At 42.5% G+C, this 144,179-nt stretch overlaps 3 protein-coding genes and 2 long non-coding RNA genes across 6 annotated transcripts; 1 reads left to right on the forward strand and 4 right to left on the reverse strand.

The window, feature by feature from the left end:
- Window positions 1–24,773: 24,773 nt before the first annotated feature.
- LOC140105392 (scavenger receptor cysteine-rich domain-containing protein DMBT1-like) lies at window positions 24,774–85,400 on the reverse strand. Its single transcript, XM_072129326.1, has 28 exons — window positions 85,264–85,400; window positions 83,981–83,998; window positions 82,414–82,543; window positions 81,837–82,048; window positions 73,663–73,680; window positions 73,506–73,520; window positions 62,252–62,269; window positions 60,029–60,046; window positions 59,900–59,920; window positions 58,458–58,587; window positions 56,635–56,840; window positions 55,416–55,427; window positions 53,915–53,932; window positions 53,778–53,798; window positions 52,513–52,642; window positions 51,553–51,761; window positions 48,108–48,122; window positions 45,272–45,289; window positions 44,977–44,994; window positions 43,268–43,291; window positions 43,098–43,112; window positions 41,174–41,491; window positions 31,879–31,896; window positions 31,593–31,731; window positions 29,854–30,068; window positions 28,505–28,680; window positions 27,411–27,799; window positions 24,774–25,249 (listed from the first exon to the last, which is right to left on the reverse strand). Exons 1-28 carry the CDS (start codon window positions 85,352–85,354, stop codon window positions 24,994–24,996), a joined length of 2,868 nt encoding a protein of 955 aa, XP_071985427.1. The 5' UTR covers window positions 85,355–85,400; the 3' UTR covers window positions 24,774–24,993.
- On the reverse strand, window positions 75,586–78,819 carry LOC140105393 (uncharacterized). Of its 2 annotated transcripts, none has more exons than XR_011850569.1 (2): window positions 76,686–78,819; window positions 75,586–76,411 (listed from the first exon to the last, which is right to left on the reverse strand). XR_011850569.1 is itself a non-coding variant. In XM_072129327.1 (2 exons), exon 1 carries the CDS (start codon window positions 78,808–78,810, stop codon window positions 76,957–76,959), a length of 1,854 nt encoding a protein of 617 aa, XP_071985428.1. In that variant the 5' UTR covers window positions 78,811–78,819; the 3' UTR covers window positions 75,586–76,807; window positions 76,934–76,956. The 2 variants fall into 2 exon arrangements, 1 of the variants encoding a protein (XP_071985428.1); XM_072129327.1 differs by having other exon boundaries at window positions 75,586–76,807; window positions 76,934–78,819.
- A 26,701-nt stretch (window positions 85,401–112,101) lies between the features above and the next one.
- LOC140105397 (uncharacterized) lies at window positions 112,102–113,740 on the reverse strand. The gene is made up of 2 exons (XR_011850570.1): window positions 113,607–113,740; window positions 112,102–112,399 (listed from the first exon to the last, which is right to left on the reverse strand). It is a non-coding gene; the product is annotated as an uncharacterized lncRNA (long non-coding RNA).
- A 1,767-nt stretch (window positions 113,741–115,507) lies between these two features.
- On the forward strand, window positions 115,508–117,564 carry LOC140105395 (uncharacterized). Its single transcript, XM_072129328.1, has 3 exons — window positions 115,508–115,611; window positions 116,350–116,496; window positions 116,569–117,564. The coding sequence occupies exons 2-3, from the start codon at window positions 116,450–116,452 to the stop codon at window positions 117,449–117,451; spliced, it is 930 nt and encodes a 309-aa protein (XP_071985429.1). The 5' UTR covers window positions 115,508–115,611; window positions 116,350–116,449; the 3' UTR covers window positions 117,452–117,564.
- Window positions 117,565–118,567: 1,003 nt separating this feature from the next.
- LOC140105398 (uncharacterized) lies at window positions 118,568–120,222 on the reverse strand. The gene is made up of 3 exons (XR_011850571.1): window positions 119,953–120,222; window positions 119,717–119,870; window positions 118,568–119,075 (listed from the first exon to the last, which is right to left on the reverse strand). It is a non-coding gene; the product is annotated as an uncharacterized lncRNA (long non-coding RNA).
- Between the last annotated feature and the right edge of the window lie 23,957 nt (window positions 120,223–144,179).

The raw sequence follows: 144,179 nt of genomic DNA on the forward strand, positions 1-144,179 counted from the left end.
CAGCGGCGGTAGTAGTCGCTCAGTGCAGAGTGTTAGCGGTAAAATTACCACCTCAGCGGTGTGGCAGTTTTTTGTAAAGTCAAGATTAACCCATATCCGGACAAATGAAAAAATAAAGTAAAACATCACTTTTATTAGGGATTCTTAAAAAAGATTGCACTATATTACAAGCTGTTGTGGCACAAACCACTAGATGCACAGGACAAACAGTGGATTAAAAGCACAGTGTGAACTGGGTCATAGGCAGTTTGCAGGTGGTCAGTGGTATGAAATGTGAGATAGTGGGCACAGTACGGGGTCCATAAATACTGTATGGAGATCCTAGTCCTATTGTTAGAGGATCTAGGACTAGGATCTCCCTACAGTATTTATAACAATACAGCCTGCTACCACAGCGGCCCCTGCTGGGGCAGTACAGGCAACACTGTTATTCATGGTCTAGGTGGTCATTTCAGGGCTCTAATCCATACAATAAGATACATTACTGTAGCAGACAATACTGCTTAGGACAGTCCTCTTTATCTGGCCAATAGTGGACTTATAGCAATTATTATAGGTGGATATGGACCCCGTACTGTGCCCACTATCTCACATTTCATACCACTGACCACCTGCAAACTGCCTATGACCCAGTTCACACTGTGCTTTTAATCCACTGTTTGTCCTGTGCATCTAGTGGTTTGTGCCACAACAGCTTGTAATATAGTGCAATCTTTTTTAAGAATCCCTAATAAAAGTGATGTTTTACTTTATTTTTTCATTTGTCCGGATATGGGTTAATCTTGACTGCCCAAAGGCAGTTTTGTAAAATATTTCCTCTGAGTCTAATCCCTGCCGTGACAATAAGGTCCATTGTTTGTTATATGCAGTTTTTTGTAAAATCAGAGGAGCCGAGCGTGGGTATATGTCGTATCTGCGGGCAGAATGTGAAGCGTGGCCAGGGAGCTAACCTTGGAACCACGGCCCTGCGCCAACACATGCAGTGGCACCATCCAATGGCCTGGGAGAAATGGGTGTCAGATGTGGTCCTTCCTGCAGGCGCAGCAACACTTAGTGGCACACATGCTGTTTCAGCAAGTCAAAGCTCCAGCACCTCTGCCGAAGGGAGCTGTTTGTCTTTGACGTCATCTCCCGGTCCAGATGCTCCTGCTCGTCGCTATGCATGATGCCAGCAGTCGTTGAGCGAGGCGACTACAAAGAGACAACTCTATGCATCCAGCCATCCTAAGGTGCTGAAGCTCAATGTTCTGTTGTCGAAGTTGGTGGTACTGCAGTCTCTCCCTTTCCAAGTTGTTGACTCTGCACCCTTCAGAGAACTAATGGCTTGTGTCAAACCGAGGTGGAGTTCCAAGCCTCAATTTTTTTTCCAACAAGCCGCAATTTTTTTTTCCAGCCCTACGCCAACATGTACAACAGAAGTTGTACCAGTCCTTGAGCTTATCAGTTTCTTCCAAGGTGCACGGCAGTGCGGATGTGTGGAGCGTATGGTCAGGGCTAGTACATGTCCTTTACAGCCCACTGGGTGAATATGCTTCCCGCCCAGCCACACCAACAATTTCCACAAGAGATGGCGCTTTCTCCTCCACATTGTCAAACTGCTGCTCCTGCGCCAGTGTCCACCTCCTCCTCCTTCTCCACCACACCTCAGCCTACACAAGTACAGCTCCATCATACCACATGTGCGGGGCACAGCGATGTCACACAGTCCTACACCTGGTTTTCCTGGGTGAATGAAGTCACACAGGGGTGTAACTGCTCTGCGTCATGCAACAAGAAATCAATGTGTGGCTTTCTCCGCGACAAATAAAAATTAGAACCATGGTGACAGACAATGGGAGGAACATGGTGTCCGCATTGCACTGAGGAGGGATGGTCCATGCGCCCTGCATGGCGTACGTGTTCAATTTGGTTGTCAACAAGTTCCTGAAGTCTTACACCCATCTGCAGGACATTCTAAAAATGGGCAGGACACTGTGCACACAATTCAGCCATTCTTACAAAGCCAAGTACACGCTCCTCGAGTTTCAGCATCAGAACGGCCTACCCCAACATAGTCTGATATGCGATGTTTCCACCCGTTGCAATTCCATCCTCCATATGTTAGACCACCTGTATGAACAGAGAAAAGCCATTAATGATTTTTTGATGATGCAAGCAGACCAGAGTACTCTCCTGTGTAACTTAGATGTCAGCCACTGGCAGCTCATGCGTGACACCTGCCGTTTGCTCAGGCCCTTTGAAGAGGCCACATTATTTGTCAGTCGCCAGGACTGCGGGATGAATAACGTCATTCCACTGCTTCATGTCCTCGAACTCATGCTGCAAAATCTGTCTCGTCAGGGCACTGGAAGAGTAGAGACTACATCTCATGGCCACATGAGTCCGGTGGGGGCTGAACTGGAGGAGGAGGAGGAGAAGGACATTGGAGCACAAGCAGAGTCTGGTGCAATTTGTGGTTTTTCTACTCAGGTGACAGGAGAGGAGGAGCAGGAGCATCTGGAGGAGGTAGAAGACGAGGCAGATGACCCAGAAGCACCGTGTCACAGATGTCACTTGCGCAGATGGCCCGCAGCATGCTGCTTAGCCTTACTAGTGACCGCTGAATAGTCAACATCCGCCATATAGATGATTTTGGCTCTCCACCCTCTTGGATCCTTGCTACCGGTCAAAAATGGGTAACTTTTTTCCACCTGTTGAGAGGTAGAAACAACTGGCATACTATAGAGAAATACTGCGCACACAGTTGGCCGCTGCCTATGTGCGCCATTGTCCATCCTCTGTCAGGTTTGACCAGGGGATTCCTGGCAGTCATCGCTCACGTACTACTGCCATGGCTGCTGTGGGGAGCTAGGGGGGTTGGAGTAGGAGCAGTAGCAGCTCCATCAGCAGCAGCTTAAGTCTGGATTCCTTATTGAGCAACTTCCTTCACACACCTAGTGAGGAGGGTCAGTTGGTGGCCTACTTGGACAGCACTTTACCACCTCAGGTAGAGGATCCCATGGACTACTGGGCAGCCAAACTTGATGCGTGGCAGCAACTTGCGGAGTTTGCAGTAGAGAAGCTGTCCTGCCCGGCCAGTAGTGTGGAATCAGAGCGGGTGTTCAGTGCGGTGGGGGCCATCATAACCCCAAGGAGAACCTGCTTGTCCACCCGTATTGTGGAGAGACTGACCTTTGTCAAGATGAATCAGGCTTGGATCGGCCAGGATTTCAACTCACCAATGCCTAATGCATCAGATTAGATCAGCCATGACGCCTCCTCCAAACGTTGAGAAATGAGTCTGGGTTCTAACTACCTGCCTCAGCCACTATTCTGATGCTGTCACCCACCTGATGCCACACATCTGCTGCCAGTTGCTCCATCTGCCTCCTGCCATCTTTACCTGGGACTGGAATTGTCCGCCACCTCCACACTATATTATTTTGCCACCCAGTAGGCTCCTGCTGCTGCTGCTACTAATGCCATTTCCACACTATATCATTGTGCCTATCTCTGGGCTGCTGCTTGCTGCTACTGATGCCACCGCCACACTATATTATTATGCCACTGTGCAGCCTCCTGCTGCTACTGATGCCACCTCCACACTATACCATTGTGCCACTCTGCGGGCACCTGCCGCTACTGATGCCACCTTTACACTATATAATTGTGCCACTCAGCGGGCTCCTGCTGCTGCTGCTAGTAACGGCACCTCCGCACTATATCATTGCGCCACCCTGCAGGCTCCTGCTGCTGCCATCATCACACTATATAATTGTGACACCCTGCGGTCTCCTACTGCTGCTGATGCCCCTTTCACACTATATCATTGTGCCATCTTCGGGCTCCTGCTGCTGATGCCACCTTCACACTATATAATTGTGCCACTCTGCGGGCTCCTGCTGCTACTGATGCTACCTTCACACTATATCATTGTGCCACTCTGCGAACTCCTGCTGCTACTGACGCCACCTCCACACTATAGCATGGTGCCACTCTGCGAGCTCCTGCTGCTGCTTCTACTGATGCCACCTCCACACTATATCATTTTGCCACAGATTGGGCTCCTGCTGCTGCTGCTGACACCACCTCCACACTATATCATTGTGCCACCCTGTGGGGTCCTGCTGCTGCTGATTCCCCATTCACACAATATCATTGTGCCACTCTGCGGGCTCCTGCTGCTACTGATGCCACCTTCACACTATATAATTGTGCCACCCTGCGGGCTCCTGCTGCTGATGCCACCTTCACTCTATATCATTGTGCCACTCTGCGGTCTCCTGCTGCTACTGATGCCACCTTCACACTATATCATGGTGCCACTCTGCGAGCTCCTGCTGCTACTGATGCCACCTCCACACTATATCATTGTGCCACTCTGTGGGCTCCTCCTGCTTCCGCTACTGATGCCACCTTCACACTATATAATTGTGCCACTCTGTGGGCTCCTGCTGCTGCTACTGACTCCACCTCCACTTTATGTCATTGTGCCACCCTGTGGGCTCCTGCTGCTGATGCCACCTTCACACTATATAATTGTGCCACCCTGAGGGCTCCTGCTGCTACTGACACCACCTCCACACTATATCATTGTGCCACTCTGCGGGCTCCTGCTGCTGCTGATGCCACCTCCACACTATATCAATGTGCCACTCTGTGGGCTCCTGATGCTGCTGACGCCAACTTCACATTATATCATTGTGCCACTCTGTGGGCTCCTGCTGCTGCTGACGCCACTTCCACTCTATATCATTGTGCCTTCCTGCGTGCTGCTGCTGATGCCACCTTTACACTATATAATTGTGCCACCCTGCGGGCTCCTGCTGCTACTGATGCCACCTTCACACTTTATCATTGTGCCACTCTGCAAGCTCCTGCTGTTACTGACGCCACCTCCACACTATATCATTGTGCCACTCTGTGGGCTCCTGCTGCTGCTGCTGATGGCACCTCCACACTATATCATTGGACCACTCTGTGGCTTTCCATGTTGCTGCCTCCATGTTGCTGCCACCTGTGGGCTCCTGTTGATGCCACCTTCACACTATATCATTGTGCCACTCTGTGGCTTACCATGTTGCTGCCAGCTGTGGGCACCTGCTGCTGCTGCTGCTGCTGCCACCTCCACACTATTATCATTGTGCCACTTTTTGGCCTACCATGTATCTGCCACTTCCATAATTTGTCATTGTGTCACTCTGCAGCCTACTAAAGCTGCTACTATCCACTGTCTCCCTGGAACACCCTATGATTTCAATAATGCTGTTTTTACCTTCTATGAAGTTGCCACCTTGAAGGTTTTCCCTTCATTTCATCTGTCAGAAGAATGAAAAGCTTCAGGATTGATAGCCAAAAGCAGGAGTGGATACAGAACACAGAGAACATGTACTGTAAGTATCCCATTTACTGATCATCTCTATTCTGGATCAACTCCTGTTTGTTTTTGGCTTTAGCAATACTGATGAATTATTGATCCATTGAAAGAGGACATTGTCTGGTGAAAAGAATGGCAAAATGATCAGTCAAGTCAATACAAAATTACTGCCGACACCCTCTCCACTCTTTTGGGGGGTTTCTACATGTATCTGCGTTTAACAGAATCAGAATCATCTGATGTCAGTGTAAAAAGAGTGCACTCTTTGATGTTATAGTGGGATCTTGGTCCTCAGCTCAGTCATTTTGAGCTGGCACAGACATTGCCTTGTCAGGCTGCGTTCCCGCTTCGCTTATTTGTTGAAGTTGGCCTCTGTAAGTGCACATGGAAGTGAAGAGTGGGCGGCGGCTGTCATGTGCGTGTCATACTAAAAGACAGCATTTTATGAAGAACAAACCACGCTCCCTATGCATATTTAAGCATGGCACAACGTTCTACAACACCCTACAGGCTCCCTGCAGCCAGGAAATACCTGTTTTTTAACCCGATTCGTCATGATTTGGTTAGGGTTGAATCAAATTTTTCTGAAAAATTTGGTGAATCGGGACGAATCGAATTTTAACAAATTCACCCCTATCTCTAATGTTAACTCCTTACTAAATGTACAGCAACATGGAATTAATGGAGCTCTATAAATAAGTTGAAAGCACACGTTAAAGAACAGAATCAAACATGATTTACCGATTTTGCTAAAAATAATGAAGAATTTCTGACCTTATATTTCTGCTCTTTCTATGCTAAATAGTCAGGGCAGAGGTCTTGTTTGTGATTTACAGTTATCTCTGTATATACACTGATATATGTAGGGATGTAAGTCACTGGTATGATTGCCTACATGATTTTACAGCATAGTAAGAAATATACAGTATATATAGTATATGCTACTCATACTGGATTTCCCATAAAAAACTATATATCAATCTGCTCTGTTCTTCTTCTTTAAACCACTCAATGCATTTCCATGGTGACACCTTCACTTCTAAGTAGAACAAAGGGCAGTAGTTATAATACCAAACTTTGGTGAAAACTATAAAGGATAACAAAAAACGTAAAAAAAAATTCTTCGGTCGAATAAAAATAATAAAGAATATGTACCCTCACCATCCTTGCCAGTCCTGTTTAGGAGAGGGTCAGCCTCTGTATGCATACAAAGGCTGGAGGTGATGCGGTCTCAACAGCTGTACAACTGCTACAGCAGCAGTTGCAGGCTGTACCGGATGGGCTGCTGTCATCAAAGTTGAATGGCAGTGCCGGAGAGGGTGACTAAGTGCTCTTTATTATTGTCATACTCCTTGCAGCCAGATATATAAAAATACTTTAATCATGATCCAGCACCAGCCACAGTGACAAATCTATAACTGTTTAGACTGAATAAAAATGTATATTTAATACATATATAATATAACTATATATTTTTTCCTTCTACAACTTGGAAGGGGGCTAATCTCTTTCCTCCATATTTTGATTCCCCAACCCAGACATCTGTGCTATCTTCGTACAGTCAATCATATACTAAGGAGGTGTGCTGAACCCTCTCCATTTTTTCTTTTTTGAGCAACCAGTCATATCGCTATAGCCTTTTTTTTTTAAATACTGCAGAACATGTTGGCACTTGACCAATAGTTATTATTTTTATTATAATTGTCACCTACCCAGATAAAAGCCCATACATGTCAGCTGAACATGACAACCTTCCTAACACATCTACAAAAAGCTTCTTTGACTTCAGAATTTCTTAAGCTATACAACAAAGGATTTAACATTTGGATCATCACTGTGTTTAAAATGGATACTGGTTTTGTGTTGTGAGGATTATTTTTACTGGGCTGCTTCAAGTAGACCAAAACCAAGGTCAAATACAGCAGTGTAATGACAATGAGATGGGAGGAACATGTTGAAAAGGCCTTCTGCTTTCCCACGGAAGATGATATTTTTGAGATGACCCTGATTATGAAAATATAAGATATGGCTGTGAAAACAAAAGAAAAAATGACTACACTTCCACCCTCCATGACAATTAATGACTCCACCATGGAAGTATCACCGCAGGCCAACTCCAACAAGGGTACAAGGTCACAGAACAGGTGGTCAATCTCTCGAGACTTTCGAAATCGAAAATGTGATATTGTATTAACAATCGGTGCTGGATCAAGAAAACTTATTAGCCAAGTCCAAGCAACTAAAAGAATACAGATCTTCCGATTTAGGACATAATTGTAGTGAAAGGGGTTACAGATTGCCACATAGCGATCATAGGACATGACTGTTAATATGAGGAGTTCTGCAGATTGCAAACCAATAAAAATATACACCTGCATCATACATTGCAAGAGGGAAATTTTCTGTTTGTCCACAAAGGTGAAAAGAAATTTCGGGACAATTAGTGAAGTGAAAGAGACGTCTATAAATGACAGGTTACAAAGGAAGAAATACATTGGCTTATGTAATTTGACATCTAGGTAGATGATGACGATCAAGGTTACATTCTCCAAAACACTGAGGATATATGAAAGTAGAAAGATGAGAAAAAGGGGAATTCTTAGGTGAGGATATTCATAGAAACCCAACAGGATAAACCCATCACCTTCTGTTATGTTTACCAGCATCTTTCTAAGTATATAGAAAAAAGTGCAAATAAAAACAAAATACACATGAAACATATAAAAACCTTTACCATCTGTAATTTAAATCCAGACAGAAGTCTCAAAATGGAGGCATGGACAATAACTTTTAGAATGAAATCACTAGGAAGAAGACTTACCTATGTATCAGAAATTATCTCAGAGTAAATGCAGGAAATATCAAATGTGGCATTGTTTAGTAGAAAAATAATTAAAGTGCAATGATCCCAATATTATTAAAAGGAACTTGGTAAAAGTTAACAAATTAAAGCAGATCCAACTCTTATAAGTTTTTCAGATACTAATTATTTTATCAACAGTAGGTGGAAATGTAGAAAATGCCAAATATTCACACAAATGGTAACAGAGCTGCAGCTACGGAAGTCATTTATAATGTGTTTAAGGCCTGAGGGAATTTCCTTGAGCTTTGTCAAAGTTAACAAATTATTATTTTTCCTGAACTTTAAAAATCAAGAGAAAACTTGCACAAACTTTGTTGTCGTGGAAAACAATAAATAGTTTAACAATAAATATTATAACTTGATTAAAAGGAGCATTGCAAAGAATATAAAAAATGTAAACAGCCACAGATTGTTACTAGCACTTACACTGTCTACATATTAGAAAGAACTTCTCAGAACAATGGTATTATAATCTGGATAAATGATAGGGTCAGCTGTCTGTTGGCTGATCATTGGGAATATACAGAGGGACATATACATATGAACACTCATTCCACCAATTTTGGGCATGTGTTACAGGACTGTGAGTAATTGAAAGTTAAAAGCCTAAGAGGGGGTGATTTGACCTGCCATCTATAAGTCACCCTATATTCTTCCTGATCTTTTCGTTTTCCATAGACCAAGCATCGTGCTACATGCACATGCACCATGTGACACAACCCAGTATCAGCCGATTGATCCCACATGGCCTGTGTTATAGAAAGATCACTAAGGTTTTTGACATGAACAAACCCTTTGAAGCACAGAGTACCTGCCATGTCCTATAATTGGTTGTATACCTTTGTAGCCACAGATTACTATGGTAATGCAAGTGCTATTTTTTTCTCATAGCCTCTCCTGCTCTACCATCATCTGTAACATTAGTTGCAGTAGTTAATCCTGGTATAGTGGGCTGACTCTACTGCCATGGGCTAATCACTGATACTGGAATATTTCCACAATATAATGGATAAGATCCCCCACATAGGCACATATTCATTCCTTACACAGGACTGCGTCTGCCCCCCATGTAAAGCAGAGTAGAGCTATAATGGAGAAAGGGTGTCACGGATGCTCCCACGATCCCTGTCTCGGATCGCGGGCGCACCCGTGCCCCTCAGTGTCGCTCCGGAGCTCCGCTCTTCTGGCTCCAGCGATGTCCTCTCCTGCTCCCGTGGCTCGGCGCACGCGTCCCCGTCTCCTATAGCGCCCGCGCTCAGATTTAAAGGGCCAGCGTGCCGGTAATTGGCGCTGGCCTGCTATAAGTTTCTGCCTCTTCCTGTGACCCTTGCCGGATCTTCAAGTCTTCCCCAGAGAAAGCTCTCCTGTGATCCCTGCGCTCCTGTGATTCCTGCGTTCCTGTGATTCCTGTGGGCCAGTCCGTTCCTGTCTGCCAGTCAGTTCCTGTGTGTCAGTCCATTCCTTTGATCCTGGGTTCCTGTGTCCCCGTCCGTTCCTGTGTGCCAGCTCCTGCGATTCCTGACGTGAGTCCTACTGTGCATTCCAGTGCTATTCTCCTGCCATTACTCCGGGTACAGACTGTCTCCTGTGTTACTACCTTGACAGCCACCACGGGCTAGTCGCACCTGTGGAACGACCTGGTGGTATTCTCTGGTGAAAACCGGGTGCAACTTAGACTCCGGACCCAGGTCAGCTAGTACCATCTCCCGCGGTGGTCCTGGGGGTCCACAGACTCCCAGCCTTGACAGTAAGATCCAGCCATGGACCCCGCCAAGGAGCCACGTCAGATACTGGCTGAACTTTCCAGTGTTGTCGCCCGGCAGTCGCAGCAGATTGCTGCCCATGGAGAACTTTTAGGCCAAGTCGCTTCCACTCTCCAACAGCTGATTGACTCTCGACCTCAGCATCATGTCCCCGTGGCCACTCCTGTGGCAGTTCCAGCAACTACCTCTGTGGTTTCTTTTGTCATCCCGGCTAGTTCATCGGCACCAGAGCCTAGGCTGAAACTCTCTATGCCTAATAAATACGATGGTGACCCCAAACAGTGCAGAGGATTCATCACCCTGTGTTCGCTGCATATGGAGTTAATGTCTTCTCAGTTGGTCAGTGTGTGCTCCAAGGTGGCGTTCATCATCAGCCTCCTCACCGGGAAGGCCCTGTCCTGTGCTACTCCTCTGTGGGAGAGGAATGATCCAGTTACAGCTACCTATACCAACTTCCTGGCAGAGTTCCGGTCGGTGTTTTAGAAGCCAGCACGAGCCTTCTTAGCGGAAACAGCGCTACTGAATCTACGCCAAGGAGACTCAACTGTGGGTGAATACGCTGTTCAGCTCTGCACCTTGGCGTCTGAACTCTGTTGGAACAAGGCTGCCTTATGTGCGATTGGTCCCGGTCTTCCAGAATCCGTTCCAGCCTGTGGCTGCACAGTCTGCAGGGGAGAGTATGCAGGTTGACAGAGCTCGACTTTCGCCTGCAGAACGATCCAGACGTTTCCAAGAAAACCTTTGTCTGTACTGTACCAGCCCCATACATCACATCGGGGCTTGTCCAGTCTGTCCCCAACGTCCGGGAAACGCCAGCACCTAGGGCTTCTGGGAGAGGTGTCCCTAGGTGTGAATTCGGCTTCTCCACGCCTGAGTGTTCCCGTGCTCCTCCGTGTCGGTACCGATCCTCCCTTGCAAGTCTCAGCATTCCTGGACTCTGGTTCCGCGGGGAACTTTGTGGATGCTGCTCTGGTCTCCCGGCACCACATTCGGGTGGTTCCTCTCAGGTCTCCGTCATTTCCTCTGTAAGCGGACAGCTTCTTTCCGATCCAGTCTGTTACCACACGGAACCCACCCATCTTCAAGTTGGAGTCCTTCACCAAGAAAGTCTGGTCTTCTATGTCCTGCCTTGTCCTATTCTTCTGGGTCTTCCTTAGCTTCAACTCCATCCTCCGGTCCTCAATTGGAAAACTGGTGAGATCCTGCTTTGGTACCCCGGAATGCCAATCTCGATGCATGGTGGCACCACTTCATGTCCTGATCTCTTCTGGGTCTTCCACAACCCTGAAGGGTCTTCCAGCTTGTTACCGGGACTTTGCTGATGTGTTCTCTAAGAAACAAGCGGGGACCTTGCCACCACATTGTCCCTATGATTGCCCAGTGGATCTCCTTCCGGGTGCCACTCCTCCCAAAGGTCGGGTCTATGCGCTTTCCGTTCCAGAGACGGCTGCCATGTCGGAATACATTAAGGAGAACCTGCAGAGAGGTTTCATACGCAAGTCTTCCTCGCCTGGTGCAGGTTTCTTCTTTGTCACCAAGAAGGACTGCTCCTTACGTCCCTGTATCGACTATCTAGGGTTGAACAAGATCACGGTTAAAAAACGCTACCCTCTACCGTTGATTACGGAACTCTTTGATCGCCTACGGGGTTCCAGGGTATTCTCCAAGCTGGATCTTCTGGGGTGCTTATAATCTCATCTGGATCCACAAAGGTGACGAGTGGAAGACGGCATTTAATACTCATGACGGGCATTTTGAATATCTAGTAATGCCTTTTTAGACTGTGTAATGCCCCTGCTGTCTTTCAGGAATTTGTTAATGACATTTTCTGGGACCTTCTCTATACGTGTGTCGTGGTCTACCTGGACGACATCTTGGTTTACTCTCCAGACCTTGAATCCCACCAAACACACGTACGTCAAGTTCTTGGTAGACTTCGTGCCAATCATCTCTACGCCAAACTGGAGAAATGCCAGTTTCACCAGCACAGTCTTCCATTCCCCGGGTACATAATTTCCGACAGAGGCCTTGAGATGGATCCCGCGAAACTGTCTGCTGTTCTTCAGTGGCCATGACCAAAAGGTCTCCGAGCCATACCGAGGTTCCTGGGTTTTGCGAATTACTATAGACAGTTTATTACCCATGGTCGTGGCCCCTATCGTGGCACTCACTAAGAAGGGTGCCAATCCACGGGCTTGGTCTCCCACAGCTGAATAGGCCTTCTCCAAGTTGAAGTCCGCTTTTGCCTCGGCACCAGTCCTCTCTAGGCCTGATACCAACTAACCTTTTCATCTTGAGGTGGATGCATCCTCTGTTGGGGCTGGAGCGGTGTTCTCCCAGAGAGGGCCCAAGGGTCGAACTTCCACATTCAGATTCTTTTCCAAGACCTTTTCCCCAGCTGAGAGAAATTACTCTATTGGAGACAGAGAGCTGTTGACCATCAAGCTTGTGCTAGAAGAATGGCGGTATCTTCTGGAAGGTGCTCTCCATCCCGTGAGTGTGTATACTGACCACGGTGGTCATTGTTCTTCTCCCGATTCAATCTGCTTATCCATTTTCGAATGTCAAGGCTGATGCCCTGTCCTGGGCTTCAGATGTGGTTGGAGAAGAACCAGTTCCTCGGCACATAATTTCTCCGGACCAGCTTGTTGTTGCAGCTCCAGTTGATCTTCGGCAGCTACCTCCTGGCAAGACATATGTTAGACCTGCTCTCCGGAAGAGGATATTATCTTGGGGACATTCTTTTCGTGTGGCTGGGTATCCTGGGGTGCAGAGCACTATGGCCCTCATCTCCCGCTACTACTGGTGGCCCGACCTGGTCAAAGATGTTGGGGAGTTTGTGGGATCCTGCTCTTCCTGTGCCCGCAACAAAGCCTCTCGCCTCAAACCAGCTGGACTGTTACTGCCGTTGCTGATACCCCATGTGGTCCCACGTGGCGATGGACTTTGTCACCGATCTGCCTGTCTCGTCGGGCTGCACTGCCATCTGGGTGGTGACAGACCGGTTTTCAAAGATGTCCCATTTTGTTTCCCTTCCAGGTCTTCCGTCTTCCCCACAGCTTGCCAGTCTATTCTTCAGACACATCTTCTGGCAGCATGGTCTTCCACTTCACATCGTGTCCAATCGAGGAGTCCAGTTCGTGTCAAGATTCTGGCGTTCTTTGTGTAACCAGCTGCGGGTCAACCTTGAATTTTTGTCTGCATACCACCCGCAGTCTAATGGTCAAGTGGAGAGGGTGAACCAGACTTTGGGCTGCTACCTTCATCACTTTGTCTCAGCCCGTCAGGACAACTGGGGTGACCTACTACCTTGGGCTGAGTTCTCCTACAATTCCCTGGACTCGGGGTCTACTGGCTCGGCTCCGTTCTTTGTGGTCTATGGACGTATTCCTTGCCCGCCTCTCCCACTGTCTTCTCTCCTGGTGACAAAGTACGGTTGTCCTTTAAATACATCCGACTTAAGATACCCAGTTAAAAACTTGGTCCCCGGTTTGTCGGTCCCTTTGAGGTAATCAAGCGCATCAATCAAGTGGCCTACAAGCTCCACCTTCCACCATCTATGCGCATCCCGAACTCTTTCCATGTCTCCCTCCTGAAGCCAGTCATCTTGAACCGCTTTTCCAAGCAATCCCCTCCTCCTGCTCCTGTGGCGTATTCCCCAGATGTCTACGAAGTTCTGGACATGAAGATTGTGAGGGGTAAGCGGTTCTTTCTTGTAGACTGGAAGGGGTTCAGGCATGGGGAGAGATCCTGGGAGCCTGAAGAAAACATTTTGGATCGGACTCTCCTCCAGAGGTTTCTTGGGACCAAGAAAAAGAGGGGGAGGCCGAGGGGGGGGGGGCAACTGTCAAGGGTGCTCCCACAATCCCTGTCTCGGAACGTGGGCACACCCGTGCCCCTCAGCGTCCCTCCGGAGCTCTACTCTTCTCACCTCCCCTGGCTCCAGCGATGTCCTCTCCTGCTCCCGCGCCAGCTCACTCAGATTTAAAGGGCCAGTGCATGGTAATTGGCACTGGCCTGCTATAAGTTTCTGCCTCTTCTTGTGACCCTTGCCGGATCTTCAAGTCTTCCCAATGAAGAGAAACCTCTCCTGTGATTCCTGCGTTTCTGTGATTCCTGCGTTCCTGTGATTATAGTGTTCCTGTGATTCCTGCGTTCCTGTGATTCCTGTGTGCCAGTCCGTTCCTGTCTGCCAGTCCGTTCCTGTGTGTCAGTCCGTTCCTGTGATCCTGAGTTCCTGTGTCCCCGTCCATTTCTGTGTGCCAGCTCCTGTGATTCCTTACGTGAGTCCTACTGTGCATTCCAGTGCTATTCTCCTGCCATTACTCCGCGTACAGACTGTCACCTTTGCAGCCACCGCGGGCTAGTTACACCTGTGGAACGACCTGGTAGTATCCCGCCGCAGCAAGTCCATCCCGCTTTGCGGCGGGCTCTGGTGAAAACCGGGTGCCACTTAGACACCGGTCCCAGGTCGGCTAGTACCATCTCCCGTGGTGGTCCAGAGGGTTCACAGACTCCCAGCCTTTAGTACCTTTGCAAAACAGTAATTGTAATAGTAGTGAAACTACTAACCTTGTGAAGTTGTGCAGCTGGGCACAACTCCAATAACCGCTTAGGTATATATGTGTCTATGCACATGTCCGCGTCTTCCTGCTGTCATGCTCACGGGAGAGTCCCTTCTCCAATATGGAAAGCTGCTCCCAGAGATTGTAGATCTGAAAAGAGGTAGGTGATGAGCATTAATGCCACTGGATGACTCTCCAGAAGGTTTGAGATTTCTTTTAGTTATAAAAACTAGACTTATTAAATAAAAAATAAAAAATATATAAAACAAGTATAGAAATAATCGGAACAACGCGTTTCACGCTCAAACTAAGCACTTCGTCTGGTTCACATCTGTCCTTCTAGAGAGTCATCCAGCACAGTTAATGCTCCTTAACCTACCTCTTTTCGAATCCCATGTAAAGCAGACAGTCCTGCAGTTCTTCCAAGCAATATATATGCAGTGCCCCCAATGAAATAGATGTGGTACCTCAAAAGATAAACGTTCCGAGTCTCCAAAGGAACCATATGCAGTGTCTCCCAAAGGGACCATATGCAGTGTTTCCAAAGGGACCATGTGGAGTGCCTCCAAAGGGACCATATGCAGTGTCTCCAAAGGAAACATAAAAAGGGTCTCCAATGGGACCATATGAAGTTTCTCCAAAAGAAACATATAAAGTGTCTCCAAAAGAAAAAATACACAGTGTATCTAAAGGAACCATATGCAGTTCCATCAAATTAAATGCTCCAGGCCTCGGAGGCTGAGACTCTCTGGCCACCTATTTAGATCACATTCACACCTATTATTCTGCTGGTTATATTTCCTTTCTAGCTAATTATTATCTTTCTTGCTGTTCTGCTATATTTCCGGTTATCCAACTATGTCTTACGTATTTTGACTATCCCTTTGTGTATTGTGCAGTATTCACTATCTCTTCTATGACCCGGACCTTTGACCTTTCTTTTCTGTTATTTATGTTATTGTTTCATGTATTTCATGTTTCATGTATTGTCCTCTATTACCTAGTATACATTTGAGACAAGCAGGAAGCTGCCACTTTGGTGTGCTAAGTTCTGGGCTCACTGTCTTGTTTATCCTCCCCAAATCCAGTCCCTTCATTACAGCAGAACTCTCAGAATCAATTGCATTTGAGTCATTTAAAAATACTAATGCTATTACATCTTGCAGTGAATTCCTAGTCGACCCAACCATGAACCTGGCTGTGTATTTCAGAACCCCTAATGATATGGACTTCATAGAAATTGCGAAGGCTACTACAGAACCAGTTGCTCCAATGCATGGTGCTTTGACTAGTGTGGATTGCGGCTCAACCCAAGGACATTATCAGAATGTGTCTGTTGATTTTCACCTTTGAACTCTTGGATCTTGACAGAATCACATGGCCACTAACTCTTGGCACAGACCTGGTTCTGGACATAGCTGGTCATGGTGGGTAAGAAGACAGAGAAGCAGGCAGAGAATATTCAAGAAGAGTAAAAGCTAAAGATCAGCACAACAGGCATCTGTTAGTGGGTGAATATCGCAAGGTTGATCACCAAGAGTAAGAATCGAGCAACATGGTCACATTAAGAAAACTTTTAAAACTGTACAGGAAACCAGCACAATATTGACCACAAGGCTTTTTGCAGTGGTTGGTGACTTTTATAATTAGGGACAGACCGAGATTGTACAGGGACACTTACACATGGAGCACAGTGACCCTTTTAAGTTTGCATTAATATTTTCTGCAAAAACATTTTACTGAAATCAATTCAGTCAATCCAAACTTGGATAAATATTCCTTTTCATACAATTGTTTTTATCCATAGGTTCTTTAGTATTTTATTTAATCATTTAACAGTATATTATGCTATTTTCTTTAGCACATGTTACAATTGTTGCCGATCAGTGCAAGTGCCCTGTGCTTACCTTATTTTTACACACTTTATGCATTTAACCTGCATTTTGTTCAATAAGAATACTTATATACAAATATATATTTACCTCATTAATTTAAAAAGCATAATAATTAATAATAGTTCCTTTATTTATATAGTGCACACAGATTACGCAGCACTGCACAGAGCTTGCCAAATTGGACTTATAGCATAAGAGCATGCCTGTTGCAATACAGTATAAATCAATATATACATGACGTTTTTATCTATATGTGCACGTATGTCCCCTTATTCATATAAAAGACAGTGAGTTGGCACTGTAATGATGATACTAGTTTGCTTAACCCCAAGATCCCCTGATACTTCACGTATATGCAGCAGCATATGATAACCAGCCGTATTTAGCCCCATGGGGACAGGGACCGATTTGGCAAGCTCTGTGCAGCGCTACGTAATCTGTGTGCGCTATATAAATAAAGGAATTATAATTGTTATTATTATAGGCATACAAAACATAAAAACATGAAAAAATAGGACATGCTCTATATTTTTTTACTCCTCAAAAATGGTACGGTATGGTGCACAATAAAGCCATTGAAATGAATCGAGCCGCATGCTACAAATATATACATTTGTGTGAATGCGGTCTTATTTTTACAAATCAAATTTTATCTACTCTTTTGATTTCAAAACTTTTTTATTTCTTCTCTTTATTTCTCCAAACTTTTTAATTGACAATGCCTAGTTGGTATCTTAATAGATACGAGGAGATTCTCATGCATCTACGGTGCACTCTCCACTCACCTCTCCCCTGTGTAGTAGAGGGTTGGGGAGTGCATGTGCATTGATTCTTCATACATATTGTTCTTCGCATACTATTGTGAAGAACACCATTCTGCACTAATATCTTCTGATAACTTAGCATTAGGGAAACATCTGCAATGTGTTCTTCACTGTGTTCTTCATTGTGTTCTTCACTTAAATGATCCTCAATCATTCTCGATCTCGAGCAGGCAAAATACTCGTTCGAGCAACGAGCCGTTTTGAGTACGCTAATACTCGAACGAGCATCAAGCTCAGACAAGTATGCTCGCTCATCTCTATTTACTATGTTTTCTATCAGTATTTGGAAGCTTAGCTTAAAAAAGTAAACTTGGACAAGTAACCTGAAAAGTATTATATATATATATATATATATATATATATATATATATATATATATATATGAGATATAATTTTTGAAATTTTGTATTATATTTGGGCATAATTTTTGAAAGTTTTTGGGAGAAACTATTGTCAAACTTTCTAAATGAGAAAATGGGGAGTAAAAACTCGGATACGATCGGAGTTTTTTACTGGAACTTTGGGAAAGTGTTTTAAAAATGAGTTTGTCTGTTCATTAAATAAGAAATGCTGTTAACTGTGAACTTGTACCATATAACGCCCATTGCTATGTCAGCACCATGCCTGAAGAGGCAAAACCTGGGTCGGGCAAGGTGTCTGGCGTATTATTATATGCGCATTTTTAACTCCGTTTGTGAGTATACTAATAAAATGTTTTATTATCCTGTACTGGTGTGATCTGCACTATGCATTTGCCCTGATATGCATAGGCTCCAGGACAAGTTATACGACATCAAGCTGGTCGATAACAGTGGAGAGACGATACGGGGACTACTTATGCGTTATGTACTTGAAAGACCACGAGGAGATTGTCCATCCCTAACTATACTGGTGTGGTGAGAGAAACGTTCTAACTAACTTACTGCCTAATAAAGAGGAGTAGACCATTGTTCATTTTATATGTCTTAAAAAAGCACTCAGTTTGCGAGTATGCTTTTCTGTGCACAATTGCTCATGCAAAAGACTACCATTCTTTCTCTTGAAAAACTTGGACAAAAACCCAATAAAGCAAAAAATAAATTTTATGGCAGCATTTTAATTGAGTTGTTTTTTTGTCCACAGTGTAGGCCTAGTTAATATACTTTCACTGTCCATAGTGATTGCTTATAATTAATGGGTGATGATTATGGTATTATTACATGTAATCAGGCAGGAATTATGTAAATTGAGCACATGGGAGAGTTTCTCCAGGAGACAATAGATTGTAACGTTTCCTTAAATTCCACAGGGGCCAAGTAAAGGACTTATAAAAGAAAGGCATCCTGCTCATTGTATCTCAGGGACACAATACGTGTGTCTGGAGTTGCTAAAATTTTTTCTTTATTTTACATATTCTAAAAGCCCTAGTAAGTTGTCTAAGTTGTAAGTTGTCATTGCAAATAATGTATTTGTAACATGCATGCCAGCATCGTCTCCCGTCTGGTTTTCCTTTTTGTTTTTGTGTCTAGTGTAAAATGTTGCTGGCTGTATTGGGACGGATTGTCCCACACCCAATTCCTCTGCTTCTCATCTTTAGTCCCGCCACAGCAACTAGCTGCTTATATCCAGTCATCTGGGGTGGAGGCTCTTTTACCACCTACATATATTTCCATTCATAGCTAGTATGAAACTAGTTACTGTATATTCCTAAGTTGGCTTACTGCTCGCTGTTTGCTAGTTATTCTTCTTGTATTTCTGGTTTTCCAAACTTGGATTTTGTGTCTTTGACTATTCTTTTTGACTTTTGATTTTGTGTTGTATTTGCTATCTTTGTTGGTACCCAGACCCCTGACCTGGCTGCTGTGCTGTTTGTTTGTGAGTCCTCCTTTGTATTCTAAGTTGAGCGTAGGAGGGGAACATTGAACAGTTACTGGCCACTGCTTAGGATATGCAGGTAACAGTTTGGGGGCTCAGTTTAGGATACACTGTCCAGTTTGTCGTCTCTCAGTCCCAACTTTCCATTACAGTATTATCATAGATATTGACTCTGATTCTGTTCTTATAACTATTGGTACTTAATTGTCAGAAAATCTTTCCATGTCCTGATATTAATTTTAGAAGTTCCTTTATTCACTCAGAGCATAGTGTTGAGCAGTAACTCATTTCTATGAGCTAAGAGCAAAGGAACGTGAGGACACACACTGTTTTTACTTGGAAAAACTACAATCCCAGAATATAAATTCATTCATTTCAAGCAATTTCTAATAAAATACAGAAAGGTATGACTTGAATGTGTCGGGTCCCAGTGCAAAATGTCTGCCATGTCTCCAATTTTAATGTATTGCTTATAGTACTAGTCTTCTCATATAGGTAAGGTACACCAAGTGGGCCCCCTTGTGCTCTTGGACACTGTTGTGACTGCAACCGCTGCACCCCCTCAAGTTGCCCCCTGCTAAACAGCTGTCCATAGCTGCTTCCTAGCACTGTGTTCAATTTGGAAGTTTAAAACTGCTAATAGACTTGTTTTAAATGTTTTTAACCTGACATTTTCTTGCTGTATAGTAATATTTATCTAGCCTGGGTTGTCATGCTTCCATAGATTTAGGAATGATAGTCTACTAACTTGTCCCATCTACAAGGTTGAACATTTATGTGAGTTGAGTTTTGCTTAAAATAAGAAATCACAATGTAGAACCTTGACTATTATGTAAAGGATCCAATAGCTCCAAAACAGACCCCAGTAACTTACAGGAGGGTATCTGGGTGTTTGTAATATTTATGGCTTTTCTTGAGAGTAAGTATGATGACATTATTTGCAGTGTGAATATGAACATGGCTTTACACATATGATTTTAAAATATAGGACCACAAAATATATTGGGGCACATTTACTAAGTTCCGTGCACCAGTTTTCTGTCAGACTTTACAGGTCCTTTCTAGTGAAAACTGCTTGAACAGGTATTTAAGAAGGATCTGTGTCACATATGTGTTGCACGTGACCCTTTTGTGTCACGGCTCCGCTTTTCTTCATGCAACACAAATTTCTGCACTGAAGGGGACGTTCCGGTGCTAAGTCAGATAGTGCACCCGATTTAACATGCAAAGTCCGACAGAAATATGTCGCACACCCCATGTTAAAGGTACACCAGAAAAACGTGGTGCACTCTGTCGGAGTAGTGCAGAGAATGCCAGATTCACAAAGAATGGGCGCCAGAAATCCTGAATCTGGCTCACCCTGCATTATACACAGGCAAACTGCACATAGTACACACTGCACTGTTCTTAGTAGATATTCCCCATTGTGTTGTATTATTTACAACTATATATTGTTCTTGAGCAAGTTTTGAATTCATGTATTTGTTTTCTTAATTGAGGGATTATGGTGTATGGAAACACAACGAAAGAAGGATTCATCCTTCTCGGCTTTTCTGAATACATAGATTCTCAGGTTCTACTCTTTTTTGGCTTTCTAGCCGCTTATTCCATTTGTATCTTGGAGAATATCCTTCTCATTGTCCTTGTTTGTCTAAATTCTCAACTACATACTCCTATGTATTTCTTCCTTTGTAACTTGTCCTTCTTAGATATTTGCCTCACCACCCTCATCCATCCCAAATTTCTGCTGACATTTCTGAATATGAGAGCAATATCTTTCTATGAATGCATGGGACAGCTATATCTTTACATCGGTTTACAAAGCTTGGAGTATCTTCTGTTGACGGTGATGTCTTATGATCGCTATGTGGCAATCTGTGATCCCCTCCACTATAATATTATTTTGAATAGGAAGGTGTGTGTAACTCTATCTGCTGTCACCTGGCTGATCAGTTTAGCAGATCCAGCTCCCATCATGCATTTTTTGACCAAGTTGCCTTTCTGTAAATCACGTAAGATTAACCACCTTTTTTGTGATTCCGTTCCATTACTACAACTCTCCTGCGGGAGCATCACCAAAGTAGGAATTGTTATACTTATCGAAGTTGCTGGTTTGGCTTTACCGGCCTTCACATTCACATTATATTCTTATATCTCCATAATTTCTGTCATTCTCAAGATCCAATCAGCCAAAGGAAGACTGAAAGCTTTCTCCACCTGCTCATCTCACCTCACCGTTGTATCAATGCTCTATCTGACACTGACCTGCATTTATTTTGTTCCTCAATCCAGTAATACATCTTTGAATAATTCAAAAACCGTCTCTCTCTTAAATATAGTCCTCATCCCGATGCTAAATCCTGTCTTATATAGTCTTCGGAATAAAGATGTGAAAAATGCATTTCTTAAACTGATAAAACGAAAGAGGATTTCCTCCAAGAAATAAAAAGTTGTGCCCTAGAGAACATTGTTACGGTAATCACCCATATAAACCTGCAAACATGTAAGGCAAAACTATATATGTATCTGTAGTGTCTAATACATAATATACTATAGAAATTAGCTTTTACTTCTAAAATCGCAAAACATATTAAATAATTATAAATCATTTTTATACATTTATGATCATTAGGATTCTTATACAATTTAAGTGTGAATTGCTTCGCTGATTCATAGATTTTACACAAATCTGCACATTTTCCGGCATTAAATCAAAATTTTTTTCTATTGCAATTTAGACTGATCTTTCAAAATTAAGGCTAACTCTAATGAAATAATGAATAAAAAAATGAACAAAGCTTGAGAGGACCTTTTAGTTAAAAGAAAACAGTTTCAGAGCAAATTGTTTTATACCCAAACTGTTTTATACCCAAATTTTCATCAGTTGAGACAGATTCAATTCAGACCCAAATCCTATCTTAAAAAATTTGATGAAGCTTCCGTAAATCGAATAACTTTTTCTATTCTCTAGACACAATCTCAACCAAAGAATTATATATAATGTAATATTTTTGTTTTATTTTGTAGCTGCTTTGGGGAATTGATATGTGCTATAAACAACAATGGGCATTTTCAGACAATGGCAAATACAAGAAATTTATCGTCCCGCCATAATGACACAAAAATAAATTGCAGCTTACAAAAAAAAAATCCAACCATCTCTACTGTCAGAAATGTGTCCATTTATGGAAACAAAAAAACATATCAATTTCAATTTGAATCTTATCAATTATCTGCTCCAGTTAATACTGCATTAACCCTTTAAATAGGAAGCCATTTGTACGCTATGAATATTTTTTATTGCCTTTTTCATTGCCAAATTCTGAAAGTCATCTTTTTTTTTATTTTTACATTGCTATATTGGACTTGTTTTTCATGGATTGAGTTGTATTTATCAATTATATGACCAATTTAAGACCAATGCTGCCCAGCACAACATGTACTTCATATCATCTTTAGTCTCTAATATATAAGATTCACTCAATTATTTAAAGGGGTTAATATCAAACGCTTAGTATTGTGATTGTTTACTGGCCACTTTTACAAAGATTTTTATCTTCCTAAAAAGGTTTCAGCCATATTCAATTAATTGGAGAAACCGCCAAAGTCTATTTTTCACCCATGCAGCTGGGAACTGCTCTGGAATTAAGTAGAACATTCATTGTATTATAGTAAAAAGGTTAGAAAAAGACATCAGTCCTTTAAGTCCATCCTATACATTATATTGTGTTGATCCAGAAGATTGCAAAAACCCTGCAAAGCTGATGGCAATTAGCCCACAGCAAGAAAAAAAATCCTTTGTGACCACTAATATAGTGGTCATAATAAATCCTAATACTAACAAAAAGTTTTATTCCCATATGATGTGACATTATTGCTCTCCAAAAAGGAATCCAGTTCCCTTTTGATCTTCAAATTATCAGCCATTACAACCTTTGTCTATAGCTAAGTTGACCTGGGATCAAGGTGGTGGGGAAAGAATCCCCAGTGCCCAAGAAAGAAAACGAGAAGAAAGAAGGCGCAACAATCGTGTGATAAAGTTAGGTTCAATGGTAGGAGTAAAAGGAGCGACTCTCACCTTAGTTTAGATGAAATGAGCAAGTAGAAGGACATAGCTGCCGACCTCGAAACTCCACGTTCACTGATGGACCAGGATCCAGGAACGGTGAATGAATATCCTTTGTTGCCCGAAAGCGAGGTTATGATGGCGCTACATACAGATTCCACGCGGGGGTCCAGTGGTTTAAAAAGGATACCGCTTTATTGATACAATTTGAGATGCGACGCGTTTCAGCCCTGGACTAGGGCTTTCATCAGGCACCTTTGTCTATGGCAATGCTAGAACCGCTTCTCCTCTAGGCGCAGAGGATGCCCCCTTATCACAGGCCTAGGTATAAATAGATCTTTGGAGAGATCTTTGTACTGCCCATTCAGGTATTTGTACATTGTAATGAGATCTCCCCTCCATTGTCTTTTTTCTACATGGAGTAATCAGTCATTGTATTCTAGTCCCCCCACCCCCCTAATAATCTTGGTTTCTCTTCTCTGCACCCGTTCTAGTTCTACCATGTCCTTTTTATACACTGGTGTCCAAAACTGTGCACAATATTTCATGTGTGGTCTGACCAATGATTTGTATAAGGGCAAAACTATGTCCTTATCATGAGAATCTATTCCTCTCTTCATACATCCCATACATTTTATTTATTTTTTAGCGGCAGCCGTCTGGCTCTGGTCATTTAAATTGAGTTTACTATCCAAGAATATCCCCAAGTATTACAAAGAAGTTATTGTTTAACACACAATTATAAATTTCATTTCCTCAACCCAAGTATATAACTTTACATTTATCTACATTAAACCTTATCTGCCATTTGTCAGCCCACTCCTCAAGCTTCCACAAATCCCACTATGCTCCTCTGTATTAATTACTTTTCAGAGCTTAGTACTTTCTGCAAATATTGAAACTCTACTTTGTCAACTCTCTAAGAGGTCATTAATAAAAATATTAAAAAGTCATTATTTAATTTTAGTTTATGTGAACTCACATGTACTCTCCCCTAGAAATAATAAATATTTGTTTTAAGTGAATAGTGTCAAGAACTTCCTCGATAGTATTAAAGGTTTATGTCCTAAATAGATTAAATTAGGAAAAAACTGCCTGTATGGAAGGACATTTAAAATTCAAAAATATTCAAAAATATTCATAGGTCCCCATAGTCCCCTTTATTTTATTTGCTGGTAGCTGTAGATGATGTGACCACCATCCCTAATAAAACTGATGCTATGTCCCCTGTATACCTAGTTTGGCAAGTATTCTTCATGTATATCCACCTAATTACATTAACTCCAGACATGTTTCCCTACAACGGTTAATCAGAGGTATCGTATTTAGACAAAGTGAATGGCTACCTCCCTATTAGCATGCATAATAGCTGGTTAGCTAAAGTGGAGTAAATCTAGTACGCTACCGCTCATGTGCAAACATCAGCACTGGTATGGCCGAATAATAAGTGAAGACAAAAAGAGGTAATCTGGCAATAAACATTGTCTGTGGTGAATGTTTCTAAGGAAAAAGATTAAAGAATAAAATACTCCACAGAGATTTTGAAACTGATTGAAAATGCATTATTTAAATATTAAAAATCTCATAAACATTTGCAAAATTATGATTTTATTTAAATACATTATTCAGGCCATACAACCATTAAGAGTTATTGATTTCATACACATAATAGTGATTCATTTATTTGCAATATTATAGTCAATATGATTAGATCCTTTATTTAAGTAGACCCCATTTAAGTAAGAAAAATCATTCTAAATATTTAGCACCCTTTAAATTTATCAGTAATTTTTAAAGATTGTGAGTTTTATTCCTGCTGCAGCTCCAGAGGTCCTGCCACCACAAGCACCTCGTCGTGATGGTGAGGAGCAGCTGCTCTCTTGGGTCTTCGCATACATCCCTGACTGCAGCGAGAGTTAGGACTGCCCTCCTTGCACACCACTAGTCGGCACTGAATGTACACCTTGGAATGTCTCTTCAAAAAAGTGAAAGCATTAAATCCAAAGCGGACTATGTTGTTAGATGGGGTTGGGTAATTTCTATAATCTGAAACTCGGCTACACCTGAAATAACAAGAAACACTTTGCTTAAGTACTTATTTTTTTCAATGAACTAAGACATAGACATTTGCTTAATGTCCACTGTAAGACCAAAGCGACCAAAATGTGGATTTTAAGCACAAAATGCAACTTAAGGCTTATTTTGTTTTCATATATACGTGATTGGGCATTGCTGTGATTGACCCGATGTGTCCACTAGAGGTCCATCTGAATAATCACACCACTGCCAGGTTGGTAGGGGCTTAAAGCCATCTGATTGGTTGCATTTCAGTCCATCAAGCATTAGTCTGTGCTAGGCATAGCTGCTGAACTGAGGAAACCAAAGATAAAGTTCAAGTTCAATCATCTCTAGTGAAAACCTCTTCAAAGCCACAGCAGGCAGTGGAAACTGTAACATGGCTCTAGTTTTCATCATACTAGAATGGTTCTAGATACCATACAGCCCCATATATGGGAATCTTAAAGGGGTTATCGGGGTTTTAAAACTTACTGAGGGCTGGGCTAGTTAAACATGATAACCATGTACTTACCTCCTCTGGCGCCGCCGAAGTCCCGCGTAGCGATCCCTTCGATCCGTACCCCTGTTTGTTTACAGGGGCACAGAAGCCGCGCACAGGGAGCTTCCGGTCCGCAATGTGGCCCGGCTCCTCCCATCCGTCCCTATCTCTCAGCATTGTAAGCACTGGGAGATAGTGTCAGATGGGAGCTTCTGGTGCACAGAGAAGACTGGCCGCGGCGCGGGACAACGGCGCTGCCAGACGAGGTAAGTACATGTTTATTATTTTTAAATAGCCCAGCCCTGTGTAATTTTTAGGACCCGGATAACCCCCTTAAGTAGAGATGGAAAAATCATTCAGGATTCAATTTTTCAAAAAATTTGGTCCAAATCAAATTGTTCTGAACCAATGTTGCTTTAATAGTCATGGAAATCACCATATAAGACAGAAAGGAAGAAAGAGTGAATTCAGGGATCAAGAGCCCATTTTGGAGTCTACAGTCTACTGTCTACTGCAATATGCAGTACCTGACCCAGCTAGTAGTAATATAGATGTATAGGCATTTGATGCATTATAAAAAAGACTACGATCAGTAGTCCTTTTTGGACTAAAAAATGGGAGACAGGCCATTAGAAGCTATTGAAGACAGATCCCACAGCAAGGCATCTATCCCTAGCCTCCGCAGAATGTACTATTGGGGTATGTCTCATTGATGTAACTGTCCATATCAGGAGACATCCTGGCCATTTAGAGCAATAAATCCCTGCTACTTCTCCTTAGAATTACTAGGGGAGAGGAGCCAAATTGGAGAACGTATCCCACTAATTGACCATACAGCGGGATACGCTACTGCCCTAAATTTTAAGGGCAGGTTGGGAATCCTCCCAATGTATCCTTACAATTCGGTGGTTATAATGCAAATGAAATATATTTTGCATTGCAGGATTCTTTCCATGATATCTTAAAGGAAACCTAACATCAGGGATCTGCCTATTAAGGTACATCAAGTGGCAAGTTCATGTGATCTATAGTCGGAGAGCCCTTTTTAGTATCTTGCTTAATTTTTAATTGCCCTAATATGCAAATTTACCAAAGAGGCTACTGGGGTGTGGAGTAGCCGGAGCTGATGCTACATGGCATGGCTACTCCACACTCCAGTAGCCTCTTGGGATCTGCCTACCAAGCCATCTTTAGTGCTTATCTACGAGGAGCTGCTCAGAGTGCAAGCCAGCGGCTGCGCGGTCTTGGCTCCAAAGCTGGAGCTACTGCGCATGCCCAGAACTCTGACTTTGTGCACGAGTGCATATAGCTATGAGGAACTGTGCACTGAAGATGGCTTGAAAGGTGTATAAGCAGGCGGCTACTGGGGCGTGGAGCAGCTGCACCATGTTGCGTCAGCTGCAGCTACTTCACACCCCAGTAGCCCCTTTGGTAAAATTGCATATTAGGGCAATTAAAAATTATAAAACATACCAGGTACTAAAGGATTATCCCTAAAAGGGCTACCTTACTATAGATTAGATGAACCTTAATAGGTAGATCAGTGATAGTATGTTTCCTTTAAACAAGAGACATTCTTTGATTATACTATGTTATAATAGAAGCCTGAGCCTTCATAGAAAAACATAATATGCCTTAATTACAAACATAAAGTAACACTACATTACCCATTGCGAATGATGTAAAAAACGTTTCTTGTGAAGTCAAACTCATCTGGCGAGGCCACACAAGTATCTACAAATAGGATCAGGCCAGGGTCAGATGTTTGCAAAGTGGCTTGAAGGTAGAGATGCTGATTGAGCTCCACATAGTAAGGGTGTTGATAAACTTGATATATATAATTTGAGGACTGGAAGAATGTCAGGTTGGCAGAGTAGAGGCCATATTGGGTTATTGATTTTTTTATGAAGTCATCAGCGGAGTACATGCCTTCAACTACAGTGTCTTGGTAGAGCCGACATTTAAGATTGAAACCAATTTTTTTTCTGTAAATGATAATCGTGTTGGCAGAAGCAGTGAACAGGGTGTTAGAATAAGTTATTGTGTCATTTTCAACCTGTAAGAGAAAAGGAAAAATTCTAAGAACTTAAATAAATTTCTGGTCTTATTTTATGTTGTATTATAGATACATAGATGATGAAAGACAGAGAGATAAGAGAGATATGAGAAAGATAGATAGATAGATAGATAGATAGATAGATAGATAGATAGATAGATAGATAGATAAATAGATAGTATCGTAGTGTATACGGTTGAAAAAAGACACTTGTCCATCAAGTTCAACCAAGGAAGGGAAGGGATTGGATGAGGAAGGGATTAAGGGGATACAATTCTATATAACATAACCATCAATGTTATTTAGATGTAAAAAGGCATCTAGACCCTTCTTGAAGCTCTCTGCTGTCCCTGCTGTGACCAGCGCCTGAGGCAGGCTATTCCACAGATTGACAGTTCTCATTGTAAAAAGCCCTGTCGCCTCTGGTGATTAAACCTTGATTTCTCCAAACGGAGACAGTGCCCCCTCGTCTTTTGATTTGATTTAATCTGGAACAATTTACCACCATATTTTTTGTATGGACCATTCATATATTTATATAAATTAATAATTTCCCCTCATAGTCGTCTTTTTTTCCAGACTAAATAAATCTAGTTGTTTTAATCTTTCCTCATAACCCTCTCCAGCTCCAGGGCCTCCTTTTTATGGACCGGTGGACAGCATATTCCAGGTGAGATAGATAGAGGAAAAGGAACATTTTTCTACCTGTTTTACTGTTAGACATCTGCCATAAGGGATATGAAACTCCAACCAATTTCCTACAACTTGAGGACGACACCGAGGATCATTCAAAACGACATCATCTGAAGAAAAATCCAGTGACTGAAGATAGCTAAGCGAGACTTGAGCTTTCATGTAGTCAGAGTAGCATGACAGGCTCACTATAAATGAAAAATATATAAACTGTATGTAAACAATATTGTTACTACTGGGCAAAAATGCAATACATAGAATTACAGTAAAATACTGCAGTTACTCTAAGCTGTTACTGTAGTATTTAAAAGTGGGGGTTAAAAAATACACATAAATAAGAAATTACTGAATTTCTTTAACTTTAATTAATCTATAAAGACATAATTAAATATTGGGTCATTAGTAATTAAGCAATATCCACCAAATGTCTACAGCAGATGTGAGGTCTTCAAACACGGTGGACGAGATAGGTGGCTGGCTTCTTCCTAATTTATTTGACAGACTTCAATTGACAATTCATACTATGGCATTTCAGAGCTCATTTTGCTAAAATTCCTAGAAACTCCACACCCCATACAGATTACATGAACTTTTCAGTTGCATCGGCATCCAGTAGTCTGTAAAGGTACTATAAAGCCATAAAATTGATTGGCCCTTGCACAATACTTATCCTTGATTCACAGGATGTGATTGGGGGATGGGGACTAAAATCCCCTTAACTCATCTATTTGCATAAAATACTGGTCATCTGACATAAACTATCTATCCTGTAAATAAGGTATAAGTGTTTTTAATTGGACAACCCCATTAACAGTAACAAAGCAAATGCTCTTAAAGGAAATCTACCATGATGATTCTACTATCAAAAGTAGACCTGATGGTAGATTCCTCCTGTCCATGTCCTAATCTGTAATTTAATAATCCTGGAACCTAACTTGTTAAAAACTTTATTTTCATAATATGTAAATTAACTGCAGAGGCTACTGGGAGCTAAGGCTACTCCACGCCCCAGTAGCCTCTGCAGTTAATTTACATATTAGTAAAATAAAATTTATAACAAGTTAGGTTAGGTTCCAGGATGATCAAATTACAGATTATGGCAGAGGAAGGGAGGAGGAACCTACCATCAGATCTACTTCTGATAGTAGATTCCCCATGGTAGGTTTCCTTAAAACTGTAAAGTAGACTAAAGTACTGCAGTCTACGGCAGTAGCAAAACAATAATTGCATGATCCAGTTTTTATGGGTAGTTAAAAAGAACAAGAAAAAAACCCTCGGTGAACTACAGAAAAGTACAGTTTCCAGATTTTTTTTTTATTTCTGCCTAAAAAAGGGTCATGTAGGGGTTTGGAGTATGTTACCATTTTGGTTGTTAGTTGCGGTAGAATAGTAAGTTGCAGAGAATTGCAGGCCTGCATCTCTATCGGCTCGGGAGTACTCAATGCTGATGCTGTTTGATGAGGAGACGAAATCTCTTCTACTTGATCGGCATAGATTTCCAAGTGATCTTGATCCAAGAGGAGTTCCATCGTAAATTGACAAAGATGATAAATAGCAGGACTGAGAATTCCTCGTTCTGGTCATGCAAATGAAGCAATGAAATAACAAAGGTAATTCAATCAGTATTCAATCTACTATTGGGATTTTTCTGGGACTTTTATACTAATGACTTGTTTTCAGAATTCTATTCACTTGACTAAGCTGCATAAGTCATATGTGAAATTCTGAAGAAAAGAAAGTCGATGTAGGCTCATGCCACAACCCCTTTAATTTGCTGATTGGCTGGTTGCTGATAATTAATTTGCTCCATATATTAGGGCCAGGGGCATTGCTTGAGGGGGTGCAGAGGTTGCGGTCGTACCTGGACCCAAGCTCTGTGCGAATAGATGGCACCAGTTGCACGTATGATTAACATCTACTCAATTTCTGCCTCTTTGCGATGTTTTGCAGAGGAAATTCTCAGATACCTCAAACATAAAATTGAGCAAAAACTTCCCCTGTAGTAGCAATGGACCCACATACACCACCTCCTATCTGGTGTAGTTTTGCGAATACATTTACATTTTTTTGAAAATTCTCAGTTGATAAATGTGGTGTTGCACACTCTGTGGTGCATTTTTTCTGCCATTGCGTGACTTTAGATTTGCTATTTTTTCTAGCTAAAAAACACAGCAAAAACTTTGTTTGCACAAAAATTTGCAACAATTATACGCCAAGAAGCTACATAGGACTAAAGATAAATCTCCCCCTATGGGTCTATAGAAGTCTATGGGTCCACAAAAAACTGATGACAGGTCAGTTTTATTTAGGCTGGAAAGCCAGTTGTTATGTTTTCATAGAAATTTTAAAGGAAATCTACCAGTAGGATAAAGGATTGTAAACCAAGCACACTTACATGGGGTGTGCCTCCTGTGGCAAAATCTTCTCTTATTTTAGCTTCTTATGCCCTTGTTTTCACAAAAAAAGGCTTTAAAAATTTTGCAAACAGCTATGGAGCCCAGAGCCCCTCAGGCTCATTTGCATGATTTTGAAAGCTCTTTTTTTTTGGAAAACCGAGGATTTGAAGAGCTAAAATTTGAACAGATCTGCCAGTTGGGGGCCCGCACCAATATGTCAGTGTGCTCGGTTTGCAGTCCTTGATCCTGGTAGAAGATTTCCTTTATACATTCCATTTTTTCTGCGGATGCGGAGACAAATTGCAATGGATGCGCAATATACACACGAAGGTGAAACCAACTGTATTGATTCATCAGGAAATCTCTTTTTATTAAAATTGAGTTATTCAGACTTGCAATTCCTGTGGACTGAATGAAGGCAAAAACAATCATAGCCTGCAACATTTCCAATTCTAGATCAGGCCCCAAAAATTTAAGAAATCTTATAAGTGGCGATTAAAAAAAAAATTTAAATATCCTAAAAAGGTGGACTGTTGGATTTCCCAGCAGTATGCTAAGACTGAGGTTACCTGGTTAAATTAACCAGAGCCGTACAGTGGTTGTGCTTTGTATTGCAATTCAGCCCCATACACAGGCCATGTGACATTTTTTAGAATATTTCTAGTTATAATTATACTATCAATAAGTTAATGTCTCATACTCACACAAACGTTTCAAAGTTGAGATGAATTTGATAATTATTTGTAACACTAATGTACCAAACACAGGAATCAGACTCCAAGGAAATCTCAGAATCCAAAGAAATGTTTCCATGCAGATTAGTTAAAATTCCCCCACATCTGACTGCGAAGAGAAGTTGACAGTTTTTGACAGACTATATATAAAAAAAATTTACATTTTTTTACATTCTTGTAACATTTTGGTTAACATTTATTAGAAGACCTTCTATTAAGACCCACTAGTTAGAAGATATTAAAAATATTTACTTACCATTAGTGTTCTGTTCACCTGTGATAGGACAAATGGAACAGTTTGTTATTAGTTTAAGTCATAATTAATTTAATAGATAATTGCTCTAAAACTATTAGAGTTGTTTTCCTAGTACAGGATATTAATGACCAATCTTTCATATAAATACACAGAATCAAAACAATGGAGTGTGATTGCTGTTATCTAGAGATGAGCGAACATACTCGTCCGAGCCTGATGCTCGTTCCAGCATTAGCGTACTCGAAACTGCTCGTTGCTCAGACGAATACTTCGCCTGCTCGAGAAAATGGCATCTCCCGCCGTTTTGTTTTTTGGCGGCCAGAAACAGAGCCAATCACAAGCCAGGACGCTCTGCACTCCACCCAGCATGACATGGTACCCTTACACGTCGATAGCAGTGGTTGGCTGGCCAGATCAGGTGACCCTGGAATAGACTAGCCCCTGCCCGCGCTGCTCGGATCATTCTCTGTCTGGATGCCGCTAGGGAGAGAGCTGCTGCAGGGATAGCGTTAGGGTGTTATATTAGCTTACTGTTAGGTAGGAGTGAGTCTACAAGAACCCAACAGCCCTTCTTAGGGCTACAATAACGTTATACATTTTTTTTTTTTATTTGCTTGTGGCTGGGCTTGCTGGCACTAGTAGTGCAGCTAGTACCATATTGTGAGGAATTTGCAGGGGGACTTGCTACCGTTGTGTTTAGCTCTTAGTGACACACATATCCACCTCAAACACCGAAGTGGGACAATTTATTAGGGGTTTGATTAGAATTAGGCAGAGTCTGCTGATTTATTTTATTTTTTTACCTTTATTTCATTTTATAGCTCAAACTCATCTTGCAAAGCAGTGTGCTTTCAGTGTAGGCTACAAAATAGCCATAGGAGAACCCCAACGGCTTACTTAGGCCTACAATAGAGTTATATTTTCTTTTTTTTTTGTTTGATTGTGGCTGGGCTTGCTGGCATTAGTAGTGCAGCTAGTACCATATTGTGAGGAATTTGCTGGGAGACCTGCGACCGTTGTGTTTAGCTCTTAGTGACACGCATATCCACCTCAAACACCGAAGTGGGATAATTTATTAGGGGTTTGATTAGAATTAGGCAGAGTCTGCTGATTTTTTTTTTTTTTACCTTTATTTCATTTTATAGCTCAAAGTCATCAGGCACAGCACAAAATCCAGTTGTGTGCTGTCAGTGTAGGTTAGAAACTAGCCATAGCAATAGGATAGCATCGTTTTGTTAAAAAAAATAAAAAAATTAAAAAAAATAAACACAAAAAAAATAAATAAATAAAAGTTTACACTTTAATTTGGAAAATGTTTAACCCGAGGGCTAGGGGTAGAGGACGAGGGCGTGGACGTGGGCGTCCAACTACTGCAGGGGTCAGAGGCCGTGGTTCTGGGCGGGGTGAGACACCACCTGCTGATGAGGGAGCAGGGGAACGCCGCAGAGCTACACTCCCTAGGTTCATCATGTCTCAAGTTACTGGGACTCGTGGTAGAGCACTGTTGAGGCCAGAACGGTGCGAAGAGGAGATGTCGTGGATTGCGGACAATGCTTCTAGCCATTTGTCCACCAGTCAGTCTTCCACGCAGTCCACCCATGTCACCAAAATCAGCACTCCTCCAGCTCCTCCACCTCAGCCTCCTTCCCCCCAGTCTGCCCCCTCCCAGCAAAATTTGGCATTTGAACTGGCATACTCTGAGGAACTGTTTTCTGGACCCTTCCCACAGTCACAAACCACTTGTCCGGTTGCTGCTGAGCAATTTTCCGATGCCCAGGTTTTCCACCAGTCGCAGTCTGTGGGTGATGATGACATTATTGACATAGTGGAAGAAGTGTGTAAAGAGGTGTCGGACGATGAGGAGACACGGTTGTCAGACAGTGGTGAAGTTGTTGTCAGGGCAGGAAGTCCGAGGGGGGAGCAGACTGAGGGATCGGAGGATGATGAGGTGACAGACCCAAGCTGGGTTGATAGGCCGGGTGAACACAGTGCTTCTGAGACGGAGGCGAGTCCTATAGCAGAACAGGTTGGAAGAGGCAGTAGTGGGGCCAGACGGAGAGGCAGGGCCAGAGCTGGTGCATCAGCGCCAAATGTTGCCCGTAGTCAAGCTCCCGTGGCGAGGGCTAGATTTTCAGAAGTCTGGAGGTTCTTTAAAGAAACACCGGATGACCGACGGACTGTGGTGTGCAACCTCTGCCAAACCAGGATCAGCAGGGGTTCCACCACTACTAGCTTAACTACCACCAGTATGCGCAGGCATAAGAATGCTAAACACCCCACTCAATGGCACCAAGCCCGTTCACCTCCAGCCGGGCACACCACTGCTCCTTCCCCTGTGTCATCTGCTAGTCAGCCCCCTGCCCAGGACCACGGCCCAAACACCTCCCGTGCGAAAACCCCATCTTCGCCTCCACGATCCTCCACAGCATCCACCAGCGTTCAGCTCTCCATACCCCAGACGCTGGAGCGCAAAAGGAAGCATAGCGCAACCCACCCACACGCCCAAGCCCTCAACGTCCACATCTCCAAGTTGCTTAGCCTGGAGATGCTGCCCTATAGGCTGGTAGAGACCGAGGCCTTTCGAAACCTCATGGCGGCGGCCGCCCCTCGGTATTCGGTCCCCAGCCGCCACTACTTTTCCCAATGTGCCGTCCCAGCCCTGCACAAGCACGTGTCAGAGAACATCATCCGTGCCCTGACCAACGCCGTTTCTGACAAGGTCCACCTGACCATGGACACGTGGACGAATGCTGCCGGGCAGGGCCAAGTTAACCCAGGGCTGACGGCACATTGGGTTAACTTGGTGGAGGCTGGGACCGAGTCTGACCCTGGGGCTGCTCATATACTGCCGACGCCGAGGATTGCGGGACCTACCTCGGTCCAGGTCTCAAAGGCCTACTATGCCTCCTCCTCCTCCCACCCCTCCTCCACCTCCTCCGAATTACCATCCGTGGGCATGGCGCCATCAGTCGGTAGCTCTAGGCACAGCAGCAGTGCCATCGCTAAGCGACAGCAGGCGGTGCTCAAACTGCTGAGCCTAGGCGATAAAAGGCACACCGCCCAAGAGCTATTACAGGGCATCACGGCGCTGACTGATCTGTGGCTGGCACCGCTGAACCTGAAGCCAAGCATGGTTGTGTGTGACAACGGCCGTAACTTGCTGGCGGCTCTGCAACTCGGCAGACTGACACATGTGCCATGCCTGGCCCATGTGTTAAATCTCATAGTTCAGCGTTTCCTCAAGACATACCCCAATCTGTCTGATTTGCTCACGAAGGTGCGCCGCATCTGTGCGCATTTCAGGAAGTCCAGCACAGATGCTGCCACTCTCAGGGCAGCGCAGCGCCGCCTCCAACTGCCCGCTCACCGACTGTTGTGCGACGTGCCCACGAGGTGGAATTCAACATTAACCATGTTATCCAGAGTTTACCAGCACCACAGAGCGATTGTAGACTGCCAGATGTCAACTTCCACCAGAACTGGTAGTCAGGTCAGTCAGCTTCCTCAAGTCTACAATGAGGAGTGGACGTGGATGTCTGATATCTGTCAGGTGCTGAGTAACTTTGAGGAGTCAACACATATGATCAGTGGCGATGCCGCCATCATCAGCCTCACCATCCCGCTTCTTGGCCTGTTGAAAAACTCTCTGGTCAGCATGAAGTCGGAAGCTTTGCGCTCATCACAAGAGACGGGGGAAGAAGATTCCCTTGTTGATAGCCAAAGCACCCTTAGGTCTATTTCTCAGCGCATATCGGAGGAGGTGTAGGAAGAGGAGGAGAATGTTGGCGAGACAGAAGAGGGGACCATTGTTCAGTCCTTCACTGTTCAGCGTGTATGGGCAGAAGAAGAGGAGTTGGAGGAGGAGGAAATGGGCAGTCAGGCCAGTGAGGGGAGTGAATTCTTGCACGTTGGGACTCTGGCGCATATGGCAGATTTCATGCTAGGCTGCCTATCCCGTGACCCTCGCGTTCAAAGAATTTATTCCAGCACCGATTACTGGGTATTCACTCTCCTGGACCCACGGTACAAGCAAAATCTTTCCACTCTCATCCCTGGAGAGGAAAGGAGTTTGAGAATGCATGAATACCAGCAGGCCCTGGTGCACAAGCTGAAACAGTATTTCCCTTCTGACAGTGCTAGCGGCAGAGGGCGTACTTCTGCGGGACAAGTAGCGAGGGAGAGTAGGCGAGCAGGCAGCTTTTCCAGCACTGGCAGGGGTACGCTTTACAAGGCCTTTGCCAGTTTTATGTCACCCCAGCAAGACACTGTCACCTGTCCCCAGTCTCGGCAGAGTAGGGCTGATCTTTACAGAAAGATGGTGAGGGAGTACGTAGCTGACCATACCATCGTCCTAAATGATCACACAGCTCCCTACAACTACTGGGTTTCAAAGCTGGACATGTGGCACGAACTGGCGCTGTACGCCTTGGAGGTTCTTGCCTGCCCTGCCGCTAGCGTGTTGTCCGAGCGGGTTTTCAGTGCAGCTGGTGGCATCATCACCGATAAGCGTACACGCCTGTCGACTGACAGCGCTGACAGGATGACGCTTATCAAGATGAATAAAGCCTGGATTTCTCCGGATTTTCATTCTCCACCAGGTGAAAGAAGCTCAACCTGAATAATGTATGCACTCCTCCTCCTCATTGTCCTCCTTCTCCTCCTCTTTGTACACTAAAGCATAGGAAACTGGCTATTTTTTGCCAGGGCCAACTGGCTCTAGCTATAGTACTCTATGTATTTAATTTTTCTGGAGGGCCACCTACCCGGTCCTCTGTTTTAAGCAATTTTTGGGAGTGCCACATACAGGCACTCAATCTATTTAATTTTTCTGGAGGACCACCTACCTGCTCCTCTGGTTTGAAAAAATTTTTGGACTGCCACTTACAGGCACACAATTTATTTAATTTTTCTGGAGGACCACCTACCTGCTCCTCTGGTTTGAAAACTTTTTTGGACTGCCACATACAGGCACTATCCAAATTAAATTGTCTCCATAGCAGCCTCCACATGTCATCTTTTTAGCTGGCTCCACACGTTGTCTCCATTGCTACCTCCACACGTCATCGCCATAGCTGCCTCCAAAAGTCGTCCATATAGCTGCCTCCATACATGGTCTCCTTATCAAACGAACTGTGTCAGGCAGAATTTTCAGGTGTTTCACCAGATACATAGTGGAACTCGGCCCATCTGTCGCCGCCATGCTGGAGACCTGAAGTTGCAATCATAGCAGCGCAATATGGATGCCCCATACTGTCGCTCTTAATCATGGAACCATTTCCGTAAAAACAATTAAAAATAGAAGCACTATGCTATTCCATTATTCCTAGGTGAAATATTCAAACGACCCGGCCTGCTTTGAAAATTATAATTTTTTCAAAGTAAACGCTTCTGGCCCCCAGGCCCATTTTGGGTGGGGAGGAGCCGAGAGACAGGGGCTTGGACAGGCAAAAGCTCGCCTGGCAGTGGACCGCCAGCTCCATCCCAAGATTAGGCAGCCTCAGAGGCATCCATGCATGCTGCCCCTGCTGTTTCCTGTCCATTTTGCCTCCACGATCCTCCACAGCGTCCACCAATGTCTCATTTCAACTCTCTATACCCCAGACGCTGGAGCACGAGAGGATATGCAGCACATCATCCCCTTATCAAACGAGCTGTGTCAGGCAGAATTTTCAGGTGTTTCACCAGATACATAGTGGAACTCGGCCCATCTGTCGCTGCCATGCTGGAGACCTGAAGTTGCAATCATAGCAGCACAATATGAATGCCCCATACTGTCGCTCTTAATCATGGAAGTCGTCTCCATGGCTGCCTCCACATGTCGTCCCCTTATCAAAAGAGCTGTGTCAGGCTCATTTTTCGGGTGTTTCACCAGATACGTTATGGAACTTGGTCACTATGTCGCCACCATGCTGTGTTATCGACTAAATATACCGTCAACCTTTTGTTCACATAGGAAATCATTTCACCTCCTTTGGTGAAACCTGAGTCCATTTAGGGTATGTCGCCATGAGACTCTCTAGCCTGCCACTGCTGCCGCTGCCTCTGCATGCCGTCCCCTATAGTGTCAGGGTCAATTATTGCATGTTTTAGATGCTATCTAGCCTCATTCGGTCACTCTGTCATGGCCATGCTGTTGCCCATAATTTTGGCATAATGGTGCGATTAAGCAGCCTCAGAGGCATCTGCTGTTTCCTGTCCATTTTCGTGGTGTTTCCATCCTTTTCTGAGGTTCCCAGGTGTTTGGCCAAGCTTCCCTGTGCAGAGCCTTGGTCCCCTTGAAAAATGCTTGAGTCTCCCATTGACTTCAATGGGGCTCGTTATTCGAGACGAGCACTCGAGCATCGGGAAAAGTTCGTCTCGAATAACGAGTACCCGAGCATTTTAGTGCTCGCTCATCTCTACTGTTATCCCATTTAGCAAGGGATGCAGGTAGCCACAGCTTCATTACTACACAATAGACAGAGGCAGAAACGGGGAGGGTGGATGGCTCTATGGAAGGTTTATTAAGAATGGAGCATTTTGTACTATCCTTAACTTGACCGCCTACTGACTTTAGCAGGCTGTAATTGTGGGAGCAGGATTGGATCTCTGGCTGTCAGAGACAAAGGGAGACCATCGGTAGAGGGGAGATATGGTTTATTAGGATTTCCTTCTCCAATGATTATAACAATTATTATTATTAATATTATTATTATCAGTGGTTTATTAGGATTTCCTTCTCCAATCCTCAAAGTATTGTGCTGCAGAGGAGGAGACCGGCACTGTCTGGCACTGCCACCAGCTCTACAGACCCAGTGCTCACGTGGCTGCTGGCTCTGTATGGTGTAATCAGAGCTGCTGGGTCTGGGTCTTATGTCCACATAAATCACCTTTTAACTTAGATTACCTGGCATCAGAGGGGACGTGTCCTGCTCGGCCGGCCCCTCCCATCTAATCCCATGCCTCATGCCTCCTTACTGGTCACAGTGTGACCAGAGTGACATAATCTCAGGTACTTTAGCTTTTTAATAATAGGAATATGTACCCCATGCATATGGGGCCACATGAAGTCACAGCAGCCTCCATGGACCTCTACACCTCTCCATCCTCCATGGAGGCTGCTGTGATTTCATCACATACTTGGTGTAAGGTTTGCAATTCTTAGAGGGCTAAAGGACCTGCAATGATGTCACTGGTCACATGTCATGAATGTAACACAAGGCACCGGTTAAAAAAATGTACACAATATTTCCCATCTGTACATAGATTTTTATATGTCTGTAGTTGAATATTAGCAGGTTGTCCCCAAGAACAAGGAGGCAGGGAAGGGATTTGAAGAGACACAGAGCTGTCAGTCACATTAATGTGGTGTGGTTCACTGCCAGCCTGTGAGAAGAGTCACAGATACCAGACATGAGTCACCAAAGCATATTTGAACATCAAAAAATCGTCGGTAACTAAGGCATTGTTACTAAGGGTGGCCAAAATCTGGTGACAGGTCCTCTTTAAAACACACACAAACACATTACATATAAATAAATATTGAAAAATATACATTAATATTCCCCAATAAAATAAAATCTCCCCACTACACTATAAAAACATGGCTATAGTCGGCCCTTTTGCCCTGGACAGAACATATTGGGGGTCATTTACTAAGGGCCCGATTTGCGTTTTCCAGACGTGTTACCCGAATATTTTCGATTTGTGCCGATTTTCCCTGTATTTCCCCAGGGTTTTGGCGCACGCGATCGGATTGTGGCGCATCGGCGCTGGCATGCACGCGACGAAAATCGGGGGGCGTGACCGAACGATAACCCGACGGATATTATATATCAAAACGACCTTTACACGGTAGGGAATTAATTTATAATGGTTAAATTGATGGTTAATTTGAAAACTGAAAAAATATACACTATGCATTACAAAAAAAAATATTTATTTCCAGTTGTACGTCCCTTAACTTAACTATCCCTGTGTGTCAGGAACAAAATGCTGAATTTTATTTACATTATTGCACAAAAAAAGGAAGTTATGGCCCTTAAACCAATAGATATGTAAATTTGTAAGAAATGCTTCTGTCAGTAAATCCTTTTAAAGCCTGGTCAGAAAGGGGTTAATAATGCCCTCACCCGAGCATGACATCCTGGACTACTAAGAGCTTCAGAATTCTAAGTCATTCTGGTGAAGATATCAGAATTAAATCTACTCTAGGTCTGGCTTGGCATCTATTTGAGCTATAACCTGTGCCCCGCCCCACCATGTCTACTTTTCAAAAAAGTGGTGTACGGGGTAGAAAATCAACAAAAATTGTGCATGAATCAGAAAACAGTTATGATAAATTCCCCCCACTGTCTACTAAATTGATGCTATTCCTGATTACTTCTCCTCTCATCAGCCCTCTCCTAACTGCAAAACAACTTTGTTTCTCCTATGTCTCTCTCACTTGGTTTTCACTAAAGACAGACCTGAGCAGTAAACTGAGCAGTTTAGCAGTCGCAACGAGGAGTAAAAGAATACAACAAACACAACCTGTTAATTTGTAAACTATATGAACTATTTGAAATGACAGTTACCATTTTGTCACATTACAATTTGCAAATAAAAATACCTAAAAATGCAATTTTTATAAAATACCTTATCTGTGTTTTGTCTTTGCATAACGTTGAATTCAGATTTTTTTTTTCTGAATCATGTTTTAGACTTTCTGGGTTTTTTTATATTTAGCATACTTATATACCGACTTGCTTTTGCTCTGTGCTCCTGCCCCCCCCCCCCTTTTCTGTGGTTAGATCTACCCAAGTTAAAATTTTGTTTAGTTAGTTTTTGACTTGAACAAAAGTTGCAAAAAGTCTGATTTGTGCAAAAGGTCACAACTTTAACATCTGGCTCCAGGTGATAACTCAGAAAACTAGACAATGGCGTATGTTAAAGAAAGGTTATCTTCTACGCCAAAAAGTTGCAAAAGTACAAATATACGACACATAGTCAAGCCAAAAAAAAAGGAAACCCAAAAAGTTCTAATTTGCTGAGTTACCTACAAATATTACAAAGGCTATGTCAGAAACCTGTCCAGCAAGCAATGAAACCACAACCAGACTTGGTGCAAGCTGTCAGACTAGGTAAGCGGTGGTGAACTAACCCGAGAAGTCCCTGCAGACTACCAACTGCCTAAAGCAGATAAGTTGCCCTAATAAGAGCCAGACCAGGAACCTTGAGAGATCCAGGGAGAAGTTACTTTGTTAGGCAGCTGCTGGATGGAACAGCAGAGAGGTAACAAGAAGGTAACAATGATATTGCATTCATCAGACTGTACCTGAGCAGATGACTCCAGCATCTTCATTGTGTCCACAGTTATGTGTCATAAGACCATTGTGTGGGCAGTCCCACAAGAAAGGTTCATTACCGTTGCATCGCACATCATCCAAAATAATCGATCCTTGTCCTGGCCCAAAAGCAGCACTGCGATTATATGCAAGAGCATTGCCACAACCAATCTGACGACATACAACTTGTGCATCCTGTATATCCCATCCGTCATCACAAACAGTGCCCCATTGCCCATTATGAAGGATTTCTACACGACCTTCACACCGACCTCTACCGTTTACAAGCCTCAAAGCCTTATTTGGTACTGGAATAAAAAAAGAATAGGAAAAATGTCCAAGAATAAAACTTTACACTCAATACTAAACAATAGAAAACAGTCTTTGTCTTAAAGCGGGTGGTTACTTTACTTATTAGGATATTAGGTAATTTACCAATATACATCTACTAAATGTTCTGCAACACAATTTGATATATAAAATAAAGTCCCTTGACCCCTTCACCCCTATACACGTCTTATTTGCACACGCCCCACGCAGAAAGGACGTTTATAAACGTTTTGACTGTGACCAACTTCAAATGGCCATATCTATTGAACCCTGACACAATTGTGAATGACACAATTTTTATGTCATTTTAAAGGGAAGAATCTCACTAATTATATATGGATTGTGTATGGATGCTTAACAGGTTTCCCTTAAGCATTCATACACAATCCATCTATTATATACATACACTCACCGGCCACTTTATTAGGTACACCTGTCCAACTGCTCGTTAACACTTAATTTCTAATCAGCCAATCACATGGCGGCAACTCAGTGCATTTAGGCATGTAGACATGGTCAAGACAATCTCCTGCAGTTCAAACCGAGCATCAGTATGGGGAAGAAAGGTGATTTGAGTGCCTTTGAACGTGGCATGGTTGTTGGTGCCAGAAGGGCTGGTCTGAGTATTTCAGAAACTGCTGATCTACTGGGATTTTCACGCACAACCATCTCTAGGGTTTACAGGAGAATGGTCCGAAAAAGAAAAAACATCCAGTGAGCGGCAGTTCTGTGGGCGGAAATGCCTGTGGGGGAACCCCCCTCCAGCAGGGCAGCTGAAGGCAGAATATAAAATAAGCTGCTAGAGACCTTCACTTTCACTTTGCAGAAGTACATGCACCCTCTGCATCTGTAGCTGAACTTGGGAAAGGGTGATGGAATAATGCTGTACACATCTCTAACATAGTATGGTAAAAGTTACTACTTATTTAAAAACCTTAATTATTGGCATATTTTATAAATTAATTATTTATGTAATTAATTAAACAATCCTATCAATTATAAAGTCTCACGTGCCATGAGAAAACAAAGTAAAACTTGTTATGTAAAGCCTTTCTAGAAATATTGCCATTTAAAGAAGAGCATATGGCAGAACATCAAAAATTGATCTGGAAATTCGGCAATCAATCACCATCGGTCACAAAGGGGTTAAAGTACTTTCTAGGACCTTATGATAGCATTCAGGAATACAAAATTAAGATTCTGGAAGGCAGATTGGTCATGGACAGGTAAGGTCACATGACCCCTCCCCCCCCCCCCATCTCCTGCCATTTTATAGACAGGAATGTCAGCTGATTTTGAACCAGGGGCTTTACATTATATATCGAGAAAATGGTGAGGAACATTTAATAGATGTATATTGGTAAATCACCTAATATCCTGCCTCCACCCCCCACACATATTCCAAAAAAACTTGAAGTGGCCATTCGTCTCATTCGTCAACATTGAATGTAATAATCTTACCATTGTCTATTATATACACAAAAAGATAACAAGGAAAACATTTTTACTTTAAGTGATAAAAACATACAACTTCCTGTAGCATAACATAGCTACATACAATATTACAAATATATTTATACTTACCAATGTTACGAGCTGCTATATACAGTACATACAATTAGGGGTAAAAAAAAGAAATATTTAAATTACTTGAGTATTAAAAAACATAAAGCCTACCATGGTATAATATAGCATACTACACATTATTACTATGAGAGGGTATTGGATCCCAACAATAAGTATGTGGTCCTTACCAGTGCTTCGAGGTGCATTATCCACTACATAAAAACAGAGAGGAGAGAAAATGAAAATTGTTGCAATTTTAAATATTAAAAATATAAATTGACCAATTTTAAACCAAGTGTACTTACATGCTGGTGTGTTCCCTTTCTGGCAGGATCTGCTTTTCTTTTAGCTTCTTATGTCCTTGTTTTTAAGAAAAAAAGGCTTTCAATATTATGCAAATGAGCCCAAGGTTCTCCAGGGTCCATTAACACCTTTGGAGCCCAGAGCCCCTCAGGCTCATTTTCATAATTTTAAAAGCCTGTTTTGGAAAAACCAGTATATATGAAGCTAAAGTTGGAAGAGTGGATCCTGCCAGACCGGACACAAACCTGCATATGAGTGTGCTCAGTTTACAATGCTTCATCCTGTTGGTAGATGTCCTTTAATAGGGCTCTGTGGGAACATTTCACCAGCTGTATATGTAAAAAATGTGGTAACAGGTTCTCTTTTACAACTCTCTATTATAGTGTTGCTATGGAAAGACTTTAGAGTCTGTATTTTTTTAAATAAACTTTGTTAACATTTGCAAGGCATACAGTCACTTACAATGTATGACAGCATGACAATTGTAAGAATATACACCGGAATGCATACTTTTACATCTTTGCCAAACTTTCTCCCTACCCTCATTCACATGTCAAGAAGGAAAGTACATATTACACTAGTAATTATCACCCCAATAATAGAAAGAAGATACAAAATTTGTGAACAACGCAAAGCCTCAGGTGTCCTTTGCCTCCAGTACCCTATTCATGTCCCTCACCATTTCCAGCAGAATCTCTTCCCAAGTCTACTTATATTTCCATTGAATGACATAGAAGAGACGGCACTCACCAGTACAGTTGACTGTGTCTTTATTAGAAGATATGCCAAACATGCAGATGCGACGTGCATCTCCCCTGCATGTTTGGCATATATTCTAATAAAGACGCAGTCAACTGTACTGGTGAGTGCCGTCTCTTTTATGTCGTTGGATTGGTACGCTCTGCCATTTCAATTGCACCCCGGTACTAGACTGGACACACCTGTTTTCATAAACTGTCGTTATGTCCTGTATGACCCCTCATTGCTATATTGCAAAGGGTGGTGCCGGCAGCTTATTCTTTACTTTATTGGATTATGTTTCCTTTGAGGTCTTCCATAAGATATGTTCTCATAAATGAAAACTTTCCCAAGAGAACATCAATTTCAGTATCTGTGAAATGATAAACAATAAATCTACACCTCCTTCGTAAAAAGCTGTTGGCTCTGCTATGGGCTCTCCTCTCTGTTTCAGAGATAATACAACTAGACATGGTTTTCAGTATCTTAATCACTGGCATCTCTCGGTCAAGCCACTACTTTAGCGAGCATCTTTTAGCTGCCATTAAAATTATGTTGATCAGAGCAGGGAAAAAACTCTGGACCCAGAGGTGCTAATGGGTGAAATAGCAAGTCACCAGTTCCCTTTTTAGGGACTTATACAAGTCTTATACAACTTATATGAGTCTGTATTTAGGAAGAGCTGAAAGAAAAACATATTGCAACAAATACCCCAACCCTCTTCCTACTGGTCATAAAAGTATAAAAAAACATACAACTGAACACAGTTAGATCCAGCATACTGCATACATGGCTCTCTACTGCATTATGTATATATGCTCTTGTATAACTAAAGAGGAAAATGCATTATACTTACCAGTGGTAGTAGCAGCTTCTTTATACAAAAAGATAGAGATGAAAGAAAGAGAAAACCTTGTTAATTTATATATTAAAAACCTAACCTGCAGCATACTTTCCTTATTTCAGAGGAAAAAGGAAAAGTTGTCCTGAAATCTAAGGATTTATGCTACCAGTGGTAGTAGTAGATTCTATGTACACAAAGTTATAAAGAAAACATGAACACAATAAAATATCACACATCATATATGCCTCAGTATAAAATATAGAATATGAGTATCATTCAGCTTAAGATTGATTTGTTTTATACTTACCAGTGGTAGTGTCTGCTACTGTATATACATAAAGATTAAGAGAAAAAAAAAAATTAAAACTTTATCACATTAACCTTTGAACAACCAATTAATTACTTCTGGTTTCTGTTGAATCTACTCCTGGGCTGTACATCGACATCCAGTATTGGAAAAGCTTTCACCCCTCAGTTGATGCGGTTATTAATTGACTGTGGCTTTTAAATATTTTCAAAAGGAGGGCTCTCCCTCTGTCACCTTTCAGGACCTTTAGGCAATGCAGGGTGCTACACAGGGAGCTGATGGGCTTATATGGCATCTGGGAGTCTTATTAAGGACTCTGGCTTTGCCTGTAGTAAAGCTATACTAAGAAGTTTTATATATATGTACACTCACCGGCCACTTTATTAGGTACACCTGTCCAACTGCTCGTTAACACTTAATTTCTAATCAGCCAATCACATGGCGGCAACTTAGCATTTAGGCATGTAGACATGGTCAAGACAATCTCCTGCAGTTCAAACCGAGCATCAGTATGGGGAAGAAAGGTGATTTGAGTGCCTTTGAACATGGCATGGTTGTTGGTGCCAGAAGGGCTGGTCTGAGTATTTCAGAAACTGCTGATCTACTGGTATTTTCACGCACAACCATCTCTAGGGTTTACAGAGAATGGTCCGAAAAAGAAAAACATCCAGTGAGCGGCAGTTCTGTGGGCGGAAATGCCTTGTTGATGCCAGAGGAGAATGGGCAGACTGGTTCGAGCTGATAGAAAGGCAACAGTGACTCAAATCGCCACCCGTTACAACCAAGGTAGACAGAAGAGCATCTCTGAAGGCACAGTACGTCAAACTTTGAGGCAGATGGGCTACAGCAGCAGAAGACCACACCGGGTGCCACTCCTTTCAGCTAAGAACAGGAAACTGAGGCTACAATTTGCAAAAGCTCATCGAAATTGGACAGTAGAAGATTGGAAAAACGTTGCCTGGTCTGATGAGTCTCGATTTCTGCTGCGACATTCGGATGGTAGGGTCAGAATTTGGCGTCAACAACATGAAAGCATGGATCCATCCTGCCTTGTATCAACGGTTCAGGCTGGTGGTGGTGGTGTCATGGTGTGGGGAATATTTTCTTGGCACTCTTTGGGCCCCTTGGTACCAATTGAGCATCGTTGCAACGCCACAGCCTACCTGAGTATTGTTGCTGACCATGTCCATCCCTTTATGACCACAATGTACCCAACATCTGATGGCTACTTTCAGCAGGATAATGCGCCATGTCATAAAGCTGGAATCATCTCAGACTGGTTTCTTGAACATGACAATGAGTTCACTGTACTCAAATGGCCTCCACAGTCACCAGATCTCAATCCAATAGAGCATCTTTGGGATGTGGTGGAACGGGAGATTTGCATCATGGATGTGCAGCCGACAAATCTGCGGCAACTGTGTGATGCCATCATGTCAATATGGACCAAAATCTCTGAGGAATGCTTCCATCACCTTGTTGAATCACCTGTTACTAGCATGGTGTACCTAATAAAGTGGCCGGTGAGTGTATATCGGAATAGAAGGAAAATCTAAGAATTAGGTGTGAGCTCCGGTCAGATTGAATTTTTTTTTGTTTTGAACATTGTATATTGAATGATTGTTGGATCCATCCAGGACCGTATTTGTAGCATCTTTATTTTTAAAACTATGCAATCATGACAGAAACATGGCCAAAAAGAATACCTGTCAATTTCTGCAAGCATAAAATTTAGTGCAGTATATTTTGTAAGTTCTCAAGTGATTAAATGTTTGTGTCTCCTAATTGTACTAAAAAATGAAAAAATAATCCACCTTCCCACTAATACTTTATAATAAGATAACGGGGGAGATTCAATATGTCTAAAAAAACTAGCGAAGAAACCATATGAATTTCTGCTCCGGTTTTGGAGTTTTGAAAGAAAAAAAACATTGTTACTTACAATAATACAAACTTAAAGACACCAGGGTAAATAACATATAAAGGCAGTATATACAGGATCTGTAGTTGAATTTGTATGTAAGTCAGAACTGGTATATTTCATAAGTGCAACTCCAGAAAAAAAATTTGTCCCTGTTTCAATAGGGTTTGTCATAGAAACAAGGATTATCAATAAATCTTCATTGCAGAAACCTTCGAAAACTCTTAGGCCTCTTCCACACTTGTGAGTGTGATGCGTTGAACTCGCATCACACTCACAATGCGTGCTGCCCAGATCTCCCGGCCTAAACATGGCAAACTGGAACTGAACTCAGAATGTCGGTTCAGTTCCGGTTTGGAGCGTTCGGGCCGGGAGATTCAGGCAGCACAAGTTGCGAGTGTAATGCGAGTTCAGCGCATCACACTCACAAGTTTGGAAGGGGCCTCATAGTTGATCATTGCGGCCTAGGACTGAATCCATAGACCTACACCAGAGGTCACACTGGGCAGAGAGGCTTGTGTGTCGTCTTTTAGTCGGTTGTTCTTAAGTCGGGATTGCCTGCACAGGCTTCATTATTTAAAGGTAAAAGGAAATTTTAGCCAACAATGTAATGAGTTATATTATCCAGTGGAAGTAATTATTTTTGCATACAAAATTTTGTGTAGTATATTTTGTATTTCCTCAAGTGATTAAAATGTTTGTGTCTTCTTGTACTAAAAAAATATTCAAAGTGAACAAATAATAAACCTTCCCCCTGATACTTTATAAAAAGATAATGGGGGAGATGGGCACATTATTCCCAAAAAACTAGCAAAGAAATCATATAATTCTCCTTCTCTGCACCGGTTTAATGTGTAAGATACATGTACCTCAAAGTTGACCCATTGACAACTACAATTTGTATTTTATACTTACCAGTCGAATTAACTTCTATATTCAGAAATATAGAGATGAAAGAGAAAAAACATTGTTACTTCCAATAATACAAACTTAAACACACCAGGGAAAAAAAACATATAAAGGGTTATATACGATATCTGTACTTGAATTTGTATCTAAGTCAGAAGAAATTCTCCCTGTTTCAATAGGATATTTAAAAATGTCGGGTTTGTCATAAAAACCATGATTAGCAATAAATCTTCATTTCAGGCAACTTTGCAAACTCTTATACAGGCAGTCCCCGGGTTACATACAAGATAGGGTCTGGAGGTTTGTTCTTAAGTTGAATTTTTTTATGTAAGTCGAAACTGTATATTTTATAATGGAAGTTCTAGAGAATTTTTTTTCTTTTGCCCCAGTGACAATTGGAGTTTCAAAATATTTGGTGTAATTGGACCAAGAATTATCAACAAAGCTTCATTACAGACATCTTACAGCTGATCATTGCAGTCTGGGACTATAGTAAAGCATCCAGAGAGCTTCACCAGAGGTCACAGTGGGCAGAGGGGTCCGTCTGTAACTATGGGTTGTCTGTAAGTCGGGTGTCCTTAAGTAGGGGACCGCCTGTAGTTGATCTTTGCTGCCTGGCACTGAATCCTTAGACCTTCACCAGAGGTCACAGTGGGCAGAGAGGTTTGTGTGTCTAGTGTTAGTCGGTTGTTCTTAAGTCGGGGATAAACCTGATCATTATACAATAAAGCATTTATGCCTCAGTGTAAAAAATTGAATAGAATGTCTCACTATAAGGCTAAGTGCACACGACAAGTGTGCTTAGAAAATTAAAATCATTGGAGATGGAACAAGTAAGCTCTACTCACTCTTTCATTGCTGAGCGGTTGCGTCATAAATCTGGGCAGGATTAGCACCCGCAACTCGGTCAAGTGCAGTAAAACATGAAATGTGACCATGCATGATGGAAGTTGATAGCAGCCATGTTTGTGTAGCTGACTCACACCAAATAAAAATGGTCGTGTGCACTTATCCCAACTACTGTTAGAGAGAAAACTAGTGGAACATTGAATTGTATTATATGTTCTGAATGTAGTACTTATAAGTTTAAATACATAGAGAGTAAGAGAAAAAGACACAAAATTGTCCCATATATATTAAAACTGGTGCACTGTACACTCTTTTTGCAAGTTGCGCTACATTATTTAATTGTGTTGCACGCTCTTACTTAATTATGTCACTTTTCAGGATCTGTGGCTATTGTGACAGAATTGTGTTGCACATCAGATATAAATGTGTTACAAACTACAAACACACACTACCTCTGAGGTCGCAGTATTAAAATGTGTTGGACAAGGTGGACAACACAATAAATACATGTGAAAACACCAAAAACACTTTTTTTATATGCAAATCAGAACACATCACTGGTGCAGACAAAATAATATATCTGCCCCACTGTCTCTTTAAATCCATCAAAGGAAATCTACCAGTTAAAAATAGTAAAAAACAAATACAGGGAGTCCCTGGGTTGCATACAAGATAGGTTCCATAGAGTTGAATTTGTATGTAAGTAGAAACTGTATATTTTAGAGTTGTAGTTCCAGACAATTTTTTTTTTATGCCCCAGTGACAATTGGAGTTTCAAATTTTTTTGCTGCAATTGGACCAAGGATTACCTATAAAGCTTCATTACAGACACCTTACAGTTGATCATTGCAGTCTGGGACTATAGTAAAGGATCCATAGAGGTTCCCCAAAGGTCACAGTGGGCAGAGGGGTCAGTCTTTAACTAGGGTTCATCTGTAAGTCGGGTGTCCTTAAGTAGGGGACCCGCCTGTACTAACCTACACTCGCCTTCATCCCGATCCTGGCAGTGGTCTTCTTTAATCTTGATACACCAGGATCACCTCAAAAGAAACTTATAATAAGCAGCCCAGAGCACAGGGACACAATGTCCGGAGCTATAGCCTGCTGATTATTCACGCCTCTCATGTGATGTCACCTGCCTGAATTTTTAGCAACCAGCAGCGCCGGACATCTTGTCCCTGCGCTCCAGGCTGTTAATTATAAGTTTCTGTTACCGCTGCTGCCACTGAGGAAGATTTTACAAAAGCAATTCTCTACAGCAGCACTTCAGAAGAAGTTAGCTGGACATTTGGTTTCTGTTGAAGCTACTACTAGTCAATAAAATAACAGCCAGGTACCAGCTCTAACATCTAGGATTGGAAAAGCTTTTACCCCTTAGATGGTGCGGTTATTTATTGACTGTAGCTTTTAAGGGTTCTCCCTCTGTCACCTTTCAAGACCTTAAGGCAGCACAGGAGCTGATGGGCTTATATGGCATCTGGGAATCTTATGAAGGCTGCTGGCTCTGCCTGTAGTATAGCTATACAATCATGGCAGAAACATGGCCAAAAAGAATACATGTCAAATTCTGCCAGAATAAAATTTAGTCTAGTATATTTTGTAAGTCCTCAAGTGATTAAATGATTTTTGTCTTCTTATCATCCTAAAAAAAATGGGAAAAAAAGTGAAAAAGTAATTTAAACCTTCCCCATAATACTTTCTAAAAAGATAATGGGGGAGATGGGCACATTATGCCCAAAAAACTAGCAAAGATACCATATAATTCTCCCTCTCTGCACCGGTTTTGGACTTCTCTGACCCGCACACCACTATGGTCGTTCTATACCAGTTACGACTTACATTTAAATATATAACCGAACAGCGGGGTCAAGAACAAAAAAAAAATTATTCTAACCTTCACTGGTGCTCCTGTTGTCCTGTGCTGTCTCCTGAATCTGTTTGTATACAAAGACAGGGCAAGCCAACCTTATCATTGAGTCATGCTGAACACAGCATAAGATTCAATGCTGAACCCGGCAAACAAAAGTTGTTGGATCAAAGCGCCTTCCTCGGTAAACAAACAGAGGCACATAGCTGATGGAAGATATTACGAGACAACAGGAACACCAGGGAACATAAGTATACCTTCCATTTTGTGTTCTTGAACCCCCCTGATTGGTTACATATGTTTTTTTAAACTCGGAAAACCTCTTTTATAACAAAACTAAAGAACCTGGCTTGTATGCAACCCAGGGACTGTCTTAACTATGATGGACTAAAATCCACCTCCCTTCTTTGTTCAATCATCATTGATAGAGTGACTACTACAAGAGGTAGTAGCTCGGTTGTTTCCCTGCAGCAAGCAAAGTCCAGATCCCTGAATAAGAGTCAAAGTCTGGAAAAAATATCACCTATTATAGCAGAACAGAATCAGGAAAGTAAAGCCAGGACTAGATGGAAGGGTGACTATTTCAGGAAAGGTCAGGTTATATTATTATATTATCACATAAGGATTTTAAAAATTGATTAAATATAATAGATATTCTTTATCACTATGTTTCATCATGTTCTTATGCCATATCATTAATATGTCATCATTTATTCTAATTATTCCACATAATACCTGTAGGGTGTAGACTGGATGAGTAATAGGAAGCGTAAAAATATCCACTAAGGTTCGGGTTAACCAATTGCAAGGTCATGACATTGGATGAGGAGTAAAAAACTTGATTGGTGCCCTGGCAAATCTTCGCAAGTACAACTGAGTTCCCTGGATATCCATCATATATTGTCATATACGCAGAATCACAGTCTCTATTGTTATTTTGTATACTGTTTGGTAAAAGAGATTTTCCATTAAGTTCTATTACAGCATTATTATATGGTATGAGCAATACAAAAGGTGTTACATATATAAGAAAAAGGTGACAAAACATATATCTTGGAGCTTGGGCACATAATATAGTAATAAATAAGACTGCTAGAACTGTATGTATATGGCTCTACTGCTGCTACAGAATGGAATTGATGCACCATGGCTGGCGGTTGTAAGGAAAAGCTGTGCAGAAGGCCTTAAGTGAACTATTTCACTGGGGCTGTAAGTTTATCTAAGTCCATGGATGAGAGTCACAATTAGCTCATTAAGTTAATATGTACATTATTAACTACTTTAAGGGGTTTTTCCCATGAATACAAGTTCCTTTGGATACCTCCCTTGGACCCCTTGTCACTCCATGAGAGTAATGGAGCAGATGGCCGCACATCGGACCCCTCGTTTTCTTGATCTGTGGGGGTCTCATCACTGAGACCTAACTGATCAGCAAGTTAGGCTCTTGCCACTGGTATTTGTGGGAAAACCCCTGTAACTACTAACACTATTTGTTACTTTCTAAGTAAGTCTTCCAACTCCACAACATACTTTTAACAACATATAGCATGGCGCAAACATGGCTTTGTTTATAATTTATATAATAAATTTGATATTAAATGTTAGTTTAACCCCTTTAAGTTGTGCTGAAAAAAAGGCTAGGTGGTTGACATGCGGTATAAAACAGTAAAAAAAAAGTGGACAAGAATTACTTACTATATGTAACTGAAACGGAGTTCAACGTGACCAAATGGGACCTCAATTGTCCAGGTACACAAACTTGAAGTGAAAGAATAACTATATATATATCCTGACATATCAGTGCGTCTGCTCCCACATGGTAAGGCTAGAACAAAGAGAGATAAATACAATCAGTAGAAAAGATACTGTACATACATATATTTTCTACAATCACTTGCCCTTTACATGTGTGTAAGGGAGACCCTTCTCCCCATGTTCCACAGTCTTAGATCAGTGTTGGAAATTAAGGGCTTAATCCACAAGACCACAAGAGAGAAGGAATTATAAAATAAATTATGAAGACAGTAAAGAGGTCATTAATGAAATCTCTTTTCATATAAGGTAGTCAAGCAAATAAGAATATAAATAGAGCTGAGCGGTCCCGAAGATCAACCGCAACCGGGAAATATTGTCTTCCAAACAGTCAATCCGGGAAATCGATGCCCCTGGCAAACTAGCCACGGCTATGATTGGCCAAAGGTGCTCCCCTAAATGTAGGTCAGTTTATCTTTAAATAAATGGTCCTGGATTACCCTAGAGATTTATATAAATTATATTCCTTTGATGTCTGATGTAAGACTTGCATTATCCTAAGAATGGGAGCCCCCAATCCCCTTGGTGCAAAAGCCTATTTGAATGCAATTTGAAATTCATCCACTCATAAGTTGTCTGCTTGAGGAGACTACAGAAACTAAAAGCAGCACTAGATATATTCCTCCATAATTATGTTCCTGGCTCCATCCTCTTAGCTGTGCAATGAATCATTTTCTACCCTTTGGGTCAACATTGGGTTCTGGTCTTAATGATTCCACAATCTCCCAATTTGTATTAAAGAAAGGGTGTGGTAGCTTTAACGTTTTTACATTTTTGCACTGAAAAGGATTAAAAAAGTAAATGTGAAAGACACTAGATTTATCATAAGGTAAAACTGTTTTAGCTGCCCATGGAAACCAATCAGAGCTCAGCTTTAATTTTATAAACAGTTATGGGAAAATTAAAGCTGAGCTCTGATTGGTTGCCATGGGAAAGAATAACAGTTCTGCTATCAGAGACTTCTGATAAATCGTTCCAAAATACCCCAAAGCTGACCCATTAACAACTGCGAAATGCTCCATAAAAACAAGCCCCAATAAAAATTCATTAATGGAAAAAAAGTTATAGCTCTTGACAGCGACTAATATAAATTTTTCAGTATTCCAAAGGTAAGACATTCAACTAGACATTGAAGGTATTATACTTACGAGAACCTGTCCTGACACGTTCTAGATGCATGAAAATATAAAAAAAAAATTATTTTAATAAAGATATATAAAGCTGACAATTGGATATTACTTAGGTAGGATGAAAAATAGGAAGATATTAAATGTATAACACATACCAGTGGTAGTAGGTGGTTCTTTAAGTATAAAGGTAGAAAGAAAATAAAAAATGTTGTTACTTTAAATATTAAAAGTATAAACCGGGTAAAGTAAAGCATGCTTTATAACTGCATCAGTGCTAGTTCGACATGAAGTTAATTTGGGTGGCCAACAAATGTATCATATTTAGCAGTGGTAGTAGTTGACCCTATAAACATAAGAATAAAGACCTAATAAGACCTAATTGATCATCCAGAGCTGGAAGCGAAACGTTGTCTTCCACATCTTTTGGAAGAAAACTGTGTCCAATCAATTAACCCTTTCCAATCTAGATTACCTGCCTGTGCTCTTTGACGTCCACCACTTTTTTCCTTGTGTAATCCAACTGGGAGTCACATCTTTCGATTATAAGACTGAATGTTGGCCTTGGTAAAATCTTGTACATGCCTCATAAATACTGAGCTAAATGTTGTAATACATGTACTGATGTGTCCTTTAAAGTGTTAAATATTAAGCAACCCCTTTCACAGGAACACACAAAAAAACTCCAATTCAAAGGCCAAATTTATGTAACCATACACTGCTATATAATATTGAATGGTTGTTGTTGCAATAGAAAGGTTAATGGAAATATTAATGACTAAAAGTGGTTTTCCTGGTATTGTAGGGAAATTAATGGGTTAACTTTCCTCCAAAAATGTCCTTTGCCTCTACCTTTAGTAAGATGCATCTGCATCTACTTCACTACTTGATTTGACCATTAATGATACAGTAACTACTACAGGAGGTAGCAAATGGATGGTTTCAGATCCCAGAATGGGGGTCAAAATTTAAAAACTAGCGTAGCAGCTTATATACTACCCATAGCAGTAGGACAGGTCCAGAACAGCAAGTCAGGACTAGAAGAAGAGGAGACTATGACAAGGGAGTGTAGAGAAATGACCAGTAGATGAGCCAGAGAAAAGACAGGAGAGAGAGGTTTATGGTGGTAGTCGGTTCTATATACATAAGGGTAGAAAGTGATGAAAAAAACTTTTTTACTTTAAATATTAAAAATATAAACCAGACAATGGTAAAATATAGCTTATTGTATTACTACCTTAGTATTACTAAGGTATGAGGATAATTCGGAAAGTCAACCAGTTTTTTCATATTCTTCTCAGAAAAGGTTTAATGTTAATGTGTATGATACATGTACACCAAAGTTAACCCATTGACAACTATAATCTGTAGTAAACTTTCCAGGGGTAGTGACTTCAATATACATAAATATATAAATTAAAGAAAAAAACCATATACTACACTATATATAACAAAAATAAATAGGTTAAATAATACAAACTTAAATTGAAAATGGTAAAAAAAAAAACTGAATACAAGCTTCAATACTTAAAAGTAGGAGAAAAATTAAACCCTGAGATATAATGAATACTACAAACTAGTGGAAATAGGACATTCTACATATATAACAATAGGAAAGAAAGCTGACCCATTGACCACCACAATTTGCATTATACTCACCAGGGGTAGTAACTTCAATATACATAAATAGAAATGAAAGAAAAAAAACATTAATACTTTAATTAATACAAACAAACTGATCATGGTAAAAAAAAGATATACAAGCTGCATTACTTAAAGGTAGGAGGAAAGTTAAACCTTGAGATATAATGAATTCTACAAACCAGTGGTAGTAGGTAGTTTTACATACCTATCAAATTGATAAGAAAATACTCTTTATACAACTTTATTACTAAGAATATCAAAAAGATAAATTCTAGAATAAATTCAGCTCAGCATTGAACTGCATTACCGTATACATTCCTGTGGTAGTGACTGTAATTGTATTTACATAGAGTAAGAGAAAAATAACAAAATAAAACTTTGTCACTTTGAACCACTTAATGACCATAGAATTGTTACTGCTGCCACTGAGGAAAATTTTTCTAGAGTTAGTTGGATGCTGGTTTCTGTTGAAGTTAATGCTGGGCTTTACTATGACAGCTGGGTAACAGCTCAAACATTCAGTTTTTAGAAAAGCTTTAACTCCTTAGATGGTGTCATTTGTTGACTGTTGCTTTTAATGAAGGTTTAAAGGTAGGTCACTCCTTCTGAATGAGTTAATTTTTATTTTCAGCTTCTGAACACAGTTGGGAGAGCTATGCACTAAAATCCACTGCCCTACTTTTTTCAATCATCATTCATAGAGTGACTACTTCAAGAGGTAGTAGTCCAAAATAGGGTATTTTGAGCGGCACCGTGTATATGTAGATATTCGGGTGCAGGTCTTCTTAAGAGGTCCGACAATGACCCCAATATATGGTAGTAGACAATTGAGAAGCAGCACTCCGGTATTTCCAATGAATAAAAAGGTTTTATTCCACCAACATAGTGCAACGTTTCGCCAATTCGTTCAAGGCATTATCAAGCCTTGATCGAATTGGCGAAACGTTGCACTATGTTGTTGGAATAAAACCTTTTTATTTACTGGAAATACCGGAGTGCTGCTTCTCAATTGTCTACTACTTCAAGAGGTAGTAACTCGGTGGTTTCTCTGTAGCAAATTAAAGAAACCTTAATATGGGCCGAAGGAGAGGTGAATATTTTACGAAAGGCCAGATGCACAGGAAGGAACTCAAACTGCATGCCTACATATTACCACATAAGGATTTTAAAAATTGATTATGCCATCATTAATAAGCCCTTGCCATTAATTATTATAATTTATTCCACATATTACCTGCAGTATATAGACTGGATGAGTAATAGGAAGCGTAAAAATATCCACTTAGGTTCGGATTGACCAATTCCAAGGTCATGACATTGGATGAGGAGTAAAAAACTTGACTTGTGTACTGGCAAATTTTTGCAAGTACAACTGAGTTTCTGGTATATCCATCATATATTTTCACATAGGCTGAATCACAGTCTCTTTGCTTTGGCATACTGTTTGGTAAAAGAAGAGATTTTCCATTATATAGCATTATTATATGGTATGAGCAATACAAAGGTAAAAAATAGATTTTCCATCATATAACAAAGGTGTTGCCTATAGGAGAAACAGGTGACAAAACATGTATCTTGGAGCTTGGGCATGTAATGTATTAAGACCTGGGTAATAAATAAGTCTGCTAGAACTGTATGTAAATGGAACTATCTGCTGCTGCAGAAAGGCATTGATGCACTGTGCCTGGTGGGTGTAATCAAAAGATGTGCCGAAGGCCTTAAAGGGGCTGTTCACTTTAAGCAAATATTTTATATTATTTGTGTAATGAAAGGTTATACAATTTTCCAATATACTGTCTGTATTAATTCCTTATGGTTTTCCAGATCTTTGCTTGCTTACATTCTATAGAAAGCTTCTCCATTTACTTTCACATTTTTTTTCACAAATCAATGGATCTTTGGATGTAAAAAAAACTTTGCCTATTGGCTTAATTACTTATATACAGCAGTTTCCTTGCTACCCCCCTCAGTTTAACCCAGTCCTGAAGTAGCTGCTTCCCCTGCCAGTGCTGACAAGTCCTGTAAATCTGTCCCGTAAACAAATCTACAAAATCTAGAGACTCACAGGTGGGGAGGGATGCTGTGTCCTGCTTACAGAAGAGGAAGGAGCGGGAGGTCTTGTGACAGTGCTCTCTGTATGTATAGCAGAGCTGAATATGGATATATCTTCACTGTTCCCCATCAGTCTCTCCATCCCAGTTTGTGATTCTACAGAATTTCCAGTGTCCCTCTTTAGCTCATGCTGCACCCCTTCCACCACCTTGTACTTGACACTTTGTGCACAATGGAGATAAGCTATTAACCCTCACACAGCAGAATATGCACTTCATTCAACTTTTTCACTTATGATTTCTACCACTTATTAAATGTTCCCTTCACCTCCATGTGATGAAAGCTGCCAAGCTAGTCGCCATATACATCCTGTAGGTACACTATGTAATATTCAGTGGATTTACTCATAGAAATCTTACTGGATTTTCTGCTATATTACTGAATGAGAGAACACAAGGCATCATCGTATCTGTGGGCAAGCTAACTGGCCTCAACTTGAGGGCATAGACTGACAAACATTGGTCACCACCCACTTCACCTCTGGTGAGAAAGATTTTTGTCAAACACTTTCAGAACAGAAAAGTCCATAACTTTGGAAAGAAAAGGGTGAGTAAAACAATATGGGCATCGTTCTTTTTGTATGTATAGGATGAATTACATATAACAATTTGGTAAAATCATTATATCTTCAGAATTACTCTTTAACTGAATTTTTGTTTTGAACTTTCTGTAGAGATTGCTCTGCATAAGAGTGACGAGTTCATCAATGTAATATGTGCATGCTTAACTAAGAACAGGGGTTACTTTCTAAGTTACTCCACAGTATATTTTTTCACCAACATATAGCATGGGGCAAACATGGCTTATATTTACAATCAATACAATGAATGTGAGATTTAATGTTAGTTTAACATTAATCTCCCCCTGTCTTGTTGAAATAAAAAATTTGGTGCTTGGCATCGTGAGGTATATGAAGGTAAAAGTGCACATGTGAAAATTACTCACTATATGTAACTGAAACGGAGTTCAACATGACCAAATGGGACCTCAATTGTCCAGGTACACAAACTTGAAGTAGAGGAATAACTATATATATAGCCAGACATATCAGTGCGCCTACTCCCACATGGTAAGGCTAGAACAAAGAGATATAAATACAAACAATAAAAAAATTACAATACATAAATCATTTTATTACAGTCACCTGTATGTTATTACATATGTGTAAGGTAGTCCCTTCAACACACGTTACACAGTCTTTGATCAGTGATGGGAATTAAGGGCTTAATCCCTGAAGACCATAGTGAAGGAATAATAAAATGAAGGCAGTGAAGAGGTCCAAAAAACTAAATCTTCTTTCATATAAGGTAGTCAAGCACTTAATAAAAATGAAAGGTCCATGATTTCCCTAGAGATTTATATACATGATATTCCATTGATGTTTGATGGTTTAGGTCTAAACCCTTAAGACTTGCTCTATCCCCAGAATCGGAGTCCCCAAATCCCTTGTGAAAAAGTAATTTGAAAGCAATTCATCTACTCACACAACAAGAGAAGACAGGCACTACCTATGTAAAGCTATTGGAAGTAATTCCATGCATCTCAAATAACCATGAAAAGTAACACAAAGAAAAAATAGTTGGATGCATAAAACAGACTAGAAAATTTACACAACGTTTATGGAACAAATCACTTTGAACAGTAAAGGACAAGAAAAAAAAATATTAAAAACACTTAAAACATACACCCAAAGGGTGTACCTGACCCTTCACTCCCTAGCTAATTTGTATCGATATCAAAATCAAATGGTAAATGCAATATATAATTTTTATTATTTGGTCTTTATAATATGTTGTATTAACCATTTGGTTTTGATATTCATAAAAATGTAATTTAATTATCTTTTTTGTCTTATCCTTTACTGTTCAAAGTGGTTTGTTTAATAAACTTTGTGTATAGTCAGCTAGTCCGTTGTACGCAACCAACTGTTTTTTCTTTGTGTTACTTTTCAAATTCATCTACTCAATAGTTGTCTCATTGAGAAGATTATTGAAACTGATGGCAGCACTGAATATATTCCTCCATCATAAACAAGTTTCGTTCTTTGTTGAGAGTGCCGGGCAGTTAATCATTTTCTACCCCTTGGGTGGACATTGGGTTCTGTTCTTAATGATTTCCCAATTTTTAATATATTAATCGTGTGGTAGCGTTGGTATTGTTTTATATTTTTCACTGAAAAGTGTTAATCTGGAGGACTCAGACCAGACATGACCCATTAACAACGACATAAAAACAACCCACAATACAACTATATTAATGGGAAAAAAAATTATGGCCTTTTGGATGGCAACTATGAAAAAAGCAAGAAATTATCTATCATTCTATATAAATTCCTCAATATTTCAAAGGCAAGATATTCAACTAGACATTGAATGTATTATACTTACGAGCATCTGTCCTGACGCCAACTAAAGGCATGAAAATACAAAAGAAAAATAATACAAGATATAAAGCTGACAATTCAATATTACAAAGGTAGGAGAAAAAGAGAAATATACTAAATGTATAACACATACCAGTGGTGGAAGGAGGTACTAGATATACAAAGGTAGAAAGCAAGAAAAAAAATGTTGTTACTTTACATATTAAAAATATAAAGCAGATGAAATAAAGTATACTGTATTAATGCATCAGTATCAGTGAGCCATGAGGATAATGTAGTTAGCCATCAAGTATATCATATATAGTGGTAGTAGTTGGCTCTATAAACATAAGGATATAGACCTAATGAGACTTAATGAACCCTCCAGAGCTGAACGCGAAACGTGTTGTCGCCCTTACCTTTTGGAATAAAATTGGGAGTTCCGTGTGAGTAATAGCTCTAAAAAGGGCTATCCTCACGTCCCATACATCCACCTACCACCCGTTCTACCTTTATAGGTAGAATTGTGGTGGTAGGTTCCCTTTAATGGTTTTCTTTGTATTGTAGGGAAATTCATGGATTAACTTTTATATTTAGCTGCAACAATATTGGAAGTCATTTTGGGGACATTTTCCTCTAACCATGTCCCTTGCCTCTATTAAATATTAAAAATGCAAACCAGGTAAAATAAAGCACACTGTATAAATGCATCAACATTTGGTACCATTGGTACCTGTTACATGGTACTTTTGGTATCATGCATCAGCATCTACTGCTCTACTTGATTTAACCATCAGTGATACTGTGACTACTATGAGAGGTAGCAACTCAATGTCCAGATCCCAGACAGAGGGTCAAAATCTAAAACTAGGGAAGCCACTAATACACCACACATAGAAGTAGGACAGAACCAGGACAATAAATCCAGGACTCGAAGAAGAGGGGAATATGGCTGGTGAGTGTAGAAAAAACACAAACTTCAAGCAGATGAATTACCAGTAGATTATTACAACATTTTTAAATTATTAAAATTATAAACCTGACAATGGTAAAATACAGAATATTGTATAACAACTTCAGTTTTAATAAGGTATGAAGATAATTCAGAAAGCCAACAACCGTATCATATATATACCTGTGGTACTGAAATGTTCTATTTACAGAACAAAACAGTAGAAAAAAAAGGAAAAACAGGTAACTATACAGTAAATAATAAACCATAATTCAGGCCTTGGTTAAATAAATCATACATACCTCATACCGTAACACACATACATCAATTTCCACTAAGTTAATTGTTATAATACATGTACAGATGTGTCCTTTAAAGCTTTACCCATACTAACCCCATCAAGAGCACATATAAAACTCCAGTTCAAAGCTGAAAAACCCACTTTGTGTTAAGGAGCCAAAAACTTAAAATTCATGGCCTTGCACATACAATAGTTGAACAAGCTTTGATACAAACCTCCTAGTGCAGGGATCGGATACCTTTTTGGCTGAGAGATCCATGAATGCCACATAATTCAAAGTGTATTTCTGTGGGAGCCATACAATTTAAATATGCCCCCCAGTAGATAGGTAGCCACAGCACATGTCTCCCCCTCCCATGTAGATAGGTATTCAGCAAAAAAAATACTAACCTATCTATGCTCCCTGCAGCTGGCTCCTTGTCACTCCCTTGCTATTCTCTATGACCCAAGCACCGCTGGTCATAGAGAGGAATGAACGCTGGCATTGGGTGTCCACTCCTCTCTATGACCCAAACAATGATGCTGGCAGCAACGGCACCTGGATCACACATCCAGTGATCATAGATGTGTGTGTCTTAGATGAACACCGCGCCAATCACTATTTATTAGATTCGTCTGTGAGCCTGATGCAGCCATCAAAACAGCCACATCGGGCTCCCGAACCATAGGCTTACTGACTACAACAAGAGGAAGCAGCACGGGTGTTTTCCTCCAGAACAGTCCAAATCCTAAATATGGGTCCAAGTCTTGCCACTTGGACACTACTCCAGGACAGGGCAGTAAAGGAGGGAGTATAAGGAGATGAGACTATGCCAGGAAAGGCCTGGTGATTTTGCAAAAAAGTCAAATTGCATGCAGACGTATTACAAGTAGAGCCAATTACAATCACGAGCCACGATCAAGCCAGGAGAGCAGATTAAGCCAAGCAACAAGAAATTAAATTATACCTAACTTCCGTAAAAGTAAGTTCTATAAAGATAGAAAGTAAATAAAAAAGCTTTATTTCTTAAAATTATGTAAATAATAAAAAATAAACCTGCCCACAGTAAAAGATAACAGCATTCTGTCTCAGCATTACTAAGGTTTTAGGATAAATGTGTATGTCAACTAATGGTCATACTTACCAGTGGGAGTAGCGGGTTCTATAAGAAGCAAAAGAAAAGAAGAAAAACCTTGTAACTATAAATCATTTTTAAAACATAATGATGGCATTGGTAAAATATAGCATACTGTATATTGTACAGAAAGAGAAGGAATCCAGCAAGCAGGCAATGCATGCATGAAAATAATGGTTAAAACTTCATTTTATTTCATCTTGTCAAAATCATCAAAATGGTACCATAAACAGAAAACATTTGAAGCGTTTTTTTAGTTCATGGTACCATAAATGGAAAAAATATCATGTGTTTCCACCAAGGATGGTTCTTAGTTTATGGTAGCATAAACTGAAAAAAATCTGCCGCCTTTCGACCAAGCATGATTCTTACTCATAGTCTAGGCCAGTGATGGAGAACCTTTTAGATAAAGAGTGCCCAAACTACAACCAAAACCCATTTTTACATTGCAAAGTCCCAACATGACATTTTAAGTAGTAACCTATTGATCTCTGCTGTATCACAAGTTTCAGTTGTATTGGCGTCCTGAGGACACCAATACAATAGAAAGCAGGAGACATTTGGATTGTAGCTTCCTTCCAGGCTCCCCTGAGCAGGAAGAATCCAGGGACTCCAAAGATAATCCATCTGTGTCCACACCTTCTCGCTCCTCCTGTAGTCCTGGCAGCCAAGTAGGTGTCACTTTAAAATCGCACTGAGCGTACCATGGGCTGTCTTGGACTGAAGGGGGAAGCATTGAGTCCTATCTGGTAAATTCTGTGCTGGGTGCCCACAGAAAGGGCTCGGAGTGCAACCTCTGGCACCCGTGCCATAGGTTCGCCACCACTGGTCTAGACTATGACTAAGAACTACTTAGAACCACTATGACTAGGAACCACTAACCACTAAGAACCAAATTGTACTAGTGCGGAGATCATTTCCGTTGGTTTCGACCAAAAAAATTTCTTTAGAATTGAACACTGATTCGGGACTCTGATTGGTTCAGCATTTCAACCTTAAAACAGCATTCACATCTTTGTATTTTTAAAAAACCCCAATCTTGATATAATACATAATATTCTAAGAAATATTACCGGAGGGTTAATATGGTACAGGCAGTCCTGGGTTACGCACAAGATAGATTCCATAGGATGTTCTTTAGTTGAATTTGCAAGTCGAAACTGTCTATTTTATAATTGTAATTCCAGATAAATCTTCTTTTTTCCCCAGTGACAATTTGAGTTTAAAAATTTTTTGATGTAATTCGACCAAGCATTATCAAAAAAACTTCATTGCAGACACCTTACAGCTGATCATTGCAGCCTTGGAATAAAGTAAACCAATCAGAGAGCTTCACCAGAGGGGGAAGGGGGTCTGTCCAGGGCCGGCTCCAGGTTTCAGTGGGCCCTTGGGCGACAGAGCCTCAGTGGGCCCCTTTGCAGTCAACTTGCGTAACGGAATGGATTCATTATATACAGCCCAGCCCCCTCGTTGCCCCCAATACATTATATGCAGCCCCATCCTGACCCCCAATACATTATATGCAGCCCCCTCCTCGCCCCCAATACATAATATGCAGCCCCCTCCTCGCCCCCAATACATAATATGCAGCCCCCTCCTGACCCCCAATATTTTATATGCAGCCCCCTCCTGACCACCAATACATTATATGCAGCCTTCTCCTGACCCCCAATACATTATATGCAGCCCCCTATACATTATATGCAGCCTTCTCCTGATCCCCAATATATTATATGCAGCCCCCTCCTGATCCCCAATACATTATATGCAGTCCCCAATACATTATATGCAGCCCCTCCTGACCCCAATACATTATATGCAGCCCCCTCATCAGATTTCACATTATATACAGCCCCCTTCCCCACATGGATTACATACATCCCCCTCCTCATGTCCCATTCATTACTAACAACTAGAGATGAGCGAACATGCTCGTCCGAGCTTGATGCTCGGTCGAGCATTAGCGTACTCGAAACTGCTCGTTGCTCGGACGAATACTTCGCCCGCTCGAGAAAATGGCAGCTCCCGCCGTTTTGCTTTTTGGCGGCCAGAAACAGAGCCAATCACAAGCCAGGAGACTCTGCACTCCACCCAGCATGACGTGGTACCCTTACACGTCGATAGCAGTGGTTGGCTGGCCAGATCAGCCGACCCTGGGATAGACTAGCCGCTGCCCGCGCTGCTCGGATCATTCTGTGTCTGGATGCCGCTAGGGAGAGAGCTGCTGCTGGTCAGGGAAAGCGTTAGGGTGTTCTATTAGCTTACTGTTAGGCAGGAGTGATTCTCCAAGAACCCAACAGCCCTTTTTAGGGCTACAATAACGTTATACTTTTTTTTTTTTATTTGCAGCTAGTACCATATTGTGAGGAATTTGCAGGGGGACTTGCTACCGTTGTGTTTAGCTCTTAGTGACACACATATCCACCTCAAACACCAAAGTGGGAAAATTTATTAGGGGTTTGATTTCAATTAGGCACAGTCTGCCATTTACTTTTTATTTTACGTTTATTTTTTTAATAACTCAGTGTCATCTCATCTTGCATAGTAGTGTGCTTTCATACTTGGCTAGAAAATAGCCATAGGAGAATCCAAACGGCTTACTTACGCCTACAGTAGCGTTATATATATTTGATTTCTGGTTGATCTGCTGGTGGCTGTACTTGCTGCAGTGCATCTACTAGCAAATTGTGAGCAATTTGTAGTGAGACTTGCGACCGCTGTGTTTTGCGCTTAGTGACGCACATATCCATTGCAAAGACCGAAGTGGGAAAATTTATTAGGGGTTGGATTTCAATTAGGCACAGTCTGCCATTTCCTTTTTTATTTTACGTTTATTTTTTTAATAACTCAGCGTCATCTCATCTGGCATAGTAGTGTGCTTTCATACTTGGTTAGAAAATAGCCATAGGAGAATCCAAACGGCTTACTTACGCCTACAGTAGCGTTATATATATTTGATTTCTGGTTGATCTGCTGGTGGCTGTACTTGCTGCAGTGCATCTACTAGCAAATTGTGAGCAATTTGTAGTGAGACTTGCGACCGCTGTGTTTTGCGCTTAGTGACGCACATATCCATTGCAAAGACCGAAGTGGGAAAATTTATTAGGGGTTGGATTTCAATTAGGCACAGTCTGCCATTTCCTTTTTTATTTTACGTTTATTTTTTTAATAACTCAGCGTCATCTCATCTGGCATAGTAGTGTGCTTTCATACTTGGCTAGAAAATAGCCATAGCAATAGGATAGCATCGTTTGGTTTTAAAAACTAAAAAACACAAAAAAAAACAAGTTATAACTCTCATTTTAAAAATGTTTAACCCGAGGGCTAGGGGTAGAGGACGAGGGCGGGGACGTGGTCGTCCAACTACTGCAGGGGTCAGAGGCCGTGGTCCTGGGCGGGGTGAGACACCACCTGCTTATGAGGGAGCAGGGGAACGCCGCAGAGCTACACTCCCTAGGTTCATGTCTGAAGTTACTGGGACTCGTGGTAGAGCACTGTTGAGGCCAGAACAGTGCGAACAGGTGATGTCGTGGATTGCCGACAATGCTTCCAGCAATTTGTCCACCAGTCAGTCTTCCACGCAGTCCACCCATGTCACCGAAATCGGCACTCCTCCAGCTCCTGCACCTCAGCCTCCTCCCCCCCAGTCTGCCCCCTCCAAGGAAAATTTGGCATTTGAACCGGCATACTCTGAGGAACTGTTTTCTGGACCCTTCCCACAGTCACAAACCACTTGTCCGGTTGCTGCTGAGCAATTTTCCGATGCCCAGGTTTTCCACCAGTCGCAGTCTGTGGGTGATGATGACCTTCTTGACGTAGTGGAAGAAGTGTCTAAAGAGGTGTCCGACGATGAGGAGACACGGTTGTCAGACAGTGGGGAAGTTGTTGTCAGGGCAGGAAGTCCGAGGGGGGAGCAGACTGAGGGATCGGAGGATGATGAGGTGACAGACCCAAGCTGGGTTGATAGGCCGGGTGAACACAGTGCTTCTGAGACAGAGGAGAGTCCTCGACCAGAACAGGTTGGAAGAGGCAGTGGTGGGGCCAGACGGAGAGGCAGGGCCAGAGCTGGTGCATCAGCGCCAAATGTGTCAACTAGTGAAGCTCCCGTGGCGAGGGCTCCTGCGGCGAGGGCTAGATTTTCAGAAGTCTGGAGGTTCTTTAAGGAAACACCGGATGACCGACGGACTGTGGTGTGCAACATTTGCCAAACCAGGATCAGCAGGGGTTCCACCCCTACTAGCTTAACTACCACCAGTATGCGCAGGCATATGAATGCTAAACACCCCACTCAGTGGCAACAAGCCCGTTCACCTCCGGCCGTGCACACCACTGCTCCTTCCCCTGTGTCAGCTGATAGTCAGCCCCCTGCCCAGGACCCTGCCACAAAAACCCCATCGTCGCCTCCACGATCCTCCACAGCATCCACCAGCGTTCAGCTCTCCATACCCCAGACGCTGGAGCGGAAACGCAAATATAGTGCAACCCACCCACACGCCCAAGCCCTTAATGTCCACATCTCCAGATTGCTTAGCCTGGAGATGCTGCCCTATAGGCTAGTAGAGACCGAGGCCTTTCGCAACCTCATGGCGGCGGCCGCCCCTCGGTATTCGGTCCCCAGCCGCCACTACTTTTCCCGATGTGCCGTCCCAGCCCTGCACCAGCACGTGTCAGACAACATCATCCGTGCCCTGACCAACGCCGTTTCTGACAAGGTCCACCTGACCACGGACACGTGGACGAGTGCTGCCGGGCAGGGCCACTATATATCGCTGACGGCACATTGGGTTAACTTGGTGGAGGCTGGGACCGAGTCTGACCCTGCGGCTGGTCATATACTGCCGACGCCGAGGATTGCGGGGCCTACCTCGGTCCAGGTGTTTCAGGCCTACTATGCCTCCTCCTCCTCCCACCCCTCCTCCACCTCCTCCTCCTCCGAATTACCATCCGTGGGCATGGCGCCATCAGTCGGTAGCTCTAGGCACAGCAGCAGTGCCGTCGCTAAGCGACAGCAGGCGGTGCTCAAACTGCTGAGCCTAGGCGATAAAAGGCACACCGCCCAAGAGCTATTACAGGGCATCACGGCGCAGACTGATCTGTGGCTGGCACCGCTGAACCTGAAGCCAGGCATGGTTGTGTGTGACAACGGCCGTAACCTGGTGGCGGCTCTGCAACTCGGCAGACTGACACATGTGCCATGCCTGGCCCATGTGTTAAATCTGATAGTTCAGCGTTTCCTCAAGACATACCCCAATCTGTCTGATTTGCTCACGAAGGTGCGCCGCATCTGTGCGCATTTCAGGAAGTCCAGCACAGATGCTGCCACTCTCAGGGCAGCGCAGCGCCGCCTCCAACTGCCCGCTCACCGACTGTTGTGCGACGTGCCCACGAGGTGGAATTCAACACTGACCATGTTATCCAGAGTTTACCAGCAGCGCCGAGCGATTGTAGACTGCCAGATGTCAACTTCCACCAGAACTGGTAGTCAGGTCAGTCAGCTTCCTCAAGTCTACAATGAGGAGTGGACGTGGATGTCTGATATCTGTCAGGTGCTGAGTAACTTTGAGGAGTCAACACAGATGGTCAGTGGCGATGCCGCCATCATCAGCCTCACCATCCCGCTGCTTGGCCTGTTGAAAAACTCTCTGATCAGCATGAAGTCGGAAGCTTTGCGCTCGTCACAAGAGACGGGGGAAGAAGATTCCCTTGTTGATAGCCAAAGCACCCTTAGGTCTGTTTCTCAGCGCATATCGGAGGAGGTGGAGGTGGAGGAGGATGAGGAGGAAGAGGAGGAGAATGTTGGCGAGACAAGAGGGGACCATTGTTGAGTCCTTCACTGTTCAGCGTGTATGGGCAGAAGAAGAGGAGTTGGAGGAGTTGGAGGAGGAGGAAATGGACAGTCAGGCCAGTGAGGGGAGTGAATTCTTACGCGTTGGTACTCTGGCGCATATGGCAGATTTCATGCTAGGCTGCCTATCCCGTGACCCTCGCGTTCAAAGAATTTATTCCAGCACCGATTACTGGGTGTTCACTCTCCTGGACCCACGGTACAAGCAAAATCTTTCCACTCTCATCCCTGGAGAGGAAAGGAGTGTGAGAATGCATGAATACCAGCAGGCCCTGGTTCACAAGCTGAAACAGTATTTCCCTTCTGACAGCGCTAGCGGCAGAGTGCGTAGTTCTGCGGGACAAGTAGCGAGGGAGAGTAGGCGAGCAGGCAGCTTGTCCAGCACTGGCAAGGGTACGCTTTACAAGGCTTTTGCCAGCTTTATGTCACCCTAGCAAGACACTGTCACCTGTCCCCAGTCTCGGCAGAGTAGGGCTGATCTTTACAGAAAGATGGTGAGGGAGTACGTAGCTGACCATACCATCGTCCTAAATGATCACACAGCTCCCTACAACTACTGGGTTTCAAAGCTGGACATGTGGCACGAACTGGCGCTGTACGCCTTGGAGGTTCGTGCCTGCCCTGCCGCTAGCGTCTTGTCCGAGCGGGTTTTCAGTGCAGCTGGTGGCATCATCACCGATAAGCGTACACGCCTATCGACTGACAGCGCTGACAGGCTGACGCTTATTAAGATGAATAAAGCCTGGATTTCTCATAATTTCCAATCTCCACCAGGTGAAGGAAGCTCAACCTGAATAATTTATCCACTCCTCCTCCTCCTCATTTTCCTCCTTCTCCTCCTCTTTGTACAGTAAAGCAGAGGAAACTGGCTATTTTTTGACAGGGCCCACTGGCTCTAGCTATAGTACTTTATGCATTTAATTTTTCTGGAGGGCCACCTACCCGGTCCTCTGTTTTAAACAATTTTTGGGAGTGCCACATACAGGCACTCAATCTATTCAATTTTTCTGGAGGGCCACCTACCTGCTCCTCTGGTTTGAAAAGTTTTTTGGACTGCCACATACAGGCACTCAATCTATTTCATTTTTCTGGAGGGCCACCTACCCGCTCCTCTGGTTTGAAAACTTTTTTGGACTGCCACATACAGGCACTCAATCTATTTCATTTTTCTTGAGGGCCACCTACCTGCTCCTCTGGTTTGAAAACTTTTTTGGACTGCCACATACAGGCACTATCCAAATTAAATTGTCTCCATAGCAGCCTCCACACGTTGTCTCCATTGCTACCTCCAAAAGTCGTCCATATAGCTGCCTTCATACATCGTCCCCTTATCAAACGAGGTGTGTCAGGCAGAAATTTGGGTTGTTTTCATGGATTCCACATCAAAGTTGTTAACTTTGTCGCCACCCTGCTGTGTTATCCACAAAATATACTGGCAAACTTTTATCATTTACCAATATTATTTCAGCGCTTCTTGCACATCTGTTTACATTCCCCTCACCCGGCATATCCTAAACTTATAAGAACGCTACTACACTTGATCTTATACAAAAGGTTCTTAGAAGTGCTGTTTGGGGAGTAGCCTAGAGACAGGGGCTTGGATTGGCGAAAGCTCGCCTGGCAACGGAGCGCCAGCTCCATGCGCATCATGCGCTTCTTGCGCATCTGTTTACATTCCCCTCACCCGCCATATCCCAAACTTATAAGAACGCTACTACACTTAACTTGGTGCAGGCTGGGACCGAGTCTGACCCTGGGGCTGGTCATATACTGCCGACGCAGAGAATTGCGGGGCCTACCTCGGTCCAGGTCTCAAAGGTCTAGTATACCTCCTCCTCCTCCCACCCCTCCTCCACCTCCTCCTCCTCCGAATTACCATCCGTGGCCATGGCGCCATCAGTCGGTAGCTCTAGGCACAGCAGCAGTGCCGTCGCTAAGCGACAGCAGGCGGTGCTCAAACTGCTGAGCCTAGGCGATAAAAGGCACACTGCCCAAGAGCTAATACAGGGCATTCCACATCAAACTTGTTAACTTTGTCGCCACCCTGCTGTGTAATCCACAAAATATACTTGCAAACTTTTATCATTTACCGATATTATTTCAGCGCTTCTTGCGCATCTGTTTACATTCCCCTCACCCGCCATATCCTAAACTTATAAGAACGCTACTACACTTGATCTTATACAAAAGGTTCTTAGAAGTGCTGTTTGGGGAGTAGCCTAGAGACAGGGGCTTGGATTGGCGAAAGCTCACCTGGCAGCGGAGCGCCAGCTCCATGCGCATCATGCGCTTCTTGCGCATCTGTTTACATTCCCCTCACCCGCCATATCCCAAACTTATAAGAACGCTACTACACTTGATCTTATACAAAAGGTTCTTAGAAGTGCTGTTTGGGGAGTAGCCTAGAGACAGGGGCTTGGATTGGCGAAAGCTCGCCTGGCAGCGGAGCGCCAGCTCCATGCCAAGATCCAACTAACATAGTTTTAACTGCAGCACCTTTAATCTACTACTAGTTCACTGCCTCCATACATGGTCCCCTTATCAAACGAGCTGTGTCAGGCAGAATTTTGGGTTGTTTTCATGGCTTCCATGTTAACTTTGTCGCCACCCTGCTGTGTAATCCACAAAATATACTGGCAAACTTTTATCATGTACCGATATTATTTGAGCGCTTCTTGCTCACCTCCTTTGGTTCCTCTCTGCCACCCATTGGTTTGAAGCCTGAGTCCATTTAGGGTATGTCGCCATGACACTCTAGCCTGCTGCCGCTGCCTCTGCATGCCGTCCCCTATAGTGTCAGGGTCAATTATTGGATGTTTTAGATGCTATCTAGCTTCATTCTGTCACTCTGTCATGGCCATGCTGTTGCCCATAATTTTGGCATAATGGTGCGATTAAGCAGCCTCAGAGGCATCCATGCATGCTGCCCCTGCTGTTTCCTGTCCATTTCCGTGGTGTTTCCATCCTTTTCTGAGGTTCCCAGGTGTTTGGCCAAGCTTCCCTGTGCAGAGCCTTGGTCCCCTTGAAAAATGCTCGAGTCTCCCATTGACTTCAATGGGGCTCGTTATTCGAGACGAGCACTCGAGCATCGGGAAAAGTTCGTCTCGAATAACGAGTACCCGAGCATTTTAGTGCTCGCTCATCTCTACTAACAACCCCTATTCTAGTAAGTGTGACCATTCAAAATAAAAGAATAAATACTTACCTCAGCCTTCTGCTCAGATCTGGAGCTTCCCCCTCTCCATCTTCTTCCAGCAGCCTCACAGCGCTTCAGCCCCCGATCACAGGTTTCGCTAGCGCCGCGTTCGTAACGCGACGCTAGCGCACAGGGGGCGACCCTCGGCCCGATCGCACATGCTTTACGGCGCCAGCACCCGGCACAACCCGGCTGCTTGGGACGAGGGTTTCACCACGAGTGGGCCCTCCCAGCAGCTGGCGCCGGCCCTGGGTCTGTCTTTAACTAGGGGTTGTCTGTAAGTTGGGTGTACTTAAGTAGGGGACCGCCTGTACTTTATTTCTAGCCACATCACAGTAATTTCCGTTATCCAAAAAAAAAATTTTGTATGGGGAGGCTGTAACAAAGAAAAAGTATTCTCTTTTTAAGATGATTAAAAAAAGATATATGCCACCGGTAAGAATTATATACCTGGATTATCAGCGATACCCAGTACTGTACCCAGTGAGTATAGTTGTATTCTTTAAATTAAAACTCATCTGAGTACAATAAAAAAAATTATTATCAAAGCCACTTTTGCTGTAGACCCATCAGGCTTGTGGCTCTATGTTGTACAGGTAAAGCTGCAGGTAAAGATCCAAAACCTGACTATGTCTCTAATTTTTTTTCTGTACCACTCGGATCCATCACCTGTTTTGAAACATGAGATTCTTATCTTTAAAATTACACCATGTGTATGATGCTAGGTGCTATATAGCCATCTGAGAGAAAGCTGCTTTTCCAGCCACTCAGGATGACTCATCGTAAGACAAAAAAATTACTCTTCTCAGCTAATTCACATATCTATTTTTTTTATAGGTTAACAGATCAGTTTTTAACAACTGCACAACTGCATTATGTAATTATGCATCATGCATCGTTAAGGGGTTAAATTAGTTCTTTTTCTTTTGACATAGATGGATTGTAAATGAGGGTGTTTTAAAATGTTTAATTATCTGGCACAGATCATGGTTTTATGAGTGATTTAAATGGCAGTGGCACGTGGCAGCCGCCATATTGGATTTTGTCTTGAGAGATAATAATCAGTTACTATAAGAGCTGTTTACATCATGAATCTGTATCACAGAAGGCACTTACCAAATGCCCTTATACCTGTATGGCCTCCACGCTTAATTACAACCCCACACCCTTAATATAGCCAGCCCCCTTCATGTGACTGCCACTGTTTAATGCTTCTTATTATATTGCCACCCTTGAACTGTATAATGGCCTATGTGGTACTTATATATTATACCTTCTAATGTTCTTGCTATCCATTTTTTAGTTTGGCCATTACACAAACTCATCCTATGAAATGCCACCTCAAAAATTCATACGCAAAAGAGGTGAAAAAAGTCAGGGTTTTTTTGCCAGAGATGAGTCAATCAAAGAGGCTGGAGGGGGATCATGCCTTCCGGTGCCTATACAAGTGGGTTTTATAGAAAATGTCTTAACTACCATTATCTATGTGTCTGTAACTTATTCTCATCCTTCATCTGAAAGTGAAAGCGTAGTTCCATGTTTTATAAATCCAAAGACATGAGAATCTGAAGTGATGATGAACCATCAACTTATAAAAATGACTTGTCTCTGAATCTGGCGCTTCCCTGCACTGGTCAGACAGAGTTCACCAACTTTCTTTTGGGTGCACCTTCAACATAGGGGCGCATGACACATTTCTGTCGGACTTTGCATTATAAATCTGGCACACGGTCCGACTGAGCACCGGAACGCCCCATTGTGGCGCAGATACTTCTTAAAAACCTGTGTAAGGAATTTACACTAGAAAGAACATGCAAACCGACAAACTGGCGCAAAGCCTCCATAAGTGTAGATATTAATTAATAATCATTGTCTTCTTAAAATAGAGCATAATGTATAGTATCTTCCTTACTGGATAAACCATTACTTATATAATGACTACTACAACAGGTAGCAATAGAATGGTGTCCCTACAGCAAAGTTCAGAGCCTGTATAGGGGGTCAGAGTATAAAACCAGGGAAGTCACTTAGACACAATCCATAGAAATATAACAGGATCAGTAAAGTCAAGAATAGAAGAAGAGGAGACTATGTCAGGAAATTCCAGCTTAGCATGAAAGAAACTTTATACAGAGAAATTACTAGCAGATGAGCCAGAGTAAAGCCAGGAGAGAGTGAAATAAGCCAAAAAACAGAAATACAAGGACTTAAATTCCACCTACCATTGGTAGTAGTTTCTATATACATAAAAATAAAAGAAAAAGAAAAAAAAATTTGTCTAAATATTAAAAGTATAAACGTGACAATGGTAAAATACAGTACAAGTGTCTCAGTATAACTAAGGACTATTAGTTTAGCCAACAAATGTATCATACGTACCAATGGATGAAGTAGGCTCTAAGCACAAGAAGAAAAAAAAGCAAAAAAATTAAAACCTTGTAACTATAACGCCTCTGAAGCCAGCAGATGTAATGTGACGACATCCGGCTTTAGGGCCGTGTTCAGCAGCCGCAGGAAAAATAAGAGGTGCTGCTTCTGGGGAGTGGGGAAAGGTTAGTGAAGGGATCTTTTGTTATGTTTTTGTTAGGTCAGCGAAAAGAAGACGGTTTGGGTGGTGGGCTGCATTTGGGGAACAGACATCGAGGGCTACAGACACGGGGCCAACAAAGTTGTGGGCCAGAGAAATAGGGTTGTTATAATGCTCTTTTTTCTATAGCCCCTCCTTCCAATGCCCCCTTCTTGACAGGCCACAGAAAAGGAGGGGACTACAGGATAGGGGGCGCTATAAGAAGAGGCTAAAGAAAATGGGACATTTTAAGGAGGGGACTGTAGAAAAGGGGATGCTATAAGGAGGGGCTAAAGAAAATGGCAACTATTAGGAGGGAGCTGCAGAAAAGGGAGTGGAAATTATAAGGGGGTGAAGGAATTTAGCATCATAAGAGGGGGCTGCATTATAGAAGTGGGGCTGTGGGAAAGGAGGAATTATATTGGTTGGAGTTAGGGATGAGATAAGGTGATGGAGACTAAAGTGCAGCCCCATCATTCGCTGGAAAAAAAATGTGTCCCTGTTTACAAAAAGGTTAAAACTTCAAATCAAAGCTCAAATAATCTAACCATATATTGTTCTATAAGGTTTAATGGAATACAATTGCTTTAATAGATAACTAAGGGAAAGATTGAGGATTAATGGTGGTTTTGGAACCCCAGCCCAAATCTAAAAAAAAATATTACCAATATTACCAATCATTCAAAACTAATCTGTACAGTATTGTGTTTCTATGTGGTAAAGGTACATCTGTAAATTTTACCTGCAAGAGCCAATACCTATAGACTATGTATTCAGTTCTGTAGCACAGAGATCCATAACCCATTTTGAAAGATCAGATTCTTATTTTTAAAATGACCTCATGGTGTTAAGCATGCTGCTAGTTGCTCTGAAACAATGCCACCCTTATAGCCTTTTTCATGTAAGACATAAAATGACTCTTTTTAGCTAATTTTTATATGACTTTAGAGGAGATTTTTTTCATAGATTAACAGATGAGTTTTAAAATAGGAGGGAATCCTCAAAAGTCCAATTGAGTTTAGTTTATTAGGGGATTTTCTAACCTTTGATTAATAACATATCTTAAAAGCTTCCCCTTCCCTGTTCTGTAAATGTCCATTGCTATGCAAAAGCCGTCTTTAACCTGTGCTATACAGAATGAAGGCGGCTCACTGACTATACAGACTATGTATAATTTGTGCACCCTACCTGTTGCTGCCTACATGTATATTCACAGCTTAATCTTTCCCTGCACTTAGTAGATATTATTTATTTGGACTGTCAGTCGCACACTAGCAATCTTCAGGGAGATAGGAGATCCCGACACTGAGTCATTAGATGTCATTGTGTGTCACACTCAAGGGGAAATTTCAGATTTACTTTATAATATCATTATAAATCAAAAATTTCCCTTTGACTGTGACACACAATTACCTCTAATGACTCATAGTCCAGCTTTACTCTCACTCGGCAGATCGCTAGTGTGTAAAGGGACAATAACAGCAGAGGGATATAATAATATCAGACAAGACAGTCTAAGTAAACAAAGAATAAATAGTTTAATAAATGATTTACCTGTAATATATTCATATACAAAGACCTGAGTCGGGTGGTGGACCTCGCCGTTATAACTCAAACGAATAGCAAGATAAATCCGAAGATACTTTTATTATGGACACAGCTACGCGTTTCGGCTCTGTACCGGAGCCTTCGTCAGGCTTAACATAAAATTTAACAAAAAAAAAGTGAATTAGTCTTACCGGTAATTCCATTTCCTTAGTCCACCATGACGGCCCACCTGGAGGATGACCCCTTGACCTCTGTAGGGACAGGAAGCAGAGAAGTTAAAAGGCCCCACCCCGGCATCCGTACTCCAGTGTCTACCAAATAACTACACCGGCTTGGATGCAACCCGATTTATTGCCTGTTAATATGCACAAACAATTAAATCAAGCAAGATTTTAAATAAATTAAATCACATACCTAGGGTGGGAAAAAATATATGGGCCGTCATGGTGGACTAAGGAAATGGAATTACCGGTAAGACTAATTCACTTTTTCCCTTACGTCCCCATGACGGCCCACCTGGAGATATACCAGATGAATTATTTTTTAGGGAGGGACTACGGCCTGTAGTATCTTTCTCCCAAAGGAAAGGTCCATGTTATTCGGAATGTCCAATCTGTAATGTTTAGCGAAGGTAAGAGAAGAAGACCAGGTAGCCGCTTTACATATCTGCTCAATTGTGGCTCCTCTTCTTTCAGCCCAGGAGGTAGCCATCGCTCTTGTGGAATGGGCTTTTATGGTATCTGGGACAGCCATTTCCAGAGCCTCATAAGCCTCTTTGATAACGGTTTTTATCCATCTGGATAAGGATGATTTTGAGGCCTTCTTCCCTTTGTTTTTCCCTTGGAATTGGAGAAGAATATTAGAGTCCTTCCGCCAGCTCTTAGAGACTTCCATGTACCTGAGTACTATTCTTCTTACATCCAGGGAATGCCAGCTGATTTCCTTAGCGGCTCTTGGATTCTGGCAAAATGAAGGTAGGACCACTTCCTGGTTTCGGTGGAAAGCTGTGCAAACCTTGGGGACAAAGTTTGGGTCAAGCGTTAAAATGATCCTGTCATCTGAAATTAAACAATAAGGTTCATTTATAGACAGAGCCTGAATCTCGCCAATCCTTCTTGCAGTAGTGATTGCAATTAAGAAGGCAGTTTTCAAGGTAAGGTTTCTAAGGCTTACAGATTCAATTGGTTCAAACTGAGGTCCAGTAAGAAAATTTAGCACTAAGGATAAGTCCCAGGGAGCTACTGAAGGTTTCACTGAGGGCCTGATTCGGACAGTTGCTTTTACAAACCTCTTTATCCATCTATGATCCGCCAGGGATGAATCAAAGAACACACTTAGTGCTGCAATCTGGACTTTAAGGGTACTAGTCTTAAGGCCCATGTCGAACCCAGCTTGCAGGAATTCTAAGATCTGTAAGATATTAGGAGAAGATTGATTGGGAACTGCTGGACCACAGAAAGAAATAAACTTCTTCCATATCTTCAGGTATATAGCTTAGGTAACTGGTTTTCTACTGGATTGTAGAGTAGAGATTACCTTGTCCGAAAGGCCTTTTGCCCTCAAAAAGCTCCTTTCAGGATCCAGGCCGAGAGCTTGAGATCCTGTGGCTTCGGATGAAAAAGCGGCCCTTGATGGAGGAGATCTTCCTGAATGGGTAGCATTAGAGGTTCTGCTAGAGCCATCTTCTTTAGGAGCGGAAACCAGCTCTTTTTGGGCCAGAAGGGAACAATGAGAATGACCTTGGATTCGTCTCTTTGAATTTTCCGGAGAACTCTTGCAATTATAGGCAGAGGAGGAAAGGCATATGCCAGAGGAGCGTCCCACTTGTGGCTGAATGCATCTAACTTCGAGGTGGTCTCTGAATAACTGAGTAAAAAAGTTCCGCTTTCGTATTTTCCCTGGTGGCAAACAGATCCACTACAGGTATTCCCCACATCTGGGTTAGAAGCTGGAATACTTGTTGGTTCAGACACCATTCGTTGTGGTCTAGTTTTTTCCTGCTCAGAAAATCTGCCACCTTGTTGTCCTTCCCTCTCAGATGAACTGCCGATAAAGACTTGATGTTCAATTCTGCCCATGAGAATATTTCGCTCGAGAGGTCTGAAAGGTCTGGAGATCTTGTACCCCCTTGATGCTGTAGGTAGGCTATTGTCGTTGAGTTGTCCGATAGGACTTTCACGTATTGTCCTACCAGAAGATGACTGGCTGTCTTCAGGGTTTCCAGGACTGCCCTCAGTTCTCGATAGTTGGATGACATTCTTTGGATATGAGGAGGCCAGCTTCCCTGGAAGAAGGATCCTGCTATGTTCGCACCCCAGCCCTTTTGACTTGCATCTGTCTGGACTATAGATAGGGGCCAAGGATGCCATGGAACTCCCCTCTGTAGGTGTGTAGGAATGGTCCACCACACTAAGGACTGTTTGACCGCAGGAGAAATGCTGATGCAATTGTCCAGATGTAGGGGATCTTTGTCCCATGATTGTAGTATCCAACCTTGCAGGACTCTCGTATGGTTCTGTGCCCACTGGACACACTGGATGCAAGATGTTAACTGCCCCAGGAGCTTCATAGCATCTCTTATCGAGCATTTCTGGCGATGGAGAAAAACGTTGATCTGACCTACCAGGCGTTCTGACTTTTCTCTGGGAAGATAAGATTTCTGGTTCACAGGAGGGTCCAGGAGGGTTCCCAGGAAAAGGATCTGAGTATCCGGATGCAAGGCAGACTTCTCCCAGTTTATAATCCATCCCAGATTCTGTAGCGTTTGGATTGTAAAGTCTCGGTGTAGAATAAGTTCTTCTCGATTTTTCGCTATTATGAGTAAGTCGTCCAGGTATGGAACGACCAGGACTTGATGTGTTCTTAAGAAGGCTACGACCTCTATGATGATTTTTGAAAACACTCTTGGCGCTGATGCTATCCCGAAAGGTAGAGACCTGTATTGGAAGCATAGTTTCTTCCCCTGTGGTGAGACTATTGCAAACCTCAAAAACTTTTGAGACGGAAGGTAGATAGGGACGTGGTAATACGCGTCCTTCAGGTCTATCGTGCACATGTAGGCTCCTGGATGGATCAATGTTACTGCAGACTTTATTGACTCCATCTTGAACTTCCTGTACAAGAGATGCTGGTTCAAACCTTTGAGGTTGCAAATCATCCTGTGGGATCCATTTGGCTTTTGGATGAGGAACAAGGGGGAGAAGTGACCGCCCTTCCACTTTTCTTCTGGAACAGGTGTAATTACATCCATCTGAATGAGTTTCTGGACTTCCTGAAAAATTAAAGCAGTCAACTTTTGAGACCCCAGCCTGGTCAGGATAAACTTTTGGGGAGGAAGAGATGTTAATTCTAGCTTGTACCCTTGCTTTATTATGTCCAGAATCCAAGGGTTGGATGTGATCTGGGACCATCATGCAAGGAACCCTAGTAACCTTCCTCCCACTCTGGCGTCATTGTCTCCCAAATGAGGTTGAATTACTGGAGCTAAGGAGGAAGCCTCTACCTCTACCTCCTTTCGGATGGCTCCAGCGCCCTTGCTTGCCTTTGCCTCTGTATGAATTTTTCCGATCTCTAAAGTCCTGAAAGGGCTGTTTTCTGGGTGGTTTTTTAACCTCAGGAAACCCCTTCTTTTTGTCCGCCGCCTTCTCCAGAATAGAGTCCAGTTCAGGACCAAACACAAATTCTCCCTCAAATGGAATGCTGCAAAGTTTGGACTTTGACCTGAAATCCCCACACCATTGCCTTAGCCATAGCGCTCTTCTAGTTGCAACGGACAATGCTCCTTCTTTTGCAGAGAACCTGACGGATTCACCAGATGCATCCGCAATAAAGGCAGTAGCCGACTTTAAAGTTGGAAGAGTCTCTAACAGGAGTTCTCTAGGAGTGCCTTCCCTAATGTGATTTTCCAGCTCAGATAGCCAGAAGTACATTGTACGGGCAACCGAGGTAGTAGCTACATTAGCTTTTAGATTAAGCATAGCCGACTCCCAAGCTTTTTTAAGTAAACAGTCAGCTTTCCTATCCATAGGATCTTTTAGCTGGATAGAGTCTTCAAAGGGCAGGTCAGTGCGCTTTGTTAATTTTGTTACCTGGACATCAACCTTGGGAGGTGAATTCCAGAATTTAGTATCATTTTCGTCAAATAATAGACGATTTCTGAACTCCTTAGACACAGAAATCCTCTTTTCAGGATCTCTCCACTCTTCCTGAATGAGTTGTTTGAGAGTATCGTTGATGGGGAACACTCTCTTTTTCTGGGATCTAAGGATGCCAAACAGCTCATCCTGAATGGATCTAGCTTCTTCCACTTCTTCAATTTTTAGAGTATCACGAATGGCTTTAAGCAATTGGTCTAAGTCGTCAGAGGAAAACAGATATCTGGATTCCATTTTTGAAGCGGATAGAGAAGTGGACGGCTCCAATTCTAGAGAATCCTTAAAGGAGGAATTATCCTCTGAGTCAGGGTCTGATTCTGAGGCACATATTAGGGCTCTTTTGGGTGGGGGCCCAGGGAGGCTAAGTGAGGCTATGGAGGAGGCTACAGAAGATTGGACTTCTCCTTTAATGAAAGCACGTATCTCTTCCCTAAAGCCTGTTTGCTCTTCTTTTAGAAGGTTATCCAAACATTCCTTGCATACTGGTTTTTTATAATTAGAATTAAGCCTTGTATTGCACATGTTGCATTTACGACAGGCTGATTTCTTCCCATCTTTAGAGGGATCTTTGCTCCTCACTTTCTCTTTCGGCTCCTGCCAAGAGATAAGTGACAGCCTTAGTATTTACAGGGGATATAACATATATATGAATAGAGCCCCTGCCCCTTTAATCTATAAGACACTCACAGGGCCTGTAGACAGGGGATCTGATACAGAAGATTCCATGGCCAGGACCTCGCTAGAAAAGATAGATACTTCCATGGGTCCTATAATCATAGGTAAGGGGGGCTTATTCACATACAGCAGTACAATATATGCAGAATCAAGTACATTAACACATCAGCCTAGTGTACAGTACCTTATCGGCGTAGTGGTAGGCGATCTAGACCTCAGAGTCAGAGTGACTACCTGCGTCCAAACTTTTAAATTTTGGCGCCGCCGAGCCCCCAAACGTCACTTCCGGTGCGACCGGAAGCCCTGTAATTCGTGCGCCGCAGCACGTGATCCGGCTACGGCCATCCAGTGACTCAAATCGTCACTTCCGGTGCGACCGGAAGTTCTCAAATGAAGCGTCGGAGCACGTGACCGGAGCCACCACGCGTGCTCCGACTTCCGGGTACCCTGGAACTACGCGGAGTCGGGGGTAGAGCCGGCACAACAGATCCCAACGGAGCCAGGGAGGACGCGCGATGCGCCGAGGCGAGGTCCGGGAACTGGCAGGGTAAGGGTCGGCCCGTGCCTGCAGCTTGTGCTCCCCCCACTGTCCCCCTGGAGGAGGCCTGTGAGGAGAGATCTATCTCTGCTCCCTGCCCTGTGTAGGGACAGGAAGACACTGGAGTACGGATGCCGGGGTGGGGCCTTTTAACTTCTCTGCTTCCTGTCCCTACAGAGGTCAAGGGGTCATCCTCCAGGTGGGCCGTCATGGGGACGTAAGGGAAATTTAAGAATTTTATGTTAAGCCCGACGAAGGCTCCGGTACGGAGCCGAAACGCGTAGCTGTGTCCATAATAAAAGTATCTTCGGATACATCCTGCTATTCGTTTGAGTTATAACGGCGCCGGTCAACCACCCGACTCAGGCCTTTGTGCATGCTTCTCCCACAACACCGAAATCCTGGTCTTCGGATGAACGTGAATATTTTCGACTGGCTGCCTGACTCATAATCATCAGATAAGTGTATACATCATCTACTCCAGGTGAGAGTCTTGCTACTACCACCTGATTATACGATCCATATATTCTCTCTAGCAATATTATACGAGGTGTGCGCTTTTTTCCTCTTTTTTTGCTGTCCTACTGTCCTGGGGGGTCTCGAGTTGACACTCTGCTTCTCATCCCAGGTTCATATATATTCATATAGGCAACAGCAGGGAGTGTTCAGACAGTTTCTGAGCCTTTTAAGATTATTACTAATGTATGTGCAATTATTATATCTTGGGTTTATCTGAAACTGAATCCAAGATTATATACCCGGGTAATTTGCCATACAGGTACTCGGTGAGTGTATCTCATCATATTCTTTGTCAATGGTGACAAACCTATAGCATGATGTAAAATGGCGTAAAAGTGGAGTTTTGGACATTTATTTTCTATTATGGGGTTCCCCTCCAGGAATAACAGTTTTTATATATTTTGATAGATAACGTGACGATATCTATAAAGTTTGTGATTTTTACTGTTTAGTTTTTTATCAGTTCTAGAGAATTTTTAGCTTCTTTTTAAAAAATTTGATTGATAAAAAATAATAATAAACCTGTGTCTTGATGTATTACTACACATTTTACCTGTAGTGTATAGATCGGATGATTTATAATTGACGAAAAAATATCCATTTAAATTCGGATTAACAACCTCCAAGGTCATGACATTGGATGAAGAGTGAAACACTTGACTTGTTTGCTGGCAAATCTTCCCAAGTACAACTGAGTTCCGAGGATATCCATCATAAATGGTCACATACGCAAAATTGCAGACTCCATTACTGTTTGATGGCATACTGTAAAAGAAGGGATTTTCCATTACATTCCAATTGTATGGTAAAAGAATAGGGTTATGTAACTATATGCGACTTCCCATTATGTTGACCTTAACATGTAAGTTTTGCTTTGCCTCTTGGTGAACTTTGGTCACTAAGTGAACATGTAAATTATTGTATGCACCGGGTGGTACTTTATAAGTTAATTTTATACAGTATCAGCTCAATATAATTTTTTTTTTAACAACATGTAACACGCAGGAAATATTATTCATTTTTTAAAATCTATAAAATAAAAAAATATTATGTTTTGAAAACAAAAAAGTTATGGTTGTCACCAGTGTTAATAAGAAAGGCAAAATAAAAGAACATGTGAAATGACTCACAATATATCACTGAAAGTGAGGTCAACACCACCAAACGGGACCTGAATTGTCCATGTACACAAACTTGAAGTAGAGCGATAACTATTTATTTGTCCTGACATGTCAGTCCGTGTATTTCCACATGGTATAGCTAGAAGAAAGAGAAATTAATGCAGTCATCAGCAAATGTCAATTTACAATACATATACAGGCGGTCCCCTACTTAATTACACCCGACTTACTGACGACCCCCAGTTACAAACGGACCTTTGGAAATTGGTAACTTACTGTACTTTAGCCCTAGGCTACAATAAACAGCTATAACAGTTATCACAGGCGTCTGTAATGAAGCTTTAGTGTTAATCCTGGTTCTGATGACAACCCAACATTTTTAAAATCCAATTGTCACAGAGACCAAAAAAAATTTGGCTGGGGATTATAAAATAGACAGTTATGACTTACATACAAATTCCACTTAAGAACAAACCTACAGAACCTATCTCGTACGTAACTAGGGGACTGCCTGTATATAGTTGTCCTCAAGGTGCCAATAAAAAATGTCCAGAGCAGGGAGCAATAAATTGTTTATTAAATTCTAGTGTCTGCACTTTGTGATAAATAAGTGGGTTTTGGGCTGTAGTTTGAGCACTCGGCCTCTAAAAGGTTCAGCATCGATGTCCCATACTACAGCCTAGTAGCTATATCCTACAATTCCATGGACAATACAATGAGCTGTACTTCCCATCCTCCCATTTTATGGAGTTGGCAAACTTGGAAAACAACTGCTAAAAAAAATGGATGTCTATGTCATGTAACTACTATTCCACCAGAATGGGAATAGTTCTAACAGTTCTTCCTTAAAATAATTGCTATTTGTATTGTTTGTTTTTCTCCCAAAATAACGTAAATTTAAAAGTGTTTTAATACAGAAACTAATATTCTGGTAAAGAGTAGGGTTTCCTTTGGACCTCAAAAATCATTAAGATGTAAAATTTTAACACAATTTTATGGCAAGTCTTTTGTTTACATCTTGCTTAAGATATTTATGACTCAAATATAAGTACAGGCAGTCCCCGGGTTACATACAAGATGGGTTCCTTGGATTTGTACGTAAGTTGAATTTGTATGTTAGCTGAAACTGTATTTTTTATAATTGTAGATACAGACAATTTTTTTTTGCCCTAGTGACAACTGGAGTTTCCAAATTTTTTGTTGTAATGGGACCAAGGATTATCAATAAAGCTTCATTACAGACACCTTACAGCTCATCATTGCAGCCTGGGACTAAAGTAAAGTATCCAGAGAGCTTCACCAGAGGTCACAGCGGGCAGAGAGGTCCGTCTGTAACTAGGAGTCGTCTGTAAGTCGGGTGTCCTTAAGTAGGGGACCGCCTGTATAACCATATATGATGCTCTACCCAATTATCCAAATCTTACATATAACTTAATGTTAGACAATTCAGTATTTTAAGTCAAAGGATTTTTGTATGTACATATTAAGAATAAGTATAGCGTTCACTATAGGAAGTGGAAAAAGTTGATTATAAATCTGTGGACATACAGTTTTAGGTGTAAACGGTTGTACTTACGTGAAGTAGACTGTGAAACTATAAGAACAAAGATCAGAATTAGTTAAGATTCCTCAATCCAACATTTGAAACGCTATGAAACGTATTTAAGGTATATGTGAAAAACCATATAGTGTTCTAGAGTTATAGAGCATAAATAATTCCAAAGTAATAACATGATCTTAAGGGGCATCTACCACCAGGATGAAGGACTGTATGAAAATCAGCCTCCAGGATCCATAGGTGTTAATGAAGCCTGAAGCCCCTCAAGCTCATTTACAGTCTTTCATCCTGGTGGTAGATGTCCTTTAACCACTTTCTCACAGTCTTAGTTCCTTGCTGCTGACACCTAAAGCAGAGGGTAGGAGCTGTGTTCAGTGCAAAGAACCAAGGCGAAAGCAATGGGAAAACATATCCCTAACTGACTTTTACAATTCTGGAATATAAATTGATGTTTCACTGTTCTGATGCTACTAACAACATACCCAAAGGTGGAAATTAATAATTCACCTAACCCTCTCTGCAATTTTGTATGTTCAGACCATTGACAGATTCCCCCTAAAGTTTCTTCAATTTGTCAACCTAAATCTGATGGCTGTCTCACCAAATACATGGGGGCATTCATCAAGCGTGGCACAGAGTATATCTGATTGCCGCACAAATTCTGCAGTAAGTTAGACTTGGATTTTCAATTTTGGCTCAAGGGCTTTATGCATTGGCGCATGAACCACAAAGGTTCTGAACAGACTCCACATTCATGAAGGTGGAATAGAACTTAGTAGACCATTTATTAGTTTGTCTATTTGTGTGCCAAAAACTGCACCTAAAAAGGGTCAGGAACCTAAAAGCCCAGGGAAAATGTAAGGATTACCAAGCTGCGCGTAAAGAGTATCGGAAAAGGAGCAACATTGTGGTGCCAACATTTCATAAATATGATGCACAAGGCGCAGCAAAAAAAAGTTAGAAAGCCAAAAAGCTGAAGGAAAACCAATAATAAATGCCCCCCCACCCAAATGTCTGATGGAAAGACTTCATGAAAGACAATCATTTACATCCAAGTTTTACAAAACAGTATTATAGATGGAAAGTGAGAGAGAATTTATAGATGAGACAAGAAAGACAGATAGAGATAGATAGATAGACGGATAGATAGATGATTCATAGACAGAGACAAAAAGATAGATAGATAGATAGATAGATAGATAGATAGATAGATAGATAGATTTATTGTTTAGATTACCCATTATTTAGTATATTTTGTATAAATATACAGAATAGTTGGATTATTTGAAACCCATGCTCACCTATACCAGTAGGAAAGTTCAAGGTGAGGCATGCCAACAGAAGTGCAATAGTCGATGTCTCCATGTTGACTGCTTGAGTAGGTGTGGACATTAGATTCCTTATATACAGAACAAGAACCTGATTGCCACAACTTATCATAATCCTTCAAACAATGAGGAAACTGACTTACTGTTGACAAAAAATTAAAAGCATCATTTTTTATTGTCTACGCTTGGACGGAAGGAGCGGTCGGAGCACCTTTACATGTTGGCACCAAAGTTTGTGTTCAGTTGTTTATTTGTAAAGGCTGAATGGAATAGAAACAGTGAGGAGTTTACATGTGGTGTGGACTTTACCCTTTATACACAGGATGGGGATTATGGGCGAAACGGTGGCTGAGTGGGTAGCACTTCAGCCTTGCAGCACTGGGGTCCTGGGTTCTAATCCACCCAGGTCAACATCTGCAAATAGTTTATATGTTCTCTCTGTGTTTACGTGGGGCTCCTCCCACACTCCAAAACATACTGGTAGCTTGTTTAGATTGTGAGCCCCATTGGGGACAGGGACCAATTTGACAAGCTCTGTGTAGAGCTGTGTAATCTGTAGGCGCTATATAAATAAAGAATTATTATTATTGGACTGTTTGAATCACAACCAATCACAAGAATGAACCCCTTAATCTGAAGATAATTGTGCTGTCAAAAAGTGCCTAGCAGTGCATTTAACTATCTCAAGCACTCTCATAGCCACTGCATGGGTGTGCTGGAGGTGGCCGAGCTTCATTCAGTTAGTGAGAACAGGACCCCAGTTCTAGTGAATTGCAGGGGTCCATTCTTGTGATTGGCAGGGGTCCCAGCAGTCAGATCCCCAGTGATCAGATTGTTTTCCCCTATCCTGTTACCGCAATAGCCGAAACTGTCAAAGTTATGATTTTTTTCCAGAAAAGTCCTTTAATCCACCCCTATAAATCTCTGTGAGTCTCCATGAATGAATATTCTGCCAGGTTTACCAAGGATTGGTAAAAAATGATGCGTATTTTTTCCGTTACTAATATTTGAGGGATTATGTGAGATTGACAGGTTTTTAGTGTCTCAAATAACTTCCAGGCCTGTAATTAAAAAAAAATAAACACATGTAGTGTAATGAGTAGTGACTTTGGCGTTGAGCTCTCGCCATAGTTCAGTACATTCAATCTGCACTGCACGTGCAGCGCAGGTCCAGAGTTCTGCTAATGCAAAAAAAACACATCCAGATATGGACTTTGGTAAAATTATCTAATCTTACAGTTGTATTTCAACAACTACAGATACAATCAGGGTTGTAGCCAGCGCTGGGTATGCCCGGGCAGGTGTCGGACCCAGGGCTGCTGGGGGACCCACATAAGGCTGTACATAAGGAATCCATGGGGGTGAGTATATAAAATAACCATGAGGGGGACGTTTGTTATGATGGACTAGAGAATATTTTAGGGAACAGGAGACTGATTTAGTTTCTGAATTTTTAATACTGCCATTTTAATAATTGTATTGTTAATTGCAGTCATAAGTTTTGTCAGATATTTTATTTAATTACTTTCATGATAATTTGCTTTCCAAGTATAAAACCAAATTTAAAGTTAAACACATCTGTAACAATAAGGCACCACCTCTAAATCTCTGCGGGGATATGTATATTTATCAAGGGTTTGTTTCATACTTTATCACACAGCTTGAACACAAACAATGTGGACAAGAATTCATTTCTGCATTTTATGCAAATTTTCAGGTGAGGGAAAGTACCAGCAGCTGTAGAAGTTGGGATGTTTATGTGGAACCGAAACAATTTTTAAAAATGCAATGGAAGCATTGTTTTTCACAAATCAATAGCTCTTTGCCTATTATCTTTGTTACCTACATGCAGCAGTTTCCTTGCTATCCCCCTCAGATTACCTTAGTGCTGCAATGGCTGCCTCCTCTCCATGTGCTGATAAGCCCTGGAGTCCAACAGAGAAAGAAAGTGTAAACAAACTACAGATTCATGGGAGGGGAGGAGCTGCTGATCCCTGCTCATAGGGGAGGAGGTCATGTAACAGCAAATGCAGCAGAGCTGGATGTGTACAGATCTGTGAATTCTGTACACATCCAGAATAGTTAGGTACAAGATTTCCCTGTTTCCTATCAGTCCCTCCATCCCAGTCTGTGATTCTACAGAGCTTTCTCTGTCTGTCTCTGCTCGTCATGCTCCTCTCCTCCCCCACCTTGCCATCGGCAGTATCCGCTCTGTCCAGATAAGCTATTAACCCTAAGTGCTCACACAACACAGGCTATAGACTGCATGTAACTGCATTACTTATGATTTACTACACTTATTACATGTTCCTTGTTCCTCCATGTGATGGAAGCTGCCAGGCTAGTCATCCTGACATCCTGTATGTGCACTGTGCAGTGTTCAGTTTATTTATTTGTGGGAAACTAAATGGATTTAATGCTAAATTACTTTGATAGAGAACACATGAGATCTGTGGGCAAGCTAACTGGCCTCAGCTTGAGGGTATAGACCGACAGATTTTAGATTTTTGTCAAACACTTTCAGAACAGAAAATGACAGAACTTTGGAAAGAAAAGGGCAAGCAGCACAAAGTAGGCATCTTTCTGTTTGTTTTGAAAGGGGGAATCACATATAATAATTTGGTAAAATCACTATAGCTTTACAGTTACGCTTTAACAATGTATGTACTATATACAGGGTCAGCTCCAGGTTTCGGCGGAGCCCTGCTCGATAGAGTCTTATTTGGCCCATTTGCATTGAACTCAAAATGCAATTAACTCAAAATTCAGAAACTTAAACAGTCTCCTGTCCTAAAATATTCCCTAGTAGCCCCCTCATGGCTATTTTATATAAAGCCCCCTCATGGTTATTTTTTATAAAGCCCCTCAAACAACCGATGGATTCATTACATACAGCCCCCCTCACCCCATGGATTCCTTACGGTATAGCCTTTTGTGGGCCACCCCAGCAGCTCTGGCTCAGGTATGCCCAGTGCAGGCACTGCCCCATACTGTATAAGTCGTTACGATATGAAGGATGTCTGCCCAAGGAAGACTGTAGTAAAGTGAGTTCAGTATATACTGCAGTTGTATTTTACTAAAATTATAGTAAAATAAATTAAAAAGTTTTAAAAAATATAAAGTAAAATAAATGAAGTAAAAATGCAAACAACCCCTATTTTCCTGGAATTTATGAAAATAACTTCACACATAAAATCCTAAACATGTTAAGAGCCCTATGTCCCAAAAAGCCCAATCTATCATAATATTAAAAAATAATGATTCCTTATGGATCTCTCACATTGGCATTGACATTCAGTTACAGGTGCGCATCCGTTGGTTTATGTCTCCTTTGTGACATCATCTCATCCTGCAAACAATGACACCATAAAAAGTCCTGTATACCAAAGCATGAAAAAGTTAGGGGCATCAGTTTTTTGTTTTGTTAGAATCTGACATGGTGTTATATGAACATATTGGGGCACATTTACTAAAGGTCATGCGGCCGCACTTTTATTCGATATTCCGACGATTTCCATTTTGCCCCGCATTAAGAAAAGGTTTTTATTGCACGGCTTTCATGCAACACAAATGGGGGGGGGGGGCAGCTGTCAGCCGATTAGACTGATTCGGCCTAAGCGTAAAATTTAACGTTGAAATTGTGTCGCAAGCCAAGCACTTGCATGCACCGGGAAGAAGATGGTGAACTCCAGCAGACCTAAACGGGGCAGCGACACATGCAGGATAACGGGCGCACGATCTACGTGAATTGTGGCAAAGTTCATCCTCGTCAGATATGCCGGATCAGGGATTGCGCAGGGACCGGGTAGTAAATTTGCCCCATTGTGATGTGATTGGGTTCGGGTAAAAAATTACTCAGGATTTTTGTCGCGCTGCTCTAGTTGAATGAAATGTTTATTTTGATAGTTGTGGACAACGCGTTTCGGAGGTGAACTACCTCCTTCATCAGGTCCAAAGGTACAAAGTCTATGGTATAAGGATAATACAATATACATACAATAAAAACCAGTTCTTTAACAGTAATAGATATTTTAAAATGAGTACATAATAAATATCTGCATGGATAGATGATCGAATAAATAAATAAATCACTGTGTCTCATTACAAAATTCATACATATAGTCTTAATTCCAGGCGAAAATTAATAATAATAATAATAATAAATAGAGGAATAGTTAAAAAACTAGCATTAAAAGACTGACATAAATAGACTGACACAAATAAAACATTTTTGTGGCAATAGTAATAGAAAGATTATAATAAACTGGAGGGTAGGGTATACACAAGTGGCTAAAACAATATATAAATATATAAATATATAGGTGACATCTAGAGCGGAAAGGTAAGGAGGGTGAGAGGAGTATGGGGAGTATATATAACCTAGTTGCAGGATGGGTGTGTATAGTGGTGAATGTGAGCCTAACCTGTGTATTCTCCTGAAACAAGTACGTCCTGAGGGTGAACTTGGATGGTATAGGGGGATACAGACGGGGATCACAACGGGTAGACCTAAGTATAAACCATGGTGTTAGTGGATACAGATGTTAGAATAGTGTAAAGGAGTATGTAGGGGGATGTAGGTTACCTCGGGATAAGAGGACCGGAGCAAACTTGCGAATGGTCTGTGGGAAAAATGGAGATCCGGTTAATTGAGGGCTAAGGAGGAAGTTTGAGGGACGATAATGTGTAGTAGTTACTTACTTTGTATCGGGACGCGAGTCTGCACGGGCGCTGTGCGTGATGTCCGTGCCGACTTCGCGGTTTAAATGACAGCTGTCACATAACTGCGCGTGCGCAGGATTTTGACAGGTAGCGTGCGACTGCGCATGCGCCAGAAATATTTTCTGGCGCATGCGAGTTGGAGGAGATGGTCCGTAGGACGGAATAGTGGTGAAGGATCGTGGAAAGGCTGGGTGTAAAATGTAAGTGAAATGTAGCAGTAACTAATAAGGAGAATAAAGAATGGAGATGAGGTGTAGGATGTATGATGGTTGGCTTGAAGATGAGAATGGTGCCATGTATGAGGAATGGGACTGATCTTGAGAGGGGGAGGGGGATGAAAGGTGGAAGAAGGTATTAAGGGGGATTAAACTCGTTCTAGAGATTCGTTTAGACCGTATGGACACATTGAGTTTAATTTAAAAATCCAAAAATTCTCTCTCCTTATGAGTTGGTTCAGGCGGTCCGGATGTTCTTTGGGTATGTGCTCAATCGGGATAAGGGATAAGTTATTGATGTCATTATCGTGATGTTGATGGCAGTGTCGGGAGACACTGTGTAGTTGGTAACCGTTTTTTATCTTCCCTCTATGAGTGTTTATCCTTTCTCGGAGGGATTGCATAGTCCTTCCTACATATTGTAGGGGACAGGAGCACTGTAAAAGGTACACCACGTAATCTGATGCGCAGTTCATGAAATGGTTGATGTTAAAAGTTTCTCCGGTGACTGTGGAGTGGAAGGAACGGGTGCGATGTGAAATAATATCGCATGTGAGGCATCTGTTGCTGTTACATTTGAAACTACCTTTGAGGTCTGGGAAAAAGGATTTAGGGTCTTGGTTCTTCTTGTTTTTCGATTGTTGTCGCAGTTTCGTGGGTGCTAGTATGGTCTTTAATGTTGGGGCTCTTCTGTATGTAACTTGCGGATGTGGAGGGATGATTTTATTCAGATGGGGGTCTTTAAGAAGGATAGGCCAGTGTTTGGATAACACATTTTTAATAATCTTGTGGTCTGAGGTATAAGTTGTAATGAAGTTCGGAGGTCTGTCTTCAGGGGGTTCTTCTTTCTTTTTGGATGCAAGGCAGTCCTTCTGTGATAGATTCTTGGTTTTAAGAAATGCATCTTTGATGATACCTTGTGGATAGCCTTTTTCTTTGAAGCGTTTTCCCAGGATTTGAGATTGTTTGTGGAAAGTTTTGTTGTCCGTGCAGTTCCTTCTGACTCTTTTAAATTGGCTGTAGGGAACGTTTGTGAGCCAACTCTTGTGGTGGGCGCTGTTGAACTCTAGGAAGCTATTGACGTCCACTTTTTTGAAATATGTGCAGGTTGTCAAGCTGTTTTGTTTTTCATTGACCGAAATCAGTAGGTCAAGGAACTCAATCTGTGTAGGGGAGGAGTTGAGGGTTAGGTTGATGCCCCATGTGTTCGAGTTGATTTCTTGTAAGAAATCACCAGCTTCCTGTTCTAAGCCATCCCAGATGATGAAAATATCGTCGATGTATCTTCTAAAAAAGGCGATATTGTTTGAATATTGTGCATTTTTCGTGATGAGGGTCGACTCGAATTCGCCCATATATAGGTTCGCATAACTAGGTGCAAAACGGGTTCCCATGGCCGTACCCCGTTTTTGTTGAAAGATGTTCTTTTGGAATGCGAACACGTTGTGTTCAAGTATGAAGCGAATGCTTTGGATGAGGAAGTCTGTTTGTGAAGGGGGTAGGTTGGGGTCACGTTCAAGGGTGACTCGTACCGCATTTATCCCGAGTACATGTGTGATGTTCGTATATAGTGCTGTGACATCTAGAGTCATCAGCTTCATGGTGGGTTTCCAAACAAAACCTTCTAGTTCAAGGATGAGTTGTGACGAATCTCGTAGATACGTGGGAAGCTGTTTAACATATGGTTGTAAGAAATGGTCTACGTATTCCGACAGGTTACAGGTTAGAGAGTTAATACCTGATATAATCGGTCGACCAGGTGGACAGATAGGGTTCTTGTGTATCTTAGGAAGATAATAGAATAGTGCCATCCTGGGGTTTGAGGGAAGAATGAAGTCTTTCTCTTGTTTGTTTAAAATGCCTTTTCTGAAGGCTTCTGAGACAAAGGTTTTTAGGGTTTCAAAATGTTGGAGGCTCGGATCTTCACTCAACACTTGATAGTATTCTTGGTCGGAAAGTATTCTGTTACTTTCTTCAAGGTAGTCGGTCCTGTTGAGTATCACGGTGCCCCCGCCTTTGTCGGCTGGTTTGATTATTATTTCTTGATTGTTTTTCAGCTGGTTTAGAGCAGTTTTCTCAGAGTGAGTAAGATTGCCCTTTGGGGGTCTTCCTGTGGGTCTTTGTAGTGATCTGAAGTCGGAGGATACCATGGAGTAGAACGTATCGAGGTGGGGTCCTCTACTGTGGGTGGGATAGAATTTGGATGGTGGCCGTAGTGTTGTATGGATGAATATGTCATCTTCCGGCTCCTGATTGTCTTTGCTCTTGGCTTGGTTTATCGCGAAGTGCCGTTTAAGGGTTAATTTCCGAATATAACTATTGAGATCTATGAATAGATCGAACTCGTTGGTTCTGGTGGTTGGGCAGAATGATAAACCCTTGCTTAAGAGGCTATGTTCTGCATCTGATAGTGTGTGGGTAGAGAGGTTGAAAATCTTAACTAATTTCGTGGTGGTTGCGGGATTTGTTGTTGGCTCTTCTTTTTTGTGGTGTTTGGTTCCTCCTCTCTTCCCTCTGGTCCTTCTTTTCTTTTTAGTCTCGGTGTTTGTTGGGAAAAAATGGAGAATGTGGCCTTCGGGCTTTTTAGTGCTGGAATGATCGTGTCCGTTTTTCGTAAGGGAGGATCCAGCTTGGGTATAGGAAGGTCTAAAAAAGATGGCAATACACTGTTGGATAAAGTTTCATTGAGTGCGATAGGATCGATGGTTTGCTCATTTTCATTTGTGATGGCAGATTCTTCATGGATGGTGTAGATGGTCAAGTTGTCAAGGGTTTGATTTGGGGATTCTGTGGTGGTGGGTAGAGGGTATTCTGGGTCTTTTTGGGTGGATGTCTGAGAAGGAGGGGGTACAGAAGTGGTCTGGTGTTTATCTTTGCCATATGCTGAGGAATGCATTTTGACAGGGTGGTTGTGGGTAGTTTTGACAGGGTTGTAGTGGGTAGTTTTGTCGGGTATTGTTTCTCTAGTATGCGATGAAGTAGGGGATCGGGCGTTACGTATCTGGAGGTTTTGGTTGTGGAAGGTTCTGTTTTTCTTTTTGTTGGTGTTATTGGGTTTAGGTGAAACTGGGTCATTTTTTGGTCGTGTGGAGGTTTCTGGTTGTGGTTGGGAAGAGGTGGGTAATGAAGCCGGGTCCAGATCAATGTCTGGTTCCCAACATCTTTGTACGTTGTTGGAATATTCAAGGCGATCCCTAGCGAGTTTCCTGGATTTCTTGTATATTAGACCCTGTTCATAGGTTCGTAAGCGGTGTGACGAGGCCATATTTAGGGAATGATAATCTGGGTGTCTGGAGTAAATTTCCAATTCGTGTCTCGTTTTGTCAATAGAAAGAGTGGTGGTTTCTACTATGGCTGATCTTTTAGTGATGAGTCTCGTCATCATGCCTTTAGAGCACTCTTCCATGAAAACTTCCCATTCATTGGAAAAAACAGTGTCGTTGGGAAAAGCTGATTGGAAGGGTAGTCGGAGACCCCTGGGTGCTATGTTTTCTGTAAGATAGACTTTCAGAAGAGCGATGTCAGTCATATGTTGGATTTCAATTCTGAGGAGATTCTCGAGTTTTAGGTAGAGATCAGTCATAGTTTTCGTTTGATTCTCAGAGAAGTGTATATTGCTGTTGGTATTGGTCTTGAGTGAATTTGTGGTTTGAGAGATTTCTCGTAGTAGGGTTTCTCTATGAGACCACCGATCGTGATAGTAGTCCATGTTGCTTGCTGCAGGTGTAGGATATAGGGATGTTTGGAGGTGGTCTACCTATATCGTTAAGCCGGTTCTCTAGAGGAGGTGTATATAGAAGGTATATATAGACACGCTTCTCAAAGTGGGGAGCCGGAGTGTGATAGTTTAAAGAGGTGGAGAGAAAAAGATTACACAGCGCAGGCAGTGTGATGATTCGTAGTCATAAAAATAATGAAGTGACAGGGTACCATTGCATGGAAAGGTTTACAATATAAATAGAGCTGCTGCAAGACACCTGGTGACCATCGTCAGGCCGAGACAATGGACATGATGCAATTGGGTTCGGGTAAAAAATTACTCAGGATTTTTGTCGCGCTGCTCTAGTTGAATGAAATGTTTATTTTGATAGTTGTGGACAACGCGTTTCGGAGGTGAACTACCTCCTTCATCAGGTCCAAAGGTACAAAGTCTATGGTATAAGGATAATACAATATACATACAATAAAAACCAGTTCTTTAACAGTAATAGATATTTTAAAATGAGTACATAATAAATATCTGCATGGATAGATGATCGAATAAATAAATAAATCACTGTGTCTCATTACAAAATTCATACATATAGTCTTAATTCCAGGCGAAAATTAATAATAATAATAATAATAAATAGAGGAATAGTTAAAAAACTAGCATTAAAAGACTGACATAAATAGACTGACACAAATAAAACATTTTTGTGGCAATAGTAATAGAAAGATTATAATAAACTGGAGGGTAGGGTATACACAAGTGGCTAAAACAATATATAAATATATAAATATATAGGTGACATCTAGAGCGGAAAGGTAAGGAGGGTGAGAAAATATTTCTGGCGCATGCGCAGTCGCACGCTACCTGTCAAAATCCTGCGCACGCGCAGTTATGTGACAGCTGTCATTTAAACCGCGAAGTCGGCACGGACATCACGCACAGCGCCCGTGCAGACTCGCGTCCCGATACAAAGTAAGTAACTACTACACATTATCGTCCCTCAAACTTCCTCCTTAGCCCTCAATTAACCGGATCTCCATTTTTCCCACAGACCATTCGCAAGTTTGCTCCGGTCCTCTTATCCCGAGGTAACCTACATCCCCCTACATACTCCTTTACACTATTCTAACATCTGTATCCACTAACACCATGGTTTATACTTAGGTCTACCCGTTGTGATCCCCGTCTGTATCCCCCTATACCATCCAAGTTCACCCTCAGGACGTACTTGTTTCAGGAGAATACACAGGTTAGGCTCACATTCACCACTATACACACCCATCCTGCAACTAGGTTATATATACTCCCCATACTCCTCTCGCCCTCCTTACCTTTCCGCTCTAGATGTCACCTATATATTTATATATTTATATATTGTTTTAGCCACTTGTGTATACCCTACCCTCCAGTTTATTATAATCTTTCTATTACTATTGCCACAAAAATGTTTTATTTGTGTCAGTCTATTTATGTCAGTCTTTTAATGCTAGTTTTTTAACTATTCCTCTATTTATTATTATTATTATTATTAATTTTCGCCTGGAATTAAGACTATATGTATGAATTTTGTAATGAGACACAGTGATTTATTTATTTATTCGATCATCTATCCATGCAGATATTTATTATGTACTCATTTTAAAATATCTATTACTGTTAAAGAACTGGTTTTTATTGTATGTATATTGTATTATCCTTATACCATAGACTTTGTACCTTTGGACCTGATGAAGGAGGTAGTTCACCTCCGAAACGCGTTGTCCACAACTATCAAAATAAACATTTCATTCAACTAGAGCAGCGCGACAAAAATCCTGAGTAATTTTTTACCCGAACCCAATTGCATCATGTCCATTGTCTCGGCCTGACGATGGTCACCAGGTGTCTTGCAGCAGCTCTATTTATATTGTAAACCTTTCCATGCAATGGTACCCTGTCACTTCATTATTTTTATGACTACGAATCATCACACTGCCTGCGCTGTGTAATCTTTTTCTCTCCACCTCTTTAAACCATTGTGATGTGAACAGGGTCTAACTGACTTGATCTCTAACTACTAGCTATTAGAAGCACTGTGACTATTTGCTACAGAGGACACTGACTATTTGCTGCTGGATTTCTGTTTTGCTAAATATGTAGAGAAAACAATGAGAGGATATGTAGTTGCTGGACAATGCTGGCATGACCGGCATGTAGAAGATGAAAATTAAAAAGCACTCCTTTGCAACATTTTGTATTTCATTTAAGTAATTAAATTTGGGCATTTACTTTGATAGGAAAAAAATATATATTTTGTCAGCACCTGTCCAGCAATCGCGCAACCACAACCAGGCTTAGCGCTAGCTGTCAGAGTACGTAAGTGGTGGCGAACTCACCCTGCGACGTCCCTGCGGGCTAAGGCCCTGCCTAAAGCAGATAAACCGCCCTGATAAGGGCGAACCCACTATCAGGAACCTAACTGACGGTCCCTGAGTGACCCTACAACAGGACAGAGGACACTTACTTCGTCTGGCAGCTGCTGGATGGTGGAGCGGACAGGTAACGGAAATACAGGTATAGACCAGTGTTCACACTGGCGCACAGAAACCAACACAGGACTGAACAGGTAACCTGAATACAGGAATAGACCAGTGTTCACACTGGTGCACAGAACACAAACACAGGACAGAGACAGGGACAAAACAATAGATATATACAGGTCTACAGGCAGATAATCACAGGTCAGATACAGTTACAGGCAGGAAATACACAGGTCAGGTCAAGATCAAACGGGTTAAATACAGGTCAGGTACAGATGCAGATACAGGCAGACAAACAGATACAGGGAAAACTGAACTAGATACTCAGGGAAGACAAGATTCAAATTAACCAGCAAGCCTGAAGGATACAGGTACAGGCGGGATATACACAGGTCAGGTCAAGTCAGATCAAGATCAAGATCAAGCAAGTATACACAGGTCAGCCAGGTAAGATGGGAATGGGCAGGTATATAAAGCCGATCCCGGACACGCCTCCAGCAGCACACTGGAGGAACTGTCCATCAGGATAGTAACACTTGCTGGGCAAGACAGAAATGCAAGGAGCAGGGTGTGGCTCAGTTAATCCAAACACAAGAATTAAGCCACAGTTCACACACAAATAAACGCCTCTATTCCGCCAACTGCGGATAGAGCGACGTTCAGGCACGGACGTTACATATTTTCAATAAAGTTAGAAAAGCTCTTTAAAGATGGGCAGCTTTGATAAATAATGAAAATTTACAAAATATCTTCTTGTCTTATGTTCAGAGATTGGCGATTGACCGGCAGGCTTATGTGATTTCACACAGCTCTATAAAAACAGGTAGCCATTTCCAATCTCAGCACTTCACACTGCATGTGCTATCTCCAGCGACTAGCTGCTTATACTGTACTGTGCTGTAGTGATTTTTGCTCCAAGGGTATCTGTATACCCCAAATAGTAGTTCTTTTTTGTTGCTGAAGTGAATAGGAAGAATTCTGTGTAAAATCCACATACCTTCTGTACTGATTTCTGCTCATATCCCAGGGTGTCCGTTTTGGGGCATCTTTATACCCCAAATAGCAGTTCTGTTTTGTTTGTGAAGTGATTAGGATGGAATCTGTGTAAAATCCACATACATTCTGTAGTGATTTCTGCTTCAATATCAGGGTGTCCGTTTTGAGGGATCTGTATACCCAAATAGCAGTTCTTTTTTTGTTGCTGAAGTGAATAGTAAGAATTCTGTGTAAAATCCACATACTTTCTGTATTGATTTCTGCTCATATCCCAGGCTGTCCATTTTGGGGGATCTTTATACCCCAAATAGCAGTTCTTTTTTTTGTTGCTGAAGTGAATAGGAAAAAATCTGTGTAAAATCTACATACTTTCTGTAGTGATTTCTGCTTGTATCCCAAGGTGTCCATTTTGAGGGATCTGTATACCCCAAATACCAGTTCTTTTTTGTTGCTAAAGTGAAAAGGAGGAAATCTGTATAAAATTCACATACTTTCTGTGGTGATTTCTGCTCGTATCCCAGGGTGTCCGTTTTGGGGGATCTGTATACCCCAAATAGCAGTTCTTCTTTTGTTGCTGAAGTGAATAGGAAGAATTCTGTGTAAAAACCACATACTTTCTGTAGTGATTTCTGCTCCAAACCCAGGGTGTCCATTTTTGCGGATCTGTTGATATGCTGATATGCAATGTTTCCACTCATTTGAATTCCAGCCTCCATATGTTAGACTGCCTGTATGAACAGATAAAAGCCATTAATGTTTTTTTGATGCAAGTGGACCAGAGTACTCCCCTGTGTAAATTTGATGTCAGCCACTGGCAGCTCATACATGACACCTGCCGTTTGCTCAGGTCCTTTGAAGAGGCCACATTATTTGTCAGTCGCCAGTACTGCGGGATGAATAACGTCATTCCACTGCTTCATGTACTGGAACTCATGCTGCAAAATCTGTCTGGTCAGGGCACTGGAGAAGTGGAGACTACATCTCATGGCCACATGAGTCCGGTGGGGGCTGAACTGGAAGAGGAGGAGGACATTGAAGCACATGCAGAGTCTGGTGAAATCAGTGGTTTTTCCACTCAGGTGACAAGAGAGGAGGAGCAGGAGCATCCGGAGGAGGTAGAAGACGAGGCAGATGACCCAGAAGCACTGTGGCAGTATACAGTGGAGATGGAGGCCGGGAGTCCCTCAGAGTCACTTGTGCAGATGGCCTGCATCATGCTCCTTTGCCAAACTAGTGAAAGCTGTATAGCCAACATCCAGCATATGCAGCAGTTTTGACTATCCACCCTTTTGGACCCTCGCTACCGTTCAAAAATGGGTGACTTTTTTTGAGCTGCCAAGAGGGAGCAACAACTGGCATACTATAGAGAAATACTGAAAAGACAGTTGGCCGCTGCCTATGTGTGCCATTGTCCATTCTCGGTCAGGTCTGACCGGGGGATTCCTGGCAGTGATAGCCCATGTACTACTGCCACGGCTGCTGTGGGGAGATAGTGGTTAGGAGCAGTAGCAGCTTCAGCAGCAGCAGCTTACGTCTGGAGTCCTCAATGAGCAACTTCCTTCACCCCCCTAGTGAGGAGGGTAGCCACCACCAGCAGTAGCTGGACATGGAGCTGACCCTGCACCAGCAGGTGGTGGCCTACTAGGACAGAACTTTGCAACCCCAGGTAGAGGATCAAATGGACTACTGATCAGCCAAACTTGATGCGTGCCCGCAACTTGCAAGGTTTGCAGTAGAGAAACTGCCCGGCCAGTAGTGTGGCATTAGAGCGGTTGTTCAGTACTGCGGGGGCCATCGTTACCCCAGGGAGAACCCGCTTGTCCACCAGTTATGTGGAAAGACTGACCTTTGTCAAGATGAATCCGATGAGAAATGAGTCTGGATTCTAGCTACCTGCCTCAGCCACTATTCTGATGCTGCCACCCGCCTAATGCCACACATCTGCTGGCAGTTGCTCCATCTGCCTCCCACCATCTTTACCAGGGACTGGAATTGTCCACCACCACCACAATCTGTCATTGCGCCACTCTGTGGCCCACCATGTTGCCGCCACCTCCACACTTTGTCATTGTGCCACTCTGTGGGCTCCTGCTGCTGTTGCTGACGCCACCTCTACTCTCTGTCATTGTGCCACTCTGTGGCTTACCATGATGCTGCCACCTCCACACTCTGTCATTGTGCCTCTCCGTGGGCTCCTGCTGCTGCTACCGCCACCTTCACACTTTATCATTGTGCCACTCTGTGGCTTACCATGTTGCTGCCACCTAAAGAATTTGTCATTGTGCCACTCTCTGTCCTCATGCTGCTGCTGCTGCCAACTCCACACTTTGTCATTGTGACACCCTGTGTGCTCCTGCTGCTGCTGACACCACCTCCACACTCTATCATTGTGCCATTCTGTGGCCTACCATGTTGCTGCCACATCCACACTCTGTCATTGTGCTACTCTGTGGGCTCCTGCTGCTGGTGCTGACGCCACCTCCACACTCTATCATTGTGCCACTCTGTGGCTTACCATGTTGCTGCCACCTACACAGTGTGGGCTCCTGCTGCTGCTGCTGCTACCGCCACCTCTACACTCTATCATTGTGCCACTATGTGGACTACTCTGTCATTGTAACACTCTGTGGGCTCCTGCTGCTGCTGACACCACCTCTACACTCTATCATTGTTCCACTCTGTGGCCTACCAGGTTGCCGCCACCTCCACACTCTGGAATTGTGCCACTCTATAGCCTACCAGGTTGCTGCCACCTCCACACTATTTCATTGTGACCCTTTGTGGGCTCCTGCTGCTGCTAATCCCACCTCCACACTCTATCATTGTGCCACTCTGTGGCCTACCAGGTTGCTGCCACCTCCATAATTTGTCATTGTGTCACTCTGCAGCCTACTCATGCTGCTGCCAACTGACTGCTGTCTCCCTGGAATACCTGTGATTTCCATAATTCTGTTTTCACCCTCCGCCACTCTATGGCGTTGCTACTTTGTTTGGTTTTTCCCTTAATTCATCTGTCAAAAGGAATGAAAAGCCTTTGGATCGATAGCCAGAAGCAAGAGTGGATACAGAACACAGAGGTCATGCAAGTATCCAATTAACTGCTCATCTCTGTTTTGGATCCCCTCCTGTTTGTTTTTGGCTTTAGCAATGCTGATTGATTATTGACTGATTGAAAGCAGATACTGACGGATGAAAAGAAGGGCAAAATAATCAGTGATGTCAATGCAAAATTACTGCCAACACCCTCTCCACTCTTTTAAGGGGTTTCTACATGTATCCGCATTTAACAGGACAGGTTCTGTCGTAATCTGTGGAATCATCTGATGTCAGTGTAAAAAGAGTGCACTCTTTGATGTTATAGTGGGATCTTGGCCCTTAGCTCAGTCCTTTTGAGCTGGTACAGACGTTACCTTGTCAGGCTGCATTCCCGCTTCACTTATTTGGTGAAGTTGGCCTGTGTAAGTGCCCATGGAATTGAATAGTGAAGCGATTCTAAGAGCCGCGGCTGTCATGTGCGTGTCATACTAAAACACAGCATTGTTTGAAGACCAAACCGCGCTCCCTATGCATATTTCAGCATGGGACAACGTTCTAAAACACCCTACAGGCTCTCTGCATCCAGAAAATACCTGTTTTGTAACGTGATTCGTCATTAGTCGATTCGGGTTGAATCAAATTTTTTTTAAATTCTGCGAATCGGGTCGATGCGAATTTCACTTATGTTGGCACGATTTTTTAAGAATCCTCCCATTTTTGTTCATCAAGAATCCGGGGCTGCCGTGGGACCAATGTAATCCCCCTCAAAACGGCGTTGAGGGAATAAGTCGGTAGCCATGTCATGATTGACCACGGTGTGTAAGTGGTTAACACCCACAATCAGAGTCATCACCACAGATGTTTGGGGTGGATAATAATATAATGTAATATACAGCTGACACCCACAAACTATAGCAGTAGCTCCGCTAGTGAGAAAATGGGGATTTAATAGTACTTTGAATTGTGGACAGCCCCTTCCCACAGGGGCAGGTGAAGTTGTTATGGGGTCACTAGCAATTACAATTTGTCCAATAGATATAAGCCCTGTAAAAGGCAAAACGAAAAGATATTGTTTTTGGAATGCAGGAAATGAAAATACAGAACCGCAACCATTCACGACCTGAGAATAAGCCTATGAATGAATGGAGTAATTGTACTTAAAAGAGACAACCTGGCGAAGGCCACTTCCTTGTTGGATTGTTTTATTTGGAGGGTGAAACTCTTCTTAATGCGCTATGTGCACTTGTGCAAATAAACTAAGCTGCTTCATCTATCCATCAATAACAGCTAATCCGTCTCTCACAGAGAAGGTATCTGGAGGTAAAAAGAAAAACTTGCCAATGAAAATATATAAAGCCAGAAAGGCATCACTTATTACGTATTGTAGGGGATCAACTCAAATGGCAACTTCATTAACAGTCCAGGTAGCTGTTTTAGTAGCTGTTTTAGTATAGCATAGACTTCCAGACTGCAAACACACATCCCCCAGCTCACCTGAGCTTCCTGGCTTTATCTGTCAGCCAAAACCTGGCCTGGATATGTGGGAGTAGTCACCCACCCTGCTCTTGACTACTCCAATGAAAGCCATCCCGGATCAACTGCATTAAGCAGCTTTGCTACATTAACAATTGTCAGAAACCTAAGGTTTCTGACCAAACATTAACCGTCTCACTTCACTGAGGCCAGGCACCTCGGTGACACATATCTGCCATCAATAATGGCCCCTTGTACCGTCTCACAGTATCAAAAGATTTCTTTTATTGTTCAGATTATGCAACATCAGATCTATAATAAATCTTGATCATTCTTCATTATTACTTTTTATTTTACTTACAATGTTTTAGATATATCAAGAGATCTTCTTTCTTGTGAAAAGTATTGATCCACTCTGAAACAATATTGGAAGAGAAGAAACCTATTGGGGCACATTTACTTAGAACAGTGAAGTCTGTACTATGTGCAGTTTCCCTGTGTAGTGTGTAGGGGGTGCCAGATTCAGGATTTGTGGCGCCCGTTATTCATAAGTCTGGCACCCCCTGAAAAAGAGGCAAAAAAGTGCAGACATGAGGACAAAGATAAGACAGAAAACAGAAGAATAGTCACCAGAGCCTGGTCAGAACCAAGGGGACAAATTCAGTGCAGAATTTCAAAATAACAAAATACAGTGTATAACAAAAAAGTCTATAAGAAGCCACACTGAGCAGAACTTGGAAATCAAGACAAGACAGAACAGCAGTAGAATGATGTAAGTAGAGGGAGAGCCTGTCAGTAACATCGGGTTGACTAGTGATGAGCTGCAGGGGACTGATACATATGGTGAAAATCAATCAAAGGACTCTGCAAGTCTAAACAAGTGTTCACACTATCAATGTCAGAGTGAAACACAATGAAAAATTCTGTTTACCCCTAGCTGTACTTATGGACAAAGGATGACACCAACACAGATGTTACAGTTGGAAATAAAAGGAGTTTGGCATAAACATATATCCAAAAATCTCAATATACAAAGGGATGTTATGAAAAGTAACGGACAAATAAAGCATACAGAAAATGATCACTTTAAGATATTGGAGGGTCATATTGTGATGTGAACAGGGTCTAACAGATCTGCTCTCTGACTATTAGTTATTAGAAGCACTGTGACTATTTGCTACTGAAGGATTTGCTGCTGGATTTCTGTTTTGCAAAAAATGCAGAGAGGAGTAGTTGTTGGATCAGCTGTCATGACGGACCTGTACAAGAAAATTAAGAGCACTCCTTCAGGGTGCGTTCACACGTTGCAGTTAAAACTGCATTGCAATCAGCTTTGAGGTGGTTTTAGGTGCAGTTTTGTCAATTGAACAGGTGAAAGACATGAACTGAACGAGTGAATGACATTTGTGGAACAGGTTTCCCCTTCAAAATCAAATTCACTCATTCAGTCCATGTCTTTCACCTGGGAAATTGACAAAACTGCACCTAAAACCACCTCAAAGCTGATTGCGATGCAGTTTTAACTGCAACGTGTGAACGCACCCTCAATCAAGTGCATCATCTGTGAGTCACCAGTAATCAATTAACCAATTTGAAGGGCTATACCAACTGGATTATTTTATGCGGTATAACCAGCATATGGCATACAGTAATTTACAGACTGTCCCATTGAATGTGTGTGCATTGTACTTCGATGTAATTGCCTAGGATTTTTTCCCATCCCCTGGATATTATCTACTGCCATGCAGTCTACATCACATATTAGGGGATCACCCACTCAATTAAAAAAAAAATTGATAAATTGAAATCTCTTTTTGTTTAGTAGTTCATATAGGAACACACCCTATGCAAGTATTTGACCTACAATTTTGTAACTCTACCAGCTGTGTTTGTTGAGTACTTACTAGCTGCCGAAGAGAGTACTGTAGGTGAAGAATGGAACCAAATATGCTTATTATTAAGAAATGTCCAAGGCATAAAAAAGTTAGAAAAGAGAAGAGTCCAAGACAGGAAAAAAGAGGCAGCCCAATAAGTATAGAGAGGTGAAGCCAGAGATGAATCAGAAACACTGAACACATGCAGTCTAAATAGTCACATCAGGTTGCAGCACAGAAAAATCACATGGAAGTTTCCAATAAAGCATTGCCAGAACTGAAACTCTTAGTTGGATTGAGTCTCTAAACCTTCAAACGTAACCTAAAAACCCGTCTGTTTAGAATTGACTACAACAAGTAATTCCCACTGCAATGCTCTTGCACCTAGTAGTTGATTATGATAGAGGTGGTTTTGGGCGGTAGCTTGGGGCCCAAGTCTTCTAAGGGGTCCATGGCCACCCAAACCTCCCACATCCTTCTCTCAATACGCATGTACACAAGATCGATTTCAGGACATTTCATAGTCCTCCAAAGATCCTGAAACTGCAGATTGAAATCAGGCAGAAGGGATGCATCCTGCATTCTCCAAGGAGCTTGATTCTAGTACAAAGTCTCCAAGTCTCTAGTCTCCAAGAAGCTTCATTCTAGATGTAGGAAGTCATTCCAGACATTTAGGGGCTATAATAATTATACAACCCAGGGCCCATGGTGGTCTTAATCCAACCCTACTCTTACCTGGTATTTCTATCTACCCTCCCTTATAGATTGTGATCTCTCATTGGCAGGGTTCTCCTTCCACCAGTTTAGAGTAGTTTTGTCAAACTTTTTTCTTTCATGTTACGTGGATCCTAAATTAAATACTGGTTCACCACCTAACCCTACTTCAGCCAGTCGGAATTCATTCTTGCACTTTTTGTATTTACCTTAACGCTCATTAAATATGCGGCCCATGTTGTCTTTGTTTCTGATCATAAGTGTTTCACTGTAAATGAATATATAATTGGGCCAACTACAAACGTATTTCAAATGTGGCAGTTTAAAGGGAACCCGTCACCACTATTTTCACAAATACAGGTAGTGACAGGTTCCTATAGAGCTCTAGTAACTATCTGGCACCCTGCTTGTAGCTAAAAAATATTCCCCTGAGATTCCCATATATTCAACTTTATAGTTTTATCTGGTAACTAAGCATGGCTACATGGAGTCCAGGTGGGCGTGGCCTCCTCAGGCTGAGTCCAACAGCTCCTCTCCATCCCTATTGCTGTATGCTGCTATAATGTCATGTGACCAGGGTGACATCATCACAGGTCCTATAGCTTTAGTAGCATTAGGAACTATACACTAAGCATATATGTCATGAAATCACAGCATATTTTATCACATGAAATCACAGCAGGCTGCATGGAGAGGAGTAGAAGTCCATGGAGGCTGCTGTGATGGTTTTATGTGGTCTGATATGTACATGGGGTACAGTTTTCATATTAAGTAGCTCAAGGATGTCACCCTGGTCCCTTTGAGGATGTCACCCTGGTCACATGACATTAGGCCACGCCCCCCGTGGACTCGCTCCAAAGCTGCATAGATACCAGGCAAGATTATAACTCTGATTTTATGGGGATCTGAGGGGAACAATTTTTAGCTACAAGCAGGGTGTCAGATAGTTACTAGAGCTCTATAGGAACCTGCCACTACCTGTATTTGTGAAAATAGTGGTGACGGGTTCCCTTTAATGTGGTCTTAAGTGGTCTTAAGCAGTGGGATTAAGATGCTAAGCAAGGCACAGGTGCTATACATATGCCATTTTTGCAGCTACACAATGAAGGTGTTGAAGAGCTTTTTAAGCATTACAGTCCCTCCAATTATCTGGTCTTGGGGATTACAGGAGTTCATACCAAGGAAAGGTCGTCAATACTTAAGTCTCGGAAATGTTTTTTGAGCAGTAAGCAAGCATTACTTTACATTGACTTGCAATTTCTGACCTGAAATGTAGTTTATTAAAACCAAGCATTTGCCAATTGACTTTATGACCCACGTTTAGTAAAGTGTTTGCTCCAGCTTTCTGTCTGACTATACACTGAAAAAAACATGGAAACTGCTTGCATGTGTATTTATAAAGTGTCTGCATCAATTTTGTGCATCAATTTTTGTGCATCAAAAATATGCATCTAAAGATTCATGATAGCCGTGCGACATATTTCATGAATCTGTCGCACTCTGCACAATCTACAAGTAAACTGCCCTATTTTTGATAAACTGGGATCTTTGTGTTGATTTTAAATGCAGTTATTCACATTTATAAATATATATATTATATATAACTGTTCATAATTGACATGTAAACAACAAAAACCTGAAAGAATGAAGCTAAGTTGAAGGCTATCGGGGCAGTTTCTTATTCCTTCCGTAACACTTTTCCACTTTTCCATTTTCTGTATTTACCTACTTTTTGACTTTGAGAGGGTTTGTTTTCTGCAAGAAATTTGTACTTCATGTAATATTCTGTAAATCTGTGAAGCTGAAAACAAAGTAGTGGCCATGTAAGGACATTGCTGTTGCATCATTTATTAGGTAGTTAAAATTGAGCTTTACCTTATTTCTTCAGGTCAGAATGATTACAATTAAACCCAATTTATATGGCTTTTTTATGTTTTGATAGCCCTAACTTTTTTATTTTTCAGTGTTGGTGCTATATAAGAGGCCATTTTGAAGAATTGTAGTATGTATTGATACCAATGAGGGAAAAATTAAAAATGCATAATGGGTTGGCTACCCTTACGTAAAATGCCCATGTGCCTTTACTGGCTTGTGGATAGTCTCTGAATGTTCATCAAGTAATTCAGCTTTTTTGCTATTTACTTTTGTGCTGTGTGCACACTGATTCTTTGATTGCTTGTCTGTGCACAGCTGAATAGGAGGAGTTGTAGCAGGAGAGCTATGACTTATCCTGCTCATCCTCTCTTTTCCCTATCTATGTCAGTAAGGACATAGATACAGTGGATAATGCTATAAGTACGGCTTAGAGCAGTGAGAAGGAGGAAGTATATATATATATATATATATATATATATATATGCAACACCCTCGCCGATGCAATGGCGAGGGAGGGTTTGCGAATACGTCCCACCTGCATGTAATCACCTTACACTACATGGTCCTGATAGGACATAGGGGTATTGCAGTGGTGAATCCTGCCTGGCAAGGCAGAGGTTAAGTATTTTGTATGATGCAAGATGCTGTTGTCCAATGATATGTGTTACATCCTGTGCTCTGTAAGCTGAGATGTGATTGGAGGAGCAGCCACCACCTGACCAAAGGGAGGTAATAAAACCTCTGGCCAGGAATGTTCTAGAGGACTTTAGGAGAATCCTAGAGATCAGTGAGTGAGTGAGTAATCTCTGTCTAGCCCATACCAGAGCAGGAAGAGCCTAGCCCCTGCCTCTGAAGAGTGGAGTCTAAGACTAGAGTTAGTGTAGTGAGGAAAAGGGGTATCATCTTACCTTTAAAGGTGATACCTGAAGCCCTACAGGACAAGCTGAAGCTTCCTACCAGGACACAGCTGCCTCCCAGCCTGCCCTCTACATCCAGGCTGGTGAACTATCTCCTGAGGCTCCCTCCAATTCACATCTCAGCACTCCATCTACCTGTTAAAGGCACGTTGCTGCGGTTCCTGCCGGTTCAAATAAAGAACTGTAAGTTGTTTTCTTCAACTTCTGTCTCCGTCTGGTCCCTGCTAATACGGCTGCCTTCATCACCGGCACCCTGTCCATCACCCAGAGACTCGCACTCGGGACATTAAGGGGTTGCCCCAGGGAGATCCGCTATAGCAGCCGCTCCCTCATCTTTTCTTGCCAACACCACCCTGCTGGAGACCTGCCAGGCTGTAGGACAGCCCTCCGGTTCCCCCGTACCAAGCACCGTGACAATAGCGTGCTTAGGCCGCAACCGCCAGCCACTCCGGTACCACGGGCCCCGGCTGTCTCCAGGCCTCACCTCAAGGGCTAGGCCCCGGTGGGGGATGTTGCAAGTGGCGTCACGAACAGGATTGATACTTCTGTGCCTTATTACGGCATTAAAGACTTTCCTTTATTAAAAAGACTGTGCTGCCTAACCCTGCTGCCATCCGGGTTTAGGCCCAAGTACTTGTGTGTTTCTGGACTGAATTGTGTTATACTGCTGCCACGTGCTGTCGAGCGCCGCTCCAGCACTCAAGAGGTCAATCCCTGCAAGAACTGTACCAGCTCTGCTACATCCGGCGCTGCCGCGCCTGAAGATTTTCACCTCAGAAACTGTGGCGCAGCAAATAATTCAAGCCCGCCAAAACCTTCACTGGCGGGAAAACCAGATGACGCATCAAGCTCCACCCACGCGCAAATGGCGCGAACCCCGCCTCCTGTGGCGCAGGAAAAATTAGAGCCCGCCACAGCTCTTGGCGGGAAGGACTTGGACTCCTCCTACGGGCTAGAGGCGGACTTCCTGCCCCGCCTCAGAGAAACGCCAGAACTCATGCGGATCTTGGACAGTGAGGACAGCATCATGTGGGGTCCTCCGCCCTTCCCTCCTGTGGAGCGTCCTGAGTTCTATGAAGTACTGGAGACCATGGTGGTGGTCTCTGCGCAGCCGGTCCGGAGGCCCTTTGCTGGGCACCGGCTGCATCGAGGACTGACCCGAGCATTCGTCACCCGGCGGTATGTCCAGACGGTGACGGAGTACCAAGTTCCACCCGGGCGGTTCCTCGTACCTATCCCGGTTACCATACCGGTACCGCAAGCCCACCCAGAGGCGCCACGTGGGGAGGCCCCGACTCCTGTCGAGCCAGCGCCTGGGCCTACTGCTGCTGTGCCACCTGCTACGAGGCCTGCTGACCCTGCTGTTCGGCCTGCTAGCCCTGCTGAGACGGTCCCTGATCCTCCGGCTGCTCCGGCTCCTGTTCCGGCCCCTACCCGACCAGCACGGAGACCCGAGCCTGCACCGGAGCCACGAGCCCCAGCACCGGCACCTCCGAAGCCTCGAGGCCGAGGTGAGGCCGCCCGCCAGCGACTCCGGGACGCTGTCTCGGAGCAGCGACGCCGCGAGAAGGAGGCCCAACGCTACATGGCCGGCCGGTCTACAGCTGGAGCCTGGCTGGAAAAGAACCGCACCACCGGCATGTTCCGGTACTTTGACAAACAGCGCGGCTATGGCTTCGCCACCCAAGACTACACCGGACGGGAAGTATTTATACCCCGCCGGTCTGTCAAGAGGCCTGATCTGCCGGAGAGCCAGCACAACCTGAAGCCAGGCGAGTGCATTGAATTCTCCCTGCAAGAGGGGCCCCGAGGACCCTGGGCGGCTGGTGTGATCCGGATCCCCGACTCCGATGAGGACCGCTACTTCCCGCACGACGACTGGTATGAGGACGACGAGTGGCCGGAATCCCCGAACACCTCTTCTTCCTCGGCTGCGAGTCCCCGGGCGGTGACCCACGTGAATGCCCCATCCACGGTAATCGTGAGTACGGGTCCCATTGCCATCCATGGGCCGGCCATGATCCAGGGCGCCACCCCCACCGTCTCCCCTGCCGGGAGTATTGCCAGGTCCCGCGGCTCTTCTGTGGGAGAAGACATCCCGGCTAGCGAACCTTGTCCGGAGGTTCCGTCTAGGCCCACATCTCCCCTTGCCGGTTACCAATGGGGTGATGACCCGGCCCCGGAAGAACCGGAGCTAGAGGGAGCCACGGCGCTGCCGCAGGCCCCTATTTATTTACTGCTGGACCCCTCTGTGGTCCCTGGCTCAGTTGAGCCCCCGGCTGGAACAGCCGACATCCCGGGCGACAGCGCTCCTCCCCCTGAAAGTCAGGAGGATGTTGCTGCACCTGCAGTACCCGCTACTGCCACCGGGTGTCCCCAGCCGGAACCCATTCCCGCTGAAGATGTACAGGATTCCCTGCTGGAGCCAGATCCTGTTTTTGCTGAACCCAGCGATGCAGAGTAACCCCTGAAGGGCTGTAGCCCACTTCAGGTACTGTACTGTGTACATATTGTATATTTCTGTCCTTTCCCCAAAGAGCCAGAGACTGTCCTGAGACTCTTACCCTTATTTATCTCAGTCAAGAGATTATACACTGCCCTGTGCTATGATAGCACCCCTTCCTCTGCCACGGCAGAGATTCCTACCAAAGGACTCTGTCCCTCTACACAAAGAGGAGACCCTTTGCTTCTCAGTGCACTTTTCCCCACATCAAGGGCTGTACCCAGAAGATGGACTTTGTCACTAGAGACCTTCTGTGAGACTTTTGCCAGATACTACCAAGGAAAAGTTGCTATTGCTATTGACTACTATTTTGCACTTAATGCCTTCCTTTTTAGGTACGGACATTCTGTTTGCACTTTTTATGCCTTTTCTTTGCAGGAAAAGAGACATTTTATCCTGCTACTCTGAGTAGCCTACCTCTGTAACGTTTGTAACGTTTAAGATGTGTACCCATTGGGCTCCTAAGCCAATGTGAATTTACCACCTGTTTGCACACTGTCATATATGCCAGTAGTCTGCATTAACCCTTTCATAGGCTTTACAGGTTGTAGTGTGGCTGTGTCGGACCGTCTTTATTGTAAAACACTGACCGCTACCTGATCCCGCAAACCGAGGTTTGCACATGGGGGTAGTCCGTAAACTGCGGGTCCTACGGGGACCGGGGGTGTTACGGAGTTAGCACCTGGATGCCACCCATACATGGGTAAGGTTGTCAGTCAGGAGGTACTCGTGTCATATATGCCAATATAATGCATATACACACACTATATAATTGCCGCCAGGGAAGAAGTGTTGATACAACAAATATACAGGCCTTGGTGCAAGGAGTGGATTACAGGACATGACACCACACCTTTCCTACTGTACAGTTCGGTTTAATGGCGTCAGCGACCAACTGTCATACAGCTACATGTTTTGTCTTAGTCCGACACCAACCCAGGTGCCTGTCTCCAGGACCATGGGCGGTTTATCCCTACACCTCACATAGCCTGCACTTCCCAGAAGTGCCCTTAGCCCCCTCTGTGCCCCAAAACATCTATAGTCGAGCCGAGGGCGGCTCTTTCAATTGCCCCCGGGGTATGCAACACCCTCGCCGATGCAATGGCGAGGGAGGGTTTGCGAATACGTCCCACCTGCATGTAATCACCTTACACTACATGGTCCTGATAGGACATAGGGGTATTGCAGTGGTGAATCCTGCCTGGCAAGGCAGAGGTTAAGTATTTTGTATGATGCAAGATGCTGTTGTCCAATGATATGTGTTACATCCTGTGCTCTGTAAGCTGAGATGTGATTGGAGGAGCAGCCACCACCTGACCAAAGGGAGGTAATAAAACCTCTGGCCAGGAATGTTCTAGAGGACTTTAGGAGAATCCTAGAGATCAGTGAGTGAGTGAGTGAGTAATCTCTGTCTAGCCCATACCAGAGCAGGAAGAGCCTAGCCCCTGCCTCTGAAGAGTGGAGTCTAAGACTAGAGTTAGTGTAGTGAGGAAAAGGGGTATCATCTTACCTTTAAAGGTGATACCTGAAGCCCTACAGGACAAGCTGAAGCTTCCTACCAGGACACAGCTGCCTCCCAGCCTGCCCTCTACATCCAGGCTGGTGAACTATCTCCTGAGGCTCCCTCCAATTCACATCTCAGCACTCCATCTACCTGTTAAAGGCACGTTGCTGCGGTTCCTGCCGGTTCAAATAAAGAACTGTAAGTTGTTTTCTTCAACTTCTGTCTCCGTCTGGTCCCTGCTAATACGGCTGCCTTCATCACCGGCACCCTGTCCATCACCCAGAGACTCGCACTCGGGACATTAAGGGGTTGCCCCAGGGAGATCCGCTATAGCAGCCGCTCCCTCATCTTTTCTTGCCAACACCACCCTGCTGGAGACCTGCCAGGCTGTAGGACAGCCCTCCGGTTCCCCCGTACCAAGCACCGTGACAATAGTGTGCTTAGGCCGCAACCGCCAGCCACTCCGGTACCACGGGCCCCGGCTGTCTCCAGGCCTCACCTCAAGGGCTAGGCCCCGGTGGGGGATGTTGCATATATATATTTATTATGTAGAGGGCATCATAGTGAGAACGGGAAAATGCTAAAGCACTCAAAGGAGGCTATGACACAGGTACATATACATGCAGAGACTTGTCTAATGGATGACATTTTTTGGAAAGTGGACAACCCCTTTAACTATTTTAAACATTTTTATAAGTCAATGGAGGCTAAATTAATTTCTAAAATAACTGCAGATCCTTAATTCCACACGTAGAGTTTTTGATGAAATTTAATGTTCATAGAGGACAAATCAGAAGCCTTAAAATTAGCAAATATATGAAAAGTAACTTGCACATTATTCATTGTCCAGTTTCCATGAAAATAATCATTTTCTGCAGAACATTTACAATAATATAAACATAATTTCCTTTGATTCTAACGAACATCAAACACTTTATCATTTTTTTTTCTATTTGTTATAAAAGATGATACAGGTGTTCTGGTTTTCTTGGGCATCTCAGCTATTGACCGGGCAGACCACAGCAATGCAAAATTGGGATAGATACAGCCTAGAAAAATAAAAATATTATAATGAAATGCTAGCGTACACAAATATTATGATATACAGGTTACAGAGGGGAGAAGTCAGCTCATAGAATCGTATTTTTCAGACTATAAGGCGCACCGGATTATAAGGCGCACCATCAATAAATGCCTGCTAAAAAGTCTAGGTTCATATATAAGGCGCACCGGATTATAGGGCGCACCTGATTATAAGGATGAATGACCAGCAGGTGGCAGACCTGTGCACAGTACAAGGCAGCTGTTGTCTGTAAGTATGGTTCATATATAAGGCGCACTGGACTATAAGGCGCACCTTTGATTTTTGAGAAAATCTAACGATTTTTTTGTGCACCTTACAGTCCAAAAAATACGGTAAGCTAAAGACATGGCATCAGTATAACAAGTCCAGCTACTGCTGGAATAGAAATTCATTTTCACAGTATCGCTGCTACTAACAACACATATATGAGTAAATAGATCCCCATACAGCTGTGTAGGTTCAAACCCGAGTGGGAACCTGTCATCAGGACACACATTATCCCCTAATGACTGGTACCGATAGCCTTTTTAATACTATTTCTTAATCTCCTTATATAAATGACAGTAAAGGGGTATTCCAGGAATCAGCATAATTCATATACAAATGGGTCAGTAAAATATAAGCCAGTATGTAATTAGTTGTTATTTAAAAATTTGCTCCCACCAGCAGAAAATGCTGGTGACATAGACTGAATGTAACTGTAAAATGCTACTGGTCCTTTAATCAGTCTGTTAATTTCTTTCACGCGGAGCAGACACAGGAGAGAAGATGGCTGCTGGTCACATGTCCACATCACATGTCCTGCACCTGCCTGGGCAGGTCATGTGATCATCACTATGTTTGGCTGTAGTTGGTTGGTTGCAGTGCAGCCAGCATTTTGGTGATGGCAGTTACACATCATTACTATGTATCAAAAAATACAAATTGGTACTATGTTCACAAGCAATTATAAATATTAAATAAATTTTATTAGTTATACAAAAAATTATTAATAACAAATTTACATAGCATGGTAGTTGTACAATGGGAATACATGATTAAAAACAGTGCATAGCCACATATAGAATAAGCAAAGTGCCATAGGGAATAAAATGAATCTGTATGGAGTAGAAAACCTAGTAACTAGAGGTAGAAAACAGCTCTAAAACAATACTAGAAAGTCATTGCCATACCAGGATACCGGGTGTGCACTGTGTAGCCCCAACACGTGTTTCGCCCACTGGCTTTCTCAAGGGGAGTGTCAGATTCAGGTGAGTCATGGGTTATATATCACTCTGAACCAATAGGAAGATAGAGAGCAATTAGGATACAGGTGTCCTGCAGACATGACGACACACAAAGGGAAGTGAAAATAAAATAGCTGGCGACTGATTAGCCCCCAGAAATGTCTATGGCCGCGGTCACACGATGCGCCTGACGCATGCGTTGCAAGGCGCACGTTTGGCGCGTGCGTTTGACGCATGCTTCAAGAGCGCATGCGTTACTGTGACGCATGCGTCTTTCTTGCGTTTGCATTGCCAACCCCCAATTGCAAGCCATGGACACCTGTGTAGCAATATATAAGTGCAAACGCAGGTCCGTTTTTTTGTGGTGTTTGTGTTTGATGGTGGTGTCTAATGATGGAGCAATATACTGGGCCAAGCAGAGATATTATCATGGGATGTGGTGCTGTTATTCTTGGACTTGCAGCGCGTCGTCGCAGGCTTCGCAAATTGGTATTTTTCTTTCACTTTTACATTTTGTTTATTTTTTCTAGAACGGCTTTGGAAGTTATTTTTTAATCTTCTTTTAACCCCTTAAGGACGGAGGGTTTTCCGGCTCATTTCTCGCTCTCCAACTTCAAAAATCCATAACTTTTTCATTTTTCCGTGTACAGACCTGTGTGAGGGCTTATTTTGTGCGTAACAAATTTTACTTTCCCGTAATGTTATTTATTTTAACATGCCGTGTACTGCGAAGCTGAAAAAAAATTCCAAATGTGGAAAAATTGAAAAAAAACCGCACGTGCGTCACGTTCTTGTGGGCTCAGTTTTTACGACTTTAACTCTTCGCTCCAAATAACACGCCTACTTTATTCTTTGGTTCGGTGCGATCGCGGTGATACCAAATTTATATAGGTTTTATTGTGTTTTAATACATTTTCAAAAATTAAACGAATGTGTACAAAAAAGAAAAAAAAATTTTTGCCATCTTCTGACGCTAATAACTTTTTCATACTTTGGCGCACGGAAATGTGTGAGGGGTCATTTTTTGCGAAATGAGGCGACGTTTTCATTGCTACCATTTTGAGGTCTGTGCGACATTTTGATCATTTTTTATTTCATTTTTTATGTTATGTAAAAAGGTGTAAAAGTCGCATTTCGGACATTTGGGCGCCATTTCCCGCCTCGGAGGTCACCGCCGGCCGTAACCGTTTTTATATTTTGATAGATCGGGCATTTTGGGACGCGGCGATACCTAATATGTCTGTGATTTTTACTGTTTGTTATGTTTTATATCCGTTCTAGGGAAAGGGGGGTGATTTGAACTTTTAATATTTTATTAATTTTTTTTATTTTTTAAACTTTTTTTTTTCTTTTTTTTTTCACTATTTTTTAGACCATCTAGGGTACAATAACCCTAGATGATCAGATCGCTCCTACCATATACTGCAATACTACAGTATTGCAATATATGGCGTTTTTGCAGGTCTTACATTACAATGAGCCACTGGCTCATTGTAACGAACCTGCATAAACCATGTAGCCTCGTGTCAAGAGAAGACCCGAGGCTACCATGGTAACCGATCGCCGCCCCCCGATGACGTTCGGGGGCGTGGCGATCGAAAAAAAGATGGCGGCGCCCGCGCGCCGCCGTCTTTTAAACGCCGCCCGCGACTTTGCGGGCGGCGTTTAGAGGGTTAATAGCCGCGATCGGTGCAAGCACCGACCGCGGTTATTAGCGGTGGGGGTTTTGTGCAAAATGCAAAAACCCCCACCTCTGTATGAAGAGGACTCAGCCCGTGAGCCCTCTTCATACTTCCCTTATACCTCTGCGCCGTAGAGCTACGGCGCAGAGCGTTAAGGAGTTAAAGGAACAAAGTCAGCGCCATTTGAGAAGACGATTATGGGTTCATCCTTTGTTGCAAGGACGGGATAGCCACGGACAGTTTTTTCAATTGTTTGTTGAATTACGCAGGTATATATATATATATTTAAAATGTTTCTTACATTATCCTGGTTTAGTAAATACCTGTATATCTGTGGACCAGCGTCTAAGCTATGTTCCGTATTTGTCAACAAAATGGACAACCATATTGACTCCAGTCTAAGGTGTGGGTGGGAAATGCATTGGTCACAGCACCACTTCAGAATATAGCCAACAAGGCAACAGAAGTATACAGGCAGGTCAATTCTTTTTTAAATGATGTTACATTATATACTCACCCCTTTGGCAGCCCCGATGCTCTGCGTGGCTCCATGAGTTTGACGTGGCTGATCTTCTTTCTTCCACACGGCTCCTCCTATTTTTTTGGACTTCTGTATTCTGTTGCATAGATGCAGGCAGGCACATACTATGATGCCGCTGATTAATAAGTCATATTATGCAACAGCTGGCAGATAACTATGCCGCCTGTTACAGAACACCAAATACAGAGGAGTGGACACGGGCAATACAGAAGAGTACCCGTGCACACATTGTTGATCCATGTTTTTAATTGCGGCTGTTGTTGTGAAAGTATCCTTATTTTTTATTTTAACCTACATGTTTTTTTTTTTGTTTTTTTTGGACCCCCGTTTTTTTTTTATTTTCAAAAAAGCAAAAAAAAAGCTGGCTTATTTTAAGAATTGTATTGGTTTTATGTATGTGTGCATTTTATTAAGTGCTTTATAGTTAAATATTTATTAAAAAAGTTATCTCTTCTTTGTCTCATAGGTATCCTAATAAATTTCAGGAATATTGCCGTTTAAGTATAGAGCAATATGACTTTTTGCTTGGCCTTATTAAGCAGCAAATAACATTCCAATCTACTGTGATGAGGCAAGCAATATCTCCTGAACAACGTCTACTTGTAACGTTAAGGTTTGTTTTTTAACCTGTAAAAAAGAAATTATTACACCAAAGTGATATCTTTGTTTCTTTCTTTCAATAAAGGTTCCTGGCCACAGGGGAGAGCTATCACTCCATGCAGCATCAGTTTCGGATAGGGAAAAGTACATTGTGCAAGATCATTCCACATACTTGCGCGGTGATATGGGCTGCTTTGCAGCCTCGCTGCATGCCTTTTCCCACCACAAACTATTTTCAAGCCATCTCGAAAGGTTTTGAGGAAAAGACGGATTTCCCAAATTGTCTTGGAGCAATTGATGGGAAGCATATCCGTGTGATACAGCCACCTCATTCAGGGACTCTTTTTTTCAATTATAAAAAATATTTTTCAATTGTCTTACTTGCCATTGCGGACAGTGACAGTAATTTTATTGCCATTGAAACTGGTTCGTATGGCAGCACAAATGATTCGAGAATACTCGAAACCAGTGCAATGGCAAGACAGCTTCTTCAAAAACATATTAATATTCCTCCGGCCAAAGCACTTACTGGGAGCTCCACAATTCTCCCCCATGTCTTTGTGGCCGACGAGGCATTTGGTCTCCGCACTCACTTATTGAGACCATACTGTAAGCGGGGTTTGACAAATATGAAACGGATTTATAATGCCCGTTTATCTCGAGCCCGCAAGACTGTGGAGTGCGCTTTTGGCATATTAAGTGGGCAATGGCGTTTACTTAAAGCAGCTATATGCCTAAGTGTAGAAAATGTAGACACAGTTGTGAAGGCATGCTGTGTTCTGCATAATTTCAGTCGAATTGGTATGTCTCCACATGCACTGCTTGACGTTCGCAATGATGTCAACCTTGCAAATACAATAGACCAATGCAATTGCCGTGCTTTATCTGGATGGCGCACAAGAGATGAATTTCTCAAATATTTTAATAGTGAGCACGGGGCAGTTGCTTGGCAGTATGATGCCATTTAATTTTTTTTTTTATATTTTTCATTTACTGTATCTGCATTTCATTATTTTGATGGTTGTAATAAAATCTAATTTTTCTTTATTTTGGGCTTATGTGGTTTAACAATGTTCAATGATTCTAAAAACAACTCTTTTTTTTTATTTTTTATTTTATAATGCACTGAAACATTAACCTCTTTTTTTTTTTTTTTTTTTTTTAAATATCCAAAAGGCTATATTTGTAAAACCAAATTTAGAAAAATACAAAAAAAAAGGTGTTTAAGATTTCAAACACAATATGATCCATTGGATCTCTTTGAAAATTTAAAGTAAATTTTTCAAAAAACAAAAATGGTTAAACCTCATTGCATAAAATTGGATTATGCTTAAACCCAGCAAGTAAGGCCGTGGTCACACGTTCCGGTATCTGTCCTTTCATAATGCAACATTAGCGCACAGGGGACGGTCCTTTCCCTTTGTAAAAATGCATTTTGAGGTATACTTCTGCAAATGACATATTGATCACATGCTTTTGCATGGAAAGGTTTGTAAGTATTGTCAAAGGTCCGCCCCCTGTGCACCAGCATTTCATTATGACTGGACCAATAAAGCCACTGACACATGTTCTGCTTGGAGCCAGTTTTAAATGTAACACAAGCCCAAGGTGTCCGCACTGTGACAAATGGCATATGTGCTTACAGGGATATGCATGTGACAAATAGACACATTGCATGTGTCTCTATATAAATGCATATGTGCATGGGCAGAGGCTAACCACATTTTCACTTGGGTTGCATTATAAACGGACTGTTTGAGCAACATCTGCCTGTATTGTAATGGCTTGACTATAGAAACTTAAAACTTGGATAACAGTTAAACGGAAACTGTAACAATAAAGACTGCTAATTGCGTCGTGTAAGGTCATGGGGTTCATTTGGACTATGTGTTGGTGAAAATGAAAATGTTGAGGCTGGCAATGCAGTTACTGTCTGCAACTCTTCATGTAGCCTTTGCTGTCTCCATGGGCTTGAATCAGAAAGCAGCATTTGAAGATAGGAACTATTTGGATCCTCGGAATATGATGTGCTTGGCAATGCATGAGTTTGTGTAGTTTCTGTTTGGGTACATGTTTGTTTTTTTGGAGGTGATGCAACAAGACTAGTAGTTGGACTAGTTTCAAATGGTTGTGTGGTTGTTGTTTTTGGACACAATAAGTCTTTTAAATTGTTGACCAAAACATCAATACTAGGCAAAATATCACAATTGTCAAACAGTTCCACCACAGTCATGACATAAGCAATAAATAAATTGCGTTTCCCAGCAGGGAAGCGTCTGCATTGGCCCGCTACAACAACACCCAACCCATCATACATGTCTTGTGACCCTGCACGACGCATCATGTTTACCGCCTCATGTTCAATAGCACTTATTGGATCTGACTGCACACGTGCTGCCCTTCTTCGAGTTTGCCTGGTGTTGATGGGTGGTGGTTCTGGTGGAGAGTCATCAATTTCCACGTTTGTTTGTGAATCTGTACCATGTGCATCTTCAACCAAAGATGTGTGGCTCTGCTCCATTGTTTGGTCATCAGTATCGAGATGTTCGTGTGCTTGTCCTCTTGTTTTTTTTTGGAATGTTTCCTTGAGTCCTTTTTTTTTTATTTTAAAAAAAAGAAAGAAAATAGAGTATAATTGTATGGTAAAAGATCATAATAAGATGCAGTAATTTCATTGTACATTCAAAAATGAAACAAAGTAAAATAATCTTATAATTAAATTTATACTTGAGAGGATCAATCCAAAAAATGCTAGAGTGCTTGTATTGAATAACAAACAACATTGAAGTCAAATGGATACATGAGCTTTTTGTAATGAATAAACACATTGAAAGAACCGTAATCTGCACACATTGCAGATGTTACCTACATCTGCTAACTTATCCAAAGTCATGCAAAGTTATGCATGTGTGTATACCATAAAATTATCAGTTGTTTGTAACATTGGCAATGTGTTGTATTCTGTGTTTTTTCACTGTGTTCTTCAATTCAATGATCCTGTGTTTAATAATTTATTTGTATTCATATCTTTGCTTCTCTGTGTTTACATAATAAACTGATAAATCTCAAGCTGGGGAAATACTCGTCCAAGCACTGAGCCATTCACAGTATGGCAATACTTGAAAGACCATCAAGCTTTGCCTTTTTTTTTTTTTTTCTTTTCTTTACAGAAATTTACTTAACCTTTTTCAATACATGAATACAAAATGATCTTATTTCTAAAATAAACTTACGGCCGAAGAGTACGAGTTGGTAAGAGAAAAAGTAATTCCTCAAAATGTTGATATGGCCTTTTGTGAGACGGGGAGGAGCCACTCTTTTCATTTATTGCAACTTCTCGTCTGAAGCGATCCCTACATGACCGCCACCTCGTGCGAACCTGCTCTTCTATTTTAAATGATAATTATTTTCTGTTATTATATTTAATTTATTAATAAAAAAAATAAAAACATAAATTTGTTGCACTTACCCATTTTCCACTGTTCACGTGGTTCCATCTCCTCCCAATCGCTGGTTAATTCCTTGCATATTTGAATCCATGCCTGACTTCTTTTGCTTTTGCTGGCATAATGTTTGTGTTGTAAGTCCCATAGCATTGGTCTTTCCTTCACCTATGTATGAGCACACATTTTTTTAAAAATTTTTTACAATGCAAATTGTTTTAATGTTGTAAATAAAAACTATACATTTTAAATTTGTAAATGTGGATTTATGTCAAACATCTTTTTTCTTTTCATTGTGATATTTTGAATGTTTCTTTAATGGCCATTTTTTAAAAATTACATTTTTAATAAACTTTGTACTATTTAAAAAACGTTGAAATTGTATTCGAGCATTTATTTTTTTTTTATATTTTTTAAGTTCAAACTGAAAAATCGAATTGGCAAAATTTTTTTATAAAAATATATGTGGATGAAAATATAAGCCGTGACCAGTAGTTTAAAACAAAAAAAAATCGTTAACCAATTGTCTCCAGTGTAAGCCCAGGGTGTAGTATACAGCCAGCCACATACAGTATACAGGCAGCCCCCATGTAGTATACAGCCTGGACACCCTATTTTTTAAACAAGACATAACTCAACAATTTATATTCACTCTCTGTTGAGCCCAATCCACGCCACGGCTCCCGGCGGATTCTTCTCTCTTCTGTAGATGGCTGCAGGCCGTAGCACAATACAATGCAGCCCTGTTGACACTGATGACTTCATCAGTGGCAACAGCGCTGCATCATAGTGTGCAACGGCCTTCAGATTGCATGGACGCAACTATGCCAGCTAGAGAAGAGAGAAGATAGAGAATGAAGCACAGGGAGCCGCAATGGGGATCATAAGCCGCAATCAACATTGTGGACAATGGATGTTTTTTACAGAATTTTTTAAATAAAGACTATTGGATAAGCAAAGATGAGCTATTTTTGATTTATTTTGCATGTTAAAAGTAGGCATATACACAAGCATATACAGTATATAGCCTGCGCGCACCATGGAGTATGTAGCTACATGCACACTGCCTTAGGACGTGTTGACACATTCAGCTAACCATCCGTTAATAATGCTATGCTAGTGCACAGGGGGCGGTCCAAGTTCAAAATAGACATGCATTTCTGTTGAAAACAATGTGACCAATAGTTCAATTTCTTGATTCACAATGGAGATTTTTGAGAAATTTGGGGCCAAAGCCGGCACCCTGTGTGCAAGCGTTTCACTATGAACGGGCGGAGAGTGGAATGTGTATCCATGCCCATATGCTACATTTAATAAAAATTAAGATGGACGTATATACGGCCATTAAATGTTCAACATACATTCAAATGGCATCAAGTCTTCCAACGGTAGCAGTACTGTGCATCACACGTTGTGCTTCGTACCCCGTCCAAAGATTTGACATGTGCAATATTTATGCTGCAAATGACACTTTGAAACATATATACCTATAGAGAGGGTCAAGGCTGAGCAGCACTCACCTCCTCCTCCTCCTCTCCCCCGCAATGTGCACAACATGTTATGGAGTGTGAGGGCGCATTCAGACAATGCATTGTGTAGTGCGTTGGGTTGCGTTTTGATCAATCACATGCTAAGGATACATTGTGGCAGATTTACTTAACCGGCCCATTTGCGATCCATCGGGGCATTCTCTGCGCTTGATTCTGGTCCGGCAGGGATTTATTAAGGTAGTTCCTCCGCCGTCCACCAGGTGGCACTGCTGCACTGAAAAGCATCGGAATGCTCTTCAATACACCAAGGCCGGCTGAGTGAAGGTAAGCGCAAGCTCCAAAAATGATTTTCTGTTTTAAAATGCATTTTTTTTTCAAAATACGTTGGGTTTTCATTCATCCACGCCCCTCGATTTCCATTGCGCGCGTGCAAGCGCAAATGCACCACAATCAGATCGCGTGTGCAAAATAACCCATGGCAATACAGGGAAAATCTGAACAGATCTTATAAATTCTGGTAAGACGTTGGGAAAACACAAATTGTGCCCTTAGTAAATGAACCACATTGTGTCAAAAAAAAACAACACAACATAACACAAGGCATCATCTGAATGCACACGTGTATATACACTGCCAGGCCGCCGTGTTATAAAGCATATTTTAAATGTTAGAAACACATTAGTTTAAAAATTTAGTAAAGAAAAAAGTAAACTCAACAGCAAAGTCACATAAAAAGATTTTAAAGGACAATGCATACAGCATTTACCCCTGCCCCACCACCAAAAAAAAAAAAAAGGTGCTATAGGGAATTAAAGCAAGAATGAGAGACACAGAAAAAGTAAAAAAAACTTACAAGAGAAATGACATGTGAGGCATCAAGATCCGAGCGAACACCAGATGCCATACTGGCAAGTGCACCCTGACACAAATACCACAAGAAATGAAATGCCAACTTTGCAAAAATGTAAACAGCGGGAAAAACATCATGAAAAAGCAGACAGAACCGGTACTGAACGTCAGGCGCATCTGTCAAACGCACACAGAGCTAAACAACGTTCACTGACAACACGCCAGACGCATGCGTCCAGCAACAATATGAAAAACGCAACTGGACGCAAAAACACATGCGCTAAGCGCATAGAAACGCAAGGACGAAACGGAAAGAAAGAAAAGCCATTGATAACCATAGAAAAAAAAAAGGATGCGTCCGTCAAAAAGACGTAGGACGCATGCGTCAGGCGCATCGTGTGACCGCGGCCTATCAGTCGCACTGGCGTCTAAAATATGCTCGCATGCGCCAAACGGTAGATGAGAGCTGCCTAAAGATCGTGGGAGCTCGAAATAGAGCTACACTGCGCATGCGTAGATCGAAGCCAGAAAAAACTGGCGCACGCGCCTGATGCCCGAAGAACAAAGTCGCGGCTATCGCATGAGTTCTGTCGCGATGCCGAAAGTAAGGGGCAAGTGTGCCTGTGCAGAATAGATAGCGTAGCTGGGGAAGGCTGGATGTACACTACTGAATCCACGTGCGGAGGAGCCAATAGCTAGACTAATATAAAATGTCCCTCATGACATAAAAATGATTGGTCCCAGATTGTGTAATAAAGTGTGCAAAGATAGTATGCAATATGATAAAAACCTCGTAAGTGTAAACATAATGTAAACAATGGTAAGTGTAAACATAATGTAAACAATGGTAAAAAAACACTGAAGTGTACAATAATATTAAAGTACAGTCATAAAAGGTGAATGCTGACATCATACATAACTAAATACCTAAAAATTCAAGAAGAGCCACTGATAGTGGCAGAGATGTTACAAGTGCTGGACAAGGTGAGAGGTGAAAAACACAAGTGAATAGTGGCACACGTGCAAACATGCAGTGAGGTGAGATGTAACAAACTACTAATATTGCTAGGAAGGACAGATATGCCGGCCAAAAGAGGCCCCTAATGATTTAGAATGGATGAGGGTGTCCGCAAAACATGAAGTCCAAGGTCTTGAATAAAGTTGTTCGTTCCTAAGAAAGTGATTACGGTGAAGATATAAAAGTGAAGAAGAAAAAAAACGGAAAAATAGAGAATAAATAAGTAAAAATTATTTACAGCAAAATGAACATTTCATCTACATCAAATCCCAAACACTCATACTGAACATATATAGTAGTAAAAGAGAACAGCAGTTAAAAAGATAAATAATTTCAAAGAAATGGGGTGAAACTCAGATTTTCGTTTAACCCTTGTGGGGATACCGTATCCAACAGGTAAATCCATCGGGTCTCCTTCTGTGCTAAAACCCGTTTCCAGTCGCCCCCCCGTTCCCCAATGATGACTTTGTCAATCCCCCTTACCTTAAATTGTGTTGCATCACTCTGGTGGTATTCTTTAACCCCTTAACGCTCTGCGCCGTAGCTCTACGGCGCAGAGGTATAAGGGAACTATGAAGAGGGCTCACGGGCTGAGTCCTCTTCATACAGAGGTGGGGGTTTTTGCATTTTGCACAAAACCCCCACCGCTAATAACCGCGGTCGGTGCTTGCACCGATCGCGGCTATTAACCCTCTAAACGCCGCCCGCAAAGTCGCGGGCGGCGTTTAAAAGACGGCGGCGCGCGGGCGCCGCCATCTTTTTTTCGATCGCCACGCCCCCGAACGTCATCGGGGGGCGGCGATCGGTTACCATGGTAGCCTCGGGTCTTCTCTTGACACGAGGCTACATGGTTTATGCAGGTTCGTTACAATGAGCCAGTGGCTCATTGTAATGTAAGACCTGCAAAAACGCCATATATTGCAATACTGTAGTATTGCAGTATATGGTAGGAGCGATCTGATCATCTAGGGTTATTGTACCCTAGATGGTCTAAAAGATAGTGAAAAAAAAAAGAAAAAAAAAAGTTTAAAAAATAAAAAAAATTAATAAAATATTAAAAGTTCAAATCACCCCCCTTTCCCTAGAACGGATATAAAACATAACAAACAGTAAAAATCACAGACATATTAGGTATCGCCGCGTCCCAAAATGCCCGATCTATCAAAATATAAAAACGGTTACGGCCGGCGGTGACCTCCGAGGCGGGAAATGGCGCCCAAATGTCCGAAATGCGACTTTTACACCTTTTTACATAACATAAAAAATGAAATAAAAAATGATCAAAATGTCGCACAGACCTCAAAATGGTAGCAATGAAAACGTCGCCTCATTTCGCAAAAAATGACCCCTCACACATTTCCGTGCGCCAAAGTATGAAAAAGTTATTAGCGTCAGAAGATGGCAAAAAAATTTTTTTCTTTTTTGTACACATTCGTTTAATTTTTGAAAATGTATTAAAACACAATAAAACCTATATAAATTTGGTATCACCGCGATCGCACCGAACCAAAGAATAAAGTAGGCGTGTTATTTGGAGCGAAGAGTGAAAGTCGTAAAAACTGAGCCCACAAGAACGTGACGCACGTGCGTTTTTTTTTCAATTTTTCCACATTTGGAATTTTTTTTCAGCTTCGCAGTACACGGCATGTTAAAATAAATAACATTACGGGAAAGTAAAATTTGTTACGCACAAAATAAGCCCTCACACAGGTCTGTACACGGAAAAATGAAAAAGTTATGGATTTTTGAAGTTGGAGAGCGAGAAATGAGCCGGAAAACCCTCCGTCCTTAAGGGGTTAAAGTGGCGGGGAATGGTTTTCAATGTTCCTAGGTCACTTTCCTCTTTTGCTGCCATTATTCCGAGTACATGTTCACGGACTCTGCGTCTCAGCTCACGTGTAGTCAATCCTACATAAATCAATTCACAGGGACAGACAGCGAAGTAGATGACCCCAGGAGTGGTACACGTGATTGATTGGGTGATTTGGTACTGTTTTTGTTTGCTGGAATCAAAGAAAACAGATGTAGTATCCATGTTTGCACAAGCTACACATTTCCCACATGGGCGACTTCCCCATTTGGGGCCTGTGGATCCAAAGATGTTCTTAGCTTGATCTTGGTGAAAACTTTTCACCAAATGATCACGCAAGTTTTTGGATCGTCTGTAGGTAACGGATGGACGTGTGGGTATGTGTTGTTGTAAAGTACTGTCGATCCTCAAAAGTTGCCAGTGTTTAGTGAGGATTTCATTTATCTTACTCCATTCGGAATTAAATGTGGTGATAAATCTTACCATATCCGTATTCTCCCGTTTTTTTGGTTTTGTGGTGAGGAGGTCTTGTCTCTTCGTTCTCTTGGCTCTCAGGTAGCCCTTGTGTATAGCATGTCTTGGATAACCACGTTCCTGGAATCGATCTTTCATGTCTTTAGCCTGTTGTTCAAAGAAGGAGTCGTTAGAGCAGATGCGTCTTATCCTTAGGAATTGTCCTATGGGTATGCTTTCTATCAATTTTTTAGGATGTGACGATCGTGCATGGAGGAGAGTGTTGCTAGAAGTCTCTTTCCTAAACACATTGGAAGAAATGGTACCATCATTCTCTACATTAAAATTGACGTCCAGGAACTCAATGTTCCGGCGTCCAATCCTGTAGGTCAGTCTGATGTTTAGATCGTTGTTGTTAAGATTTGTGATGAATTCCTGCAGTTCGCTTTCTTGCCCCTGCCAGATCATAATGATGTCATCTATGTATCTGGCATAGAGGTGCACCTTCTCCACATATTTGTTGGGATTGGAGATAAAAATCTCTCTTTCCCACAGCCCCAGGAAAAATTTATTCTCTATTTTTCCGTTTTTTTTCTTCTTCACTTTTATATCTTCACCGTAATCACTTTCTTAGGAACTAGCAACTTTATTCAAGACCTTGGACTTCATGTTTTGCGGACACCCTCATCCATTCTAAATCATTAGGGGCCTCTTTTGGCCGGCATATCTGTCCTTCCTAGCAATATTAGTAGTTTGTTACATCTCACCTCACTGCATGTTTGCACGTGTGCCACTATTCACTTGTGTTTTTCACCTCTCACCTTGTCCAGCACTTGTAACATCTCTGCCACTATCAGTGGCTCTTCTTGAATTTTTAGGTATTTAGTTATGTATGATGTCAGCATTCACCTTTTATGACTGTACTTTAATATTATTGTACACTTCAGTGTTTTTTACCATTGTTTACAGTATGTTTACACTTATTATTGTTTACATTATGTTTACACTTACCATTGTTTACATTATGTTTACACTTACGAGGTTTTTATCATATTGCATACTATCTTTGCACACTTTATTACACAATCTGGGACCAATCATTTTTATGTCATGAGGGACATTTTATATTAGTCTAGCTATTGGCTCCTCCGCATGTGGATTCAGTAGTGTACATCCAGCCTTCCCCAGCTACGCTATCTATTCTGCACAGGCACACTTGCCCCTTACTTTCGGCATCGCGACAGAACTCATGCGATAGCCGCGACTTTGTTCTTCGGGCATCAGGCGCGTGCGCCAGTTTTTTCTGGCTTCGATCTACGCATGCGCAGTGTAGCTCTATTTCGAGCTCCCACGATCTTTAGGCAGCTCTCATCTACCGTTTGGCGCATGCGAGCATATTTTAGACGCCAGTGCGACTGATAGACATTTCTGGGGGCTAATCAGTCGCCAGCTATTTTATTTTCACTTCCCTTTGTGTGTCGTCATGTCTGCAGGACACCTGTATCCTAATTGCTCTCTATCTTCCTATTGGTTCAGAGTGATATATAACCCATGACTCACCTGAATCTGACACTCCCCTTGAGAAAGCCAGTGGGCGAAACACGTGTTGGGGCTACACAGTGCACACCCGGTATCCTGGTATGGCAATGACTTTCTAGTATTGTTTTAGAGCTGTTTTCTACCTCTAGTTACTAGGTTTTCTACTCCATACAGATTCATTTTATTCCCTATGGCACTTTGCTTATTCTATATGTGGCTATGCACTGTTTTTAATCATGTATTCCCATTGTACAACTACCATGCTATGTAAATTTGTTATTAATATTTTTTTGTATAACTAATAAAATTTATTTAATATTTATAATTGCTTGTGAACATAGTACCAATTTGTATTTTTTGATACTTACATTTTGGGGCACAGGATTCTGCAGTGGCATTTGGATTTGGTGCCCATATCCTTAGCTCCCCCATCTGTTGGATTTGAACATCATTACTATGGTAATAGAGCAGGACACTCTGTTACATCATCACAGGGAGCGGAGCATAAGAGGGAGGAGGGGATACTGAGAACTAAACGATCATGGGACTTGTATTTTCCAGTGGTGGCCATCTTAGTGATAACTCCACCTACTTTAGAGAGGCCATAACATTTTGTAAATCACAAAATCAAACTATTTAAGCTCCATTTTGTGACTAATGACATTGAGTTCTGTTATATTCTTTTATTTATAGCATCATGGCTTTTTGTATCAGACATTCATATTCCCGGAATACCCCTTTAATCGTTCCACTCATTTGAAAACATAGATACAAGTTTACTAGGCTACCTGCCAGCAAACTACATTGAGTGAATGGAGCATTAGAGTCCCTGATGTCATCATCATCTTCTCTACCAGATCTTCCTCCTTCCCCCTCCTTCCTGCAGACATGAGCTGACAGAGATTTTCTTGTAGCACAGGGTTATCTAATAGCTGTATGAGGTAGGGGAAAGGAAGGGAGAAAAAAGGAAGAGAGCAGATATTTATGATGATTATTGCAGCCTTGTGAAATGAACAAATGACCTACGACTCAATCCAGTTGCATGACAGCGAGCCAGGTATATTTTTATATACTTTTAAAAGTGAGTGGAAATAGTAATCTTAATGATAAAAGATTCGAAATTAGTATTAAAAATTATATGGGAACAGTGTGTGATCCTGATGACAGGTTCCCTTTAATCTGCTGTTCTAAATGTGAAACAACCGAAAGGAAAGTGAGACATGGGAGCACATTTACTAACATTGCCGCTGGAGCTCACCAAAAGTGCAATGCCCAACGATAATGCACTGTGCCACGATTCACTAAAATCATGTGTCCGCTATCTTGCATGTGTCGCTTTCCCGCTCAGGTCCATCTTTTTTGTGGTGCATCTAAGTGCTCACCCCCCCCCCCCTCCCCCCAACAGCACTACCTGCTTGCCTCTCCATTTTCTATGTGATTCTGGTCAACCACAAAGACAGTCCCTTTCTAGGCCATGGTGCAGACATGAAAGAAGCAGAAAAACACAATAGGTGGTGATAAAGAATCCCAGTCACAACTGAGAGAGCATATTAGGAACAAAATCACAAACACCAAGGGATAATCACATAAACAAGCAAAAAATGTAATAACCAGGTATACAGGAAAAGAGAACTATAGAGAAAGTTATAAGAGCTAGAAAATTACTTTAACAAACAGGCAATAAGTGCAGGAAATGTATAACGTGGAGGGATTCTGCCCAGGGTTTTAGGAGCTTGAAGTCAAAGTCTCATGGTGTTAACTCTTGCTGGTCCAGAGCCTGGATGAAGAGAGATAGGTTTGGAGAATTCAATTCACAGCCAGCCACTAGAGCATAGTTCACACAGCCAACGAAAGTAGACCACGGGGAAAGTCAGCTAGCCAAGGAAGACATGGCTGTAAAAATGTATGTAATAAAAACTAAATCTGTCTTGAAAGAATCATTTATTAAAGGAAGTTTTCCAGCAGCTCTGGGCATGGAAAGCAGCAAACAATGTTAGTTATTGTCCCTGTAGTTCTATGTAATCAGACTGTGTGTGCTGTTATTAGCAACAGGTCTGTAACACATTGGGGCTTATTTACTAAGGGATCACAGATCACACTTTTGTCAGATTTTCGAAATTTTCGGGATTTGCACCACTGTGACAGCTGTTTAGAAGGGGATTGTGCCACACGCGATCAGATTTTGGTGCAGCGGACTGGGCTTTCATGCAACAGAAATCGGTGGCCCTCCGGACGATCCGACTGATTCGGACTGAGCGTGGGATTTAACATTCAATTTGTGTCTCAAGACAATGCACTTACATACACCAGGAAGATGTGCATTCCGGTCGGACAACGCCATCAGGGATCGTGCAGGACAGGTAAGTAAATGTGCCCCATTGTATGAAAAAATATGGACTAAATTAACAATGATTATTATGAGTAGAAATGGACCGAAGAAGGATCATACTTACAGTAAATATGTATCTCAACTAAACAAAGAAAAAAGATTTAGATTAATAGATGCAAGAACATTTTAGAACATAACTACAGCATCATTGTTTATAATGTATAAAGAAATGTGAACTGTAAACCTAGAATCCAGCTGAGAAAGCTTTTTAGTGGGATTAGTTGTAGTTTTCATTTGTTCTATTCTACCTTTCACTTTATACATTTTGCTTGGTTACAGTGAACCATAGATACTATATACAGGCAGTCCCCAAGTTCAGTACAGGATAGGTTCTCTAGATGTGTACTTACCATACATAATTGAGTATAAGCCAAGGCACCTAATTTTAACACAAAAAACTGGAAAAGCTATTGACTTGAGTATTAGCCAAGGGTGGGAAATGCTTTAGTCACATGCATTTATAAAGCCAGTAGCCCCCTGCCTGCAGCATATAGCTAGCAGCCTATGTCCCCCAGTATATAGCCAGCAACCCCATAGTATATTGCCAGTGCCCCCTTGTGTAAAGCCCACAGCCCTCTTGTATATAGTCAGTAGCCCCCTGCCCCCAGTATATAGCCAGCAGCCCCTTGTATATAGCCAGCCAGTGTCTGTCCCCCCAATATCTAGCCAGTGCCTGCCCCTCAGTATATATCCAGTGTCTGCCTCTCAGTATATAGCCAGTGCCTACCTCTCAGTATATAGCCAGTGCCTGCCCCTCAGTATATAGCCTCGGACTCACAGCTGTATGCCAAGTAAGACAACATAAAGTTGATTATGGGATTGTGATGGATGTGTGTCATTTAGTGAATAGGGCTCTCTGAGAACCTGTAACTAGCTGTATTTGGGTTCCTTTAAAGTGGCAGACTGCCTGTAATAAGATGTGTCTGGTTAACATCAAACAGATAACAGATAATGTCTGATAACATTAATAGCAGCAACAGTAGCATTTGATATCGGTTTGTTTCAACACGTCCATGGTCTGATGACAGTTCCTCTTTAAGGTATAATTTTTTACTAAACCATTCTTTTGAATGGGCTTCTTCACACTGTTCACACAGTTTATTTTCTACGGATAAGTTGTTGTCAGTGAACACAAACAAACAGGCTCTAAACTGACCACGGATCAGTGAAAAAAACTCTGACAAATCTCATTGATAAGAATGGGTCAGTACGGCATCTGATGTGAAGAAAAACCACCAAAGCTAGTCCACCCGTATATGGGGCGCCGTTTGTTCAGAATGTATCCTGTGCAACAAAATGTGTTCAGTGGCACAAAATTAATTTTGTGATCACAGAATTCATACTATGGACACAGAATTCAATGTTGTCATCACAAAATCTGTTTTGTGCTTACAAAAGTAATAAATATCGACCCAAATTGCCTTTTGTCATTACAAAGATAATTTTTGTGTGCACAAAATCAATTAGACTTTCACAGAATGCACAAAAATAATTTTGTGATGCAGTTTATTTTGTGTGAACAGAATGTATTTTGTGTCACAAAATATAATTGTTTGACTACAAAATGCCATTTTGTCGCACAAAATACGATTTTGTGTCACACACAATATTATTTTGTCATACAGAATTCATTTTGTCTCACAAAATGCATCTTGTCATACAAAATTCACAAAATGCATTCAGTCACACAGAATTAATTTTGTTACACAAAATGCATTTTGTCATACAATATTCACAAAATGTATTCTGTCACACAGAATTAATTTTGTCTCACAAAATGCATTCTGTCACACAAAATGCATTTTGTCATACAAAATTCACAAAATGTATTCTGTCACACAGAATTAATTTTGTCTCACAAAATGCATTCTGTCACACAAAATGCATTTTGTCATACAAAATTCACAAAATGCATTCTGTCACACAAAATGCATTTTGTCATACAAAATTCACAAAATGTATTCTGTAACACAGAATTAATTTGGTCACACAAAATGCATTTTGTCATACAAAATTCACAAAATGTATTCTGTAACACAGAATTAATTTGGTCACACAAAATGCATTTTGTCATACAAAATTCACAAAATGTATTCTGTCACACAGAATTAATTCTGTCTCACAAAATGCATTCTTTCACTGTGAAATTTTTTGTTGCATCAAAAAGTTAGTAAATACAAAATTACCAAATAAATGAAGTAATTAACCCCTTGCTAATACGGCGCTGGCTCCCGGGGATTAGCGCTCAGCACTGTTCTAGTGTGGCGCAAATGCACCAGGGCTATCCCGTGCCACCAAGTCATGTGATGTGGTGACATCACGACGGGATGCAGATGACTGAGGCAGTAGAACCTCCAGCCAACGTCACCCAACCAATCGGATCAGTCCCGCCCGCTGATCGCTGCGATTGCAGCGTTTTTGGGCTAAAAACCGTGTTTTTAGCTCCGTCCTCTAGCGGCACCATTTTGGCTTGGTACCGCTGGAGAGATGAGCAGAGCATTACTGTGTGCACCAAAACACATTTTTCCTATCTTATCCCTATTGATCCCTATCTGTTCCCTCCTGCGTCCTGTGTGTTCCTTGTGTGATCACCATGCGTGATCACACTTGTCTTCCGTTTTTCCCTGTCTGTCCCTTCTGAACCCAAACGCACTTTTCAGTGCGCTGTGTTAGCGTTGTTCTGCACTCGACGCACTTTTCTGTGCGCCGTGTGAATAGCGGTATCTTTAGCGGTAGTTAGGTTGTCTTAGGGCAGCTAGGTGCATCTGTAGCGCAATTTTGCACAGTGCACATAGGTTTTTTTTTTTGGTCCCTGGTATTATTTTTTTCCGGAGCGCCGCAGGTGTACCTGTAGTTTGGTGCACTTATCTATTTTTTGTGTGTGCCATCTGTGCGGATTGTCCGTGTACGTTCTCTAGTTTTTTTCTGGTGCACACTTATTTATTTGTGTGCAGTGTCTCAGAAGACGTGCACCGTGCTGGAGACATACAACATGCCGGCCTCTGACACCGAGTCAGCTAGTCGGGGTGATGTCCCCTTTTACCTATTATCATCCTCCTGCTCATCTTACAATGACCTGGAAGGACCTCCGAGAAGGCGCTGTAGGGTTCCTGTGCCTGGGACTTCTGCAGGAGAAGCGTCTGGGGCTTCCACTGACCCCACATGGGTAGCCCCAGATAATTATACCCCTCAGGTCCCCGACTTGGGACCTGGAATTAAATTTGACACGGCAGGGCTCAGAGCTGCGGACTTTTTAAAGTTTTCTTTTTGATGAGGAGCTGTTGAATTTAATTGTAGTCCAGACCAATCTCTACGCTGCACAATACATTGCCCCAAACCCCACTTCATTTTATGCACAACCCTACAGGTGGACCCCTGTCACTGCAGCAGAGATGGAGAAGTATTGGGGCATAATAGTTCTTATGGGGATAGTAAAGAAGCCATCGATCAGGGACTCCTGGAGCATAGACATTCTGGACCACATTTCGATGTTCCGCACGGCGATGAGCAGGTTTTGCTTTGAAGCCATCCATAAGTTTTTGCACTACACTGACAACACACAGTGCCCACCCAGAGATGACCCCAGTTATGATCGGTTATTTAAGGTCAGGCACATATTAGATGATTTTAGTGCCAAGTTAGCCCAGGCATATACCCCCGCCAAACATGTGAGCATAGACGAGTCCCTGGTACAATGCAAATTCAATTCTGACCAATCACAATCCTTGTAATATAAACAATGTAATCTCTAGGGGGGAAAGGGAAATGCATATTTGTTATAGCCTTCCTAGGAACGGTTTAAGGCTACATTCAATCGAAGGTATGGAGGACGTATATACAGCCGATGTATATACGGCACATATATACGTTCCCCATACATTTCAATCGCCTCACGGCAGCCGTATGCTATCTGAGATTCGTTAAAGGAAACCTACCATAATAGATCTACCTAAAAAGGTCTTTATCAAGGGGAGGGGAGGCATATAGCAGAGCTGACTGTGTGTGTGAGAGATGTAGCAGGGCTGAGAGTGTCATTGGGGAAGATTTATGGAGCTGTCTAAAAGTCAGAATATTCCTATCACAGCTCCCCTTTAAAATATTCATGAGCACTGGTGAAATTAAAGCTGAGCTATAATTGGTTGCCATGGGCAACGAGGAATATTCTGACTTTTAGACAGCTTGATAAATCTCCCCCATTGTGTGTAATAGGCATCTCATGGATCTCATCAGCTCTGATCTGTCTCATCTCTTTCTATGTGTCAGATACTAGTGAATGCTCAGAAGGTAAATGAAAGTGTAGATAAACCCTGTACCCTTATAATCTAAGCACATTGTGAGCTCACAGGAACTCACAGCACAGAGGACTCATGAAGTGTCTGCTCAGAGAGTCCCCGCTCACAGCACAGAGGGATCATGAAGTGTCTGCTCAGAGAGTCCCCGCTCACAGCACAGAGGGATCATGAAGTGTCTGCTCAGAGAGTCCCCACTCACAGCATCTCACAGCACAGAGGGATCATGAAGTGTCTGCTTAGGGAGTCCCCGCTCACAGCACAGAGGGATCATGAAGTGTCTGCTCAGAGAGTCCCCACTCACAGCACAGAGGGATCATGAAGTGTCTGCTCAGAGAGTCCCCGCTCACAGCAGAGAGGGATCATGAAGTGTCTGCTCAGAGAGTCCCCGCTCACAGCACTAGAGGGATCATGAAGTGTCTGCTCAGAGAGTCCCCGCTCACAGCACTAGAGGGATCATGAAGTGTCTGCTCAGAGAGTCCCCACTCACAGCACAGAGGGATCATGAAGTGTCTGCTCAGAGAGTCCACGCTCACAGCACAGAGGGATCATGAAGTGTCTGCTCAGAGAGTCCTCACTCACAGCACAGAGGGATCATGAAGTGTCTGCTCAGAGAGTCCTCGCTCACAGCACAGAGGAATCATGAAGTGTCTGCTCAGAGAGTCCCCGCTCACAACACAGAGGAATCATGAAGTGTCTGCTCAGAGAGTCCTCGCTCACAGCACAGAGGGATCATGAAGTGTCTGCTCAGAGAGTCCTCGCTCACAGCACAGAGGGATCATGAAGTGTCTGCTCAGAGAGTCCCCGCTCACAGCACAGAGGGATCATGAAGTGTCTGCTCAGAGAGTCCCCGCTCACAGCACAGAGGGATCATGAAGTGTCTGCTCAGAGAGTCCTCGCTCACAACACAGAGGGATCATGAAGTGTCTGCTCAGAGAGTCCTCGCTCACACTCTGGAGTCTTACAACGACCATCACTGAGTGATAGGAGCTAAAACACCAATAACACTGAGTAACATTGTACAGTAAGGGGTTAAAATGATCTTTATTGTGTAAACATTGAGATGTGAGAACTTTATTTCATGGGAAAACCCCTTTAAGGAGATCTTACTACACAAAACCTTGTGGGCTAAAGGACCGGGTTTTGCCATCCAGCATTTAGTTTGCTTTATATAAAGGATGCTAAATCCTAATGGGCTAAAGAAGCGGCTCCCTCTATCCACCAGGACCAACCTGCACCCCCACATTACATACATCTCACCCTGCAACCTACATTACATCCATGTCACCCTGCACCCCACATAACATCCATGTCACCCCGCACCCCACATTACACCCATGTCACCCTGCACCCCCACATTACATCCATGTCACCCTGCACCCCACATTACACCCATGTCACCCTGCACCCCGCATAACATCCATGTCACCCCGCACCCCCACATTACACCCATGTCACCCTGCACCCCGCATAACATCCATGTCACCCTGCACCCCCACATTACACCCATGTCACCCTGCACCCCACATTACATCCATGTCACCCTGCACCCCACATTACATCCATATCACCCTGCACCCCCACATTACATCCATGTCACCCTGCACCTCATATTACATCCATGTCACCCTGCACCCCATATTACCTCCATGTCACCCTGCACCCCATATTACAGCCATGTCACCCTGCACCCCACATTACATCCTTGTCACCCTGCACCCCCACATTACATCCATGTCACCCTGCACCCCACATTACATCCATGTCACCCTGCACCTCACATTACATACATGTCACCCTGCTCCCCACATTACATACATGTCACCCTGCACCCCCACATTACATCCATGTCACCCTGCACCCCCACATTACATCCATGTCACCCTGCACCCCACATTACATCCATGTCACCCTGCACCTCACATTACATCCATGTCACCCTGCTCCCCACATTACATACATGTCACCCTGCACCCCATATTACTGCCATGTCACCCTGCACCCCCACATTACATCCATGTCACCCTGCACCCCACATTACATCCATGTCACCCTGCACCTCACATTACATCCATGTCACCCTGCTCCCCACATTACATACATGTCACCCTGCACCCCCACATTACATCCATGTCACCCTGCACCCCCACATTACATCCATGTCACCCTGCACCCCCACATTACATCCATGTCACCCTGCACCCCCACATTACATCCATGTCATCCTGCACCCCACATTACATCCATGTCATCCTGCACCCCACATTACATCCATGTCATCCTGCACCCCCACATTACATCCATGTCACCCTGCACCCCCACATTACATCCATGTCACCCTGCACCCCCACATTACATCCATGTCACCCTGCACCCCCACATTACATCCATGTCACCCTGCACCCCCACATTACATCCATGTCACCCTGCACCCCCACATTACATACATGTCACCCTGCACCCCACATTACATCCATGTCATCCTGCACCCCCACATTACATCCATGTCACCCTGCACCCCCACATTACATCCATGTCACCCTGCACCCCCACATTACATCCATGTCACTCTGCACCCCACATTACATCCATGTCACCCTGCACCCCCACATTACATCCATGTCACCCTGCACCCCCACATTACATACATGTCACCCTGCACCCCCACATTACATCCATGTCAACCTGCACCCCCACATTACATACATGTCACCCTGCACCCCACATTACATCCATGTCACCCTGCACCTCACATTACATCCATGTCACCCTGCACCCCCACATTACATCCATGTCACTCTGCACCCCACATTACATCCATGTCACCCTGCACCCCACATTACATCCATGTCACTCTGCACCCCACATTACATCCATGTCACTCTGCACCCATTACATCCATGTCACTCTGCACCCCACATTACATCCATGTCACTCTGCACCCCACATTACATCCATGTCACCCTGCACCCCACATTACATCCATGTCACTCTGCACCCCACATTACATCCATGTCACCCTGCACCCCACATTACATCCATGTCACTCTGCACCCCACATTACATCCATGTCACTCTGCACCCCACATTACATCCATGTCACTCTGCACCCAACATTACATCCATGTCACCCTGCACCCCCACATTACATCCATGTCACTCTGCACCCCCACATTACATCCATGTCACTCTGCACCCCCACATTACATCCATGTCACTCTGCACCCCTCTCCCTGACTCCCCACCTTCTCCACTCCCTGACTCCCCATCTTCTCCTCTCCCTGACTCCACCTCCTCCTCTCCCTGCGCCCCACCTCCTCCTCTCCCTGCGCCCCACCTTCTCCTCTCCCTGTGCCCCACCTTCTCCTCTCCCTGTGCCCCACCTTCTCCTCTCCCTGTGCCCCACCTTCTCCTCTCCCTGTGCCCCACCTTCTCCTCTCCCTGTGCCCCACCTTCTCCTCTCCCTGTTCCCCACCTCCTCCTCTCCCTGTTCCCCACCTCCTCCTCTCCCTGCTCCCCACCTCCTCCTCTCCCTGCTCCCCACCTCCTCCTCTCCCTGTACCCCACCTCCTCCTCTCCCTGTACCCCACCTTGTGCTCCCCCCCCCTCCTCCTCTCCCTGACTCCCCACCTTCTCCTCTCCCTGCTTCCCACCTTCTCCTCTCCCTGCTTCCCACCTTCTCCTCTCCCTGCTTCCCACCTTCTCCTCTCCCTGTGCCCCACCTTCTCCTCTCCCTGTGCCCCACCTTCTCCTCTCCCTGCCTCCCACCTTCTCCTCTCCCTGTACCCCACCTTCTCCTCTCCCTGTTCCCCACCTCCTCCTCTCCCTGCTCCCCACCTCCTCCTCTCCCTGCTCCCCACCTCCTCCTCTCCCTGCTCCCCACCTTCTCCTCCTCTCCCTGCACCCCAACTCCTCCTCTCCCTGCTCCCCACCTTCTCCTCCTCTCCCTGCTCCCCACCTTCTCCTCCTCTCAATGCTCCCCACCTACTCCTCTCCCTGCAACCCAACTCCTTCTCTCCCTGCTCCCCACCTTCTCCTCTCCCTGCTCCCCACCTTCTCCTCCTCTCTATGCTCCCCACCTTCTCCTCTCCCTGACTCCCCACCTCCTCCTCTCCCTGACTTCCCACCTCCTCCTCTCCCTGCACCCCACCTCCTCCTCTCCCTGTACCCCACCTTCTCCTCTCCCTGCTCCCCACCGCCTCCTGTCCGTGCTCCCCCCCCCCTCCTCCTCTCCCTGACTCCCCACCTTCTCCTCTCCCTGCTTCCCACCTTCTCCTCTCCCTGCCTCCCACCTTCTCCTCTCCCTGCCTCCCACCTTCTCCTCTCCCTGTTCCCCACCTCCTCCTCTCCCTGCTCCCCACCTTCTCCTCCTCTCCCTGCACCCCAACTCCTCCTCTCCCTGCTCCCCACCCTCTCCTCTCCCTGCACTCCACCTCCTCCTCTCAATGCTCCCCACCTTCTCCTCTCCCTGCACCCCATCCTTCTCCTTTCCATGCTCCCCACCTCCTCCTCTCCCTGCTCCCCACCTTCTCCTCTCCCTGCACTCCACCTCCTCCTCTCCCTGCTCCCCACCTTCTCCTCTCCCTGCACCCCATCCTTCTCCTTTCCATGCTCTCCACCTCCTCCTCTCCCTGCACTCCACCTCCTCCTCTGCCTCCATTGCTCCTCTATTGCTCAGGGCTGCAGCTTCTACCAGGGATCTCCAAGGTTTCTGTGTAACTCTAGAGTTGCTCCTCCCACACAAGTCACATGGCGATGACGTCATCAAAGGTCCTTTACACCACGAGGAAATATCATGTACAGTAACTTCTCAGAGCAGACACTTTCCTGTGTGTACAGTACAATGTGCAGGAGATCAGCACAATCCAGTCCCTGCCCCATCTATAGACCACAACCAGGGCAGACCAGGGAGACCTCACAACCTCCAGCCTGACAGCAGAGCTGGAGCTTCACTGCTGTCTCCAGGACCTGGGAATAGAGGAAGCATTTCATTGGTTGGCTGGTCTGTTTGACTGACAGATATTTCTCACAGAATAAGAATTCTGTCTCACATAATGCCATTTTGTAGTACAGAAGTAGAATTCTGTGGCAGAGAATAGTATTTTATAGTACAGAAGTAGAATTCTGTCGCACAGAATAGTATTATGTAGTACAGAAGTAGAATTCTGTCGCACATAATGCCATTTTGTAGTACAGAAGTAGAATTCTGTCGCACAGAATGGCATTTTGTAGTACAGAAGTAGAATTCTGTCGCACAGAATGGCATTTTGTAGTACAGAAGTAGAATTCTGTCGCACAGAATGGCATTTTGTAGTACAGAAGTAGAATTCTGTCGCACAGAATGGCATTTTGTAGTACAGAAGTAGAATTCTGTCGCACAGAATGGCATTTTGTAGTACAGAAGTAGAATTCTGTCGCACAGAATGGCATTTTGTAGTACAGAAGTAGAATTCTGTCGCACAGAATGGCATTTTGTAGTACGGAAGTAGAATTTTGTCAAACAGAATGGTATTTTGTAGTACAGAAGTAGAATTCTGTCACACAGAATAAGAATTCTGTCACACAGAATGTCATTTTGTAGTACAGAAGTAAAATTCTGTCACACAGAATGTCATTTTGTAGTACAGAAGTAAAATTCTGTCACACAGAATGGCACTTTGTAGTACAGAAGTAAAATTCTGTCACACAGAATGGTATTTTGTAGTACAGAAGTAGAATTCTGTTACACAAAATTATATTTTGTATCACAGAAATAGTTTTTGTTGTACACAATAAGAGTTTTGTCTCACAGAATGGCATTTTGTAGTACAGAAATGTAATTTTGAAAAGATTCTTATACAAAAGTCATTTTGTTAAAAAAAATTATTCTGTGCCACAAAATAAAAAATCTGTGTCACAGGACAAGTTTTGTGTCTACAAAATTTAATTCTGTGTCACAAAAATTATTCTGTAAACACAAAATCATTTTTTTGTTCACATAATCTAATATGTATGCACAAAATAAATTTGGTGTTCACTAAAAGTAGATGTGTAGTTTTGTGCAAGTGTAATGTATTTTGTCTTCAAGCAGAATATTTTGTGCTTACAAAATTATTCTGTGCTTACAAAATGGATTCTGTGTCACAAAATGCACTGTGAACAAACGGCGCCCCATACCCGTAGGGTTCATTCACATTGGCATTGGAGCCTAGCTTCAGCTGTGCATCCTTTGTGTTTTGTCTCCGTGTGTCTCCGCAATGTATCCATTTTGTTTCTGCGTCCACAAAAAAAAAAAAAAAAAGGAAGGTTTAACATTACTTTAAAAATGTCACACCTGGTTTTTCTGCCTCATCAGTGAAAGAAACAGATGTTTAATCAGTTTTTTTTTTTGTTGCGGACCCATAGACATGTTGGGTTCCATGATCTGCATCAGTGAAAATAATAGGACGTGTTTCATGATTTTTTTTTCACTGACAACGGATCAGTGAAAATACAAGTTAATAGAAAACAATGGCTTTGTGAGGCATACGTGGAAAACAACGCCAATGTGAAAGAGTAATGATCAAGAGGTAGATAACATTATGTAATGGCCAATAAAAAGACACAGACATCACTTTTTGTATCTAAGGAGTTCTGAGATCCCACCCAAAAATCTTTATTTTATAGATTCAGAAAACTAGGTTGGAACTGAGTTGATGCAAGCCGGAGTTATGGGTGTTAATGGGTGGTACAACCTATAAAATGATAGGTGGCAGACATGAAAGCATAATGGCAATATCTTGTGGTTAAGAAATCTGGAACTGTTTTGTTCTCCAAAGTTGGACATAAAAAGGAGACATCTGGCGCCTTAATTCGGCGCCTGGAAATACAGAAATTTATTTTGTAAAGTCAAAACATTAGAATAAGAAGGCAATGTGACATACTCACCAATGGCAACTGTTAAATTGTTTAAAAATAATATTAGTCAAATAATACATAAATTTATGTAAATATGCAAATTTAACAGTTTTGGCGTACAAGCACTAAAACAGTTGAAATTCCTGGCACGTGGCAATGAATTTTGGCTACTTCCTCCCTTACGCAACCTTTTCTCACAGTGGGCGCCGATGCGCATAAAGATGGGCCAGCACAGGGTGTTCCTGACCTAAACCTGTGCACCAACTACATCCTGTGCCAGGAACTGCTATAGAACTGCCCTACTGCATATCTCTGCCAGCAGGGGCGCAACTACAGCTGCTATGTGGCCTGAAGTGTCAGGGGGCCCCTGCATTTGGCCTGACACACTGAAGGATGTGCACCATTATATATATATTATCCTGCACATTGTACAGTATAAGGCTACATTCACACGACCGTATGATTTCTCCAGTCCCGTATTTACGGGCCGTATATACGTGACGTTTTTCATCCGTATGCAGCACGTATGTAACCCGTATTTTATATGTCACCCATAGACTTCTAGGGCATACGGAACTGAAATACGGGAGAAAATAGGACATGCTCTATATTTTTATACGGCTAGTGTACGGTACGGAACGGAGTTAACAACGGCAATATAAATGGTCAGACGTATTGTCCATTGAAATTAATGTGGCCGTATGCAATCCGTAAAAAAACGGTACGGTACGGTACGGATACGGCCGTTTTCATACGTCCGTGTGAATGTAGCCTAAGGGTTCATGAACACGATCATATGCTTACCCTTCTCTACTTCCTGTCTTCTACTATGTACGTGTGTATATATGGTACTGTATCTGTGTGTATACTGTATGTGATGTGCAAATGCAATATGTGTATGTACATTGTGTGTGTATGCTGTATATGTGTGTGGTGTATATATACTGTTTGTCTTTGTATTTGCTGTATGAGTGTGTATATGTAGTGTGTATGTGAATATGTGATGTGTATATACTATATGTGTGTATTTAATTTCTATATATTGTGGGTAAGTATAAGAAGTATATATACTGTATGTATATGTATAAAATTTGTATTTATACTTTACGAATAAATCTATATATCTCTACATACAGGCAGTCCCCGGGTTACAGACAAGATAGGGACTGTAGGTTTGTTCTTAAGTTGAATTTGTATGTAAGTCGAAACTGTATATTTTATCATTGTAGTTCCCGACAATTTTTTTTTTTTGCCCCAGTGACAATTGGAGTTTCAAATTTTTTTGCTGTAATAGGACCAAGAATTATCAATAAAGCTTCATTGCAGACAATTTTAAGCTGATTATTGCAGTCTGGGACTATTTTAAAGCATCCAGAGAGCTTCACCAGAGGTCACAGTGGGCAGAGGAGTCTGTCTGTAACTATGGGTTGTCTGTAAGTCGGGTGTCCTTAAGTAGGGGACCGCCTGTAAATGTGTGCACATGAGTGTGTAAATGTTTGTTCAGTGTAAGATTGTATAAAAGTGTATGAGTAAAGTATATTAATGTGTGTCGATATATATGTCTGTTGTTGTACCTCAAATGTATGTGTATGTATATGTGAAATTGGTAAGGGGGGCCTACCCAGAAGGCTGCTATGGGGCCTCTACTCTCTTAGTTACACCTTTGCCTGCCAGATATATATCAGAATATTAGTATTTGCAGAGCTTACACTATGTCTGTATGCAAATGACTGGTAAGATTAAAGAAGATGTCACAGCTAAGCCACTGCTTATCATGAAGAACATCGGTCTGCAAGTCTAAAGCTGTATACACCAGCGTATATAAATTTGTTTCAGGCAGAGAGAGCATCTACATTTTGGCACTATAAGCCATATTGATACTAGGAAACTTTATCATTTTGGATTACAAGAATCCCTGGTCTTACCTGTAATAGAAGGAAGATTTACAATGAGTGCAAGGCAGAGTAATAGAGTCTTAGCTGTCATGGTGGATGTATGAGCACACCCTATAAAGGTAGCTGAAGGTTATGTGCACTGTGTATCGGGTGCTGCAAATGTAAGGATTTACTGTGTCCCAGCTTCTTATTAGCTAACAGAGAACCAGGAAATTAGCACAGAGGACATATCTACCTCTTCCGAAGTGTGATTATTCCTTATGATTAATATTGCATGATAAATTATTTGCATACCATATATCAACAGTTAATCAAGTCATAACAATATAAATTTTAAATTTGATGGGTGCAGTTAATCAATTCAGTTATAAATAGAGCTTTGCCCTATATTACGTCACATATGTTCCCAATTTACAGGTGTTTTATTCATAGAACAATGACCCATACATTAGATAGAAAGTCTGCGTGAGTGTACATCTGAGCTCCAATAAACATTACTTTGTGTTAGGAGTGCAATTAGAGTGCAGGAGAGGTAAGTGGTTTTTTTTTTAAGCATGGGGGTACTCTATGTTTTCTTTCATGTGTAGGCACATTAACAAAAGTACATGCTATAGAAAAAAGTAGACAAAGACAGTGGACCCTGGTACTAAACCCTCTTCCCAGCTTTCCGTATCTGATTGCCTCCCAAACTCTAGTGGTGAGAGACAACTAGAAGACCTTCACAAAGAGAGTACAAGACAAAACTAACAAAGGAGATTTCTGAACCGTGTCAGAACCAAGAGGAAACACAAAGTACAAGATCACAAGAGCAGAGAATAGTCAAAGCACAAACCAAAAGTGAGAATTCCAGGACACAGAATCACAAGAGAAGTTGCACTTACAAAGATACCTCTATAGCAGACAGGGTGATATCCAGGCCCTAAAAATGTTTGGAGCAGGGCTATGTCAGTCACTGCATGTTTACAGAGTTGTAAGTGTGATGCTATTCAATCTAAACGGCCAGCAAACCTAAACCTGTGTTCACACTGACAGTTTTCTAGAAAGACAAAAAGACACAATCAGCACACCCTAAACTACACTTCATGGACAGAGGATGATGCTGACATTATTAACAAAAGTTGAACTGGGAAGCTTAAGGCTCATCAGCAAAATTGATTATGGGCTCAACCAAATGCTACATGAAAATATTACCAGTACATTCTTGGGTTGCATTTAAATGGTGCATGTTTGTTGCTTTTTGAAATGCATCGCAAATGTATCAGGCAAAATGCATCATTAAACTCTTCAGTATTTATAATAATAAAAACGCAGATGTATTTTGAGTTGCATTTTTCCTGTTGTGTTTGCATTTTAAAACACATTGCAAACACATAATGTGAATTAAGACTATGGCCATGTTCAAAAGATGTGCTTGAACTATGATTTAAAATGCACTTCAAGCACATTTAGTAACTTGTCCCTGAACACAGATGTGTCTCGACCTAAATGCTTGCAGCTGTTAAGTAGCAACGAGATCCTTCATTTTTCCCTTATAACGTGTCCGCTTCATTCTCTGCACCATCATCTTATTTATTGCTAACCGTGTCCATAGGATGCAGATAGAGTTGGAGTTTATGCAAAGCAGGGGCAGGGCAGAGTCATCGCC

The sequence above is a fragment of the Engystomops pustulosus genome, chromosome 11 (genome assembly GCF_040894005.1).
Source record: "Engystomops pustulosus chromosome 11, aEngPut4.maternal, whole genome shotgun sequence".
In the NCBI taxonomy this organism is placed as follows: domain Eukaryota; kingdom Metazoa; phylum Chordata; class Amphibia; order Anura; family Leptodactylidae; genus Engystomops; species Engystomops pustulosus.

Excerpts from the sequence above, each read along its gene's own strand:
- LOC140105393 (XM_072129327.1), bottom strand. The coding sequence starts at position 78,810 with ATGATGGTCCCAGATCACATCCAACCCTTGGATTCTGGACATAATAAA.
- LOC140105392 (XM_072129326.1), bottom strand. The coding sequence starts at position 85,354 with ATGTCCACACCTACTCAAGCAGTCAACATGGAGACATCGACTATTGCA. Across the intron at positions 51,762-52,512 it reads CTCCGTTTCAGTTACATATA|TATACAAAATAACAATAGAG; the intron begins GTAAGTAATTCT and ends TTTACCAAACAG. Across the intron at positions 27,800-28,504 it reads GATGTCTAACAGTAAAACAG|GTTGAAAATGACACAATAAC; the intron begins GTAGAAAAATGT and ends TTTCTCTTACAG.
- LOC140105395 (XM_072129328.1), top strand. The coding sequence starts at position 116,450 with ATGAGGCAAGCAATATCTCCTGAACAACGTCTACTTGTAACGTTAAG. Across the intron at positions 116,497-116,568 it reads CGTCTACTTGTAACGTTAAG|GTTCCTGGCCACAGGGGAGA; the intron begins GTTTGTTTTTTA and ends CTTTCAATAAAG.